Here is a 144179-nt window from a genome sequence, read left to right on the forward strand (position 1 = left end):
TCCAATATGTTCTTATATTTTGCATTCAATTGTATGTCGATGCAATTTATCTTTCAATATTTATTTTATATATATATATATATATATTTTAATGCTTGTAAGACTATTCTTTGACACATTTTCTCTTTCTTTGAAATTATTATAGGAAAGAACATGGACACAATGCATTTGGGATCAAGAAGAAGGTATCAATATGTTGTAGGACTGTTGCATTTGAAGTGTACATTTAACCCACAAAGCAGTCAATACAAACTGAACACTATTAGCATACAAATGTGTGCAAATGATCTTTTCAGATCTTCGCAGAAATGAATCAAGTCCATGTAATGGATATAGACAAAAAGATAATTCAAGGACTATCAGAGGTAGAGAGGTGAGGCAGGGGTGAGGACATCATCCTTGCTATTTTGACAGTCCCTGAAGGACAATACAGAAGAGGTATTTGCTCTTATTCGTTCCATTTCTCTAATGTATTTTGTAATAAAATTAGCAAGTGTAGTAAGATCATTGCTTTACCTTACTAGGACTCGAGACCACATCAGCGATCCTGCTCTTGCCCTACTTCTTCAAAGAGGACCAGAGTGGCCTTTGCACAAATGATCTGTTTCTTCATAAACATAGGTGTGTATGCTTTTAAATAAAACTACAGCTGAACATTTGTTATGTTCTTTGTATGTGTATTCATCTTTTCTTACTTTTGTTGACACAGGTTTCACCATGAGAGTGAAATCCCGCTGGCCTTTGATGGGGAGAACATCCACGCCCTAGAGGACGCCCCCATGGGACTTGGGGCTCTGTTAGGGCTGTATTTAAAAAAAATGTTCCCTTAAAATTCCCCAAAATGTCAGAAAAACACTTATGTTCTTAAGTTACTGTGTTCTGGGTTAAGACAATTTTGGGTGAAGTTACCAGGGCCGGTCATAAAGATGACAAACTTCCTAACATAACTAAGTGGTTGTTGGGCAAGTGGTTGTTACACACACACACACACACACACACACACACACACACACACACACACACACACACACACACACACACACACACACACACACACACACACACACTAAAGCTAAAAAATCTGTATTTAGCAAGTCTACAACCATAATAAATAATACATTAACTTTGTATAGTGCTTTTCATTACATTTAAAATGTTTTTTAAATAATGATGTACAATAAAAACAACATACATTAAAAATGAATCATAGGTACACTAACAACTAGTAAACTAGCAATTTCGTAGTGTGTTTTCTTTGGTAAATTGTTTTGTAAATATTATTTCACATTTGTGGTGCCACTAAATAAACAATTAATTATTTAATATTATTATTATTAAAATATGCAGATGCAGATGGATTAGCTACCTGACCCATGAAAAAAGTCACAGCGGGGCTGATGGAAACAGGATGTGCCGATAGAATTGTAAAAATACCGACAGACAATTTGTTCGTTCGACATGGTGGGATCTTTTTGTGTCGGCAAAAGTAATAATGCGTGAAATTGCGGTGGAAACGGATTTATGCGCAAATATTGATACAGTATAATAGGCTATACCTATCACGCGATGATATGTTGTTTGGTCCTCCCTCTACGACTCCGGAAACTATGCAGTTTATTAGGTTACAGATTAAATAAATGATGATGAACTTTACAGTGTTGTAAAAGTGTACGTGATGAGCTTGATGCTCCTTTCCAATAAATATCTGTGCCACGGTAACAATGGCTTGGCCTCCAGGACACAAAGGATCTCACACCCCTGAGAAATCGGACATTACTTTTAAAAGAGTGTTACCTTTTTTTCTGGGCTCAGAGCCAGGTCTCTAGGCTATTGTGCTTTGGTTTTTCATTGTTGTACTTCATTGTTTGTAATGTTACATCTTCTCATAATATCACTACAGGCCTACATGCAAAGCTCCAGTTTCTTCCTAAAACCCTGATTATTTTATCTTATGTACAGTTTGTTCACCCATAGCCGCGGGAAATAGGGGTGTTTTAAACATGTCTTTCTATCCTATCTATTTGTTTTAAAAGTGTGCACTAGGCCATTATTATTCAAGTATGAGTGGAGATAAATACTAAACAGCAGAGCAAGGAGGAAAATATCCTTTCCTCCTCCTCCCCCTCATCCTCTTGTCCTGCTTCTCTCCGATCCTCCTGTCGTCCTCTCTCCTCGACCTTCATCCGCTCCTCACTACCCTCCTTCTGTCCTCCTCCTCCTCCACCTACTCCTACTCTCCTCCTCCACCTACCCCTCCTCCTCCCCCCTCCTCTCCTCCACCTTCTGCTTTCCCCCTTCCGCTTTCCCCCTTCCTCCTCCAGCTCCTTGTCCTCGAGGCGGACTTTGCTTATTTTTTCAATATGTGTCACTTAGCATGCATCAATGACTTTAGACAGTGGTATGCAAGTGCCTTTAAATGTGTATGTTCTATGTTCAGTTGAAGTCGGAAGTTTACATGCACCTTAGCCAAATACATTTAAACTCAGTTTTTTCACAATTCGTGACATTTAATCCTTGTAAAAATCCCGTCTTACCAATTTGTAAGTCGCTCTGGATAAGAGCGTCTGCTAAATGACTTAAGTGTAAATGTAAAATGTAGTTAGGATCACTACTTTATTTTAAGAATTTAAAAGTCAGAAGAGAGAATGATTTATTTAAGCTTTTATTTCTTTCATCACATTCCCTGTGGGTCAGAAGTTTACATACATTCAATTAGTATTTGGTAGCATTGCCTTGGGTTCAACTTTTCGGGTAGCCTTCCACAATAAGTGAATTGTGGCCCATTCCTCCTGACAGAGCTGGTGTAACTGAGTCAGGTTTGTAGGCCTCTTTGCTAACACACTTTTTCAGTTCAAACCCACACATTTTCCATGGGATTGGTGTCAGGGCTTTGTGATGGCCACTCCAATACCTTGACTTTGTTGTCCTTAAGCCATTTTCCCACAACTTTGGAAGTATGCTTGGAGTCATTGTCCATTTGGAAGACCCATTTGCAACCAAGCTTTAACTTTCTGACTGATGTCTTGAAATGTTGCTTCAATACATCCACATAATTTTCCAGCCTCATGATGACATCTATTTTGTGAAGTGCACCAGTCTCTCCTGCAGCAAAGCACCCCCACAACATGATGCTGCCACCTAGTGCTTCATGGTTGGGATGGTGTTCTTCGGCTTGCTAGCCTCCTCCTTTTTCCTCCAAACATAACAATGGTCATTATGGTCAAACAGTTTTGTTTTTGTTTCATTAGACCGGAGGACATTTCTCCATTTGCAGTTGCAAACCGTAGTCTGTCTTTTATATGGTGGTTTTGGAGCAGTGGCTTCTTCCTTGCTGAGCGGCCTTTCAGGTTATGTCGATATAGGACTCATTTTACTGGGGATATAGATACTTTTGTACCTGTTTCCTCCAGCATCTTCACAACATCCTTTGCTGTTGTTATGGGATTGATTTGCACTTTTCGCACCAAAGTACATTAATCTCTAGGAAACAAAATGAGTCTCCTTCCTGTGCGGTATGATGGCTGCGTGGTCCGATGGTGTTTATACTTGCGTACTATTGTTTGTACAGAAGGTACCACGTTCTTCAGGTGTTTGGAAATTGCTCCCAAGGATGAACCAGACTTGTGGAGGTCTACATTTTTTAAATGATTTATTTTGATTTTACCATGATGTCAAGCAAACAGGCCCTGCGTTTGAAGGTAGGCATTGAAATACATCCACAGGTACACCTCCAATTGACTCAAATGATGTCAATTAGCCTATCAGAAGCTTCTAGCCATGACATCATTTTCTGGAATTTTCCAAGCTGTTTAAAGGCACAGTCAACTTAGTGTATGTAAACTTCTGAACCACTGGAAGTGTGATACAGTGAATTATAAGTGAAATAATCTGTCTGTAAACAATTGTTGGAAACATTACTTGTGTCATGGACAAAGTAGATGTCCTAACCGACTTGCCAAAACTATAGTTTGTTAAAACAAGAAATTTGTGGAGTGGTTAAAAAACGAGTTTTAATGACTCCAACCTAAGTGTATTTAAACTTCCGACTTCAACTGTATATGAGACCTTAGAAGGCTTAGCTTACATGCCTCTTGTTTATATTTTTAAATAATACATGCAACATTTCTGTTATGTCTAAATGTTAACCACCCATATAAGTCAGTTTATTTGTATATACACAGATAATATTAACAGAACCTGCAAGGTCATGAAGGTGCCAAAGCTCAACAGGAAAAATCATATCACTCTGGTAAAGGACCCCTTTCTCTTTTCATGGTCTAAACCTCCATAGAGGTTTCTGACGTCTCTTCCCTTCTCTGCTCCTGCTTTCTCTGCCTCCCTCTCTCTCTGCCGGTCTTAGATGGAGCTGGCGATCGATCAACTGGACCTGGTCCATCACATGGTGGTCTATGGCTGCAAATTGTCTGTAAACCAGACCTATGAGCAGAAATGCCACATGGGAGAACCAGCTGATGAATACATCTGTGTTGTCTGCTTGTGGTGTAGGAGGGGTGACAGACTGCCCCCTTCTGGAGACTTTAATACATACACACATGCATGCACGAATTAACACCCACACACATTAGTCTGCACTCTGTCTCTTCATTATCGATTAGTCTTCTCTGGCTTTTTAGCTTCTAGAAAAGACTGGCATCCCTATTGGAGGACAGGATAATGATGAGTTCTACAAGCTGGAAATTCACTACAACAACACGGTCCAAGAAGCAGATGACATTTTACTAGCTACAAGCTAGTATAAGCATTTTCCAAACTACTGATAATGGATCAACAGGCTTTCCATGCGCCAATCTTAATTATTGTGTGTGACATGCAAATTGTGTGTAGGTATGTATTATGTGTATAATGAGGGAGGAGTTTTTGTTGTGTGCTTCCTGTCTTGGCTTGTTAGTTTCAATCCATTTCTTTCTCTTGCACTGACATCCCTCCCCGCATATCTTCTGTCCTGCTACAGGCAATCAGGACCAGAGATGGTGAAATATAGGACACAACCGGCATCAGCTGTGAATTTGGAAACTAGAGGTGTAATATGTATGTTCAATATGCATATCAGAGTCAGAATCTAACTGGTTTTCCACAGATAAATGACCACAAAATTCACAGCAACATGTAAACCAGAGGAGGCTGGTGGGAGGAGCTATATGAGGACGTGTTCATTGCAATGGCTGGAATGGAATCAATAGCATGGTATCAAACACATGGAAACAACGTGTTTGACTCCATTCCAGCCTCCTCTGGTGTAAACTCTGTGGATTTGGAAACTGGAGGTGCTCCTGAGAAGAATGGGCCCTCGTTTACTGTGGCACAATGTACAGGAAATTGTGTACAGTGCAATATGAATGACAGAACGTTGTGTGCAGTGTAATACAAATGGGCTAAATAACAAAACAAATTAGATGTGCTTTCTAAAGTTGAATATTCTAATGATATTATTATTATTGTTATTACTATTATTATTATGAATAATAGCAATATAAATCATGTTTTGTTATTTTGTATTACTGTTGTTACTATAATAACTATCTAGCAATTTGTATTTATTTGATTTAACCTTTATTTAAGTAGGCAAGTCAGTTCAGAACAAATTCTTATTTACAATGATGGCCAAACTGCGCCACCCTATGAGACTCCCAATCACGGCCGGTTGTGATACAGCTCAGGATCGGACCAGGGACTGTACTGATGCATCTATCACTGAGATGCAGTGCCTTAGACCGCTGCGCCACTTGGGAGCTGTAATCATTACTGTTGATGCTGTTAACAATATTGTCAATGCCATATTATAATTTGTGCTATTTAAAAAAAATTATATTGCTAAACAATATTCGAAGTATGCTAACATTTACGAATAAAATGTTAAGAGTTTCAACCATTAGTGTTTTTTTTATCATCTTCATTGGGGGACTAAAATAAAATAAAAAATGTCACATGCGCCGAATACAACAGGTATAGATAGACCTTGCTGTCACACCCTGACCATAGAGAGCCTTTTGTTCTCTATGTTGGTTTGGTCAGGGTGTGACTAGGGTGGGTGCTCTAGTTTTTCTATTTCTATTTCGGCCTGGTATGGTTCCCAATCAGAGGCAGCTGTCTATTGTTGTCTCTGATTGGGGATCATATTCAGGCAGCCTTTTCCCACTGGGTTTTTGTGGGATCTTGTTTGTGTGTAGTGGCCTGTGAGCACTTCATGACGTCACGTTTCGGTTTGCTCTTTATTGTTTTTGTGAGTTTAATTTCAATTAAACATGTGGAACTCTACGTACGCTGCACCTTGGTCCATTTATTCCAACGGTCGTGACACTTGCAGTGAAATGCTTACTTGCAAGCCCTTAACCAACAATACATGTTTAAGAAAAGTGCTAAGTCAAATAAATGTGCAAAAATAAATAAAAAATATTACAAATAACTAATAATTAAAGAGCAGCAGTAAAATAACAGTAGCGAGGCTATATATGTAACTTCTGCTTCTCACTCACACCCTCAAACACGGTTCTCAATTGGCCTACCTGGTTAAATAAAAAATAAAAAATAATAAAACAATAGTGATGAGCTTTGAGGGCGCTATGATGTTGAACGCTGAGCTATAGTCAATTAATATCATTCTCACATAGATGTTCCTTTTGTCCAGGTGGGAAAGGGCAGGGTGGAGTGCAATGGAGATTGGCATCATCTGTGGATCTGTTGGGGCGGTATGCAAATTGGAGTGGGTCTAGGGTTTCTGGGATAATGCTTTTTATGTGAGTCATGACCAGCCTTTCAAAGCCCTTCATGGCTACAGACGTGAGTGCTACGGGTCGGTCGTCATTTGGGCAGGTTACCTTAAGTGTTCTTGGGCACAGGGACTATGACGGTCTGCTTGAAACATGTTGGTATTACAGATTCAGTCAGGGACAGGTTGAAAATATCAGTGAAGACACTTGCTAGTTGGTCTGTGCATGCTCAAGAGTATATGTACTGGTAATCCGTCTGCCCTGCAGCCTTGTGAATGTTGACCTGTTTAAAGGTCTTACTCACATTGGCTGCGGAAAGTGTGATCCCACAGTCATCCGGAACAGCTGATGCTCTCATAAATGCTTCAGTGTAGCTTGCCTCGAAGCGAGCATAGAAGTCATTTAGCTCATCTGGTAGACTCATGTCAATGAGCAGCTCGCGGCTGGACGTCCCGTTGTAGTCTGTAATGGTTTGCAAGACACTTCTATTTTTAACAGAAATTGTTGAGGTTGCCTTCCTGTTAGTTTTTGCTTACCCTGCGTTCATAACCAGTGAAAAGGTGATGTTTATAGTGCGTTCAGGACGACTGCGAATTCTAAAAAATAGATATCAAATCATGACGTCGGTGATCGTCAGGTCAGAAATACAGAGTTCCAGAAAGAGACCAGAGTTTCCGAGATGGAATTGTTTTTTAAACAATATAATTTGTTTACAAATGTGATATCTGTAATTTTAGTTCATGGGTTATGCAGCTCGTTGGTCATTATCCAATCGGCATTTCTCACCGAGTTCAAAGCACCGGAATGCATTCAACTGATATTTACGGCTTTACACTGGTACATTCCCACCTCCCACTTCGTGACGAACGCAGCACAACCGGTCAACGCACACGTGACTTATTTTTAGACAGGAAGTGTTACATTATTTACATTCCGAAAATACAGCAGATGGTTTGAGGGGTTCCAGTTTATGAATCTTAAAGACGTTCAAAAAAATGCTACTTTAGTGTGTACCCAGAGATGAACATAGTATAATGGTCGTTCCTACATAAAGTAGAGGTAATCTTGTCTCGTAAGAGTTGGTATTACGCATATTCTCTTTGGCTAAGTGTGGAAAGTCACACCGGAAGTTATGTAATCATCCAAATGAAATATAAATTATAGAGGTAAGTCAGCGAAAGAAGTATTACATAGTTATGTCGTGGCTGAATAACATCAGTAAATGTTGTAATTAGGACCATGTCTATTAGTACAGTTTCAGGTCGCTTAATGTAACTTATTTTCGATGTGGCACATCGGCAAAGGACAGATAGTCCCGTATTGGTAAAATTTTCTCGTGGTTGGTCTCAAAACAGTAATAGGTGTTTGCGCTGTCCATACAATGTTATCTTCCTAAATTAATTATGTTGCCTAAATATTCTGCACTTGTCACACGTTAGTCAATCCCCATATAATTGAGTTGTAGTTTCATAAATAGGCCTACTGCTGTCATGTTTTCCCGCTGTCTAAATAACTCGAATTCTATCCAGGGGGCCCATGGTAATACATTTCAACAATTAAGTGGTACCATTTCAATGAGAGGCAGTACATTGCTTGTTTGTAAATAATATATGCTCAGTTCTTCTGTTTTATGAATGTTTTCTAGTTGTTTTGATGGTCATACTTCCCTGGATCACCTGAAGACTGCTCTTAAAAGCATGGAAACGTTGTCCAGTCACAGTGCTTACCTTCTCCAGCAGTTACAGGAGCAGAGGATACAGGGGCTACTCTGTGACTGCATGCTAGTAGTCAAAGGAGTATGCTTCAAAGCCCACAAAAATGTACTTGCTGCATTTAGCTCCTATTTCAGGTGTGTCATTAATATTAATCATCCACAAGTCATGTAGTGTATATATTCAAGAATATATACTAAATGAATACCTTGATTCTTAGGATTTTGTTTTTCCCTTACTACTACTGCTGCTATTAAACAAAACAGCCATGAAATGGAGATTCAACATGCTTTGCGTTCTCATATTATAGCCTGATAGGGCTCCACAGGGATAAATTAGCAATGTGTCGACATTGTAAAATAACCTTTTTACTTTTGTCCCAGCAGGTCTTTGTTCCAAAATTCGCCAAGTCAAAAAAATGATGTTTTTCAACTGGTCATTCAAGATGTGGGAGGTATAGGCCAGATACTGGACTACATGTACACTTCCCATCTAGATGTCAACCAGGACAATGTACAAGCACTGTTGGACATCGCCCAGTGCTTACAGGTCCCAAATGTACAGAGCATGTGCAACACTTTCCTGAAACCCAGCGCTCCTGCCGTGGAGGCCCCTTCTTTCTCATTGTCTGGTGTCTTGACCTCGGAACACGACTACCTCCTCGGGACTGGCCTTGCCCAAGACGTGGAGCTTCCTTGCCCTTCTTCGGTAGGCCAGAGGTCTGCCTTTGGCAGTGGGACACCAATGTCTCATGGTGGGAACGCTACCTCTGAGACTACAGCCATTACCCAGCCAGTCCCAGAGAAGCAGCTAGTACACGGCTACAAGCTACGCAACTTCTACAGCAAGCAGTACTTCAAGCAGAGTGCTGCTGCTGAGACTAGCAATGCAGCATTAAACCAAGGCCCAAGTCCCCTGGTGCTGGTTGAAGAGCAGCAGTACCAATTTGGGGTCACACAACCATGCGCAAATGCCCCTGTATGTTCAGGCAATGCGATTCAGTCAAACCCACCCTGTCCGCAGGCTATACCAGCTGAGAAGGAGTTTGGTTCAACGTTGCCTGCTGAAGACTTGTCAACCACAGCCAACCCAGGAGGAAAAGTCTCCCCTGTCAACAAGCCCATGCGGCCAAAGAAAGCCGTCTACCTGAAGAAATACAACTACCTACGCCCTCAGAAGGCTCTAGAAGAGATGTGCCTGGAACAGAGCAGCGAACCAGTCAACCACTGCCCAAAGGAGACTCACCAAGAGGAGGTAGTGGTCCAGAGTGAGACACCTGAAGCTCCCGTAGACTGCCTACCACCCATAGACTGCCTGGCCAGAGACAGGGAAGTGGTGTTGGAGACCGCAATGGATTCTCAACTTCCAAGTCCACCTCCTGTTGACCAAGAGGAGGAACCGGACCCACCAACCATCAGTGATCCAACAGAACCAACTGGGCATAAGGTGCAGTACTGCTGTGAGATGTGCGGGAAGACCTTTAAACACCCAAGCAACCTGGAACTTCACAAGCGCTCACACACTGGTAGTTTGTTAATTTCACTATTGTGTCATTACTGAATTTTGGAGCCTTAAAATGTGTGGAAAAAATGCTGACTTTTTTTAAGATGAAAAATTGTTTTAGTTTTGTTTCTCACAGGGGAGAAACCATTCCAGTGTAATGTTTGCAGGAAAAACTTTTCACAGGTAAAGGTGCACAGTTATCCTTTGTTCAATCAATTTACAAAAGTAATTTAGTGTGTCTACTAGGAAAATAAGGAGGTTTACATGGACACTGTTTTTCTTGACAGGCAGGTAATTTGCAGACCCATTTACGACGCCATTCTGGAGAAAAACCTTACATTTGTGAACTCTGTGGGAAAAGGTATACATTTTTTAATTTTTAAAAATGTTACAATTTAGAAAGGTTTTCCATATTGGGTGATCTGTCACCATACTGCTTGAATGGACAGCTCTAATTTAGTTGTCTCCAACTCTGGTCCTGGTCAATTACTTGGTGGGTAGGCTTTTGATCTAGTTAGCATTTGTAGACCCTTGCTCTAGATAGCACTGTGGAGTGCACTACATATACATAATACATTAGACCTTCATAAGCAGTAACATAACATCATGAATGTGCATGTGCCACAGCTGTCTAGATAACAATGGATGTGAGTCATAACATGGACTCAGCCATCTAATGTGGTGTATTTGTGTTATGCTGACTACTTCTCCTTCCGTCACTGTGGCATTTCCCAGCTTTGCTGCCTCGGGGGATGTTCAGCGTCACATTGTGATCCACACGGGAGAGCGGCCACACCTGTGTGACATATGTGGACGCGGTGAGTGCTACAACCAACAAATTACTTGTCCCAGTATGGATTCCTGGCACAATATAAACATGGATTCTTAGATGTTACAGTGTTCCTATGTGCGTTTTAAGGTGGGCAGTATATGATGTTTGAGAAATCAAACATCAATGAATAATTCTAACATTCTCATAACATTACAAGCCCTGCTATATATAAGCATTTAAAAATGTAAAGAAACAACAATTAAACGTGTTTATAATAGTGATGGAAAGTTTGGCTCATTTTACTAATCTTTGACTCGTTCAGTCAAAAGAACAAATCTTTAGACCCATTTGGTTCATTTGAGTCAATGGCCAGAGCACGCTGGACCCCCTACTGGCGGAAGATGAACTGAAAACTTGAAAGAGTCATGAGTCTTCAAGCCTGTCTCTTTCACATGTCGTTCACCATAGCGGGCTTAGCGTAATTTGTGACTGAGACTTGTGTGCTTTAAACAATTGATTGCTAGGCATACAAATAAGATTATTTATTGATCTATTTGAAACGAGGTCTAGTTGTGGCAACAACCGGACTATAGATTGTGAACGACTCTTGGTGGAATGCATTGCTTAACTGCCGTGAGGCTCAAGCACAATGTCGCTTGCAAACCGTACCTCCCGAACACATTTTTTTTCTCAAGTTCGAATTTGTTGACCAGGGGCTGTGTATGTTTTGGCTCTTCAAAGCTGTGTCCATCATAAAATTCAATAATAAATTAATTGCATTAATTATTGCACCATGCAATCTATTATCAGTTCTAAACATGTATTTTTCTTCTCTGTGCTCATGATGTATTTTCCTGCATGCGTATATGACAGACAGTTGGTGGTCTGAGCACGTCTCTGGAGCCGCTGAGCTGGAGGAGCGTGTATTAATCCTGCTGAAAGACTCATTGCTACCAGCACTAGCAGGTCAAATGAACGACTAAAACGAATGAGTCACTCAGAAAAACAAATCGTGACTCTCGAGTCAGTTACAAGAGTCGTTCAAAAAAGACTAATTGTTTGCAAACTGCACATCACTAGTTTTATAAACATGCATTTATTAAGGATGATTCATGTCGATCTATCTGTCCATTATTATTAAGTGTTACCATGTTGTATCCTTCCTTACTCAGGGTTCAGTAACATCAGCAACCTGAAGGAGCACAAGAAGACTCACACTACAGACAGAGAGTTCACCTGTGACCAGTGTGGCAAGTCCTTCAACATGCACAGGAAACTGCTGAAGCACAAGATCAGACACTCTGGGGAGAAACCTCACACCTGCCAGACCTGTGGTGCGTATCAACCTGTATTAGGACAGCCTCTGAGGGGACAGACCCTGAGGCTGTCCGAATATGGATACTGTGTTTTATAGATACAGACATGAAGACCACAAGAAAAGTTTGGTAGAAAAAAAGTGTCTATGAATGTAGTTTTCCAAATTCAGGCAACAGTATATTTTTCTGCATGAAGGCAGTTGTTGAGAGCACAATGTCAATGGATGGTTGATTGTGTTGGTTGGGTACATATCATGACTCATATCAAACCGTACCGCAGGGAAGAGCTTTGCAGGGTCGGGCGACCTGCGTCGCCACGTGAGAACGCACACGGGGGAGAGACCCTACCTCTGCAACACCTGCGGCAAGAGCTTCACCCGCTCGGCTGTCCTTAGGAGACACTGCAGCATGCACTGCAAGGCCACGCCTGACGACTCCAGCCCTGACGTAGAGGACCCAGAGCAGCCTGGCAGTAGCAGTACTGACGGAGGAGGAGGAGGCCCATTCCACAAGCCTGTCAGCCACAGTAAAGCACCTGAGCCCAGGCAACCACCACCAACCTCCAATACCGTGATGGAGCTCGATAAGCCTTCGCCCCCACCAGCACATACAGAAGCCCCGTCGACGAGCATCCACCTCATCCCGTCTACCTCAACGTCCTTCCCCGAGCTGCGCTCCATCGTGCCCCAGCACCTCCTCCCCTCCGCCCCCTCCCAGCAGCAGGAGAAGTGCCCTCCTCTAGCAGACTCACTGAAACTGGGCAAAGCTCACCTACCTCAAGAGGCCCTTGTGTTTGGCCCCTATGTGGAGAATGGGCCGGTGGGTGTGGAGATACAACAGCAGGGGTCTGGGGCCTCGGTGGTGGCCCGGCCGTACCTCTCAGCCCCAGACAGTTACTGTGGGGCCCTCCCAGGGGCTAGCCGCCCCAGTGGTACCCCCTACAGGGCAAGTGAGGGACCCTTCTTTTCCAGTGTAACACTATGGGGGCTGGCCATGAAAACACTGCAGAATGATAATGACCTGGAGCAGTGAAAACTGGAGCAAGTAGTGCATCTAATGTGGCTTCCTTTCCTCGTCTCTTTTGTCAGCACTGATTTGAAGACACACATGATGATCCCTACTGGTGATCATCATTTGTCTGTTCAGTTCTCTCACATCATTGTAGGTGACGGGAAGGAGATGAGGAAAGGAGGTCACTAGTCTATTCAGAACTAGCCATAGAGTTCCCTTATGATGGAAGACTGATTAGCACTATGATATTATCTAACTTCAATTAATAGAATGTAACACTCAGGTTTTTCCTTTTATAGGATATTGTTATTAAGATGGCAAAAAATGTATATTCTTTCTGGATAAGTATGCACTGTTTTGAAATAAAATATGCCAAAAATATATTTCTTTAGTTTAAAATATATTGTATTTTCATGCAGTAATGTTACAATGGTGTATTGTGTAAGCCTGCTCTGTCAACCACACAACAGAGGAAATGTATTTCTGGTTCATTATGGCTTCAATAAATGTCTCCTTTAGTTGCTCCAAGCCAGTGGCTAAATTCTCTCTTCAGAACAGGGATTTAGTCTGCAATCTGAGGTCTCTGACCCCCATGAAGATAACATTAGGCATGAACGTGAAGTCATGAGAATGATCACAGTTAGTCTATGGATTGAGAATAGGCACAGACGATGTTGCAGCAGTGCATAGAATATATCAAAGTCAGAAATATTGCTATTATAATGTAATATTTACTATAAATTCACAATCAAGTGGAATGGGAACAATAGCAAAGCATAGCAAAATGTCTATCAGAAGGCCTTCCCGCAGCCACTGCCCTAAAACAGGTTCATGTGAGCTGGGCACGGCGCTGTTCAGCAGCTATGGAGCTGAAATTGGAGATCAGTCCTTCACTTCGCGTTGATCGCAGTACTGTTTTTGGTGCTTGACACAAGGACTAAATATTTCTCAAACTGATCACAACTATTCACTTTTGGGCTGAAGAACTATAGCTAATTGTAACTAAACACGGCCACCTACACATTATGATAAAGTTGTTTATTTCCATAACAGGAGTAATTTTTGTATAATTCTAAATATTGTGTAATAGACTAACCATAAAAAAGTCACAATAGGGAAAACGGCAATCCAAGTTGGTGAGAATAATAACACAAAATGTTTGTTTTGTTAATGTAACAATTTTCTTGCCCTGGACCTGCTCTCAAGAGTTCATGTCTTGTGTTGCCTATGTATGGGATGTAATGTTGTTACATCACTTACGCTGCCAACAGCAGCATCCATAGCTCGAAGGGACGCCTTTGAGGAGCATCAACGAGAGCTTGGCCATATTGTGCACCCAGCTTGTCGTAAATCGTCTGCGTCACACCTACACTGGCGTTCTCAGTTAAAGCAATAAAATAGGACAACAAAAGAAATACGGACTACAAGTAAAAACGTTACAGGTAAGTGCGGATGTATTAGTCAATAGCATATACTGGTTTATCGTTCGTATAATTAAAATTGTGCTTATTGCAGCCGTAACATTCATAGGATACGATGGATGTGTTATTTTCGAGCGCTCCTTCGTGTATTTTTAATTAAATCAACGAAAATAATCCACCTTGCATACAGTGTATTTTATCAATTGCAATGTGATATGTAGGTCTGATTTTGCTTAATCTCAGGGGTGATTCGCTACGTTAAAATAAAATAAACAATCGAATGCCATTCAATTTTGACGAAGTATACATGTATTTCTCAGACAATCACTGAACGATTTGTATCTCTCCGAGCAGGTTATACATTTTACAGCCTTTCGTCTGGGAAAATGGTTAAATTGGGGAATAATTTCAGTGACAAAAACAACGCCAAAGCCGTCTCAGAAGATGGTTTCGACACCATTCCCCTTATAACACCCTTAGATGCCAGTCAACTGCAGTTCCCTGCACTCGACAAGGTAAGATTTATTCAAGTGACTTGAATGCCTATTGATGCAATAGATCTACGCTACCCATTGTCAACTATTGTCATGGGGTCCGTTTTCTTCATAGTCTGAAATAATATGAATGTGGTCAAATAAGGACCCAAAAGGAAATAAACGTCTAGATGTAAACCTATTCTCCATTACACACATGAAGGAAATAGCCCGCAATTTATTCCACTTGAATAAACACCTTCATGCAGGCCTATGAGCTCATTGTTTATACATCTTGGTATTTTTCCCTGTGTTTCAGGTGGTGGTAAAGACCAAAACAGACTATGATGGGGGGAACAAGAAGAGCAGGCTGCGGTCGCCAAAAATAGCAGAATTCTCAATAAGCATAATTGAAGGGGTATCTGAACGACTCAAAGTAAGACATGTTACATTCTTCTTCACCTCAACCTCATGATTATTAAAACTGCTGCCATGGCAATGGCCTTTTAATGGTTTTGTCACACTCAGTACACTCAGGCAAATTCGTATCCTCTTTCACTAATTGGTCTTTTGACCAATCAGATAAGCTCTGATGTGATTTGTCAAAAGACCAATTTTGTAGCAAAAATCCGAATTGGGCTGCCTGTCTAAACACAACCATAGAGTTCTTTGAGAAGCAAATTGTTCGATTGCTACAGATCATCATCTTAAAAAGCCATATCTGCTCTGATTTGCAAGCTATCAAAGTGTCGGCCATCAACACCAATGGAGCAAACGAATCCCATGACATCCCATAGCACTTGATTTCTATTACTGTTGTGCTCTTCGTGGTGTTTCCCAGCTTAATAAGGCGTAATGTTATCATTTGTAAGACATGCACTGTAGATGAAAGGGACATTCATTACATGGGTTCTTCTCTGGCGCCAAGACTTGTTTTGCATAGCATCCCCTCATTTACATTTTTTTAAAATTATTTTTGCAAGATGTTTCTAACTCTGAGAAATATGACATCTATATCCTGGAAATCAGAATAACTTTTCTTAAACCTCTGTCAAATAAAATTCACTATGTTTATGTCCCCCGACCAAGACAAGATCAAGGTTTATATTCATAAAGTGTCTGAGAGTAGGAGAGCTGATCTAGGACCAGTTTTGCCTTTGATTATAATGATCCTAGATCAGCACTGCTACCGAGACTTTTAATGAATATGGCCCAGGCCTCATCACTGAGTGATTTCTCCAACACCTCTCTCCCACTCCCCGCCTCCTCAGTTCCTCAAAGTGCCAGTAGTCATTGCGTAACACCCTAGCGATGTCAGTGCAATGTTCTTGTGCAGACTCTTTTAAAGACGTCATGTTTCTCACTCTGTTCAGTTTAATATCAAATTCATATTCCCTAATCAAACCCTCAGCCACATCTTGATGAGCTCTTGTAGATCTGAACAATAGAATAGGTGCAATAAGAAATATGGTAATAACTCCACCTAGCCTTCTGGCCCTGTATCCATAAAGCACCACAGAGTAGTATCGATGGGCTAGGCACATTCAGCTCCATAGCTGCTGAACAGCGCCGTGCCCAGCTCACATGAACCTGTTTTAGGGCTATAGGCACCTTCAGTAACCCAGAGGTGATGTTTGTGTCTCATCTTCCCAGGTCACTCTGCTGGTGATTTGTGCTTTGGCGTTTCTGGTTTGCGTGGTGTTTCTGGTGGTCTATAAAGTCTACCAGTATGAGCAGCCCTGTCCAGATGGCTTCATGTATGTGGTAAGCAACTAAGCATGCCTCTTTTTTTCCTCTGAAGTATTCAATGTACCAATGAAGACCGACATCTTTAAGAAATCCACTAATCATATCAATGGCAGCATACAATTGCATCTGCGAGATAGAACTTGCTGTGGTAAATCAATTCTCTCTCTGTTATTGGCAACTTGATGTTTGGTAATTTTGGAAATGACAGGTTTTCACAGGCACTTCCTAGACTCCAAGTCTTGCTTCTCTTCACATTTTTATAGTTATTTCCTTTGTTCCTCTGTTAAATCTCTCTCCCTCTCTTTCCCTGTCTTGCAGCAAGGTCGGTGCATGCCGACGGGGATGTATGGTTACTACCCCCCTGGCGGGCGCGGGCGTCTCTTCACCATCATCAACCACTACAACATGGCCAAGCAGACCATCACCCGGTCCGTGTCCCCGTGGATGACCGTCATGTCTGAGGAGAAGGTCACCCAGCAAGAGACAGAGACCCACCAGAAGCTGGCCTAACCCACTGGGCTGTATTCAGAGGTGAAATGTTAAGAATGTTACAAATAGAACTACAATAAATAGAGCTCACATGATGCCCAATTCAACATGAGAGATAATCACATCTGTTCTACAAAATGTATTTCTAATCTGAGTGTTTTGTAACATTGCACCCTTCTGAACAGACCCTAGGATCACCATCCAGCCGTGTGAAAAATAGTATACACGGTGTCGTTCAAGCAAACCCAAAATCTGGAAAAACGTTCTTTAGCTAAAATGGTTGTTCTTGAGCTACGCCAGTTTTAACCGATATGATATAACTGCAATGTATCAGGCATAATGTGTTTTAATCAGTGAAATTATTTGACAAATGCATTTGTGTAAGCACAGACAGGAACTGTGGTTGGATGGGTATCTGGTTTGTTTGAATACATACACAAACAAGTCTTGCCACACAGACAGACACTTGTTGACAAAACATCTTTGTACATAAACATAATGGGGAATAACATCTCACTTCAGTATCCCACATATAAACTGACAACCATTCTAGTGTCTGCAGCGCTGGTTTAAACACATGCACGGTTCATTTTGTAAGGCTTCTGCATTTCACACAACCATACTTTGTCTTCATTACTACAAAACATTTGAATTACTGTCAGAGCATGTGCCATTTAACCCTTGAGATACAGAAATGTATAACCTTTTGCTCCTAGACTGTTTTGCCTCTCCCATTTGTGGATGAATGGGTGTGTGTGACTCACTTGAAGATGTATTTTAAATGACTTTAATTGACTCCTCCATTTGTGTAGAGGACTTTTTTAATTCTGACTCTTGTCCAATAGGGAAAAAGGGCGGTACTACCTAAACTAGTCCAATAAGAAATGCTCATTTTTGTTTTCCATTTCAAAAGGCCTGAATTCGACGTTCTTTATATTTATCCTGCATAATTGAACCCTCTGTAGTTTATCCGTCTCCACATGCAGCACTTAGAGCTCTTCTTTATTGGGAACTACACTATATTTGATCAGGCACTATGTCAATGCCTTCATAAAGCATGGGAATGCTTATTGTCACTGAATAGCATATCCTGTTTTCTTCTCGTTGCTATTGAATGTAAACGTGTAATGCTATATGAATAGGATTCTGTAGCTGTCAGTCACAAAGTGATGTGTAGTAGAACTCAAGAACTCTAAAAAAGAAACCTCTGAAAGGAGTGATTAATACATTGCTTTTCTTTTCAACATGTCATTTAAGAGTAATGCCTTCTGTTCTTACTGATTTTTTTTTTATACAATGACGTAAACAGAAGTACATTTGATGCTGTTTTTTTTGTTGGGACAAATGAATAATAGGCTTTGAGCTGGAAACCAATGTAAACAAATATCTATTAAAATGCACACATTTCAAAAACGTTTGAGTAATCCATCATATCTCAACACGATGAAGTTCATTCATGTATTTACGAGCATGGTGTAATAATGCTTAATCTTGTATCAGTTCAGTAGTGTTCAATTCCCTTAAGATAAAGGAAATCATGGCTTTTAACAGTATTTTCCCCAGGGCCTTGATCAAAGTGAGATATTGGAGTGATATAATCCTTTTGCTGGGATATAGGATCATCCAAATGAACAGATTTTCAGAAGCATAAATCTGAGAATGATATCTCTAAAGCTCATTGTTCCAAAGGCCATTTTCTGGATTGAGGTTCATGCCGTTGGCCCAGAGTTCTACATCTGGATACTGTTGGTTTGTCATACACTAGACTGGAGAATAGCTATAGTACAATTTGTATAATATACAGGTAACTGCCAAAATAATGTAAACACTTGAGTAAATGAGGGATACAAAGTGTATTGAAAGCAGGTGCTTCCACACAGGTGTGGTTCCCTAGTTAATTAAGCAATTATCATGCTTCAGGTCATGTATGAAAATGCTGGGCAGGCCATTGTTTTGGCTACCATGGCTATGGATCACAATGACCCCATCCACAGGGCACAAGTGGTCACTGAATGGTTTGATGAGCTTAACTTTGTAAATCATCTGCCATGGCCATCTCAGTCACCAGATCGCAACCCCTTGGAACACTTATGGGAGATTCTGGAGTGGCGCTTGACAGCCTTTCCCACCATCAACAAAACACCGAATAATGGAATTTCTTGTGGATGAAAGGTTTTGCACAGTGGTGTGTATTTGTGGATGCCAAGGGAAGCCAGGCTTCCCACAAAAACACCCCTCAAATATTTATTTTTTATAATTTTCCTTCAATTTGCAAGAAGCTGATGACTGTATCACACAGGAGAACATCAGAGCGAGCGAAACAGTGCCCCTCTGTCTCTCTACGTGTAGGCCATCTATCTGATACTGTCTGGTCCAAACGAGTATGACATTGTTGCCGCCCGTAGCATTGAATGCAAGGGAAGCCAGCAAGCATTTGGCCTCCCTTGACAAAAAAAGCATAACGAAATTGCCAATCAGTGTTAAGCTAAACTGAGCGAGCTCAACTGTGAATGTTCCTGGCGGGGGAAAAAAAGTGTCAAGGGAAGCCAGCTTGGATTTGGCGTCTCTCCTATCAAATCGCTTTGAGGACATACGTCATAAACAGAAGCAACTTGAATTGTTGCATCTTGTGTTATTGTCCGCCGGTGGCGGACAACAACACAATGGTTGGCTCAGCTAAAATGGTTGGCTCAGCTAAAATGATCCCTTTCCTAAATTAGACATGAGTGGAGATAATGATTTGGACTTGTGATTTTACCTAATTCTCCGTACTGGCCAATGATTATAACGGCAATTCTGAGCCAACCATTAATTCATACATTGTTGTGCCCCTGGCCTGAGAGGATGGAAGTCCAATATGTAGCTAGATGTAGAAGGCTAATGTTAACTAGCTAACGTTGCCCATGAAGGGAAGTTTGTCTAGCGAGCAAGTATTTTAGCCAGGTTGCCTAGGACAACAACAAAAATAAGTGTGTACTGTATGACAGTGATAGACCATTTTGTCAACATGAAAGAGAGGGGGATGGCATTGGCGTTTCTCTACAAGTAGGGCGAGTCAACATGTTTTTCTACTTGCGTAAACAGAAATCAGAATGAAGGACATCATATTTAGCTTCTGTTGACTGGAATAAATTGTTTTTGGTATCTTTTAGATGTCACTGTTATTAGACTAAGCAGAGGTGATTTGAGGATGTTGAAGTTGAAATGGTGCTGGAACAGAGGAGGCAGTTCCTGTTTTCTTTGTTCCTGTGGTTCTAAACAAATAGTGTTTAGTGGTCCGAAAATGTTGGAAACATTTACTTATTTAACCAGGTTGTAGGTCATGCAATATGCATCGTGGACTTCACCGGACAGAGGTCGCTATCCGGTTTTGTGATAAAACAAAGGTGTGGTTGACGTTATTCTGTCACTGTCTTAGCCTTTAGATCTATATATATCACAGTCTCAATGCATATGAATTAGCAGCAAACAACGCAATTATCACAACACATAGTGTAGGCTGTAAAATGGCTTTTTTTGGAGGGGGGCTTGGCTTCCCCAGTGATATTACCCACGCACCGCTGCTGGTGTCTCATCCATCCAATAGAGTTCCAGACACTTGTAGAATCTATGCCAAGGTGCATTGAAGCTGTTCTGGCTCATGGTGGCCCAATGCCCTATTTATGACACTATGTTGGCATTTCCTTTATTTTGGCAGTTACATGTATCAACTAGTACAGTATTTCTCAATGCCAATCCTCGAGTACCACCAAGAGTACACATTTTTGTTGTAGCCCCAGACAAAAAACTCCTGATTCAACTCATGAGGGCCTGATGATTAGTTAACAAGTTGAATCAGGTGTTTCACCAGGGCTACAATAAAAATGTGTACTCTTGGGGGTACTCGAGGACTGGTGTTGCGAACCACTGAACTAGTGAATGTGTGGATCTCTTGCTGTAATTTGGAGAAATAAGAGAAAATAGTCACAATTTCTTTCACAAGCAGTGCTTCAATTTATTTGTCTTAGGACTAGGTTTCAACACAAGCAGCAAGTACCAAGTGGAGTTATACCAACAAAAATACTCCCATTGATTGATCATAACTACCATATTTACACAAACAAAAGGCTTACATGGTCTGTGTAACTCATAACCCTTTTTTGAAAATAACCCATCTTCAAGAGACATGGTATGTGGTTCTCTCATATCTTTTCCCTTGAACGACAAAAATAAATACATATGAAAGAAAAATCATTTTCTTCATCTCAACAAAGCGTAAGTCTACAATGTGTATAGTCAAGACCTCAATACAAAAAAACAAAGAATGATGAATAGCTCAAAAACCCACTTACTTCCTTTGAGAAAGACGGCAGAGGACAGTTGCTGTTGATGCAATAACAAGCATTGTGGTCAGTATGTGATACTGATCGCCCATATATGCACACAGTACAGGTGGACGACAGCACTTTGCATTCAGCCAACTGTGTGCTTTACTGCATTTGTAAACATGCGTTTACACTGTCCTCTTGTGGATCGAGTACGGTTGACAGTAGTGAAGTCGTCCTCAAAGCACATGTCTGGGGTCAGTTCTCTTCGGAGTAGGACAAGCTGGTCCTAAACCCAACATTTCGTCCATCCAACCATTTACTTCAATGTGATAACCACTTAAGCCCAGGCTGATGTCAATTCCTGCTGACGGAAGTCACTTACTTCCTGGTTCTGCCATGTTCAAGGGGTTAGCTGTCATACCAATCCAGGAAGAGCAGAGAGAAGGAGCACATGACGAGGAAGAAGAGAATCCAGACACGGAATCCAGCATTGTTTTGGATGGCCTGGAAACGCAAGGCAAGCATACGATGAAACCACAGAGTTAAAAGACATCACTGGCTGTGCTAAGCACCTCAAGAGTCAGTCACAAATATTTGGTACATTTGTTTTTCTAAAAGTTACATCCACCAAAGGAAACATATGGACACCCGCATAAAAAATATTTAGATAAATATTTAAAAATATGTTTAATATCTACATACAATAATATACTGTACAGTATAAAGAGCAGGGGAAACTACTGGGGTTGTTTAGCATAACCTTCCATTACCTCTCGGATGTCCTCGTTTCCCTCTTTGACGTTTTCAGTGGCTCCCACGACTAGCTGATGGATACTGTCTATCTCAGTTTCCTGTGAAGAACACAAAACAGGAAATAATAACACATCAATAACACTTTATTAAGTGGGATGGGCATTGGACCAGGGGGAATAAGGAAGTCGCTCACTTGCATTAGCACCTTCTCTGCAAAAATCTCCTGGAGACGTGAGATTTCGACAACCTTGCCTTCGATTTGCCTGAAAAACATTGGGAGGAGATGAATTAATCTTTGCGTCACCTCAGTCATATTTAGGAATGTAGTGGTAAGAATGGTCTGAAGGGCTGATTAAACACTAACCTGACTTCATCTACTAGGTTGCTCATCTCACTCACCAGCCTCTGGTTCTCCTGTTCAAACTAGACAGTGAAACCCAATCAAATCAATATTTATTTTTCATTTGCAAAGGATACAACATGTGTAAACAGTACAGCTAAATGCTTACTTACAAGCTCTTGCTCAACAATGCAATGTCTAATATCAAAATACGAAAATAGAAAATCAGAATAGGGTTTTAAAGAGCACAGAATCAATACTAGGTCAGATATCTACAAATAAAAACAGGGGAAGTAAAACACATGAGAATGTACACTATATACACAAGGTCAGTACCAGTATCATATCAATATGCAGTTGGTAGATGGACCCCTAGACTTTTTCCACATTTTGTTACGTTAAAGCCTTATTCTAAAATGTATTAAAACATTTTTTCTCCCTCAAACTACACACAATACCCTATAATGACAAAGCAAAAACTGTTTTTTAGAAATGTTTGCAAATCTATTCAAACTAAAAAACTTAAATATCAAATTGGCATTCAGACCCTTTACTCAGTACATTGTTGAAGGAGCTTTGGCAGCGATTACAGCCTTGAGGCTTCTTGGGTATGACTCTATAAGCTTAGCACACGTGTATTTGGGGAGTTTCTCCCATTCTTATCTGCAGATCCTCTCAAGATCTGTCAGGTTGGATGGGGAGCTTCGCTGCACAGCTATTTTCAGGTCTCTTCGGAGATGTTTGATTGAGTTAAAGACCAGACTCTGGCTGGGCCACTCAAGGACATTCAGAGACTTGTGCCAAAGCCACTCCTGTGTTGTTTTGGATGTGTGCTTAGGGTCATTGTTCTGTTGGAAGGTGAACCGTCGCCCTGTCTGAGGTCCTGAGCACTCTGGAGCAGGTTTTCATCAAGGATTTCTCTGTTCTTTGCTCCGTTATTCTTTTCCACTATCCTGACTAGTCTTCCAGTCCCTGCCACTGGAAAAACATCCCCACAGCATGATGCTGCCACCACCATATGGATGGTGCCTGGTTTCCTCCGGATGTGACGCTTGGCATTCAGACCAAAGTTCAATCTTGGTTTCATCAGACCCGAGAATCTTGTTTCTCATGGTTGGAGAGTCCTTTAGGTGCCTTTTGGCAAACTCCAAGTGGGCTGTCATGAGACTTTTACTGGGGAGTGTCTTCAGTCTGGCCACTCTACCATACATGCCTGATTGGTGGAGTGCTGCAGAGATGGGAGAACCTTTCAGAAGGACAACCATCTCAACAGAAGAACTCTGGAGCTCTGTCAAAGTGACCATCGGGTTCTTGATCTCCTTCCTGAACATGGCCCTTCTCCCCCTATTGCTCAGTTTGGCCGTCCGGCCAGCTCTATGAAGAGTCTTGATGGTTCCAAACTTCTTCTATTTAAGATTGACGGAGGCCACTGTGTTCTTGGGGACCTTCAATGCTGCATAAATGTTTAGTACCCTTCCCCAGATCTGTGCCTCCACACAATCCTGTCTCGGAGCTCTAAGGACAATTTCTTCGAACTCACGGCTTGTTTTTTTTGTATGACATGCACTGTCAACTAAGGGACCTTAAATAGACAGGTGTGTGCCTTTCCAAAGCATGTCCTATCACTTGAATTTATCACAGGTGGACTACAATGAAGTTGTAGAAACATCTCAAGAATTATCAATAGAAACAGGATGCACCAGAGCTCAATTTCGAGTCTCATAGCAAAGGGTCTGAATACTTATGTAAATAAGGTATTTCTGTTTTTATTTTAAAGTAATTAGCCCCCCCAAAAATGTAAACTGTTTTCGCTTTATCATTATGGGGTATTGTGTGTAGAGTGATGAGGAACAACATAATTTAATACATTTTAGAATAAGGTTGTAACATAACAACATTTGGAAAAAGTCAAGGGGTCTGAATACTTTCTGAATGCACTGTACATGTAGGCAGGGGTAAAAGTGACTTGAATCACATGAGATCAGACAACAACGTAGAGACAATAATAGAAAAGTGCATTGATTTGTAAGTCGCTCTGGATAAGAGCGTCGGCTAAATGACTTAAATGTAAATGTGAGGAAAGAGAGAGCAAGCACATGTTAGCATACACAACATTTCTGTTCCATACCATCTGCATCTCCTCAGGTGAGAGCTCGTCATCCACACGACCCTGGCCCTCCTCCCACAGGCTCACAGTGTTCTCCGGGACCTCCATCACGCTCCGCTCTTCAGGGAGAAAACAAGGAGATGTACACTTCACTTCACTGTAAATAGACTTTCTTTTGTATGTTTGTTTATTCCATGTGTAACTCTGTGTTGTTGTTTGTGTCGCACTGCTTTGCTTTATCTTGGCCAGGTCGCAGTTGTAAATGAGAACTTGTTCTCAACTAGCCTACATGGTTAAATAAAGGTGAACAAAAATAGTCAGCTGTTCTCAAAATAGATTTTTTTCCCACTCAATGGGATCACCTGTTGGTCTCTGTACTCACCACCGCTGCTGCTCTCCTCCTTGGATGTTTTCTCCTCGCTGTGCTGTTCCACCTGTGGGCTCTTCTGCACCACCATCCTACTGTGGTGGTGCTCTGGCTCTAGTCGGGACCTAGAATAATATCAAAACGCCAAAGGCAAGCTCAGTCTTCTTAAATGTCAAGAAAAACACTAAAGGGATAGTCCGTGTGTTTGGGATATAAAAATGGTATCGACGAGTTCATCTGACTCCGGGGAAGTAGATAAAATCTCAAACTATACCTTTAAGGCAAGGTCACAACGTGTTTTATGGAGATAGATTACTGTCATAATGTTGTAAATGAATGAAGAATAATGCACGAAAATAAATTGCATGTAAAAATACAGACTAATAATACACATTTGTCAGAATTCAGCTCAAGCGTCCCTAAAATCAAGAATTCTAACAAATGAATAATTCAAGGTATTTTTTGTTTTATCCTTCCATCGAGAATAATAGCTGCTCGAACACTCACAGTCTCTTCTTGTCTACCACTCTCTTCACTCGTATAGCCCTCTGCTCGGAATAAAGCTTGCATACTCCTGCAAACAATGATCGACACAAATCATATATTGTCAACATTACTACAAAGTACAGTACATACAATACGCACCGACATCAAATATATACCGGCATCACTAACGAGCCCACCTTTCAAAAACATCTCGATTAGGTCGAGGACCGCCCCCCTGTGCTCTTTAATCTGGGTCGATATGACCCGTTTCTCAGCTGGAAGGGCGACAGAAAATTTGAAAAAAAGTGTTATTAATATTGTGTATTTAAGCAGCACACACACACACACACACACACACACACATACACACAACCTTCAGAGCGGAGCTGCTTGATGGCTTCAGAGCAGGTTCTCATGAAGATCTGAGCGTCCTGGTCGATCTGGTCTCGCTCATTGTCTGTCATCCGGGTTAGATCTGATGAGATGAGACTGTAAACACACAAAGCAATAAAATAAAAAAACATATTTCAAATTCAAGTTTTTATTACATTCATATAGTCAATACAATCCATGAGCATACAACATATCATAAATGCAAGTAATTTAATGAAACAAAACCAATATTAAAAGTGTCAGGATAGATGGTCGTTGAGATGGTATCGAGAGCTAGATAGTATTGATCCCAGATCTGCTATAAACCAGATCTGCTGATTCTGTGCAGTTAAATGAAATCAGTTACTCTGCTGACTGACACACACACACACACAGTTTTCATTTTCTGTCAAAGAAACATGAAAAGGGCACCCAGACCTTTGCCGTGTTTAATAAAGAAACAATATACGTACATATTATACAAGTCTATGGGAAGATAATGTCATAGAATGTACTTCTTCCCATTTAAACTAATAATATGTTTCATTCACAGCATTTTATTTAATATTCTCCATTGGACACAGGTTTAAAATAAATCATATTAACAATTTTGCTAATGGATCTAAATTGGTGGCTCATACTGAATTTCGGCGTAGGCCCATACTACATTTTATTCCACTGCTCTATCGCTACATACAGGTAACTACCAAAATAAAAGGAGACACTTGAGTAAATGAGGGATCAAATTAAATAAAATTGTATTTATCACATGCACCGAATACAACAGGTGTAGAACTTACAAGCCTTTAACCAACAAAGCAGTTCAAGAAAGAGTTAAGAAAATATATACTAAATAAACTAAAGTAAAAAATAATATTAAAAAGTAACAAGAAAATGACATAACGAATAAATAATATGACATTGAAGGCAATATGTTTCAACAAGTAAAAAAAAGAAAGTAAACCTATAGACGTGCCAGCATTCAGTCATAACTCATGCCACATAAGCTAGGGAAAGCATACATACACTGTACAGCAAAACAGGCTACAGTAACCTAACCACAATACATCCATGAACGTAACACAGTAGCCTGTGTGACACAGCACAGGCAATGACAAAGATCATTAGCGCCATTAGTACCAGCATTACAAGTTAATACAATCATATTTTGTTATTTAACCAGGTAGGCCAGTTGAGAACAAGTTTTCATTTACAACTGCGACCTGGCCAAGATAAAGCAAAGCAGTGTGACAAAAACAACACAGAGTTACACATGGGATAAGAGTTACACAGGTCAGAAAGAGGAGGCAAGTCATGGAACGTGTGATTGATGTAGTTAAAGTTACTGGTAAATGTGGGCTTAGCTACAGAGGACACAGACATGAAGCTGCATATAACTTGGTAAACATGGCCAACAATCATGGCTAGTTTCTTGAGCTTATGTTGATCCTAGTGGTAATTACTTACTGGTTACTCTGAAGTAGCTATGACTCTTCCTTAACAGGCTGACAAGGGTGAAAGAACATTTGCTGTGATTTAAAGCTTTTGTGCGGAGGCATGTTTTTTGGACTTTCGTATTATACTTGCAGTTATGTAGCCAATGCTCAATTTCATTGACTCAGTGTATAGATGTGTTTATTTTTGTGCTGTTTGCTTTATGGACAACAGTGAGTGAACATTGTAATATACACTGCTCAAAAAAATAAAGGGAACACTAAAATAACACATCCTAGATCTGAATGAATGAAATATTCTTATTAAATACTTTTTTCTTTACATAGTTGAATGTGCTGACAACAAAATCAAAAAAAATGTTTCAATGGAAATAAAATATCAACCCGTGTATTTGCATGTGTTTATTTCAGGAAATGGCTTCCTGAAATCCCTCAAGCAGCTGATTGGTCGACTCAATGGCTAATTGGAGAGCTGACCCCGCCCCCTCGTCAAGACGCAGCTGTCTCCAGTTACACATTCATTCTGAAGCTATACAAAAGCCAGTGTTGTGTTCAAGAGAGATTCATTGCTGGGGATCATTGCTGGGAGGTCATTGCAGAGAGATTGAATGTGATAAGAGAATCATTGCTGAGAGAGGAGGCTGATGGCTGTGGATAATTTACTATGTTAGTTGTTGGGGGCACTTGGTATGTTCTGTGAGTTTGTTGCTCAGAGCTTATTTGATGTCCTTTGTTTCTTAGTTTGTTTGAGAAATTATTTGTTCTCCTGTTTCATTTGTTCCCAGGGGGGAAGGGGAAGGCACCTTGGGAGTGCTTAGGCAAGAGGCCCGCGGGGCATACATATACCCGTAGTATATTCATTGTCTAGGCACAATAGGTAAGACCTGGGCGGACCACCCCCTGTATTTTGGTTAGGGCACCAGGTGGTGCTAAATTAGGTAAGTATTGGTTAGGCAGGTAAGATAGAGGGGGCTTTGAGATTTACTTTCTTTGCTTTGGTTCCATCCAGCCCCTTTTCCCCATATTACCGTGTAAAGGAATAAAGTCTTTGTAAACGGTACCACATTCTGCCTGTTGTCATCCTTGCTTACGTCTACAGTCCATACCCTTTTCACTTCACGGAGAGTTTAGTTGTAGCAGGGTGTTGCGTTCCCTCTTCATAGAGGCGTGCGTAACACCATGGAGGTCTGGATTTGGAGTCACACTCAAAATTAAAGTGGAGAACCACACTACAGACTGATCCAACTTTGATGTAACAAGTCAAAATGAGGCTCAGTAGTGTGTGTGGCCTCCACATGCCTGTATGACCTCCCTACAACGCCTGGGCATGCTCCTGATGAGGTGGCGGATGGTCTCCTGAGGGATCTCCTCCCAGACCTGGACTAAAGCATCCGCCAACTCCTGGACAGTCTGTGGTGCAACGTAGCGTTGGTGGATGGAGCGAGACATGATGTCCCAGATGTGCTAAATTGGCTTCAGGTCTGGGGAACGGGCGGGCCAGTCCATAGCATCAATGCCTTCCTCTTGCAGGAACTTCTGTCCAGCCACATGAGGTCTAGCATTGTCTTGCATTAGGAGGAACCCAGGGCCAACCGCACCAGCATATGGTCTCAGAAGGGGTCTGAGGATCTCATCTCGGTACCTAATGGCAGTCAGGCTACCTCTGCCGAGCACATGGAGGGCTGTGCGGCCCCCCAAAGAATTGCCACCCCACACCATGACTGACCCACCGCCAAAATGGTCATGCTGGAGGATGTTGCAGGCAGCAGAACGTTCTCCACGGCGTCTCCAGACTCTGTTACGTCTGTCACATGTGCTCAGTGTGAACCTGCTTTCATCTGTGAAGAGCACGGCGCCAGTGGCGAATTTGCCAATCTTGGTGTTCTCTGGCAAATGCCAAATGTCCTGCACGGTGTTGGGCTGTAAGCACAACCCCCACCTGTGGACGTCGGGCCCTCATACCACCCTCATGGAGTCTGTTTCTGACCGTTTGAGCAGACACATGCACATTTGTGGCCTGCTGGAGGTCATTTTGCAGGGCTCTGGCAGTGCAGCGGGGTAGCGGTCCTGCTGCTGGGTTGTTGCCCTCCTACGGCCTCTTCCACGTCTCCTGATGTACTGGCCTGTTTCCTGGTAGCACCTCCATGCTCTGGACACAACGCTGACAGACACAGCAAACCTTCTTGCCACAGCTCGCATTGATGTCCCATCCTGGATGAGCTGCACTACCTGAGCCACTTGTGTGGGTTTTAGACTCTGTCTCATGCTACCACTAGAGTGAAAGCACCGTCAGCATTCAAAAGTGACCAAAACATCAGCCAGGAAGCATAGGAACTGAGAAGTGGTCTGTGGTCACCACCTGCAGAACCACTCCTTTATTGGGGGTGTCTTGCTAATTGCCTATAATTTCCACCTGTTGTCTATTCCATTTGCACAACAGCATGTGAAATGTATTGTCAATCAGTGTTGCTTCCTAAGTGGACAGTTTGATTTCACAGAAGTGTGATTGACTTGGAGTTACATTGTGTTGTTTAAGTGTTCCCTTTATTTTTTTGAGCAGTGTGTGTGTATATATAAATAAAACACATGTACGTATGTGGATACCCCTTCAAATGACTGGATTCAGCTATTTCAGCCCCACCCGTTGCTGACAGCTGTATAAAATCGAGCACACCGCCATGCAATCTCCATAGGTAACATTGGCAGTAGAATGACCTTACTGAAGAGCTCAGTGACTTTCAACATGGCACCATCATAGGATGCCACCTTTCCAACAAGTCAGTTTTGTCCCATTTCTGCCCTGCTCGAGCTGCCCCAGTCAACTGTAAGTGAGGTTATTGTGAAGTGGAAACGTCTAAGAGCAACAACGGCTCAGCCACAAAGTGGTAGGCCACCTAAGCTCACAAAACGGGACCGCTGTTCTCGGTTGCAACACTCACTACAGAGTTCCAAATGGTCCCTGGAAGCAACGTCAGCACAATTAATGTTCTTTGGGAGCATCATTAAATGGCTAAGCAGCCACACATAAGCTTATGCCAAGCCAGCACCCAATGTCACAGGAAGGCCAAAAAGATCATCAAGGACATCAACCACCCGAACCACTGCCTGTTCACCCCGCTATCATCTAGAAGGTGAGGTGCATCAAAGCTGGGATTGAGAGACTGAAAAATAGCTTCTATCAAGGCCATCAGACTGTTAAACAGCCATCACTAGCACATTAGAGGCTGCTCCTATAGCCATAGACTAGAAATCACTGGCCACTTTAAGAAATGGAACACTGGTCACTTTGATAATGTTTACATAGCTTGCATTACTCATCTCATATATGTATACTGTATTTTATACTATTCTACTGTATCTTAGTCCATGCCGCTCTGACATTGCTCGTTCATATATGTACAGTTGAAATTGGACGTCTACATACACCTTAGCCAAATACATTTAAACTCAGTTTTTCACAATTCCTGACATTTAATCATTGTAAAAATTCACTGTCTTAGGATCACCACTTTATTTTAAGAATGTGAAATGTCAGAATAATAGCAGAGATAATTATTTAGTTCAGCTTTTATTTCTTTCATCACATTCCCAGTGGGTCAGAAGTTTACATACACTCAATTAGTATTTGGTAGCATTGCCTTTAAATTGTTTAACTTGGGTCAAACATTCTGGGTAGCCTTCCACAAGCTTCCCACAATAAGTTGGGTGAATTTTGGCCCATTCCTCCTGACAGAGTTGGTGTAACTGAGTCAGGTTTGTAGGCCTCCTTGTTCGTACAAACTTTTTCAGTTATGCACACAAATTTCCTATAGGATTGAGGTCAGGGCTTTGTGATGGCCACTCCAATACCTTGACTTTGTTGTCCTTAAGCCATTTTGCCACAACTTTGGAAGTATGTTTGGGGTCAATGTCGATATGGAAGACCCATTTGCGACCAAGCTTTAACTTCCTGACTGATGTCCTGAGATGTTGCTTTAATATATCCACATAATTTTCAAGCCTCATGATGCCATCTATTTTGTGAAGTGCACCAGTCCCTCCTACAACAAAGCACCGCCACAACATGATGCTGCCACCCCCGTGCTTCACAGTTGAGATGGTGTTCTTCGGCTTGCAAGCCTCCCCCTTTTTCCTCCAAACATAACGATGGTCATTATGGCCAAACAGTTATATTTTTGTTTCAACAGACCAGAGGACATTTCTCCAAAAACTACAATCTTTGTCACCATGTGCGACTAGCTTGGAAAGACAGTACCGTGCAATACCCGAAGAGCCCTTACTGCTGCTCGATCATCCTATTTTTCTAACTTAATTGAGGAAAATAAGAACAATCCGAAATTCCTTTTTGATACTGTTGCAAAGCTAACTAAAAAGCAGCATTCCTCAAGAGAGGATGACTTTCACTTTAGCAGTGATAAATTCATGAACTTCTTTGAGGAAAAGATTATGATTATTAGAAAGCAAATTACGAACTCCTCTTTAAATCTGCGTATTCCTTCAAAGCTCAGTTGTCCTGAGTCTGCACAACTCTCCCAGGACCTAGGATCAAGAGAGACGCTCAAGTGTTTTAGTACTATATCTCTTGACACAATGATGAAAATAATCATGGCCTCTAAACCTTCAAGCTGCATACTGGACCCTATTCCAACTGAACTACTGAAAGAGCTGCTTCCTGTGCTTGGCCCTCCTATGTTGAACATAATAAACAGCTCTCTATCCACCGGATGTGTACCAAACTCACTAAAAGTGGCAGTAATAAAGCCTCTCTTGAAAAAGCCAAACCTTGACCCAGAAAGTATAAAAAACTATATCGGCCTATGTCGAATCTTCTATGTCGAATCTTCCATTCCTCTCAAAATTTTTAGAAAACGCTGTTGGGCAGCAACTTACTGCCTTCCTGAAGACAAACAATGTATACGAAATGCTTCAGTCTGGTTTTAGACCCCATCATAGCACTGAGACGGCACTTGTGAAGGTGGTAAATGACATTTTAATGTCATCAGACCGAGGCTCTGCATCTGTCCTCGTGCTCCTAGACCTTAGTGCTGCTTTTGATACCATCGATCACCACATTCTTTTGGAGAGATTGGAAACCCAAATTGGTCTACACAGACAAGTTCTGGCCTGGTTTTAGACCTTATCTGTCGGAAAGATATCAGTTTGTCTTTGTGAATGGTTTGTCCTCTGACAAATCAACTGTAAATTTCGGTGTTCGTCAAGGTTCCGTTTTAGGACCACTATTGTTTTCACTATATATTTTACCTCTTGGGGATGTTATTCGAAAACATAATGTTAACTTTCACTGCTATGCGGATGACACACAGCTGTACATTTCAATGAAACATGGTGAAGCCCCAAAATTGCCCTTGCTGGAAGCATGTGTTTCAGACATAAGGAAGTGGATGGCTGCAAACTTTCTACTTTTAAACTTGGACAAAACAGAGATGCTTGTTCTAGGTCCCAAGAAACAAAGAGATCTTCTGTTGAATCTGACAATTAATCTTAATGGTTGTACAGTCGTCTCAAATAAAACTGTGAAGGACCTCGGCGTTACTCTGGACCCTGATCTCTCTTTTGAAGAACATATCAAGACCATTTCAAGGACAGCTTTTTTCCATCTACGTAACATTGCAAAAATCAGAAACTTTCTGTCCAAAAATGATGCAGAAAAATTAATCCATGCTTTTGTCACTTCTAGGTTAGACTACTGCAATGCTCTACTTTCCGGCTACCCGGATAAAGCACTAAATAAACTTCAGTTGGTTCTAAATACGGCTGCTAGAATCCTGACTAGAACCAAAAAATTTGATCATATTACTCCAGTGCTAGCCTCTCTACACTGGCTTCCTGTCAAAGCGAGGGCTGATTAAAAGGTTTTACTGCTAACCTACAAAGCATTTCATGGGCTTGCTCATGAAAGGTACAGCCTCCACTAGGTACAGCCTACACTAGATATACCTATCTCTCTGATTTGGTCCTGCCATACATACCTACACGTACGCTACGGTCACAAGACACAGGCCTCCTAATTGTCCCTAGAGGCAGGGCTTTCTCCTATAGAGCTCCATTTTTATGGAACGGTCTGCCTACCCATGTCAGCGACGCAAACTCGGTCTCAACCTTTAAGTCTTTACTGAAGACTCATCTCTTCAGTGGATCATATGATTGAGTGTAGTCTTGCCCAGGAGTGGGAAGGTGAACGGAAAGGCTCTGGAGCAACGAACCGCCCTTGCTGTCTCTGCCTGGCCGGTTCCCCTCTTTCCACTGGGATTCTCTGCCTCTAACCCTATTACAGGGGCTGAGTCACTGGCTTACTGGGGTGCTCTCATACTGTCCCTGGAAGGGGTGCCTCACCTGAGTGGGTTGATTCACTGATGTGGTCATCTTGTCTGGGTTGGCGCCCCCCCTTGGGTTGTGCCATGGCGGAGATCTTTGTGGGCTATACTCAGCCTTGTCTCAGGATGGTAAGTTGGTGGTTGAAGATATCCCTCTAGTGGTGTGGGGGCTGTGCTTTGGCAAAGTGGGTGGGGTTATATCCTTCCTGTTTGGCCCTGTCCGGGGGTGTCCTCGGATGGGGCCACAGTGTCTCCTGACCCCTCCTGTCTCAGCCTCCAGTATTTATGCTGCAGTAGTTTGTGTCGGGGGGCTAGGGTCAATTTGTTATATCTGGAGTACTTCTCCTGTCCTATTCGGTGTCCTGTGTGAATCTAAGTGTGCGTTCTCTAATTATCTCCTTCTCTCTTACTTTCTCTCTCTCGGAGGACCTGAGCCCTAGGACCATGCCCCAGAACTACCTGACATGATTACTCCTTGCTGTCCCCAGTCCACCTGGCCGTGCTGCTGCTCCAGTTTCAACTGTTCTGTCTTATTATTATTCGACCATGCTGGTCATTTATGAACATTTGAACATCTTGGCCATGTTCTGTTATAATCTCCACCCGGCACAGCCAGAAGAGGACTGGCCACCCCACATAGCCTGGTTTCTCTCTAGGTTTCTTCCTAGGTTTTGGCCTTTCTAGGGAGTTTTTCCTAGCCACCGTGCTTCTACACCTGCATTGCTTGCTGTTTGTGGTTTTAGGCTGGGTTTCTGTACAGCACTTTGAGATATCAGCTGATGTACGAAGGGCTATATAAATACATTTGATTTGATTTTGTTTTGAGTTGCAAACCTTCGTCTGGCTTTTTTTATGGCGGTTTTGGAGCAGTGGCTTCTTCCTTGCTGATAGGACTCGTTTTACTGTGGATATAGATAATTTTGTACCCGTTTCCTCCAGCAGCTTCACAAGGTCCTTTGCTGTTGTTCTGGGATTTATTTGCACTTTTCGCAAAAAAAATTACATCCACAGGTACACCTCCAATTGGCTCAAATGATGTCAATTAGCCTTAGGAAAAATTAAGTGTGTCATGCACAAAGTATATGTCCTAACGACTTGCCAAAACTATAGTTGACAAGAAATTTGTGGAGTGGTTGAAAAATGACTTTTAATGACTCCAACCTAAGTATGTAAACTTCCCGTAACATCAATTACTTTGTCAACGGTTAAATATATCACAATCCACACGAAGGCCGAGCTGAAACCTTGGTGGGGGCATTTTTGGGGTCAAACGTGAAAATGGATTAGCCACATGAAAGTCATACAGTTGAAATGGACAGAAGACAGACAGTAAACAGGACATGGTTCGGTAACCTGATAGGAGGCTTACCTTCCAGCATTGACATAGTCCTTCCTGTGCTGCAGTAGAAAGTCTTTCAGCTTGGTGATGTTAGAGATCTGTCAATATGAATAGAAAATACATAACATGAACATTTATCAATTTCTTCATGTCTCCTTCTCCATTTGTTGACTACATCAGTTCTTCTTCATGATTTTGGCCATCATTGTGGACTTTCATTGGTAAGATGTACCTGGAACCCCTTTGTTTTTTATTTTTACCAAACCAGTGTAAACATCTAAAGGGCTTATGAGATAACGATGCAGTATCTTGAGAAGTAGGCCTCTCTCTCTCAACGATGTCTCGCACACTATGTCTCGCACAACCAAATGCTGGTAAGAAGTCAGAGGTTGGTGGATTTCATTCCTTCACTGGTGGACCAAAGAGTTAATTTCAGACCATGCTCACACGTCTCAAGTTAGGCCAAAAAAACAACACAACTTTGCTTTCATTGACTAACAGGCAAACCTTGTCCATGTGTCTCTCTATCCATTCGGAATGTTTACCAATTACTATTAGTTAACGGCAGGACGGCAGGACATAGCAAATTCAAACTGGCAATTTCCTTGTTAAATAGTACCAGTAAATAAAATTATACGCTTCTATATAGCTGCCCTGACAGAAAACATTAAAATATGCCTAAAATGTATAATCTGTCAACTATTTATCACAGATAAAATGTCAGAGTAAAGGTGTGCGCAGGAAAACCAGAGGAAACTCGGTGGAATCCAATATTTAATCCTGTAATACAGGCAAAATCGAAAAATACCTAATTGTTCCCCATCCACAGAGTGGAGCGCGAGAAGGACAGTAGTGTGTGTGAGTCCACACACAGCAGGCTCTGTTTGAGAAAAGAAAAGAAAAAACAGAAAATAATCCAGACAAGCGAAGTATTGAAAATGACACAATGACTGACTGTGACAGAAGCCCATGGTGAGCTGGATTGTTTTGGTAAAGCCAAAGCCCACTGTCTTCGGTCCAATCTTTTTCTTTTAGTGACCAAATCGCTGTGTTAACAGGGTTTTCTGAGAATATTTTTTTACTTTTCATACAGAGCTACAATTTGCTTGAAACCCATCTCCTCTCCCAGAAAACAAATAGGCCTAGACGTCTTGTATTTATATTTATTATGGCTCCCCATTAGTTCCTGCCAAGGCAGCAGCTGCTCTTCCTGGGGTCTGGCAAAATTAAGGCAGTTATACCATTTTAAAAACATTACAATACATTAATTAAAGAATTCAGAACACACTAATTGTGTGCCCTCAGGCCCATACTCCACTACCACATATCTACAACGCAAAATCCATGTGTACAGTCGTGGCCAAAGTTTTGAGAATGACACAAATATTACATTTCCACAAAGTTTGCTGCTTCAGTGTCTTTATATATTTTTGTCAGATGTTACGGAATATTGAAGTATAATTACAAGCATTTCATAAATGTCAAAGGCTTTTATTGACAATTACATGAAGTTGATGCAGAGTCAATATTTGCAGTGTTGACCTTTCTTTTTCAAGACCTCTGCAATCCGCCCTGGCATGCTGTCAATTAACTTCTGGGCCACACTGATGGCAGCCCATTCTTGCATAATCAATGCTTGGAGTTTGTCCTATTTGTGGGGTTGTTTGTCCACCCGCCTCTTGTGGATTGACCACAAGTTCTCAATGGGATTAAGGTCTGGGGAGTTTCCTGGCCATGGACCCAAAATATCGATGTTTTGTTCCCCGAGCCACTTAGTTATCACTTCTGCCTTATGGCAAGGTGCTCCTCCATGCTGGGAGAGGCATTGTACGTCACCAAACTGTTCCTGGATGGTTGTGAGAAGTTGCTCTCGGAGGATGTGTGGGTACCATTCTTTATTCATGGCTGTGTTCTTAAGCAAAATTGTGAGTGAGCCCACTCCCTTGGCTGAGAAGCAACCCCACATGTGAATGGTCTCAGGATGCTGTACTGTTGGCATGACACAGGACTGATGGTAGCGCTCACATTGTCTTCTCCGGACAAGCTTTTTTCCGGATGCCCCAAACAATCGGATTGGGGATTCACCAGAGAAAATGACTTTATCCCAGTCCTCAGCAGTCCAATCCCTGTACCTTTTACAGAATATCAGTCTGTCCCTGATGTTTTTCCTGGAGAGAAGTGGCTTCTTTGCTGCCCTTCTTGACACCAGGCCATCCTCCAAAAGTATTCGTCTCACTGTGCATGCAGATGCACTCACACCTGCCTGCTGCCATTCCTGAGCAAGCTCTGTACTGGTGGTGCCCCGATCCCGCAGCTGAATCAACTTTAGGAGACGGTCCTGGCGCTTGCTGGTCTTTCTTGGAAGCCCTAAAGCCTTTTTCACAACAATTGAACTGGTCTCCTTGAAGTTCTTGATGATCCGATAAATGGTTGATTTAGGTGCAATCTTACTGGCAGCAATATCCTTGCCTGTGAAGCCCTTTTTGTGCAAAGCAATGATGACGGCACATGTTTCCTTGCAGGTAACCATGGTTGACAGAGGAAGAACAATGATTCCAAGCACCACCCTCCTTTTGAAGCTTCCAGTCTGTTGTTTGAACTCAATCAGCATGTCAGAGTGATCTCCAGCCTTGTCCACGTCAACACTCACACCTGTGCTAACGAGAGAATCACTGACATGATGTCAGCTGGTCCTTTTGTGGCAGGGGTGAAATGCGGTGGACATGTTTTTGGGGGATTCAGTTCATTTGCATGGCAAAGAGGGACTTTGCAATTAATTGCAATTCTTCTGATCACTCGTCATAACATTCCGGAGTATATGCAAATTGCCATCATATAAACTGAGACAGCAGACTTGGTGAAAATTAATGTGTGTCATTCCGAACTTTTGGCCATGACTGTACATGTGTGTATAGTGCATATGTTATCATGTGTGTGTATTCATGTGCCTGTGTTACTTCACAGTCCTCACTGTTCCATAAGGTGTATTTTTACCTGCTTTTTAAATCTGATTCTACTGCTTGCATCAGTTAGCTGATGTGGAATAGAGTTCCATGTAGTCATGGCTCTTTGTAGTACTCTGCACTTCCCATAGTCTGTTCTGGACTTGGGGACTGTGAAGAGAGCTCTGGTGGCATGTAACAAATAATGATGAAGTCAATCGCTCTTCCACTTTGAGCCATAAGAGGTTGACATTCATGTCATTAATGTTAGCTCTCCATGTACTTTTAAGGGCCAGCCGTGCTGCCCTGTTCTAAGCCAACTGCAATTTCCAATGTCCCTCTTTGTGGCCCCTGACCACACTACTGAACAGTAGTACGGGTGTGACAAAACCAAGGCCTGTAGGACCTGCCTCATTGATACTGTTAAGGCAGAGCAGCGCTTTATTATGGACAGACGTCTCCCCATCTTAGGTACTGTTGTAGCAATATGTTTTGACCATGGCAATTTACAATCCAGGGTTACTCCAAGCAGTTTAGACAGTTTAGTCTTAAGGTGTGACATTGCTTCAGGGCAATTAGAATCAAGCAGGTTTAAGGGATCAAATGTTATTTGTTATTTAGAGCACCTGTGCTTGTAAAAGGGTTGAGTGAAGCGAAACATTCCCATGGTTGAAAGGCGTGTGTTGTCACTGTGTCTGGGCATCTCCAACCGTCAACGGCCTGAGTGTTTGTTGTTTTTCCAATTCTCCCAGGCACTTTCACTATTTTTCTCACAGCTATAATCCCATAACATGCTAATTATTGTAAATAAAATACAATTCTAGTCAAGGTTTATTGGTCGCGTACATAGATTTGCAAATCCCGCAAGTGCAGCGAAATGCTTGTGTTTCCAGCTCCAACAGCGCAATAATAATACCCAGCATTTTTTAAAAACAATACACACATAGTAGACCTACAATCCAGGGTCACTAGACCACTGGTGTGCTATTTGAAATCTACTTAAAATCAAAATGACAAACATCATATTCTTAAATTCCATACAAGCCAATGTGTCTCTGCTTTGCAACACCTCACCAGCATGTGGCAGTAGGTCCCTAGTGTAAGAGCCCCACTAGCTCTCAGGAGAGAACAGAGAGAAGATGCTGCTGGTTTGGAAGGGGGGGGGGTGATAGATCTCCTTTGTGTATACATTTAGGTTCAGAGGTGCAGTTTAAAAGTATTTTAAAAAATACAGATAAGAAATAAAAGTAACAAGTAATTAAAGAGCAGCAGTAAAATAACAATAGTGAGACTATATACTGCGGGGTACCGGTACAGAGTCAATGTGCGGGGGCTCCAGTTAGTTGAGGTAAAATGTACAGTTGAAGTTGGAAGTTTACATACACTTAGGTTGGAGTCATTAAAACTCGTTTTTCAACCACTTAACAAATTTCTTGTCAACAAACTATAGTTTTGGCAAGTCAGTTAGGACATCTACTTTGTGCATGACACAAGTCATTTTTTCAACAATTGTTTACAGACAGATCATTTCATTTATAATTCACTGTATCATAATTCCAGTGGGTCAGAAGATTACATACACTAAGTTGACTGTGCCTTTAAACAGCTTGGAAAATTAAAGAAAATTATGTCAAGGCTTTAGAAGCTTCTGATAGGCTAATTGTCATAATTTGGGTCAATTGGAGGTGTACCTGTGGATGTATTTCAAGGCCTACCTTCAAACTCAGTGCCTCTTTGCTTGACATCCTAGAGATGAACGTACTTGTGTGAAACGTGCAAATCATTCCCAGGACAACAGCAAAGGACCTTGTGAAGATGCTGGAGGAAACAGGTACAAAAGTATCTATATCCACAGTAAAACGAGTTCTATATCGACATAACCTGAAAGGCCGCTCAGCAAGGACGAAGCCACTGCCTCAAAACCGCCATAAAAAAGCCAGACTACGGTTTGCAACTGCACATGGGGAAAAATATCATACTTTTTGGAAAAATGTCCTCTGGTCTGATGAAAAAAATATATATAACTGTTTGGCCATAATGACCATCGTTAGGTTTGGAGGAAAAAGGGAGAGGCTTGCAAGCCGAAGAACACCATCCCAACCGTGAAGCACAGGGGTGGCAGCATCATGTTGTCGTGTTGCTTTGCTGCAGGAGGGACTGGTGGACTTCACAAAATAGATGGCATCATGAGGATGGAAACCTATGTGATATATTGAAGCAACATCTCAAGACAGGAATTTAAAGCTTGGTCACAAATGGGTCTTCCAAATGGACAATGACCCCAAGCATACTTCCAAAGTTGTGGCAAAATGGCAACAAAGTCAAGGTACTGGAGTGGCCATCACAAAGCACTGACCTCAATCCCATAGAAAATGTGTGGACAGAACAGAAAAAGTGTGTGCGAGCAAGGAGGCCTACAAACCTGACTCAGTTACAACAGCTCTGTCAGGAGGAATGTGCCAAAATTCACCCAACTTATTGTGGAAAGCTTGTGGAAGGCTATCTGAAATGTTTGACCCAAGTTAAACAATTTAAAAGGCAATGTTCCAAGTGCATGTAAACTTCTGACCCACTGGGAACGTGATGAAAGAAGTGAAAGCTGAAATAAATCTCTACTATTATTCTGACATTTCACATTCTTAAAATAAAGTGGTGATCCTAACTGACCTAAGACAGGGCATTTTTCCTAGGATTAAATGTCAGAAATTGTGAAAAACTGAGTTTAAATGTATTTGGCTAAGGTGTATGTAAACTTCAGACTTAAACTGTACATGTAGGTAGAGTTATTAAAGTAACAATGCATAGATGAGAACAACAGAGAGTAGCAGAAGTGTAAGGGGGGAGAGGGGGGGCAATGCAAATACTCTGGGTAGCCATTTGAATAGATGTTCAGGAGTCTTATGACTTGGGGGTAGAAGCTGTTTAGAAGCCTCTTGGACCTAGACTTGGTGCTGCCTGCCGTGCGATAGCAGAGAGAACAGTCTATGACTGGGTGTCTGGAGAATCCATTTGACCATTTTTAGGGCCTTCCTCTGACACACTGACACAGCCTGGTATAGAGGTCTCGGATGGCAGGAAGCTTTGCCCCAGTGATGTACTGGGCTGTTCACACTACCCTCTGTAGTGCCTTGTGGTTGGAGGCTGAGCAGTTGCCATACCAGGCAGTGATGCAGCCAGTCAGGATGATCTCAATGGTGCAGCTGTAGAACCTTTTGAGGATCTGAGGACCAATGCCAAATCTTTTCAGTCTCCTGAGGGGGAATAGGTTTGGGGATCTTATCTTGTTGTTCTTTTCAGCTCCAATGGGGAATCCACAAAATCCCTGTGGGATGCAGAAACTGGCAGAGAACTTTTCCGTGCAACAATGTCTATGGAAAACTTTCACATTATTTCCAGGCTTTGATAACCAAGACACCAGACGAGCTCGGCGGCAGAGAGACAAGCTAGCTGCAATCAGGTCAGTGTGGGACAAGTGGGTGGACCGCCTTCCCCTGTCTTTACAACCCTGGGCCCAACGTTACGGTTGATGAACAGCTTATACCATTTAGGGGTCGCTGCCCCTTCAGGCAATACATGCTCACAAAATACGAAACCAAGATCTGGGGTGCCTGTGATGCAGCTTCATCATATGCATGGAACTTGCAAGTGTATAGGGGGAAACCAGATGGAGGAGCCCCTGAGAAGAACGAAGGAATGTGGGTTGCCCTGGATGTGATACAGGGACTCCGTGGCTACATCATCACATACGATAACTTTTATACATTGCATAAGCAGGGACATAAGCTGGGACAGGAGAGGAAGCTGACGATGGTAGGAACAGTACAAAAAAACAAGCCAGAGCTCCCACCTCAGCTGTTGAATACACAGAACAGGACTATCAATTCCTCTAAGTTTGTGTTCACGGCCGACACGTCCCTTGTCCAACGTGCCAAAAAAAAGGCAAAAATGGGGTACTCATGAGTATGCTGCATATGGATATGAAAATCTGTGGCCGGGAACATCAAAAACCAGAAATCATAATGGATTGCAATGCCACAAAAGGAGGGGTAGATATTTAGACAAGCTGGTGACTGGCTACAGCTGCAAAAGAAGAATGCTTAACTGGCCACTTGTGATATTCTTCAACTTTTTGGACAGCTCGGATACAACGTTTGACATCTGGATGGTGTTGAACCCAGATTGGAACAGAGGGAAGCTCCAGAGGAGACCGCGCTTTGTCGAGGAGCTGGGCAAGGCATTGGTAAGACCTCAAATCCAGAGGAGGCAACATATCCCAAGAACCCCAGCTTCTGCAGCCATCGTGAAGAGAATTCAGGAGGAGGATGCTGGTGCCGCATTCGCCAGACCCACAACTCCAATTCCGGAAGTAAGTGTGAGTGATGTTGTTGCATGTGTTTGTATGACTCTTCTACCTTGGCCTGCTGTAACTATTTGTGAGTGAGTGAGATGTTAGTAAAATTCCTAAACTAAGTGTTTTCATTAGGGATGCATGATATATTGGTGAACATATCGGAATCGGACGATATTAGCTAAAAATGCCGTTATCAGTATCGGCCCGATGTCTAGTTTAACGCAGATGTGCAATACCGATGTCAAAGCTGACGTGCATACCTATATAACGTAGGTACATGATGTAATGGCGCCACGTAAAATTTTGCGCAACACAGCATTCCTAACCTAGCCCACAATGTCTGTTGTATGGATCGAGCAGTCAACAGGTCGAGTAGTCATTTGAAAAAGTAAAGCTAAGATAATGGAATTCATTGCCCTTGACAATCAACCGTTCTCTGTCATGGGTGATGTTGGCTTTCGCCGACTATTTTTCAGATGTTGCCTTACTGGAGTTACACAGTAATAGCGTCAATGCTATTAGCTTCACGACATACTATGGACCTCTGTTTGGGTCTTTGCGTGTCAAAAAAGATACACATCAAATAACACTATTTGACCCGTTAAATATTTTAATTTGACACGTCAAATAACACAGTTCTATTATAGAATATTGTGTGTTCTGAATTTGCATGTGCAAGCCAAGCACCACCACTACTATCAGTAGCACTGTCGCCCGCAATGTCTGGGGTAGCTAGCTTTAGCTTGGTACCTAGCTAGCACCAATACAACCAGACGGAAAACAATGACCAGTAGAAACTGCAGTCATTTTCATTATTCTTAGCAATGATTTAGGAATCATTGTGAGTAAGTATTAGCTAGGTAGCCACTTGTTGTTCACCTATTGAAATTGAACTTCAGTTCATGAAAATAAATAGCTAGCCAGCAACTTAACCTTGTTGCCCAAAGCTAACGTTACAAGCAGCCAGCTAGCTTTATCTGGCTAGTGAGGCTCGACCGGACCACGTTATGTGTTGTGAATAGTGGAATTTGTGGGTTACCTTCAAAAGTACCTCTTTAAAAGTGATGCAAAAGGTTACAATTGGTGGAATCATGCCATATTTAGACTAGATAAATGTTAAACGAGGTTGGAATGTGAAGCAATGAAATGGGGTATCAGTCTACTCGGTGACACCCACAAAACACGACTGTGTAGAGTTTATGCAAATATTAGCGTTGTAGCTCTTAGTGCGGCACTGTGACTGTGTGAAATCACCTCCCCAGTCAGCCTATTGTGTGTACGTAAAAAATGTATAAACGTGTTAAATTATTATGTGCAGTCATATTCAGGTCCTGATAGGTCAACAAGCTAAAGTGTATATTTTTTGACACGCAAAGACCAAATGCACAGCAAGTAAAAGAAATAGGTTTTGATTATGTTTTACTGGTAATGGGGACATACGTAAATGCCAACAAAATCACTTTTTTGGTCAGTGTGTTGTGTGTAACCTTTATTTAACTAGGCAAGTCAGTTATGAACATATTCTTATTTACAATGACAGGGCAAACCCGGACGACGCTGGGCCAAAAATCACGGCCGGATGTGATACAGCCTGAAGATTCGAACCAGGGACTTTAGTGACGCCTCTTGCACTGAGATGCAGTGCCTTAGACCGCATTCTATGTGTGTGTCTGTTAACTATTTAACTGTACTAGACTGCTTAAAAGGAGTCTAGTACAGTTTTTTGGCATGTAAAATAAGACATATCGGTATCGGCCAAAAATGTAATAATCGGTGGAGCACTAGTTTTCATCATTCTAGATTGCAACCGGTAGCAACAAGAAGAAGCACTGCCATGTGGGTGGAACCAAGAAGGACAGGAATACACAGTACACATGCATCAAGTGCAAGAAATACATTTGCAACACACACACAGTAAAAACTCTGTCCCTCATGTGGTGTGTAGACCAGCCCCCATTTGTTTTCAATTGGGCTCATTTATTATTTCCATAAAATACTGTATGTAAAATGTGTCCTTCCAATTTGTTCAGTTCAAGAAGGTTCAGAGGTGCATACTCATTAAATCTCTAAAAGAACTTCATGCAGAGTACAATTCAGAGGTGGATGGGACACTCGCTGTCATACAGACGGTTTTTACGACTGCAGCCATTTTACATTACAGAGACAAAGGCACATGACCGCAACACCTGAGCGTGTCTCAATCACGAGAATGTGAAACTTCTAGTTGACAGGTTGAGCCAAAGCGGGTTGCTGAAAACCTCAAGCGTTTCCATGTTACTGTATTCCATTGTGATCTCAAGAACAAGCAATGCATGTACTGTGTTTGTGCAAAGTGTTGCTATGATGAAGTAGAGCTGGCCCTACCTGAAGAGAATGCACCAATTTTCATGGCAACAGTGGCAAAGGGATAAATCAAACAATGGAGATTGTTCAAAATGAGGGGAAAAAAATCCTGAAAATCACATTGCAGGATTTTTTATGAATTTATTTGCAAATTATGGTGGAAAATAAGTATTCGGTCACCTACAAACAAGCAACATTTCTGGCTCTCACAGACCTGTAACTTCTTCTTTAAGAGGCTCCTCTGTCCTCCACTCATTACCTGTATTAATGGCACCTGTTTGAACTTGTTATCAGTATAAAAGACACCTGTCCACAACCTCAAAACAGTCACACTCCAAACTCCACTATGGCCAAGACCAAAGAGCTGTCAAAGGACACCAGAAACAAAATTGTAGACCTGCACCAGGCTGGGAAGACTGAATCTGCAATAGGTAAGCAGCTTGGTTTGAAGAAATCAACTGGGGGAGCAATTATTAGGAAATGGAAGACATACACGACCACTGATAATCTCCCTCGATCTGGGGCTCCACGCAAGATCTCACCACGTGGGGTCAATATGATCACAAGAACGGTGAGCAAAAATCCCAGAACCACACGGGGGGACCTAGTGAATGACCTGCTGAGAGCTGGGACCAAAGTAACAAAGCCTACCATCAGTAACATACTACGCCGCCAGGGACTCAAATCCAGCAGTGCCAGACGTGTCTCCCTGCTTAAGCCAGTACATGTCCAGGCCCGTCTGAAGTTTGCTAGAGAGCATTTGGATGATCCAGAAGAAGATTGGGAGAATGTCAAATGTCAGATGAAACCAAAATGGAACTTTTTGGTAAAAACTCAACTTGTCGTGTTTGGAGGACAAAGAATGCTGAGTTGCATCCAAAGAACACCATACCTACTGTGAAGCATGGGGTTGGAAACATCATCCTTCCATCAGCAAGGGCATTGAAGATTGAAGATTGAAGGGCATTGAAGATGATAGGTGGCTGGGTCTTTCAGCATGACAATGATCCCAAACACACCGCCCGGGCAACGAAGGAGTGGCTTCGTAAGAAGCATTTCAAGGTCCTGGAGTGGCCTAGCCAATCTCCAGATCTCAACCCCATAGAAAATCTTTGGAGGGAGTTGTAAGTCAGTGTTGCCCAGCAACAGCCCAAAACATCACTGCTCTAGAGGAGATCTGCATGGAGGAATGGGCCAAAATACCAGCAACAGTGTGTGAAAACCTTGTGAAGACTTATAGAAAATGTTTGACCTCTGTCATTGCCAACAAAAATCCTACAATGTGATTTTCGGGATTTTTTTTCTCATTTTGTCTGTCATAGTTGAAGTGTACCTATGATAAATTACAGGCCTCTCGTCTTTTTAAGTGGGAGAACTTGCACAATTGGTGGCTGACTAAATACTTTTTTGCCCCACTGTATAACCTTGTGATTATGAAAAATGAGCATACATTTTTTTTAAACACTTAGTGTTATACTGAATGGATACATTCATATGAATGAAAATGAATTATTGGCTTTATTCTTGAATAGAAATAATAAGTGCATAGGTGACACTCCAATGAACACAAAAAAAAGCCTTTTAGGGAATTGGAATTGCTGTTTATTTGTTTTGCTACTTTGAAGTCTTTGCGTAAATTGTTATGGCTGTATCATTTTAAAACCCCAATAATGTTGTGGGTTCAACAGACCAGCAAACATTGGGTGAATAACAAAAAAGTGTTTAAATCTTGTTTGGGTTACTAAACTCAGCAAAAAAATATAATTCGTAAAAATTATATTAAATTATCCAAATAACTTCATTGTAAAGGGTTAAAACACCATTTCCCATGCTTGTTCAATGAATCATAATTAATGAACATGCACCTGTTGAACGGTCGTTAAGACATAAACAGCTTACAGGCGGTAGGCAATTAAGGTCAGCTATGAAAAATTAGAACACTAAAGAGGCCTTTCTACTGACTCTGGAAAAAAAACAAAAGACCGGGAATGCAAAATCCTCCATCAGTGCTCAGACTGTCCGCAATAGGCTGAGAGTCTGGACTGAGGTCTTGTAGACCTGTTGGCAGGTCCTCACCAGACATCACCGGCAACAACGTCACCTATGGGCACAAACCCACCAACGCTGGACCAGACGGGACTGGTAAAAAGTGCTCTTCACTGACGAGTCACGGTTTTGTCTCACAAGGGATGACCGTCGGATTCGCGTTTATCGTTGAAGGAATGAGCGTTACACCGAGGCCTGTACTCTGGAGCGGGAACGATTTGGAGGTGGAGGGTCAGTCATGGTCTGGGACGGTGTGTCACAGCATCATCTAACTTATCTTGTTGTCATTGCAGGCAATCTCAACTCTGTGCCTTACAGGGAAGACATCCTCCTCCATCATGTGGTACCCTTCCTGCACGCTCATCCTGCAGACAATGCCACCAGCCATACTGCTCGTTCTGTGCGTGATTTCCTGCAAGACAGGAATGTCAGTGTTCTGCCACGGCCAGCGAAGAGCCCGAATCTCAATCCCATTGAGTATGTCTGGGACCTGCTGGATCGGAGGGTGAGGGCTAGGGCCATTCCCCCCAGAAATGTCTGCGAACTTGCAGGTGCCTTGGTGGAAGAGTGGGGTAACATCTCACAGCAACAACTGTCAAATCTGGTGCAGTCCATGAGGAGAAGAGGCACTGCAGTACTTCATGCAGATGGTGGCCACACCAGATACTGACTGTTACTTTAGATTTTTACCCCTTTGTTCAGGAACACATTATTCCATTTCTGTTAGTCACATGTCTGTGGAACTTGTTCAGTTTATGTCTTCACGTCTCAGTTATTGAATCTTAGGTTCATACAAATATTTACACGTTAAGTTTGCTGAAAATAAACGCAGTTGACAGTGAGAGGACATTTCTTTCTTTGCTGAGTTTACATAATTCCATGTGTTATTTCATAGTTTGTCTTTATTATTATTCTACAATGTAGAAAATAGTAAAAATAAAAACCCTTGAATGAGTAGGTGTCCAAACTTTTGACTTGTACTGTATAGTGTGTATATTTATATTGTATGTATGTATGTATGTACGCACGCACACACACAGGGGATTGAAAATGATGCAGACAATTATATTGATGGAAGCTACAATATATCTGCAATATTAAAATTGATATACTCCCCAATTGTATTAGATATATATATATATATATTATTTATTTCTAAAACAGCATTGTTTGTTTAGCTGGGACTTTTTTTTTACCCCCTTTCAACAAACCTACATCACTTGGGGGCAAAAACAAGTAATGTGTTCACTTGATGAAAAAAGCCTCAGTTTTATCCTATTCAAGGCAGCTACCTCTCTCTCCGTCTGTCCTGACTCCCATAGATGCAAACAGTAATTTCATGTTGACGATTTACTGAGAAAGAAAGAAATTGAGACCACAGACTTCCCGTCAGATCATCCTCTACCCCTCCAATTATTTTTGGGCAGACTTTTATTTTGAAGTTAGATGGAAAACATGACTGGAATGTGGTGTTTGTTGGGTATTTGAGCAACCCTTATGTTTGGTGTCGTTGCACTTAAGTCATTCATTAACAAAACACTTAGATGAAGGAACACATTCTTCTCTTCTTATGCCTGTGTATATTATGCACATTTTTGGCTATCCTATTTAAAAAAAAAAAAATTGTTTAAAGGATTTAATGGTTATTATGTCTTTGTGAAAGAGACAGGCATTTAAGTCTTGAAACCTTTTACAGTTGTTTTAAGAAATGTCACTTTTCCTCGAGGTTTGTTCTGTTTTCCCTGAGCATGAGTGGATGTTTGACAGTTTGTGATTATTAAGGAAATGTTTCTGCCTATTTTAATACAGATGTGCAAAATGATAGCGGAATTGATCATGTTTGAGTAATCAATTATCCTTTAGATAACATAGTCTTATGTGGCCTATGCCTATTTGTCAAGGAAAGAGTCTTAATTACAGAATGCCGTTATGGCACATATCAATCAGAATTTTGCCTATAAAGCCTGTCTCTCTGAAGCAGTACAGTACTTTTGTTAGAATTAAACTGTTTAGTTTGCTGAGTATCTGGATTCTGTCTTGATGCCCTTAAGTTTGACACTAGTCTACAGACAGTGTTTGTGCATTTGTCTCCATATTTTACACTTTGTTCTTTTCATTTTTGCAAACAGGGGAAATCCCTTTTTTGAAACATCTTTGGGAATTTGCCTGGCTTCAATGCGAAAAGAGAGCAGAGATGAACCCAAATGGTAAAGACATTGTTTAGCAGGACATTCAGCTCAGGTAAATCCCCTCAAATCACAACCTGGTGGTGAGAGAATGATTCGCAGTTAAAAAATAAAAAATCCCATTGAACCTTTATTTAACTAGGCAAGTCAGTTAACCTCTTGAACCTATAGGGGCGCTGTGTCATTATTGGATACAAAGACATGCCCGTTTTAAGCGCAATATTTTGTCACGAAAAGATGCTCGATTATGCATGGAATTGACAGCCTTGGAAAGACACAACTCTGACGCTTCCAAAACTGCAAAGATATTATCTGTGCGTGCCTCAGAACTAATGCAACAGGCGAAACCAAGATGATGTTTCATACAGGAAATGCCCTGGATTCTGAAGGCGCTGTGTTCCAATGTCTCCTTATATGGCTGTGAATGCGCCAGGAATGAGCCTGCGCTTTCTGTATATTCCCCGAGGTGTCTGCAGCATTGTGACGTGTTTGTAGGCATATCATTGGAAGATTGACCAAAGATTGATTGGAAGATTGACCACCATCCTGTGTGCGTAATCAGTAAGTCCATGCGCGTTCCATTTCTTCAGAATTGAAAGTAAACTGCCACAATGGATTTTATCATCGATAGATATGTGAAAAACACCTTGAGGATTGATTCTAAACATCGTTTGCCATGTTTCTGTCGATATTATGGAGTTAATTTGGAAAAAGTTTGCGTTTTAATGACTTATTTTATTTATTTTTTCCTTACCCAAACGCGATGAAACAAAACGGAGCGATTAGTTGACACAAATAATATTTTTTGTAAAAACGGAACATTTGCCATCTAACAGAGTCTCCTCATTGAAAACATCTGAAGTTCTTCAAAGGTAAATTATTTTATTTGAATGCTTTTATGGTTTTTGTGGAAAATGCATGCTGAATGCTAATGCTAAATGGTACATTAGCCATCAATACTGTTACACAAATGCTTGTTTTGCAATGGTTGAGAAGCATATTTTGAAAATCTGAGATGACAGTGTTGTTAACAAAAGGCTAAGCTTGAGAGCAAATAGATTAATTTCATTTGCGATTTTCATGAATAGTTAACGTTGTGTTATGCTAATGAGCTTGCTGATAGATTTACACAATCCTGGATACAGGTTTTTTTTCGTAGCTAAACGTGACGCAGAAAACGGAGCGATTTGTCCTAAACAAATAATCTTTCAGGAAAAACTGAACATGGAAAAACTGAACATGTGCTATCTAAGAGTCTCCTCATTGAAAACATCTGAAGTTCTTCAAAAGTAAATGATTTTATTTGAATGCTTTTATGGTTTTTGTGGAAAATGTTGCATGCTGAATACTAACGCTAAATGCTACGCTAAATGCTACGTTAGCCATCAATACTGTTACACAAATGCTTGTTTTGCAATGGTTGAGAAGCATATTTTGAAAATCTGAGATGGCAGTGTTGTTAACAAAAGGCTAAGCTTGAGAGCAAATAGATTAATTTAATTTCATTTGTGATTTTCATGAATAGTTAACATTGCGTTATGGTAATGAGCTTGAGGCTGTAGTCACGATACCGGATCCGGGATGGCTCGACGCAAGAAGTTAAGAACAAATTCTTATTTACAATGACGGCCTAGGAACAGTGAGTTAACTGCCTTGTTCAGGGGCAGAACAACAGATTTTTAACTTGTCAGCTTTGGGATTCGATCTAGCAACCTTTCAGTTACTGGCCCAATGCTCTAATCACTGCGTGTGTTTGTGAAAGAGATAGAGAAATAAAGAGATAGTTTGGGGGACAGAGAAGAAGACTAGTGCGACTACAAAACAATTGATGCAGATTCAGGACAGCTGATGCAGGTTCATCGATCCATGACAGCTGATGCAGGTTCATTGATCATCACGACAGCTGATGCAGGTTCATTGATCATCACGACAGCTGATGCAGGTTCATTGATCATCACGACAGCTGATGCAGGTTCATCGATCATCACGACAGCTGATGCAGGTTCATTGATCATCACGACAGCTGATGCAGGTTCATTGATCATCACGACAGCTGATGCAGGTTCATTGATCATCACGACAGCTGATGCAGGTTCATTGATCATCACGACAGCTGATGCAGGTTCATTGATCATCACGACAGCTGATGCAGGTTCATTGATCATCACGACAGCTGATGCAGGTTCATTGATCATCACGACAGCTGATGCAGGTTCATTGATCATCACGACAGCTGATGCAGGTTCATTGATCATCATGACAGCTGATGCAGGTTCATTGATCATCATGACAGCTGATGCAGGTTCATTGATCATCATGACAGCTGATGCAGGTTCATTGATCATCATGACAGCTGATGCAGGTTCATTGATTATCATGACAGCCGATGCAGGTTCATGGCAATTATTGTGGGGTGACTTGTGAAAACTTGGTCTGTGTCAACTGGAAGAAATGGGGTGAAGAGATGTATTTACTGCTCAAATTAGGATTCTCATGTAATAGGGCCAATAAATATAGCCTAGGCTATGGTATTCTAATTTCAGAGCAGCTAAATTCCACCAGAGCGTCACATTTACGGCGCTGTAGAAGCACTTAAACTTTCTGACAGAATCCAAAGTTATTCTGTTCAAGAGCCCGAGGTTCTCCAATAGGAGAGACGCTCACAGCTCACTGCAAACACAAAACACTAAGCTAAAATAGACCAGAGTTTTCCAAATGTAACTAAATGTTTTGAGAATTTAACAGATTATCAATTCCATTTCAAATTCGCCATATGAGGTCACCCCCTGCCTCGCTCAAGTTTAGCAATAATGCATACTTCTAAGCACTGGCTGATCGCCGCACTTTTTGGAGATTCAAAGAAAACACAGTAAAAAGCTGTTCCGTTTTGGAACAGCACTGCTGAAGGCACGGTGGGTAGCCAAAGGCTATTTTTCTACACACAATTTAACAATTTTGGGGTGACCTCCTCAATTTAAACAGGAGAAGGCCAGCCTGCTGTGAAGACCAGGAGGAGAGCGGTGAAACTGAGATCATAGTGCCCCCAACAAGGTAAAAGATCCCCCCCCCCCAACCCCTCCGCACCCTGCACACATTAACCCTCTTACTAGTCCATAGAGCCTTTCGCTTCGCCTTCTTCAAAAAGAAGTTCACTTTCCACAAAGGGTAAAGATTTTAATGAAAAAAGCAATCTATACACATTACTTTATATTTGTTTACTTTTGACATTTTGTTTCTATCTGTTTAGTGAAGTGTCGCTGAAAACTGAGAAGGCAGTACATGTGTTGGGAGGGCGGCCACATCTGTTCAGCATTAGGAACCGGCCATCAACATTGTTACTGGGGACCTAATTTAATATTTTCTCTTTTTTGATCTTCCACCTTCAATCACTGGCTCTTGGGAGGATCGGCTTTCCTCAAGAAATTGTTGGAAAGCAGAAAGAAAAATCTTATTGCAGCATGTTTATGGAATCAAACATGCGAAGAGAGGGCTCGCACACACAAAAAATGTAGCCCGTATCTGAAGTTGTACAGAGAGGACGATGAGCGGGTAGGGGCGGATGAAAACCACAACATAACTGTATGTAGTCAGGACATTCCAAAGTCACAATTGAAAATGTTCCAAACGTTGGTTCACCGAGATCATTTCAGATGATATCGGTAGCAGTAGGGCAGACAGCGGGAGGGTGTGGGCCCGGGGTGGGGAGAGTATGGACAGGCACCACAGGCTAAGTTTGAGTTCCCTCAAATCAGCATCCCTGATTTTATTACACCAACATTTCCAATATCATTGCAACAGGGGTGAGCAAAGCATAACAAAGTACAGTTGTGTGGAGCTGTGTGACTGGGCTCGTTTCTCCTGCCGATGATGGGTGGGAACATCAGTAACGGATCAAGAGCTGAAGCCCCTGGGAAATCCAGAGGAGTTCTTCAAGGGGCCTTTGATGGGACTTGTATCCATGACACTCATGTCGGGGAACTGACCTCTCCATATCACAGTGGTCATGCTGCATGCGGCACACTTATTCTCTTTATTTCAACACCAATGATGTGTTTGCGATCTAGGCCTGAAAAAAAGCTGAAAGAAATCCAGGGGAAGGCACATGCACGTACCGATATGATGCATGGGAGATGGTAACTCCGTCATGTACCGTCAAAACGGTGTTTATATGTAGAAGCCAGACAACATAGTTAAAATTAAGCTTTTAAGGGCCACCCGGGTGGCGCAGTGGTTTAAGGGCCACCCGGGTGGCGCCAGCTGTGCCACCAGAGACTCTGGGTCCGCGCCCAGGCTCTGTCGTAACCGGCCGCGACCGGGAGGTCCGTGGGGCGACACACAATTGGCATAGCGTCGTCCGGGTTAGGGAGGGTTTGGCCGGTAGGGATATCCTTGTCTCATCGCACACCAGCGACTCCTGTGGCGGGCCGGGCGTAGTGCACGCTAACCAAGGTTGCCAGGTACACTGGGTTTCCTCCGACACATTGGTGGACGCATGACTTTCAACTTTCGTCTCTCCCGAGCCCGTATGGGAGTTGTAGCAATGAGACAAGCGAGTAGCTACTAACAATTGGATACCACGAAATTGGGGAGAAGGGGGTAAAATTTAAAACAACAAAACAAAAATTAAGCTTTTAAAATTGATAGATCAACTTACAAGCAAGCTTCTAGTAAGTTGAGACAATATTCCCTCCCCCTAATAGAATTTAGACTATTGTCTCCAAGTAACTGTTCTTCTCTAGGAAGTCATGTTATAATTAGCCAATGCCAATGAGATACGGGGACACTGAAAATACAATATTTAAAAGAGGATTTATAAACTGGGTGGTTAGAGCCCTGAATGCTGATTGGCTGACAGTCGTGGTATATCAGACCATATACCACGGGTATGACAAAAATAGCATCACAACATTGCTTAGAATCAAGGACAATGGTGACATCATTTTGGACCATTAAGGTTGCAGTGACACATCCATAACCTGAGCGGAAACCAGATTGCATACCTGAGAGAATACTATAGACATCAAGAAAGTCAGTCAGTTGATTATTGACAAGTTTTTCCAACACTTTTGATAATCAGGGCAAAATAGAAATTGGCCTGACCTCCCCCTTTAAATAAAGGACACACAATGGCTGCCTTCCAAGCAATGGGAACCTCCCCAGAGAGTGGCAGAATAAGTGTCATGCAAAAACAAACGCTTCTGAAAACGTTTGTTGAAACGAAAAAAATGTGTCAGTAGTTTACTCAGGATACCGCCAAAGTTAGGCTAATTACATGGGAGTAGCAGGAGTGCACTAATGCTGTACCCTACTCGGGGGCGTGGTCACGTTAAACTACAGCTCGTCTTGTTTATCTTTCTGGAAGACACCACTAACCTGTCAAATGCTGCCAAGTAGCTAATTAGTTACATGCAAAGTACTGAACGTTTGAGCAACGTTGTATTGGTTTGGTGACTTAGCAAGTTAGAGGTCAAATAATATAAGCAGCGAGCACATCATAGACCTAGCTTTAGGTCTAAATTAGATAGCTAACCAACGTAGATGGCTAGGAAACGTTCATGACTAAGAGCACATCAGACCTAACTTTAGGCCTAAATTAGATAGCCATCTACGTTGGTTAGCTCGGAAACGTTCATGACTAAGCTAGTTAAGAAACCTTTAGCTAACGTTAGTTAGTCGACAAGTTATCTAACGTTACCTGTAACGGCAACCGAACTCTATTGATTTACCTACATTTTATTTCCCCCGTCTATAGCTACAAATGTTATGGAAATAAATTACAACAACAAATATCTTAGCTAGCTAAATGAACTAGTTAGCAAGACTAACGTTAGCCAGTGCAGTGTTGCCAGTGAATGGACACTCACCACTTCTTTCGCCTTGAGAGAAAATCCGTTATTCGGTCTGCTCTTCTTGAATATTTCATCTTTAAGCGAATCAAACACTACTCCCATAGCTTTATTTCTGGTTTTGACCGTTTTTACACTGGCTTTGAACAGTAAAGTTATATCAACAGCCATTCTGTTAGTAACACCGAGGAGGTCCACTGTCAACACAGAGAGGAGGTTCGATTAATTTCAAGCGGGCGCCCGTGTTGGTTTGATTTTCAATGGCTAAAAGTTGATCCCATTCGATAAGGAAACGGCCTGCCTCCCGGGCTTGAGCCAGGTGCCGTTGGGGTGCCTTGCTCTGTCCGATAGCGAAATCGGCTCAAAACAAAATTATGTAATGAGCAGGATTCTGTGTTTTCACATGCAAAAGTGACTGCTTTTGAAAAAAAACGTTTTATCTGCCTTCCCAATGAAAAATAGTTTGACAATTCAAACATGAGTTTTATGGAAAAGAGATGTTATATGTTTCTGGACGATGCACCATGCTGCCTTGTCAACAACATTACCGAACTGCTAACATTACCTCACCGCTTTCACCCGATGATGGTAAGGAACATTGCCCGGTTGAACCCGCGTAATAGAACTCCCTCAGACATGTAAGCAATTTTGATGTCATATTTTTGCGACACATGGGCGTGTTTGAGACAAGTATGAGATCATGGTAGCAGTATTCCAGTGAAATATTATTTAGGGATCAAAATAAGAAAATAATAGAATGAATGGACTTAGCTAGTTTTACTCCAGTAGGTTCAGATATTATAAATGCATTCAGTGGGAGGCAGAGATGTATCCTTTCAAGGAATAGTTAATGTATCAAGTTTTAATGTCACATGAATAAATACAGTGAAATGCTTTTCTTGCAAGCTCCAAACCAAACAATGCAGTAAACAATATCAATGTAGCACTAAAAAATAACATAAGGTGGAACAAAAACACACAATAAATAAACATGAGAAATAAGAACACGAGAAACAAAGCATTCATATATAGGATCAATGGTCCATTTCAATATCATATTTGCGTTGTGCAGGTAGTTGCTGACTATTAGGCAAGTGTGGCCTTCCTTCACAGGAGGCTGCCGAGGGGACAATGACTCATAATAATGTTTGGAATGGAGAGAGTTTGATGTGTTCGATACCATTCCATTGATTCCATTCGAGCCACTATGAGCCCGTCCTCCCCAATTAAGGTTCCGGCAGCCACCTGTGGTGGCCTTAATATGTTGGACAGATTAATTTTAATAAAGGCCCAATGCATCCGTTTTTATCTCAATATTAAATCATTTCTGAGTAACAATTAAGTAACTTACTGTAATTATTTTCGATCAAAATGGTAAATAAAAAAAAGAAGCTTCTTAGCAAGAGCAATTTCTCATGCAAAAACTTAGCTAGGACTGTCTGGGAGTGGTCTGAATAGGGAGAGGAAATAGGAAAACTAGTTGTTATATTATTTGTACTGTATGTATATATATATATATATATGTATTTTCTTTAACTGACAAATAAAATCAATCAATCAATTGGCAGAGAGGTTTAAAACTCTTTCTTATCGGTCTATTAACTCATTTACCACCTGGTGATGTCACAAAGCAGGCCAAAACTCCATCCCCACCTAAACAGACTGACATTTTAGGCAGTCTTTTCAAACAGATCTTAAACTAAAAGTGAATTATCGTAATTTGAACAATTTCACAGTATTATCCCATATGGAAAAGTAATATATGGCCTTATATATTTTAAAAAAGTGACATATATTTAAGCAATAAGGCCAGAGGGGGTGTGATGTATAGCCAATATACAACGGCTAAGGGCTGTTTTTATGCTATATGGGCTATATACCACAAACCCCCGAGGTGCCTTATTGCTATTATAAACTGTTTACCAACGTAATTAGAGCAGTAAATATACATGCTTTGTCATACACGTGGCATACGGTCTGTTATAAACTGAGCTGTTATAATATATGGCCCTATATATATATATATAAAAAAGTGGCATATATAGTATTTAAGCAATGTGTGATATATCGCCAATATACCACGGCTAAGGGCTTTTCTTATGGTACGATACATTGGCTATATACCACAAACCCCCGAGGTGCCTTAATGGAATTATAAACTGATTACCAACGTAATTAGAGCAGTAAAAATACATGTTTTGTCATACCCGTGGTATATGGTCTGTTATTAACTGGGTGGGTTGAGGCTTGAATGCTGATTGGCTGACAGCAGTGGTATATCACGGCTGTTATACGTAAGATCAGCCATTAGCCGTGGTATATTGGCCATATATTATAAAAAAATAAACCAGTACAGCCACCTCAATACTGAGCCAGCTAATGGTAGCCGTTTAGCTAATAGCAACCCTACCCTCCTCATGCCTTATTGCTTAAATATACCACGGCATTCAGCCAATCAGCATTCAGGGCTCCAACCACCCAGTTTATAAATTAAAATATATGATCATGTATTTAAAACCAATATATAAAAGTGACATATATTTTCAAACATATGATCATATATTTTAATAACATATATAAATCTCACACCCTCCCCCATACATACAATTATCATAAGGATATGCATTTTAATTATGAAAAATGTACTCAAAACATTTGTTTATTTGTGTTCCAGAATTTTTATTTTTTATTTTTACATGGCATATATATTTTTTAAATACATAAATCTCACATGATTCATTATCTTCTAATTGCATTCAGTATTAGGCAACCTTACATCTACTTTGTCGTATCTATCCACTATAGATGATACTTTCCATTTAATTTTATGGAATCACATTGTATTTATAAAACATGATATTCTTGTAGTCAACAATGGTTGCAATCCATTATTATTTTGGGCTGAGTCATCCAAGGATTTCAATTGGGAACTGTTGATGCCTGTTGCCACCTGAAGGGGGCGGGGGAGCACAGTGGTTTGCATCTCCCCTCGATGACACTTGTGACAACTCTACCGTTTCTGCTCCTGTCTCTTTTTTCTTTCTTCTCTTAAACAGTTGTGTTTTAGCACATTATCTATAGAAAATGTTAGAGTCTAAATGGTTCTGAGTGATACTTACCTTTTATGTTGAAATTGTAAAGTTTAAATGTGTAAATGGATCTAGTGGATACTGTTAGCTAGCAATCTTGACATAAGAGATGACTGGGTTTGTGGCTAAGCATAGCGAGTCTGTCACGTAGAGTAGGCCAGAAGGCTAAACTGGATAACCTAACCTCTATCAAAATAAAAAGATGGCGGAGCCGCAAAAGTTCTTCTGTGCAAAGGTGTTTATTTACAAGTGATTCCGGAACAAAAAACAACAGTACTGCCATCAACGTCTACCTTATGGGACAGCTTAAAAACAATGCTGCCCCATCCACAGCTCAATCCAAAATTCCCCTCCATGACTGAAAGAGAGGCTCCTTTTGTAGGGCTAGCCCCTCCCCTCAGAACAATTAACCCTAATTAATTAATCAATTAACAATACAAACCTACATTTTCCATGAACTAAACATACTAAAGGATATACATTGCAACACGGTTTTAAACAATATCACAACATAACATTTACAACATTACATCACTACTGACAATATCTTTCAATATGCCCATATGCATTAATGAGCCATTTGGGACAGGCACTATAAAGCCAACCCAATTCCCTTAGCTCGGGTCCTTTTCCAGCATACCCGGAAGCTACAGAGATGGAGAGAGAGGAACAGAACAAACAAACAATGCGCTCATCCACAACATTGATAAGTATAATAATTATTGTATCTCTCAAATATGAACACTGACAAGTGTGAAATGCATGCACCAAGACAGAAGTTAATTTGTGTGTCGACCCACATTGTTAACTTATCTTATAATGGCGCAGGGAGGAGTGATGAATATGTGTGTGCGTTAAAGAACCAAATGCTGCCCACGGCCAGTGACGGACTTCTAAAAGATATCTGATTGTTTGTCTACAAGTGTACTTCTTCTGATCTACGTGCAGGTTTACCTGTGTGGCCATCAGGTTGTTTTGAGTTTCTTATTTTTAATGTATTCTTCTTTATAACAAGAATAACAAGAACAAATGGTGCAAAATAATATTTTGATTTCAATTTATTGATCTATTGGGGGTTTTCTATTCCCTTTATATGGTCTCGGCACGGACATCTCCCTACCCAAGTGTTATATATTACAGAGTTTTAAAAAGCTGTATACGCTAATGCTAGCTTGTCAAGGTTAGGGTTGCTATTAGCTAAACGGCTCCCATTAGCTGGCTCAGTATTGAGGTGGCTGTACTGGTTTATGGTTCATTTAGCTATGTAAAGGCATTTTTATTGGAAGATAGTACATGAGGTTAAGATAAATACTGAGAAAGTACACTAAGGAGACGGAGCGGCCTACAGGTCAAACTCAGAAGGCCGAGCACACCATCCCCTGCTGACTCGTCAATGTCCAATTTCTAGATAACAAGGTGGACGAAATTAGGGCACGAGTTACCTTCCAGAGAGATATAAGAGATTGTAACATTCTCTGTTTCACGGAAACATGGCTCACTCGGGATATATTGTCAAAGTCGGTACAGCCATCTGTTTTCTTCACGCATCGCGCTAACAGAAACAAACATCTCTCTGGGAAGAAGAAGGGTGGGGGTGTATGCCTTATGATTAACGACTCATGGTGTAATCACAACAACATACATGAACTCAAGTCCTTTTGTTCACCTGACCTAGAATTCCTTACAATCAAATGCCGACCGCATTATCTTCCAATAGAATTCTCTTCGATTATAGTCACAGCCGTGTATATCTCACCCCCCAAGCAGATCCCTCGTCAGCCCTGAAAGAACTACACTGGACTCTATGTAAATTGGAAACCATACATCCTGAGGCTGCATTTATTGTAGCTTGGGATTTTAACAAAGCTAACCTAAGAACAATACTTCATAAATTCTATCAGCATATTGAATGAGCAACACGAGCTGGTAGCATTCTGGATCATTGCTACTCGAACTTCCGCGATGCACACAAAGCCCTAACCCTGCCCTGCCTTCAGCAAGTCTGCTGACCATGACTCCATTTTGTTGCTCCAAGCCAATAGACAGAAACAAAAACAGGAAACGACCGTGCTCAGGTCAATACAACGCTGGTCTGATTCCATGCCTCAAGATTGCTTCGATCACGTGGACAGACAACAACATTGATTTATACGCTGACTCGGTGAGTGCATCATAGATGTTGTACCCTCTGTGACTATTAAAACCTTCCCTAACCAGAAACCATGGATTGATTCGCAAAACTGAAATCGCGTTCCATCGTTTTTAATCATGGCAAGGCGACCGGAAACATGACCGAATACAAACAGTGCAGCTATTCCCTCCCCAAGGCAATCAAACAAGCAAAGTGTGAGTATAGAGACAAAGCAGAGTCACAATTCAACAGCTCAAACACAAGACGTATGTGGCTGGGTCTACAGTCAATCATGGATTACAAAAAGAAAACCAGACCCATCGCGGACATCGACGTCTTGCTCCCAGACAAATTAAACAACTTCTTTGCTCGCTTTGAGGAAAATTACAGTGCCACTGACACGGCCCGCTACCAAAGCCTGTGGACTCTCCTTCTCCGTGGCCAACGTGAGTAAAGCATTTAAACGTGTTAACCTTCGCAAGGCAGCCGGCCCAGATGGCATCCCTAGCCGCTGACGCTTGGCATTGCTCATTGTGATCTTAGGCTTGTGTGCGGCTGTTCAGCCACGGAAGCCCATTTCATTAAGCTCCAGACAAACAATTGTGCTGATGTTGCTTCCAGAGGTAGTTTGGAACTCAGCAGCGAGTGTTGACACTGAGGACAGACAATTTTTACTTGCTACGCACTTCAGCACTCTGCTGTCCTGTTCTGTGAGCTTGGGTGGCCTACGATTTCGCGGCTGAGCCGTTGTTGCTCCTAGACTTTTCCATTTCACAATAACAGCACTTACAGTTGACAGGGGCAGCTCTGGCAGGGCAGAAATCTGACAAACTGAAGTGTTGGAAAGGTTCCATCTTATGACGGTGCCACGCTGAAATTCACTGAGCTTTTGAGTAAGGCCATTCTACTGCAAATGTTTGTTTATGTTAATTTACATGGATGTGTGCTCAATTTTATACACCTGTCTGCAATAGGTGTTGCTGAACTAGCCAAATCCACTAGAAGAAGACAAAAATGCCCTACTCTGTTGTTTATGATTTTGATTTTGTTGTCATGGAGGACTGATTTGGCTCATTGTTTCAAGTTGAAAAGTAAATTCTGTGCTCATGGAATGGCATGCTTTGAGCACTACTGAAAAGTGCTATTGACATGTGAATAATTAATGCCATATGCTGCATTCGCGATAGGCCTATTGTTTACCTTTTGTTGGTGATACTTTCATATCTTGATAATATGCAGCTGAAGGGAAAATGAAACAATAACAAAATTATTGCCCCGCCTCTGTTTTGGTAAATATCTGAGGGATGGGCCTGGAGAAATGTAACCACTCTCAGATTAATAGACAGAGCTATGAATGCAAGGATTGACCATCCATTATATAAAAAAGTATTATTTTAACCATGTTATGAGGCTAAACAGTGTTTGTTTACATTTACAATGTTTACAAACATTGGAGAAAAACAAGCTTATATTTTGGGTTCTCATGGATTGTGAGCTCATGAGGCATTTATAAATTATATTCTTCAAGTATCAATGGATATACATATATATATATATAATCTACAAGTCTAAAAATGTATGTAGCAACTACAGATTGCCCCTTTAAGTCTATCAAAATTGTGCAAGATTGAGCATGTGTCCATTAGGCCTATGGATATATTTTTGTTATCAGCATGAATTAGATTGAGAAATAAAAGCCCCACTTTTATTCCATAGCCTTCGATCCGCAATATGCAGCTGTTTGCAAGAGCGCATTTTTCACTGGCTGTCCACTGGTTTCAAAAACTATGATTGATAGTCAGTTTAAACTTCTTGAAATCAACCATTATTGGGTTCAAATACACATTTAGATTTGTGAACAGCCATCGACAACAACCACAATCCGTAAGGCACAAATAGCTAAATGAGAGAGCACAGAGCAGGAGTGTGATTCACATCAATGCGCTTTGTAGATGTCAATAATAAGTGATATCACTGTAGACTACAACACTACTGTCATCCTTACCTCCAAGCCTTTACTCAAGTTGGATAATCTTTGGATGCCGACAGCAGTTGCACCATTGGAAGACATAGCTTGCACTGTACTGTAGCCTACAAAAGCCTATCCCTGCTCTTTTCCCGTGATCCATCAAAGACATTTGCCGTATCATCGTAGTGGTACCTGACTTGTGGTCAGACTCTCTCAGGTGGAACAAATGTAAATTTGTGCCTTTTTTCAATGCTGATTTGAATGTCATTGAGAAAAGTGTCAAAGATTTTCTTTTCTAAAACTCCCTTTCTGAATTTAATAGAAATCCTCGAAGTAATCATCCAGTTTTTCAAAAGTATCGGTAATCTGATTACAATATTTTTCTGGTAATGTAACTGATTACATTGACCATTTTTGTAATCCTTTACATGTAACAGATTACATGTAATCCATTACTCCCCAACCCTGGTTATTGCACACCCGCACCTAACAGAGTAGGCGTTCCCCTAGGGGAAATATGCAAATACATCACTAGCTCGTGTTTGGCTCTGCCCACCTCCTTGCTTGTTCTGCCCACTATGATTAGTTTGCTCCCATTGGAAACGACAGACTGTGGTCTATCTTGGTTTAGTTATACAAATATTTAGTAGGAGTGCTTCTTTAGGAGTCTTACCTAAGTGCACTGTAGAATGTGGGATCCTGAGCCTTCTTCAGCATGTGAATAGTTCTGCATTGTTCAAAAAGTAATTTAATTGCTGGGGTTGAAGTAGGCTGTGTAATTTATGCTTAAGTGCACATTTGGATGCTGTAAATGTTTGACATAAACCAATATACATATTTATAAAAATTACACTACAACATTGCCAAGGTAAGTAAAACTAAAATAATGTCCTGTCTAGACAAATGTAGTAATTTGTACATAATATTTTTCACTTGGGTTGGCACCCAGATGTAAGTGGAGGGAGGGGCCCAAAATGTTGAATAAAACACTGTTATTTGCTGAGCGGTTTGCTCATTTCCTTTGTTAGTGTTGCGCCAGACATTTACAGAGCGCTGTGACTATGTCTTCTGCAGCTTCAGCACTCAGCTGCTTCCATGTCAGCTGTTTTTCCACCTCGACAAGCATTGCCTGTCAAAAGAGAGGCTCCTTTCATGAACTGAGGCTATATGGACACAAGACTGTGACTGGTGGTTTGACGTCCATATGTTCATTTGAGGGGTATCCAAAAATGGTATTCCAAATTGAGGAAAATCATGCATTCTTGAAGAGTTATGGTAGTTGCTGTTAACTTAAGCTGCCTTGAAAAATTCAGTTTGTATAAAGATTGCCCAGAGGAGAAATAACCATGTTGGAATATATAGACAAACATTTAGGCCTAGTTCAAAGCTGCTTGAAATTGGCATGATAGATGTGACAGTTACTGTATGTTTTATGTCAGGTTTCTATAGCCTCCTGTACCACTGTTAATTATTTGACTTATTTGCAGGCAAAAATCCATTCTCATCATAACAACATACAATCTCTGCTTTACCATGTATATAGCAATGTAAAAGGGGCTGATGAAAAAAATACATCATGCTATTACATTCAACATAAAGGCTATTAACTTCAGATTTGGTGAAAATATACGATTATTCTATCAATTGCACCTTCTAGCATTTTAGTATAAATTCAAAAATCTCATGGTCATCGACAGTATTTTAGTGGGTTTGACTTTCAGTAACATGTCATATGAAGTCCATAAACTGCCAAAATAAAATAAATGATTTGATGCTGTGTAGAACAATACTTGCCTTCGGAACGTTTTCAGACCCGATGACTTTTCCAACATGTTGTTACGTCACAGTCTTACGCTAAAATGTATTAAATATTGAAAACAATCCTCAGCAATCTACACACAATACCGCATAATGACAAAGCAAAAACAGGATTTTAGACAAACAGGCTTTTAGACAATTTTAGAGAATGTATAAAAAATAAAAAACATAAAACCTTATTTACATAGGTATTCAGAACCTTTGCTATGAGACTTGAAATTGATCTCAGGTATATCCTGTTTTCATTGATCATCCTTGAGATCCTTGATGAAAACCTGCTCCAGAGCACTCAGGAGCTCAGACTGGGGCGAAGGTTCAACTTCCAACAGGACAATGACCCGAAGCACACAACCAAAACAACGTAGGAGTGGCTTTGGGATAAGTCTCTGAATGTCCTTGAGTGGCCCAGACAGAACCAAACTTGAACCCGATCAAATATCCATGGAGAGACCTGAAAATAGCTGTGCAGCAACGCTCCCTATCCAACCTGACAGAGCTTGAGAGGATCTGCAGAGAGGAATGTGAGGAACTCCTCAAATACAGGTCTGCCAAACTTGTAGCATCATACCCAAGAAGACTCGAGGCTGTAATCGCTGCCAAAGGTGGTTCAACAAAGTACTGAGTAAAGGTTCTGAATACTTATGTAAATGTCATATTTCAGTTTTTTATTTATAACAAATTTGCAAACATTTCTAAAATCTGTTTTTGCTTTGTCATTATTGGGTATTGTGAGTAGATTGATGAGCATTTAAAAAATAATAATTTTAGAGTAAGGCTGTAACGTAAAAAAATGTGGAAAAAGTCAACGGGTCTGAATACTTTCTGAATGCACTGTATATCTATATTTATTTTGACAAGAGAGAAGCCTAGCTAGGTGAGTGGAGCAGTGGTCTGAAGCACTGCATCTCAGTGCTAGAGGTATCACTACAGATACCCTGGTTCGAATCCAGGCTGTATCACAACCGGCCGTGATTGGGAGTCCCATAGTTTGGCCGGTGTAGGCCGTCATTGTAAATAAGAATTTGTTCTTAACTGACTTGTCTAATTAAATAAAGGTACAAAAAAAAATAGTATTCAGTCACTCTCTCTGTGTGACAGATGAACCATGTTGTTGAGTGGCCTCTGGGCAGACAACTTAACTCTCTGAAAAGGAGCCTTAACTCTTACGCTTAATCTTCACTTTCTATGTCTGGACCATTATCTGGCCTGTCAGTTCTCACCACTTTATCTTCAGAGGGCTCATCTATTGACTGTTTCAACATGGTTAGATTATATCAAAGGCCCTTTGGTCCCTACAGCTATATCCTTCCTCGTGTTTCTGAACGGTTGGAATGGTTTTAGGATTAGAAGACACTGATTTGGGGTGTATATTGTTTGCTGGTTCATCTCATCTTTTGGATATCAATCAATCAAATGTATTTATAAAGCCCTATTTACATTAGCATCATATGTATTTTAATACAGTGCCTTCAGAAAGTATTAACAACCCTTAACCTTTTCCACATTTTGTTGTGTTATATCCTGAAATATTTTGTCACGGGCCTACATACAATACATTATGGGGTAAGTCTTATTATGTTTTTAGAAATGTTTACAAAGTAATCAAAAATGAAGTGCTAAAATGTCTTGAGTCCATAAGTATTCAAACGAGCTTCAATGCCATACAGCACTCCTTCCGTGGCCTCCAACTGCTCTTAAACGCGAGTAAAACCAAATGCATGCTTTTCAACCGATCGCTGCCTGCACCCGCATGCCCGACTAGCATCACCACCCTGGATGGTTCCAACCTTGAATATGTGGACATCTATAAGTACCTAGGTGTCTGGCTAGACTGCAAACTCTCCTTCCAGACTCACATCAAACATCTCCAATCAAAAATCAAATCCAGAGTCGGCTTTCTATTCCGCAACAAAGCCTCCTTCACTCACGGTGCCAAGCTTACCCTAGTAAAACTGACTATCCTACCGATCCTCGACTTCGGCGATGTCATCTACAAAATTGCTTCCAACACTCTACTCAGCAAACTGGATGCAGTTTATCACAGTGCCATCCGTTTTGTCACTAAAGCACCTTATACCACCCACCACTGCGACTTGTATGCTCTAGTCGGCTGGCCCTCACTACATATTCGTCGCCAGACCCACTGGCTCCAGGTCATCTACAAGTCCATGCTAGGTAAAGCTCCGCCTTATCTCAGTTCACTGGTCACGATGGCAACACCCATCCGTAGCACGCGCTCCAGCAGGTGTATCTCACTGATCATCCCTAAAGCCAACACCTCATTTGGCCGCCTTTCGTTCCAGTACTCTGCTGCCTGTGACTGGAACGAATTGCAAAAATCGCTGAAGTTGGAGACTTTTATCTCCCTCTCCAACTTCAAACATCAGCTATCCGAGCAGCTAACCGATCGCTGCAGCTGTACATAGTCTATAGGTAAATAGCTCACCCTTTTTCACCTACCTCATTCCCATACTGTTTTTATACTGTTTTTATTTATTTACTTTTCTGCTCTTTTGCACACCAATATCTCTACCTGTACATGCCCATCTGATCATTTATCACTCCAGTGTTAATCTGCAAAATTGTATTATTCGCCTACCTCCTCATGCCTTTTGCACACATTGTATATAGACTGCCCATTTTTTTCTACTGTGTTATTGACTTGCTAATTGTTTACTCCATGTGTAACTCTGTGTTGTCTGTTCACACTGCTATGCTTTATCTTGGCCAGGTCGCAGTTGCAAATGAGAACTTGTTCTCAACTAGCCTACCTGGTTAAATAAAGGTGAAATAAAAAAATAAATAAAATAAAACTTTGTTATGGCAAGCCTAAATAATTCAGGAGTAAAAATGTGCTTAATTAAGTATCCAACCCTTTTTTTTTTACATTTTTGCCAAAACATACCCAAATCTAACTGTCTGTTGCTCAGGACCTGATGCAAGGATATGCATATTATTGATACCATTTGAAAGGAAACACTATTAAGTTTGTGGAAATGTGAAATTAATATAGGAGAATATAACACATTAGATCCGGTGAAAGATAACACAAAGACATTTTTTTATTTTTGGTACCATCATCTTTGAAACACAAGATAAAGGCCATAATGTGTTATTCCAGCCCAGGTGCAATTTTCTTAGCCACCAGATGGCAGCAGTGTATGTGCAAAGTTTTAGACTGATCCAATGAACAATTTTTTATCTGTTCAAAATGTTGTATCAAGACTGCCCAAATGTGCCAAATTGGTTTATTAATACATTTTCAAGTTCATAATTGTGCACTCTCCTTAAACAATAGCATGGTATTATTTCACTGTAATATCTACTGTAAATTGGACAGTGCAGTTAGATTAACAAGAATGTAAGCTTTCTGCCCATATCAGATATGTCTATGCCCTGGGAAAAGTTAATGTTACTTACAAACCCATGCTAATCACATTAGCCTGCGTTAGCTTAACAGTCCCTGTAGAGCAGTTGTTCCCAAACTTTTTATAGTCCTGTACCCCTTCAAACATTCAACCTCCAGCAGCGTACACCCTCTAGCACAAGGGTCAGCGCACTCTCAAATGTTGTTTTTTGCCATCATTGTAAGCCTGCCACACACACGCTATACAATACATTTATTAAACATAAGGATGAGTGTGAGTTTTTGTCACCACTCGGCTTGTGGGAAGTGACATAGAGCTCTTATAGGACCAGGGCACAAATAATAATATAATAATAATCAATCATTTTGCTCTTTATTTAGCCTTCTTACATATTAAACTTTATTGGTTAATTGAACATTGTGAATAGCTCACCACAATTTAATGAGAAGAGTATGCTTGAAAGGATGCACATAACTCTGCAATGTTGGGATGTATTGGAGAGAATCATTTTCCACCCGCAGTCTGTGCCTGTATTTAGTTTTCATGCTAGTGAGGGCCGAGAATCCACTCTCACGTAGGTACGTGGTTGCAAAGGGCATCAGTGTCTTAATAGCACAATTTGCCAAGGCAGGATACTCTGAGCGCAGCCCAATCCAGAAATCTGTCAGTGGCTTCTGATTAAATTAAAATTTCACCGGACCGCTTCTGGCAATTTTGATGAGGCTCTCTTGTTCAGATGTCGGTAAGAGGATTGGAGGCAGGGCATAACAGCCAACTCACTCAGATGCTTCGCTATATCACATTTGACATTGTCTGTAAGCTTGAGTTCATTTGCACACAAAAAATCATACAATGATGGAAAGACCTGTGGGTTGTCCTTGTTAATGCAGACAGAGAAGAGCTCCAGCTTCATAATCATAGCCTCAAATTTGTCCCGCACATTCAAAATAGTTGTGGAGAGTCCATGTAATCCTAGATTCAGATCATTCAGCTGAGAAAAAAATCCACCCAAATGTTTAGCCCCGTTGGAAAATATAAATGGACTGTTTGAAAATGTGAAGAACATTCTTTATTTTTTTACAATGTTTTCTATATATACAGTACAGTTGAAGTCGGAAGTTTACATACACTCATTAAAACCCGTTTTTCAACCACTCCACAAATTTCTTGTTAACGAACAATAGTTTTGGCAAGTCGGTTAGGACATCTACTTTGTGCATGACACAATAAATATTTCCAATTACAGACATTATTTCACTTATAATTCACTGTATCACAATTCCAGTGGGTCAGAAGTTTACATACACTAAGTTGAATGTGCCTTTAAACAGCTTGGAAAATTCCAAGAAATTATGTCATGGCTTTAGAAGCTTCTGATAGGCTAATTGACATAATTTGAGTCAAATGGAGGTGTACCTGTAGATGTATTTCAAGGCCTACCTTCAAATTCAGTGCCTCTTTGCTTCATGGGAAAATCAAAAGAAATCAGCCAAGACACAATTGTAGACCTCCACAAGTCTGGTTCATCATTGGGAGCAATTTCCAAACGCCTAAAGGTACCACGCTCATCTGTACAAACAATAGTTCGCAAGTATAAACACAATGGGACCACGCAGCCGTCATACCTCTCAGGAAGGAGACGCATTCTGTCTCCTAGAGATTAACGTACTTTGGTGCGAGAAGTGCAAATCAATCCCGAACAACAGCAAAGGACCTTGTGAAGATGCTGGAGGAAAAGGTACAAAAGTGTCTATATCCACAATAAATTATATCGACATATCCTGAAAGGACACTCAGCAAGGAAGAAGCCATGGCTCCAAAACAGGCATAAAAAAGCCAGAATATGGTTTTCAACTGCACATGGGGACAAAGATCATACTTTTTGGAGAAATGTCCTCTGGTCTGATGAAAAAGAAAAATAGAACTGTTGGCCTGCTGGCCATAATGACCATCGTTATGTTTGGAGGAAAAAGGGGAATGCTTGCAAGCTGAAGAACACCATCCCAACCGTGAAGCACAGAGGTGGCAGCATGTTATGGGGGTGCTTTGCTGCAGGGGGGCATGGTGTACTTCAAAAATAGATGGCAATATGAGGTAGGAAAATGATGTGGATATATGGAAGTAACATTTCAAGACATCAGTTAAAGTTAAAGCTTGGTAGCAAATGGGTCTTACAAATGGACAATGACCCCAAGCATACTTCCAAAGTTGTGGCAAAATGGCTTAAGGACAACAAAGTCAAGGTATGGTGGCCATCACAATGCCTTGACCTCAACCTCAACCTCAACCTCAATCCCAAATGTGTGGGCAGAACTGAAAAATCAAGGGAGCCTACAAACCTGTCACGCCCTGGTCGAAGTATTTTGTGTTTTTCTTTATGTATTTGGTCAGGCCAGGGTGTGACATGGGTTTTTGTATGTGGTGTGTAGCTTAGTGGGATTGTAGCTTAGTGGGGTGTTCTAGGAGAGTCTATGGCTGTCTGACGTGGTTCTCAATCAGAGGCAGGTGTATATCGTTGTCTCTGATTGGGAACCATATTTAGGCAGCCATATTCTTTGGTTGTATTGTGGGTGATTGTCCTGAGTGTCTTGACGTCCTTATTCTGTGTTAGTTTGCAACAGTTTAGGCTGTTTCGGTTTTCGTTTCGTTTATTTGTTTTGTAGTGCATGTATTGATTCGTGTTACGTTGTTTAAATAAACATGGGATCGCAATCGACACGCTGCAGTTTGGTCCGACTCTCCTTCACCATATGAAAACCGTGACAGAATCACCCACCACAGGACCAAGCAGCGTGTCAACAGGCAGGAGCAGCTCAAAGAGGAGCTGCGTATTAAGGATTTCTGGACATGGGAGGAAATCCTTGACGGGAGAGGACCCTGGGCTAAACCAGGGGAGTGTAGCCGCCCAAAGGTGCAGCAGGAGAAGAGGAAACAGGAGCAGCCCAAAGAGGAGTACAGTACGGACTATACTTCTTGGGAGGAGATAGACAGGTGGGCGGTCGACCCAGGGAGAGTGCCGGAGCCCGCCTGGGATTCGATGGAGCAGTGCGCGGAAGGTTACAGGAGAATGAGGTTGGCGAAGCAAGCACGACGGCGCGGACGGAAGGCCGAGAGTCAGCCCCCAAAAATTATTGGGGGGGGCTCACAGGGAGTAGGACTACGCCAGGTAGGAGACCTACGCAAACTCCCTGTGCTTACCGGGGGGCTAGAGAGACCGGGCAGGCACCGTGTTATGCAGTGGTGCGCACGGTGTCCCCAGTGCGGGTGCATAGCCCGGTGCGGTATATTCCAGCTCCGCCTATCGGCCGGGCTAGATTGAGCGTCGAGCCAAATGCCATGAAGCCGGCTCTACGCATCTGGTCCCCAGTGCATCTCCTTGGGCCGGCTTACATGGCACCAGCCTTGCGCTCGGTGTCTCCGGTTCGCCTACATAGCCCAGTACGGGCTATTCCTCCTCGCCGCACTGGCAGGGCGACCAAGAGTATTCAACCAGGTAAGGTTGGGCAGGCAAGGTGCTCAAGAGCTCCAGTGCGCCTGCACGGTCCGGTCTATCCAGTACCACCTCCACACCCCAGCCCTCCGGTAGCAGCTCCCCGCACCAGGCTTCCTGTGCGTGTCCTCGGCCCAGTACCACCAGTGCCAGCACCACGCATCAGGCCTACAGTGCACCTCGCCTCTCCTGTGCTGCCGGAGTCTCCCGCCTGTCCGGTGCCAGAGCCCCTCAGCCCAGAGGCGCCAGAGCCCCTCAGCCCAGAGGCGCCAGAGCCCCTCAGCCCAGAGGTGCCAGAGCCCCTCAGCCCAGAGGCGCCAGAGCCCCTCAGCCCAGAGGTGCCAGAGCCTCACTCCCGAGCTTCCCCTCAGTCCCGAGCTTCCCCTCAGTCCCGGTCTGCTCCTCAGTCTAGTGGGGTTCTGGGTGAGGAATACTAGTCCATGGTTGGCGGCGAGTGTGGACTATCTAGGGACGCAAGGAGAGGGGACGAAGACATTTACTGAGTGGGGTCCACGTCCCGCGCCGGAGCCGCCACCATGGACAGACGCCCACCCGGACCCTCCCTATTGATTTGAGGTGCGTTCGGGAGTCCGCACCTTGGGGGGGGTCTGTCACGCCCTGGTCGAAGTATTTTGTGTTTTTCTTTATGTATTTGGTCAGGCCAGGGTGTGACATGGGTTTTTGTATGTGGTGTGTAGCTTAGTGGGATTGTAGCTTAGTGGGGTGTTCTAGGAGAGTCTATGGCTGTCTGAAGTGGTTCTCAATCAGAGACAGGTGTTTATCGTTGTCTCTGATTGGAACCATATTTAGGCAGCCATATTCTTTGGTTGTATTGTGGGTGATTGTCCTGAGTGTCTTGACGTCCTTATTCTGTGTTAGTTTGCACCAGTTTAGGCTGTTTCGGTTTTCGTTTCGTTTATTTGTTTTGTAGTGCATGTATTGATTCGTGTTACGTTGTTTAAATAAACATGGATCGCAATCGACACGCTGCAGTTTGGTCCGACTCTCCTTCACCATATGAAAACCGTGACAAAACCTGACTCAGTTACACCAGCTCTGTCAGGAGGAATGGGACAAAATTCACCCAACTTATTGTCGGAAGCTGGTGGAAGTCTACCCAAAACATTTGACCCAAGTTAAACAATTTAAAGGCAATGCTACCAAATACTAATTGAGTGTATGTAAACTTCTGACCCACTGGGAATGTGATGAAAGAAATAAAAGCTGAAATAAATAATTCTCTCTGCTGTTATTTTGACATTTCACATTCTTAAAATAAAGTGGTGATCCTAACAGACCTAAGAAAGGGAATCTTTACTAGGATTAAATGTCAGGAATTGTGAAAAACTGAGTTTAAATGTATTTGGCTAAGGTGTATGTAAACTTATGACTTATCTGACAATATATCAACAATACATCAGCAGATAATTTGTGTCTTCATTCATTAATTCATAGGAATAGTCGGTCCTTAAAATGGACAGCAATTGCCCCACCAGGAAAAGGGAACCCTCTTTGTAATTACGTTCAACAGAAATTTGCATATTTTTTTGCACAGACACTTTTCATATTCATGAGTAATATGGCATTTAAGGCATTTGACTTACCAAGGCAGTTCCAAATTAGAACTTTCTTCAAACAATCATTAGAAAAATTGCTGCCTGACATCCTCAATAGCAACGTGCTTTGATCCTGAATTCATGTAATTAATGATACTTTGTATGAGAGCACAACCTTCATTCACCATGCAAGGAACACTGATTATTTTACAGATGTGGTGCACCAATAAACACATTATAGTTATTAATTATAAAAGGATTTGAGTTTTATGTTAGTGGCATTCCTTCATTCATTCATTTATATATCAATTTTTATTTTATTTTTTATTTTACCCCTTTTTCTCCCCAATTTCGTGGTATCCAATTGTTTTGGTAGCTACTATCTTGTCTCATCGCTGCAATTCCCGTACGGGCTCGGGAGAGACGAAGGTTGAAGGTCATGCGTCCTCCGATACCCAACCCAACCAAGCCGCACTGTTTCTTAATTGAACTATAACGGTGACAAATGGTGCTCACAAACTGTTAGGGCCTACATAAAGCTGTCCCAACAGCAGAGTCCCAACAGAAATTCCAACACCTTATCATTGTTACACTTGGCTATCAGTGAAGCCTTGTCTGGCAGCGAAACAGTTCATTCAGCCTCATTTACTGCCTTTAAAAAAACATAGTTGAAATAGCTGACTTGCTTAAACAAATGTGGCTTCTACTGACAATTGAGATGTACAAACTATGGCATAAGGGGACGACGAGCGGATAAGAGGCAATCTGTAATTTCGATTAGGACATTAATGAGCGAGCTAGGATAGATGTAGTCAATATAGCTTTTTGTTCAGCACTTTTGAAATGTACAGTGACAGAATTCAGAACATGGGCCATTCTTACAGAATTCTCCCTGCACACCAAGTCAGAACCGTAGGATAAATAAAGGGGGCATATAAGCAGACAATGAAAGCTTTTACAATATTTGATGATGACATTTCTCTAAAACAGGCTATAAGCTACATGTGCACCACCAAGTCAGAACAGTAGGCTAAATTATAATGGGAAAAGGGACCAAATAAATAGGGTGAGGCACATGGTCAACTAACAGCTTACAACACAACTTATATTACTTTATTAACTACTGTATACACATCTCGCTGGCACATTACATAATTTATGAAACAGCATATAAGCCATTTTTGGACTAACTTTGTTGTGCTGTGCTCATTTGAACATGAAGGTCGCTCGCAGTGTCTTTGTGAGATGCACAGATGATCTCTGCATGTGTGGTTCCCACCATGAGGCATGGAGGAGGTGTGATTTTTTATTATTCTTAAAAACTTTATTTAACTAGACAAGTCAGTTAAGAACAAATTCTTATTTTCAATGACAACCTAGGAACAGTGGGTTAACTGTCTGTTCAGCGGCAGAACGACCGATTTGTACCTTGTGGATTTGAACTTGCAACCTTCCGGTGACTAGTCCAACGCTCTAACCACTAGGCTACCCTGCCGCCCCAGGCTAGCCTAGTGGTGGTGAGTCAGTGATTTATTTAGAATTCAAGGCACACTTAACCAGTATGGCTACCACAGCATTCTGCAGCAATATGCCATCCCATCTGGTTTGCGGGACTCATTTGTGGGACCCGTTTGTTTTTCAACAGGACAATGACCCAACACACCTCAAGGCTGTGTAAGGGCTGTTTGAACAAGAAGTAGAGTTAATGTATTGTTTGATGTATTGTGTAGTGACTTTGCTGGCATGCATTAAAAAAGTGTTTTTTTTGCACCACAAAGATGAAATACTAAAATCGCCAGTTGAGCACTGCATTTAACAATTCCTGCTAAAGTGGATAAAAATGTCAAGCAATGAAATAAATAAAGTCATTTTTAACAGTAAGACACGATCAATGAAAGTAACTAATTAGAAAGATTAAGTAGATCTAATGTACAATAGCAGTTCAGGATTTGACCAAGTTGGAGGTTAGCATTTTTTAAAATGCTGGACGTGATATGAGTGTTTGTGAAAAAGTAGAAGTAAAGTATATTATACATAAAAATACATAGTTGGAAATACCAAAAAAGCTGATGAAAATAGCTGCTTCAATTTTTTAAAGTGGAAGTTGCACAATATTTTTGACAGTTTGTTTCTGAGTGTATTTGTGTGTGTGCGTGCGTTCATGTGCTTGATTGAATGTGTGCGCGTGTGTGTGCATGCATGTGAGAATACTGTGCTTTGAGAGGATACGGAGTCCTGAAAGGCCCTTTAACTTCAGTAAAACAGAGAGCTGCATCCTGATATCCTGGTGTGACTGTCTGGTTCCAGGGGATAATCTGCTCCCTCAGAAACACAGCCTTTTAGAGGTTCCACATGTGCCTTGGCACCAGACAGCAAGAAGGCCGGGAGGTTCTTTAATTGCAGCAACATTCCTGTAGCGTTGTCACACAGTTTTAGTCGTGTTAGAGCCGCCTCGGGCCCTGTCATTACCTCTTTCACTCAACTCTTCCCGTTCCTGTCCGCTCATTATAGCTGACAACCACAAAGAGTGAACGATAGAACAGTAAAAACGATGCCATAATGCACCTATAGTTCATGTTTTTTTAAGTTCACCTCCAATGGCATGATGCAATTGGCTGCCCAGGTAAACCCATGTACCAATCAGGAATCGCCTAATGCCAAATTAGCCATCAGCGGACCCATTAGGTGGGACCGTTGAGTAAAAGCTCGAACTCTGAACATTTTGATTTGTTTAAAAATGTTATAGTCCTGATAGCTTTACCAAACCCTGTTTCGTTGTCAACTTTAAATGTTTGTACTAGCAACCAGTTTGGCAGTTTCATTATTCCAGAGTTATGAAATGAAATCAAATTAAATCAAATTTTATTGGTCACATACACATGGTTAGCAGATGTTAATGCAAGTGTAGTGAAATGCTTGTGCTTCTAGTTCCGACAGTGCAGTAATATCTAACAAGTAATATAACAATTCCTCAACAACTACCTAATACACAGAAATCTAGAGGGGTGAATGAGAATATGTACATATAAAGGCAAGGTGCAAAAGATGGTATAAAAAAATAGTATATACATATGATATGAGTTATGGAGATATGTACAAATTATTGAAGAGGCATTATTTAAAGTGGCATTGTTTAAAGTGATTAGTGATCCATTTCTTAAAGTGGCCAGTGATTGGGTCTCAATGTAGGCAGCAGCCTCACTGAGTTAATGATAGCTTTTAGCAGTCTGATGGCCTTGAGATAGAAGCTGTTTGTCAGTCTCTCAGTCCCAGCTTTGATGCACCTGTACTGACTTCACCTTCTGGATGGTAGTGGTGTGAATAGGCAGTGGCTCGGGTGGTTTTTGTCCTTGATGATCTTTTTGGCCTTCCTGTGGGTGCTGTAGGTGTCATGTTTGCCCCTGGTGATGTGTTGTGCAGACTGCACCACCCTCTGGAAATACTTGCGGTTGAGGGCGGTGCAGTTGCCGTACCAGGCTGTGATACAGTCTGACAGGATGCTCTCGATTGTGCATCTGTATGATCCTTGACTAGTCTCTCAAAGCACTTCATGATGACAGAAGTGAGTGCTATATGGCGGTTGTAATTTCATTCAGTTATCTTTGCCTTCTTGGGTACAGGAAGAGTGGTGGCCATCTTGAAGCATGTGGGGACAGCAGACTGGGATAGGGAGAGATTGAATATATCCGTAAACACACCAGCCAGCTGGTCTGCACATGGTCTGAGGACACAGCTAGGGATGCCGTCTGGGCCAGCAGCCTTGCTAGGGTTAACACGTTAAAATGTTTTACTCATGTCGGCCACAGAGAAGTAGAGGTGGGGCGCAGTCCTTGTTAGCGGGCCGCAACGCGACACTGTATTATCCTCAAAGCGGCAAAGAAGGTGTTTAGTTTGTCTGGAAGCATAACGTCAGTGTTCGAGACATGCTTGGATTTCTTTTTGTAGTCCATGATTTCATGTAGACCCTGCCACACACGTCTCATGTCTGAGCCGTTGAATTGTGCCTCCACCATGTCCCTGTACAGGCATTTTGCCTGTTTGATTGCCTTGTGGAGGGAATAACTACACTGTTTATATTCAGCCATATTCCCAGACCTCTTTCCATGGTTAAATGCGTTGGAAAGCACTTTTGTGCGAATGCTGCCATCCATCCATGGTTTCTGGTTGGAGTAGGGGGTGCAACATATCCAATGCACTTCCTTATAAACTCACTCACCGAGTCAGCGTATAGATCGATGTTGTTCTCTGAGGTTGACCGGAAAAAATCCCAGTCCGCTTGATCAAAACACTCTTGAAGCGTGGAATCCGAATGGTCAGACCAGCGTTGAATGGTTCTAGTCACTGGTACATCCTGTTTGAGTTTCTGCCTATAAGACTATAGGAGCAAGATGGTGTCATGATCGGATTTGCCGAAGGAAGAACGGGGGAGGGCTTTGTATGCATCACGGAAGTTAGAGTAGCAGTGATTGAGTGTATTATCCCCGCGAGTACTGCAATCAATATGCTGATATAATTTAGGTAGCCTTCTCAAATTAGAGTGCAGTACAAGAGCAGGAGGTTCTGGTAATTTGTGACTCACCACCTGGATTCGGCCTTAAGAGACAACATTTGAATTTCTGTTTTTTTTACATTGTATTAAAGTAGAGACTCAGAGCTACAACATTGTATATCATACACTGCATTTGAGGAAACAATGGGAATGTAATTCTGCTTTGAAAGTTGATCAACTTGTAACCTAACTTTGAGAAAACCATCTTTCAATGTTTTGGTACTACTATTGGAGATCCCTTCTTTGTCTACAACCATTCAGCATAGTTCACACCCTCTTAAGCCTTAGCCCCACCCATCTCTTTAGGGTTGATCCGAGCGTTCTGTATTAACTTGCCAGCTACTTCCAGACATCTAAGAGTGAGAGAGTGAACAGCTCACTGAACATTACGCGCCCTATCGATCTATCTGTGGTTTCGTGTTCAGAGCGCACACTGGACGATCTGGCCAATAAGTAGGGTTGTTCCGAAAGCTCAGACCTCACAACTACAGTCAAGCACCCAAGCTAACTGGCTAAACATTGGCAAGCTGCTTCCAGACACGTAATGAGAGAATACCCCACTCTGACCATTTTACTTGCCCTAGCAGAGCTGGTTAGGTTTTTTTTTCATGTTATCCAGAGCATTGGTGACTGTAACTGTGCTGCTGGTAACAATTGAATTACAATTTATTGCCGATGTTTACCGACACCGGACATATTTAGCAGGATGTTGAGCATTCAAAAATGCATCAGTTATTATGCGCTCTGGCACACTAAGACGATAGTCTTTTGGTAAGAAATGGAGCTAGATAGCTAGCTAGGTAAACAATGAATCCCAATGCATGACATAACGTTAGTTAGCGAGCCAGCCAGTTAATGTTAGCTAGCTAGCTAACAGTACACTTTAGGTTGAAATGAAAATACTTTGTCGAAATTATAGTGGAGTCTTTTGCTAAGACATTTAAGTCATTACATTACATTTAAGTCATTTAGCAGACGCTCTTATCCAGAGCGACTTACAAATTGGTGCATTCACCTTATGACATCCAGTGGAACAGCATGTAGCTAGGTTGCTAGCTAAACAACGGACCATAATACCAACTCACGACGTTCCTACCTTGCATGAATCTGCAGGTAGTTAACCAACCAGGTTCTATGGCTATTACTGATCAAGCAAATGTGCCTGAGATACGAAGAATAAGATCATACACATAACGTTAGCTAGCGACCCAGCTAGCTAACGTTAGCTAGCTAACAGTGCACTTGAAATGAAACCACTTTCTGTCAAAATTAGAAACGTGTAATATCTGATAATGTAGCTAGTTAGACTATCTTACCAATATACATCATGGTTGGATGCTTCTCCTGTCTGATGCCATGTATGGTTGCCTTAGTAAAGACGTTGTATTCCACACTGGTGTTTTCTCTATCTCCTTATCTATCATACTCAAATTCCACTGATTTCAAAACTCGGTCCTCCAGAAAGTGGAGAGCCTAGATATAGCTAGCTAGCGAGCCAGCCAGCTAATGTTAGCGAGATAACAGTGTACTTTAACTTGACATTAGGTTTATGCAGTTTAACTACGTGATAAAAAAATTATATTCAAATTCAACCCACGTTCGACACGTTTACCTAAACATACTGACCAGCTCCAATAGACAGATGCATTCTATATGGAAGACCATTCCAAACTCATCTCCAGCCCACTCATTATCTCAGCCAATCATGGCTAGCGGGAAGGTTGGTATTTTTCTGTGGCTAAACCAACTAGGCTCGTAATTTAACATTTTTATTCGTATTTACAGATAGCATGCAAGTTTGATATTAAGGCACATGAACGTTCACATGTTCGAGAAGGCATTTCTGCAACAAACAAAAAAACACATTTTGATAAATATTTTTTATGTTCAGATAGCTCTCCTGTGAAGTCATGACTTGTGACATATGCCTAGTTTCCTGAATCGGATCACATTTGATAACAGCTTGACATTTTTAATAGACAGTATTGTGTCCCTACACACATTTTGAATCTACCTCCTTATAACGACTTTAGAGGGTGAATGGCAGCATTTGCTTCCCCTGTCTGGTAGCGCCTTGTTTCAATGTCAATAACGACACATTAGTAATCACAAAGTAGAGTGCTAGTGAGACAAAGCCATGTCTGCCTCAAGATTTAGATAAGATATACTCATTGGTGTCCAATTCTTCGTGTGCATCCTAGGCCTAGATAACTTGAATTGTTTGAACAGTAGATGCTGAAAGTGACTCAAAGCATGTTAGCAAAGTCAACAAAAAGCTCCAACTTGAGAGCCCCTCGATTTAGCCCGTGAATAGTAATAGTCCAAACATTCATGAATTTCAAATCATAACACTTACATTTTGGCTGATGACTCGCTTCTGAGATTCAAACAAACGGACCCACCATGTTCCTAATATGTACAATGTGACTTGGCTTGGAGGGCCTAACTGCTTACAATTTACTTCACAATCAAGCAACAAACAGTTTAAATGATTGTATATTTATTTTATTTTTATTTATTTCACCTTTATTTAACCAGGTAGGCTAGTTGAGAACAAGTTCTCATTTGCAACTGCGACCTGGCCAAGATAAAGCATAGCAGAAAGGCGGCCGAATGAGGTGTTGGCTTTAGGGATGATCAGTGAGATACACCTGCTGGAGCGCTTGCTACGGATGGGTGTTGCCATCATGACCAGTGAACTGAGATAAGGCGGAGCTTTACCTAGCATGGTATAACTTATTGTGACAATATTGTTTGTGCTAGGTAATAAAGGCCCACTGGAAATGTTTGTATAACTTATTGTTAAATATTTTTTGTGTATTATGTAATAAAGGGCCACTGGAAATGTTTGTATAACTTATTGTTACATAATTTTTGTGTATTATGTAATAAAGGGCCACTGGAAATGTTTGTTTCTAATGACTTCATTAACTACCATATAGGCATGAAATCAGAGGAGGCTGGTGGAAGGAGCTGTATGAGAACGGGCTCATTGTAATGGCTGGAATGGAATATAGTCAAACATGTGGTTTCCATATGTTTGATGTGTTTGATACCGTTCAATTTGTTCCATTCCAGCCATTGCAATGAGCCCGTTCTCATACAGCTCCTTCCACCAGCCTCCTCTGCCAATGTTAGCCAATGTACTTTTCCCACTTGGATTCCAAATCTATTTACAGTGAGATGAGGGAACAAATGTGATTTTAATGGTATTCAAGTAGATCGCAACAGGGATCCCAAGTTCAACCAAAATACTTACTGAATGCATGTATGATATGAAATAAGATAAAAATCACACTGAGTGTACAAACAATTAGGAACACCTTCCTAAAATTCAGTTGCTCCCCGTTTTGCCCTTAGATCAGCCTAAATTTGTCAGGGGAAATGGACTCTATAAGGTGTCTTCCATACGTCCCACAGTTGTGGCAAGTTGGATGTCCTTTGGGTGGTGAACCATTCTTGATACACACAGGAAACTGTTGAACATGAAAAACCCAGCAATGTTGCAGTTCTTGACACACTCAAACCGGTGCGTCTGGCACCTCCTACCCTACCCCGTTCAAAGGAACTTATACAGTGCCTTGCGAAAGTATTCGGACCCCTTGAACTTTGCGACCTTTTGCCACATTTCAGGCTTCAAACATAAAGATATAAAACTGTATTATTTTTTGTGAAGAATCAACAAGTGGGACACAATCATGAAGTGGAACGACATTTATTGGATATTTCAAACTTTTTTAACAAATCAAAAACTGAAAAATTGGGCGTGCAAAATTATTCAGCCCCCTTAAATTAATACTTTGTAGCTCCACCTTTCGCTGCGATTACAGCTGTAAGTCGCTTGGGGTATGTCTCTATCAGTTTTGCCTGTCAGAACAGAACTCCATCTCAGCTCGTGTCAATTACCAGAGTTTGGGAACATGCTGTCAACTGCCGGGTCAATTACGCCCTTTTGACTCCCCTTTCTAGCACCGGGGGGGGATTATTTCTCATTAGGACTTGGACATGAGAGATCTTTAACTGTTTTTTTGGATACTGTATGTATCATGCACAACATAACCTCCAAAGCAAAAGGAGGCATTCATTTTGCCATAACTGCAGGCAACAAAGATTACGGAGTGTCTTGCCCTTTTAATATGCAACAGCATGTCTCATTGGAACACTTGTATCTGTAATCCTGCACAATATTCTATCTTCGTAGCGACACGGTAATTTCCGTAGTAAGAATCTTGTATTAATACTGTATGTAGTTACATAGTAACTGCTTTGATTTGACTTATTAGGATCCCCATTAGCCAATGCCAATGGCGACAGCTATTGTTACTGGGGTCCGACAAATAATAAAAAAGATATTACAGACAAAAGACTACAATTTACATACATGTAAAAACATTAATATGTAGTGTGTTTGTGCGTCTATCAGGTATTGCTTTATTCATTTTTTGAAACCAAATAAATACATTTTACATTGTAATAGATTTGAGCATTATCTAAAAGGCATGGTCCTTGGGTACCCATTCATTGTGCTTGCGGCGATATAGAGTACATTATCTTAATCTCCATTTTTGTTTGTGGATGTATGCAACATTCAGCTATACATTTTAACATTTACATCTCCTAAATGATTGTTGTTACCTGTATAGTGCCTCTTTCTCCTCTGCAATTACATAAATATGAACTTCCAAATACATAGTTTACAAAACTGTTAAAATAGTGTCTGTGAGTATAACAGAACTGATTTAACAGGCGAAAATCTGAGAAAAATCCATTCAGGAAGTATTTTTTTGTGTGTAGTTTTCTATTCAATGCCATTACAGTATCCATTGACTTATGACTCCATTTGCAGTTCCTATGCCTTCCACTAGATGTCAACAGTCTTTAGAAATCATTTCAGGCTTTTATTCTTATGAGGGAGTAAGACCAGTCTGAACGAGTGGACCCTAACTTGACGCAGAGTTTTTTCAGGCACATGTGCATTTCTTGTTTACCTTTTATATTGAAGACATTATTGTCCGGTTTAAATATTATAGATCATTTAGGCTAAAAAGAACACCTGAGGATTGAATATAAACATTGTTTGACATGTTTCTATGAACTTTACAGATGCAATTTGGATTTTTTGTCTGATTGTTTTGACTGAGTTTGAGCCTGTGGATTACTGAAGAAAATGTGCTAACAAAAGGTTTTTGGATATAAAGAGACTTCATCGAACAAAAGGAACATTTATTGAGTAAATTAATGTCTTCTGATTGCCACCATATGAAGATCATCAAAGGTAAGGGATTAATTTTATATCTATTTCTGAGTTTTGTAACACTTCTGCTTGGCTGGTTACTGTTTGTAATAATTTGGGCTATGTTCTGGGCTAGGTATGCTTTCGCCGAAAAGCATTTTATAAATATGTGGTTGGGTTAACAAGAAGTTAATGTTTAAACCTATGTAAAATATGTTTTGTTTTCTGAATTTGTATAATGAGCATTTCTGTAATTTAATTTGGTGCTCTGCAACCTCACTGGATGTTGGCCAGATGGGACGCTAGCGTCCCACATACCCTAGAGAGGTTAACACAGTGTCCAAAGAGGGGCCAGAAGTGTACAGAATGGTGTCGTCTGCGTAGAGGTGAACCAGAGAATCACCAGCAGCAAGAGCAACATCATTGATGTATACAGAGAAGGGAGTCGGCCCGAGGATTGAAACCTGTGGCACCCCCAATAGAGACTGCCAGAGGTCCGGACAACAGGCCCTCCAATTTGACACACTGAACTCTATCAGAGATGTCGTTGGTAAACCAGGCGAGGCAATCATTTGAGAAACCAAGGCTGTCGAGTCTGCCAATAAGAATGTGGTGATTGACAGAGTCGAAAGCCTTGGCCAGGTCGATGAATACGGCTGCAGAGTAATTAATGTCTCTTATCGATGGAGGTTATGATGTCGTTTTGGACCTTGAGTGTGGCTGAGGTGCACCCATTACCAGCTCTGAAACCATATTGCATAGTGGAGAAGATACTGTGGGATTCGAAATGGTCTGTAATCTGTTTGTTAACTTGGCTTTCAAAGGCCTAAGAAAGACAGGGTAGGATAGATATAGGTCTGTAGCAGTTTGGGTCTAGAGTGTCACCCCCTTTGAAGAGGGGGATGACCGTGGCAGCTTTACAATCTTTGGGAATATCAGACGATACGAAAGAGAGGTTGAACAGGCTAGTAATAGGGGTTGCAACAATTTCGGCAGATCATTTTAGAAAGGGAGGGTCCAGATTGTCTAGCCCGGCTGATTTGAAGAACCCCTCGGAGGCAGTGTGAATGGGTTTATTGGGCTTGTTTGGAGATTAAGTGAATGGATAAGGCAGAGTCAGGCGCAGGACACAGGTATGAGTAATAATCAGAGAATTTACTCAAAAATTAAGCAATGTTCCAACAAGGAAAAACACAAATATCCAGAGCACAAAATAACGAAACCACATGACAATGACAATCACGCACAAAACAGAAAGGGAAGCCAGAGGGTTAAAATAAGGAACACTGATTATGGAATGGAAACCAGGTATGAAACATGGATCGGTGGTGACTAGAAAGCCGGTGACGTCGACCGGTAATGTCGACCGCCGAACGCCGCCCGAACAAGGAGAGGGACCAACTTCGGCGGAAGTAGTGACATGAGCATAAGTAATTATCTATAGTAATTTCCCTTAATTCCACCCACTCCTGATAATCTCCCAGGTTATGTATAGCTGCAGGGAAAGCTATGTGTCACTGCTTGTCATAAAGAAGTGTGATGTATGGGAAACAGAACTGAAGAACTCCATGGGTTAAAGGAGGGGGGGGGCAAGGAATGGTTATGCTGACAACGAATAGTCAAAGATTTCCCAAGTGAAGCCTACTATTGGACTAAAAGTATGCTCAAGTATACTAACTCTGACACTGATGACACTGATGGTCTCTCTCTATCTCTCTCTCCTCCCTCTGATGGTCTCTCCTTCTCCCTCTCTACTCCATCTACTGCCTCCTCTCTCTCTACTGCCTCCTCTCTCTCTCTCTCTCTCCCCCCCTCCTCTGGCTATCTTGTAGTCATGTTTTGATTAACCCAGGGGGCTTCCTGCCGACAGGCTCAAGCAGACAGGATGTCAGTGCTCAGTGGGAGGTTGCTAACTAGGGAGAGCATCAAAGAATGACTAAATATTTTAATTCGGATGACTCGCTTTGTAAAAAAGTGTAAAAAGGAACAATTGTTGTCTAAGGACCAGACCTAGATCTCATTAGAAATATGTCAGAATGGTGTCATTTAACCATGGTAGTTATATGTCACTTTGGTGACATAATAGGGCATAAATGTTTTCTCTGACTTGGTAGGGAAAATATGAAAATTTGAAATGGATCCTAAAGAAATGCTTTCTCTTAGCTTATCTATTCTCCTTGCTGTTTTTGATTATTATTGCATATCTTGACAATTACAAAGATGACGGATTGCAACGATGATTCATTATACGTTATTCAATCAAGACTTTCAGAAATGCCCTTGAAAGCCAAACTCTATTGTAAGCCAGAACATCCCACTGAGTACCCACTTGTCAAAAACTGGTTGAATACACATTGTTTCCTAAAACAAAAATTCTATGTGATGACGTTGAATCAATATGGAAAATTGATTGAACTGACATCTGTACCCAGCAGTGGTGTAAATTACTTAAGTAACAGTACTACTTCAGTAGTTTTTTAAGGGTATCTGTACTTTACCCTTTATATTTTTGACAACATTTACTTTTACTTTGACTCCACTATATCATATTCTGTTCCACGTTTGCGTAGCAGTCTGACGTGTATGTGTCTTGTCCCGTCTTGTCCCATGTATATAGCAGTTTTCCTAGTTTTTTCGTATATATTTAGTATGTAATTTAATCTCACTTTCTATCCACGAACTGAATATACTTTCCTGCAACCCGCCTCACCCAATGTGGTACGGATCTGCTATTTTTATACTTTAGAATCGGAACTTCCATCAGAAGCTAGCCAGCTAACTAGCTACTAGCTAGTAGTCAGTCAGCCACTTCAACGTTAACTCGGACTCCAGCCAGCAGTCTGCACAGCGCGGTTTTAACCCAGAGAATATCGGACTGCTTGACTTATACCTCAACACCAGATTCCTGCCGCAAGCCCGGGTCGATTTCACCGGATCATCCCAGCTAGCCAGCTGCATTCAAGTGGCTACTGCTGGTGAACACCTCTGTCCCGAAGCAAGCACCATTTAGCCTTGAGCTAGCCTCAAGCTTGGCCCATCTCCTGGCTAGCCGAAGAGGTCTACCAGCTAATTCTTGGGCTACAATACCGCTATTGCCAATTGGACGCTTTATTGCCGACACAGAGCCCCACCAATCCATCACGACTGGTCTGCCGACGTAATTGTCCTAGGTGGTTTCAACAGGCTCTTCCGTTGCGACGCAGCCGAAGGCCCATCTGCTAGCCCCGGCCCGCTAGCTGTCTGAATCGGCATGTCTCCAGCTCACCTAGCGTAGTAATGACCACTGAACGGCTCCCTGACTCACCTATTGCTGATCATTGGACCCTATGATCACGCAGCTACACATGCCTCTCCCTAGTGTCAATATGCCTTGTCTCTTGCTGTTTTGGTTAGTTATTGTTGTTTTATTTCACTGTAGAGCCCCCAGCCCTGCCCTACATGCCTTAGATAGCCCTTTTGTCCCAGCCCCCACACATGTGGTGTCCTCACCTGGCTTAACTGTTGCCTCTAGAGACAAAACCTCTCTCATCGTCACTCAATGCCTAGGTTTACCTCCACTGTACTTACATCCTACCATACCCTTGTCTGTACATCATGCCTTGAATCTATTCTTCCACGCCCAGAAATTTGCTCCTTTTACTCTCTGTTCTCTGTTCTGAATGCACTAGATGACCAGTCCTTATAGCCTTTAGCCATACCCTTATCCTACTCCTCTGTTCCTCTGGTGATGTAGAAGTTAACCCAGGCCCTGCAGCCCCCAGGTGCTCTCATTTGTTGACTTCTGTAACTGTTAAATCCTTGGTTTCATGCATGTTAACATCTAAAGCCTCCTCCCTAAGCTTGTTTTATTCACTGCTTTAGCACACTCCGCCAACCCTGATGTCCTAGCCGTGTCTGAATCCTCTGTTAGGAATGCCACAAAAATGCTGAAATTTCCATCCCCAACTACAACATTTTCCGACAAGATAGAACTGCCAAAGGGGGTGGAGTTGCAATCTACTGCATAGATCTGTCTTACTATCCAGGTCTGTGCCCAAACAATTCAAGCTTCTACTTTTAAAAATCAACCATTCCTGAAACAAGGCTCTCACCGTTGCCGCTTGCCCCTCAGCCCCCAGCAGTGCCCTGGACTCCATATGTGAATTGATTGCCCCCTATCTATCTTCAGAGTTTGTACTGTTAGGTGACCTAAACTGGGATCTGCTTAACACCCTGGTCGGCCTACAATCTAAACTAGATGCCCTCAATCTCACAGAAATTATCAAGGAACCTACCAGGTACAACCCTAAATCCGTAACCATGGGCACCCTATTAGATATCATCCTGACCAACTTGACCTCTAAATACACTTCTGCTGTCTTCAACCAGGATCTCAGGGATCACTGCCTCATTTCTTGTGTCTGTAATCGGTCCACCGTCAAACGACCACCCCTCATCACTGTCAAACGCTCCCTAAAACACTTCAGTGAGCAGGTCTTTCTAATCGACCTGGCCCGGGTATCCTGGAACGATATAGACCTCATCCCGTCAGTAAAGGATGCCTGGATGCTCTTTAAAAGTGCTTTCCTCACCATCTTAAATAAGCATGCCCCGTTCAAAAAATGTAGAACTAAGATCAGATATAGCCCAGCACGAAAACATCCTGTGGTGGTCGGCATTAGCATCGAATAGCCCCCGAAATATGCAACTTTTCAGGGAAGTCAGGAACCAACATACACAGTCAGTTAGGAATGCAAAGGCTAGCTTTTTAAAACAGAAATTTGCATCCCGTAGCACTAATTCCAAAAAGTTTTGGGACAATGTAAAGTCCATTGAGAATAAAGACACCTCCTCCCAGCTGCCCACTGCACTGCGGCTAGGAAACACTGTCACCACCGATAAATCTACAATAATCGAGAATTTCAGTAAGCATTTTTCTACGGCTGGTCATGCTTTCCACCTGGCTACCCTTACCCCGGCTTACAGCTCTGCACCCCCTGCAGCAACTTTCCCAATCCCGCCCCCTCCCCCGCACTTCACCTTCATCAAAATCGAGACAGCTGATGTTCTGAAAGAGTGTAACGGTTGTCGTATGAAGCAGAGGACCAAAGCGCAGCGTGGTAAGTGTTCAACTTGATTTTTAATATGAATAGTGAACACTGAAACAAAAACAATAAAACGACAAATGAACAGTCCTGAACGGTGAAGCAAAACTCAGAGCAGAAAATAAACACCCAAAAGGCTACCTAAGTATGATTCTTAATCAGAGACAACTAACGACACCTGCCTCTGATTGAGAACCATACCATACCAGGCCAAACGCAAACATAGAACATAGACAACCCACCCAACTCACGCCCTGACCATACTAAAACAAAGTCATAATAAAAGAACCAAGGTCAGAATGTGACAGTATCCCCCCCCATAAAGGTGCGGACTCCGGCCGCAAAACCTAAACCTATAGGGGAGGGTCTGGGTGGGTGTCTCTGGCGCGGGACGTGGACCCAACCATAGTTCATCTCCGCCTCTTTACCCACCTCCGTGACCTCGGACTGGGGACCCAAGCCACGGGTCCCGAATGGATGGGAGATTCCGGCAGCACCGGACAGACGGGAGATTCCGGCAGCACCGGACAGGCGGGAGACTCCGGCGGCTCCGGAGTGAAGGGCGATTCTGGCAGCTCCTGGCTGACTGACGGCTCTGGCAGCTTCTGGCTGACTGACGTCTCTGGCAGCTCCTGGCTGACTGACGACTCTGGCAGCTCAGGACAGATGGGCGACTCTGGCAGCTCAGGACAGACGGGTGACTCTGGCAGCTCAGGACAGACAGGAGACTCTGGCAGCTCAGGACAGACGGGAGACTCTGGCAGCGCTGGGCAGGAGGAAGACTCTGGCAGCGCTGAGCAGGTGGGAGCACCTGTAGGAAGTAGACGGAGAGACAGCCTGGTGTGGGGGGCTGCCACCGGAGGGCTGATGCGTCAAGGTGGCACCGGATAGACCGGACTGTGAAGGCGCACTGGAGCTCTCGAGCACCGAGCCTGCCCAACCTTACCTGGTTGAATGCTCCCCATAGCCAGGCCAGTGCGGCAAGGTGGAATAGCCCGCACTGGGCTGTGCTGGTAAACCGGGGACAACATGCGTAAGGCTGGTGCCATGTACCCCGGCCCGAGGAGACGCACTGGAGACCAGATGCGCTGAGCCGGCTTCATGCCCACTGGCTCGATGCCCACTCTAACCCGGCCGATATGAGGCGCAGCTATGTACCGCACCGGGCTATGCCTGCGCACCGGGGACACCGTGCGCCTCACGGCATAACACGGTGCCTGCCCGGTCCCTCTCTCTCCAAAGATTGGCAAGCTGCCGCGGTCATCCCCCTCTTCAAAGGGGGAGACACTCTAGACCCAAACTGTTATAGACCTATATCCATCCTGCCCTGCCTTTGTAAAATCTTCGAAAGCCAAGTTAACAAACAGATCACTGACCATTTCGAATCCCACCGTAACTTCTCCACTATGCAATCTGGTTTCCAAGCTGGCCATGGGTGCACCTCAGCCACACTGGTCCTAAACGATATCATAACCGCCATCGGGCCGACTCTTTTCTCTGTGTATATCAATGATGTCGCTCATGCTGCTGGTGATTAACTGATCCACCTCTACGCAGACGACACCATTCTGTATAGCTCTGGCCCTTCTTTGGACATTGTGTTAACAAACCTCCCGGCAAGCTGCAATGCCATACAACTCTCCTTCCATGGCCTCCAATTGCTCTTAAATACAAGTAAAACTAAATGCATGCTCTTCCACCAATCGCTGCCTGCACCTGCCCATCTGTCCAGCATCACTACTCTGGACGCTCTGACTTACGTAGTATTTGTAGTGGACAACTACAAATACCTAGGTGTCTGGTTAGACTGTAAACTTTCCTTCCAGACCCACATCAAACATCTCCAATCCAAAGTTAAATCTAGAATTGGCTTCCTATTTCGCAACAAAGCATCCTTCACTCATGCTGCCAAACATACCCTTGTAAAACTGACCATCCTATCAATCCTCGACTTCAGCGACGTCATTTACAAAATAGCCTCCAATACCCTACTCAACAAATTGGATGCAGTCTATCACAGTGCAATCCGTTTGCGTACCCACCATTGCGACCTGTACGCTCTCGTTGGCTGGCCCTCGCTTCATACTCCTCGCCAAACCCACTGGCTCCATGTCATCTACAAGACCCTGCTAGGTATAGTCCCCCCTTATCTCAGCTTGCTGGTCACCATAGAATCACCCACCTGTAGCACGCGCTCCAGCATGTATATCTCTCTGGTCACCCCCAAAACCAATTCTTTCTTTGGCCGCTTCCAGTTCTCTGTTGCCAATGACTGGAACGAACTACAAAAATCTCTGAAAATGGAAACGCTTATCTCCCTCACTAGCTTTAAACACCAACTGTCAGAGCAGCTCACAGATTACTGCACCTGTACATAGCCCACCGATAATTTAGCCCAAACAACTACCTCTTTCCCTAATGTATTTATTTGATTTATTTATTTATTTTGCTCCTTTGCACCCCATTATTTTTATTTCTACTTTGCACTTTCTTCCACTGCAAATCTACCATTCCAGTGTTTTACTTGCTATATTGTATTTATTTTGCCACCATGGCCTTTTTTTTGCCTTTACCTCCCTTATCTCACCTCATTTGCTCACATCGTATATAGACTTGTTTATACTGTATTATTGTATGTTTGTTTTACTCCATGTGTAACTCTGTGTCGTTGTATCTGTCGAACTGCTTTGCTTTATCTTGGCCAGGTCGCAATTGTAAATGAGAACTTGTTCTCAACTTGCCTACCTGGTTAAATAAACGTGGTAAAGAAAAGAAGGAACCCAGGGCCAACCGCACCATCATATGGTCTCACAAAGGGTCTGAAGATCTCATCTCGGTACCTAATGGCAGTCAGGCTACCTCTGGCGAACACATGGAGGGCTGTGCAGCCCCCCAAAGAAATGCCACCCCCCACCATGACTGACCCAACGCCAAACCGGTCATGCTGGAGGATGTTGCAGACCGCAGAATGTTCTCCACTGCGTCTCCAGACTCAGTCACGTTTGTCACATATGCTCAGTGTGAACCTGTTTTCATCTGTGAAGAGCACAGGGTGCCAGTGGCGAATTTGCCAATCTGCCCACCTGTGGACGTCGGGCCCTCATATACCACCCTCATGGAGTCTGTTTCTGACCGTTTGAGCAGACACATGCACATTTGTGGCCTGCTGGAGGGCTCTGGCAGTGCTCCTCCTGCTCCTCCATGCACAAAGGCGGAGGTATCGGTCCTGCTGCTGGGTTGTAGCCCTCCTACGGCCTCCTCCACATCTCCTGATGTCTCCTAGTCCTGTCTCCTAGGCCTGTCTCCTAGTAGCGCCTCCATGCTCTGGACACTACGCTGACAGACACAGCAAACCTTCTTGCCACAGTTCGCATTGATGTGCCATCCTGGATGAGCTGCACTACCTGAGCCACCTGTGTGGGTTGTAGACTCCTCCGTCTCATGCTACCACTAGAGTGAAAGCACCGCCAGCATTCAAAAGTGACCAAAACATCAGCCAGGAAGCATAGGAACTGAGAAGTGGTCTGTGGTCACCACCTGCAGAACCACTCCTTTATTGGGGGTGTCTTGCTCATTGCCTATAATTTCCACCTGTTGTCTATTCCATTTGCACAACAGCATGTGAAATGTATTGTCAATCAGTGTTGCTTCCTAAGTGGACAGTTTGATTTCACAGAAGTGTGATTGACTTGGAGTTACATTGTGTTGTTTAAGTGTTCCCTTTATTTTTTTGAGCAGTGTATATAATACAAGAAAATCACATTTGTCTGCACTGGGCCTTTAACATTGGTCTCCAGTACTACAGCTGTCTTCACTTTGCACTTTATTATTCACCATTTTCATTGGCCTGGCAGGCAGCCGTAGTACAGTAATAGCCATCAGGATGACTTTACACAAACCGCCATTCTCAAAACCACATACTGTATAACACTCAGTACCAAAAAACCGAGGGCTTCACCAACTCTCACCCCTGTTGAGTTGCAGAGCAGAAGTCGCCGTAGACACGAAAATAATGACACATTTATTTGGTGACAGCGTCTTTCTCTGTCTGTATCCACCACAATTCAAAAAGTGCCTTCATAAATGACCAAATGAAAGTTGTGAACATAGACACCAAAAGAGCTGTTCTGCTGCCAGATGTTCCACAATTCTCAGTTTCTCATTATCTCTGTCATAGATGATGCAGCCAGGCAGTGTTTTGACAACACAAGCCTCCCCCTTCTCTTACACGTTGAAACCATCCCTAGGTGTGCGTGAGTAAACATTGACTCTATTTCATTGTCCAGAGTGGGTTTTTGGCCTCTCCGTTTCATAGGCTCACCATTGTGCCCTACTGCCTTTTCTTTTCTCATTCATTCCAAAGGACCCCTTATGACTTTTTCCACCATAACCCCACCCCCTACCACCACCCATTTTAAAGTCTTGAAGTGCACCCCCCCAGTCTGTCAAACAGAACAGGTCCTGCTTTGACTGTCAGTTAATTACACACCGTTTTACTCCCCTGTTTACCAGTCAAAGGGAGAGCTGGCAGGGCCTGCATGGGACATGCGTGGCATCCCCTCCATCAATGTCGGTGGGCCCACAAAGGCCACAATGGGGATGACTCCCTTAAAGCCGTGGCGTGTCCACTACTCAAAGCCACCCATTCCTAATTACCTTCAGAGATGCCTGATAATGGCTACTTTGAAGTGGAAATGAGCCCTAATGAGAGGAGAGGAGGGAGGGAGGAAGGGATCATGGAGTGATAGGGAGTGGAATAGGGGTGCTGTCCTGGCCCGGATGGGAGCGCGGAGAGGTCGGGGAGACAGGGACCTCGAGACGGACTCCTGGCAGGGCTCCCTCTCCATCCATCTTCTGGGCCCCGTTGGCCCTAGGCTCCCCTGCCGTTGTTAGAAGTGTCTCTATCTTTTCTCTCTTTCCCTCTCTCTCTCCTTTGGTCCCCCCCCTCTCTCTCTTTCTGTATGAAAGCCTCTGAGGAAAGGGTGACAATATCAACGCCACTAGGTCTGGCGACTGAAGTTCCCTTAAGAACTACATGCCTCGCATTCTTTGCATTGTGTTACATCCTTTCACATGGTGTTGAGGTGCCTCGCAGACTGCTGAATTTGCATACAAAGCATTTTTTTCTCAACCTTTATTTAAAGCTCTTTGCTCTTCTTACCTTATTAATGCTTTGATTTTGCCACTCTTTAATCTTCTAATTTCATCTGATTTGGTTTCGTTCTCAGTAAAATACTATGCTTAATATTGACATAAATCGGGCATACAATCTAGCTTCCTAAAGCATATCTTTACACAAATGAGATTTTGTAAGATGACAAATCCTAACATGCACATTTGCCGAACAGAATGCCTACAAAAGGATATCTAAATACATGTACATCCAGCACTTTGTAACTTGATATAACCTAAGAAGAGGGTTTCATACACTCATAGAAGTAAAGGGGCCTGAAGAACCTTTTGGGTTGCCACACCGGTGGAACCTTTCTAACATTCCTCAAGGAACCCCTCTCAAAAGGGTCTTCGAGGAAACCATGTGTAAAGGTTAAAACTGGAACCTTTTTAATAATATATGGGAGAGGTTGCAGCCTATCAGATTGGAGGCGTGCCTAATTAGAGGTCATTTGTTAGCATAAATATAATTCCAGTTCATCATATTACGTTTGTACACCGCAAATAGTAAAAGATCCTTGATCTTGTCTCATCGCTGCAACTCCCCAACGGACTTGGGAGAGGCAAAGGTTGAGAGTCATGCGTCCTCTATCTTACCACACTGCTCGCTGAACCCGGAAGCCAGCCGCACCAATGTGTCAGAGGAAACACCGTCCAACTGACAACAGAAGTCAGCTTGCAGGTTCCCTCCAGGAACCTGTCGCTACATTTAACCATTAAAGTTCTACCAAGAACCCCTTAACTAACCGAAGGTGCAAATATGAACCATTGACTAGCAATGGTTCCTTGAGGAACTCCCGGGTTCTTTGAGTCACCACTATTCTTACAGGCCTATTTCTATTTTGCCCTGTTTATCAAAAGTGTTGGAAAAACTTCAATAATCAACTGACTGGCTTTCTTGATGTCTATAGTATTCTCTCTGGTATGCAATCCTGTTTCCGCTCAGGGTATGGATGTGTCACTGCATCCTTAAAGGTCCTCAATGATGACACCATTGCCCTTGATTCTAAGCAATGTTGTGCTGCTATTTTTATTGACTAGGCCAAAGCTTTTGATACGGTAGACCCTTCCATTCGTGTGGGCCGGCTAAGGAGTATTGGTGTATCTGAGGGGTCTTTAGCCTGCTTTGCTAACTACCTCTCTCATAGAGTACAGTGTATAAAGTCAGAAAATCTGCTCTCTCAACCATTGCCTGTCACCAAGGGAGTACCCCAAGGCTCGATCCTAGGCCCCATGCTATTCTGAATTTACATCAACATCATAGCTCAGGCAGTAGGAAGCTCTCTCATCCATTTACATGCAGATGATACAGTCTTATACTCAGCTAGCCCCTCCCCGGATTTTGTGTTATATGCTCTACAACAAAGCTTTCTTGGTGTCCCACAAGCTGTCTCTACCCTTAACCACCTCCAAAACAAAGGTCATGTAGTTTGGTAAGAAGAATGCCCCTCTCCCCACCGGTGTGATTGCTACCTCTGAGGGTTTAGAGCTTGAGGTAGTCACCTCATACAAGTACTTGGAAGTATGGCTAGATGGTACACGCTTCTTCTCTCAGCACATGTCAAAGCTGCAGGTTAATGTTAAATCTTGACCTGGTTTCCTCTTATCGTAATCGCTCCTCTTTCACCCAAGCTGCCAAACTAAGCCTGATTCAGATGACCATCCTACCCATGCTAGATTATGGAGACATAAGTTATATATCAGCTGGTAAGGGTGCTCTCGAGCGGCTAGATGTTCTTTACCATTCGGCCATCCGATTTGCCACCAATGCTCCTTATAGGACACATCACTGCACTCTATACTCCTCTGTAAACTGGTTATCTCTGTATACCTGTTGCAAGACCCACTGGTTGATGCTTATTTATAAAACCCTCTTAGGCCTCACTCCCCCTATCTGAGATATCTACTGCAGCCCTCATCCTTCACATACAACACCCGTTCTGTCAGTCACATTCTGTTAAAGGTCCCCAAAGCACACACATCCCTGGGTAGCTCGTCTTTTCAGTTCCATGCAGCTAGCGACTGGAATGAGCTGCAAAAAACACTCAAACTGGACACATTTATCTCAATCTCTTCATTCAAAGACTTAATCATGAACACTCAATGATAGTTGTGGCTGCTTTGTGTGATGTATTGTTGTCTCTAACGTCTTGCCCTTTGTGCTGTTGTCTGTGCCCAATAATGTTTGTACCATGTTTATGCTTCTACCATGTTGTGTTGCTACCATGTTGTTGTCATGTTGTGTTACTACCATGCTATGTTGTCATGTGTTGCTGCCTTGCTATGCTGTTGTCTTAGGTCTCTATGTATGTAGTGTTGTCTCTCTTGTCGTGATGTGTGTTCTCTCCTATGTTTATTTATATATATAAAAAAAATGTCATCCCAGCCCCCGTCCCTGCAATAGGCCTTTTGCCTTTTGGTAGGCCATCATTGTAAATAAGAATTTGTTCTTAACAGACTTGTTAAATAAAGGTTATATATATATATTTTTTTTAAATATTCCTCAGAGTGTAGATTGTGTGGAGGCTACAGAGGCAAGAATCAAACTAGTCATCCCATCCTTTGAAACCAGTTTTTGGTGGTAGCAGGTAGCTTGGTGGTTAGAGCGATGGGCCAGTAACTGAAAGGCTGCTAGATCAAATCCTTGAGCTGTCAAGGTAAAAATCTGTCATTCTGCTCCTGTTCTTAGGCTGTCATTGTAAATAAGAGTTTGTTCTTAACTGTTTTGCTTTGTTAAATAAAAAATACAATTCAGCAGTTAACAAGAGCCTCAGTTATGTTGCGACCTGCCCTCATTACAGCATAATACAGAACCTGTTGGGATAATGAAAGACAGTTAACTGTAATCTCCCTTTATCTGGCAAAATCATCCATTGTGATCCACATAGGGATGTATTCCTGTGGCCTGGCATTTCAAAGGAACTCTCTCCTCAGACAAAGACCAGAGCCACTGGGTTTTAAATGACAATGCTTTCAGGAATCAGTCAGTATTTACTACCAGAGTAGTTTAGTGCATTAATGCTCAGGCCTGCTTGTCTGCTCTGTTTGCCTGTACTAATTGCCTGGAAAGCAATTGGTGTTGATAGAACACAGACGAAAACAGTGATCAGAAGGGAGGAGAGGATAGAGAGGCTTACAAGGAATACTAATGTGTAAAACTTGCAATAGCATAAGGGGTCACCCATACAGAAGACGGATCCTGAAACAAATGGGATAGGTCAAGATTTTATAAACAGGTGGGTGTGACAGGCTTCAAAGGCATGTAACCCCAGTTCATTGCAAGTAGGTGAAGTGTGGTGTTGAAGCATAATTCCCATGCACGCCTGTATGAGACCCAGTGGCCATACCAGGGCAGCGTACTTGAGCACTGGCCTGACAAAGCAGGTGTACACTGTCAATAGGTTCTCAGAGGGAAAGGTGATATCATCCTTACGACTGTGCATGGTCCCCGTAACCAGTCATTAAGTGAGAAATTACCATTATTTTTAATCATCTCACAATCATTTACGTCAGAACTGAATGATAATACAGTATGTTCTGTCTCTGTTTGCTGCCTGTGCAACATTTGCAGGGGTCCCTTGCAGTCACATCCCCCTGTCCTTTAGGAAACCCTCATGGGCCATCACATCAAAACATGTAGGGAGGGAAACAAGCGGCCAGAGGTTTGGTTCCATCTAACCATGGGCTCTAGTCTGGTTAGTAATCAAGACAAGCTGTGCGAAGACTTGGCCACAATCCAGAAAAGCCCAACCACGATTTCTGTCTCTGAGTGGGAAGATGAGAAGAAATACCAAAAGGAAAACAGGGGAAAAATACAACAAAAAAAATGTCTAGAAGAGATCCTTTTAATGTTTAGAGAGAAGGCAAGCCACAGGTCTAGATGGTGAGGTCGGGGTTGTATGGAGGCGTGCATCATTACATTTTTTTGATGATGCGAGCCTCTGAAAAACAGAGAAGCTACTCATCAGCTTCTAGGTCAGAAAGAGCCCAAATTGACCTTGTGACAGACAGAGAGGGCTCGATGCGAATGCCAAAAAGGCAGTTTCCAAAACGGTCATAGTTGAAGCCAGTATTCACAGAGAATTTCCAGCCACAGTGCCCTGTCTAAGTCCCCTGATTATTTTCTGGTTCAGGGTTTGCTTCAATTCAAAGGCCCTCTCTACCCTCATCTATGATTTGATATTTTTAAGGGGTCTATATTTCATTGGAGAAACACACAAAGACCTAAAATTAAATAAAAATGACTATCAATCATATAGGGTCGACTGTATTCAGTTGCTGTACAGTGTCTACCTCAGTCCACAGTCTGTGTCTAACATTGCCTACTAATACAAGTATTTACTGAGTGTGTTTTTCCTCTAGCTCCACAATGAAATAGGGTGCAGGTCAGGCAGCAGGCTGTTAGCCAGCCTGCCAGCATAGTGGAGTCTGCCACTAGCACAGTCAGTGTAGTCAGCTCAGCTATCCCCATTGAGAACGTGTCTGTGCCTCAACCTAGGTTGGGCAAAACTAAACATGGCGGTGTTCGCCTTAGCAATCTCACTAGGATAAAGACCTCCTCCATTCCTGTCATTATTGAAAGAGATCATGATACCTCACATCTCAAAATTAAAGAAATATGGCTACTTAATGTTAGATCCCTTACTTCAAAGGCAATTATAGTCAATGAACTAATCACTGATCATAATCTTGATGTGATTTGCCTGACTGAAACATGGCTTAAGCCTGATGAATTTACTGTGTTAAATGAGGCCTCACCTCCTGGCTACACTAGTGACCATATCCCCCGTGCATCCTGCAAAGGCGGAGGTGTTGCTAACATTTACGATAGCAAATTTCAATTTACACAAAAACATGACGGTTTTGTCTTTTAAGCTTTTGAGTCTACAGACCCACTCCAAAAGGCTTTCGGAGCCATCATCGACTCAGTCGGTTTTGTCCAACATGTCTTTGGACCTACTCACTGTCACAGTCATACTCTGGACCTAGTCTTGTCCCATGGAATAAATGTTGTGGATCTTAATGTTTTTCCTCATAATCCTGGACTATCGGACCACCATTTTATCACGTTTGCAATTGCAACAAATAATCTGCTCAGACCCCAACCAAGGAACATCAAAAGTCGTGCTATAAATTCACAGACAACACAAAGATTCCTTGATGTCCTTCCAGACTCCCTCTGTCTTCCCAAGGACGCCAGAGGACAAAAATCAGTTAACCACCTAACTGAGGAACTCAATTTAACCTTGCGCAATACCCTAGATGCAGTTGCACCCCTAAAAACTAAAAACATTCTCAAAAGAAACTAGCTCCCTGGTATAAAGAAAATACCCGAGCTCTGACGCAAAGACAGTACCGTGCAGTATCGAAGAGCCCTTACTGCTGCTCGATCATCCTATTTTCCCAAATTAATTGAGGAACATAAGAACAATCCGAAATTCCTTTTTGATACTGTCGCAAAGCTAACTAACAAAGCTAACTAAAAAGCAGCATTCCCCAAGAGAGGATGGCTTTCACTTCAGCAGTAATAAATTCATGAACTTCTTTGAGAAAAAGATCATGATTATTAGAAAGCAAATTACGGACTCCTCTTTAAATCTGCGTATTCCTTCAAAGCTCAGTTGTCCTGAGTCTGTACAACCCTGCCAGGACCTTGGATCAAGAGAGACACTCAAGTGTTTTAGTACTATATCTCTTGACACAATGATGAAAATAATCATGGCCTCTAAATCTTCAAGCTGCATACTGGACCCTATTCCAACAAAACTACTGAAAGAGCTGCTTCCTGTGCTTGGCCCTCCTATGTTGAACATAATAAACAGCTCTTTATCCACTGGATGTGTACCAAACTCACTAAAAGTGGCAGTAATAAAGCCTCTCTTGAATAAGCCAAACCTTGACCCAGAAAATATAAAAAACTATCAGCCTGTATCGAATGTTCCATTCCTCTCAAACATTTTAGAAAAGGCTGTTACGCAGCAACTCACTGCCTTCCTGAAGACAAACAATGCATACGAAATGCTTCAGTCTGGTTCTAGACCCCATCATAGCACTGAGACTGCACTTGTGAAGGTGGTAAATTACCTTTTAATGGCATCAGACCGAGGCTCTGCATCTGTCCTCGTGCTCCTGGACCTTAGTGCTGCTTTTGATACCATCGATCACCACATTCTTTTGGAGAGATTGGAAACCCAAATTGGTCTACACGGACAAGTTCTGGCCTGGTTTAGATCTTATCTGTCAGAAAGATATCAGTTTGTCTCTGTGAATGGTTTGTCCTCTGACAAATCAACTGTAAATGTTGGTGTTCCTCAAGGTTCCGTTTTAGGACCACTATTGTTTTCACTATATACTTTACCTCTTGGGGATGTCATTCGAAAACATAATGTTAACTTTAACTGCTATGCGGATGACACACAGCTGTACATTTCAATGAAACATGGTGAAGCCCCAAAATTGCCCTTGCTAGATGCATGTGTTTCAGACATAAGGAAGTGGATGGCTGCAAACTTTCTACTTTTAAACTTGGACAAAACAGAGATGCTTGTTCTAGGTCCCAAGAAACAAAGAGATCTTCTGTTGAATCTGACATTTAATCTTAATGGTTGTACAGTCGTCTCAAATAAAACTGTGAAGGACCTCGGCGTTGCTCTGGACCCTGATCTCTCTTTTGAAGAACATATCAAGACCATTTCAAGGACAGCTTTTTCCATCTACGTAACATTGTAAAAATCAGAAACTTTCTGTCCAAAAATGATGCAGAAAAATTAATCCATGCTTTTGTCACTTCTAGGTTAGACTACTGCAATGCTCTACTTTCCAGGTACCCAGATAAAGCACTAAATAACTTCAGTTAGTGCTAAATACGGCTGCTAGAATCCTGACTAGAACCAAAATGTTTCATCATATTACTCCAGTGCTAGCCTCCCTACACTGGATTCATGTCAAGGCAAGGGCTGATTTCAAGGTTTTACTGCTAACCTACAAAGCATTACATGGGCTTGCTCCTACCTATCTCTCTGATTTGGTCCTGCCGTACATACCTACACGTACGCTACGGTCACAAGACGCAGGCCTCCTAATTGTCCCTAGAATTTCTAAGCAAACAGCTGGAGGCAGGGCTTTCTCCTATAGAGCTACATTTTTATGGAATGGTCTGCCTACCCATGTGAGAGATGCAAACTCGGTCTCAACTTTTAAGTCATTACTGAAGACTCATCTCTTCAGTGGGTCATATGATTGAGTGTAGTCTGGCCCAGGAGTGTGAAGGTGAACGGAAAGGCTCTGGAGCAACGAACTGCCCTTGCTGTCTCTGCCTGGCCGATTCCCCTCTTTCCACTGGGATTCTCTGCCTCTAACCCTATTACAGGGGCTGAGTCACTGGCTTACTAGGGCTCTTTCATACCGTCCCTAGGAGGGGGCGTCACTTGAGTGGGTTGAGTCACTGATGTGATCTTCCTGTCTGGGATGGCGCCCCCCTTGGGTTGTGCCGTGGCGGAGATCTTTGTGGGCTATACCCGGCCTTGTCTCAGGATGGTGAGTTGGTGGTTGAAGATCTCCCTCTAGTGGTGTGGGGGCTGCGCTTTGGCAAAGTAGGTGGGGTTATAGCCTTCCTGTTCGGCCCTGTCCGGGGGTTGTCATTGGATGGGTCCACAGTGTCTCCTGACCCCTCCTGTCTCAGCCTCCAATATTTATGCTGCAGTAGTTTATGTGTCCGGGGGCTAGGGTCAGTTTGTTATATCTGGAGTACTTCTCCTGTCCTATCCGGTGTCCTGTGTGAATTTAAGTATGCTCTCTTTCTTTCTTTCTTTCTTTCTTTCTTTTCTTTCTTTCTTTCTTTCTCTCTTTCTCTCTCTCTCTCTCGGAGGACCTGAGCCCTAGGACCATGCCTCAGGACTACCTGACATGATGACTCCTTGCTGTCTCCAGTCCACCTGGCCGTGCTGCTGCTCCAGTTTCAACTGTTCTGCCTGTGATTATTATTATTTGACCATGCTGGTCATTCATGAACATTTGAACATCTTGGCCATGTTCTGTTATAATCTCCACCAGGCACAGCCAGAAGAGGACTGGCCACCCCACATAGCCTGGTTCCTCTCTAGGTTTCTTCCTAGGTTTTGGCCTTTCTAGGGAGTTTTTCCTAGCCACCGTGCTTCTACACCTGCATTGCTTGCTGTTTGGGGTTTTAGACTGGGTTTCTGTACAGCACTTTGAGATATCAGCTGATGCACGAAGGGCTATATAAATACATTTGATTTGGTGATTTGATTTGCAATAGAGGCATATAAATCTATATGCACAAAGATTGACTGAGTTTTGCACCAAAGGACATCACAGGGCAAAGGGACGACACAACAGTGAGTGAGGGGAAGACATATCAAACTTTGAGATAACATAAACCGCAAAGCGCTAGTCATTGGGAGATAAAAGACAAAAATGAGCTATTCCGACAAAGGAAAAACATATCTGTTTCACAAAGTACCATTCCTTGTCCTTATCCTCCATCCACCCCTTGTCTCCTATGAAGCATTTGATGAAAGAGAAAACCTCATCATAAAATTGAATAAACCATCTTCCAAGGTTGAATTATTGTAATTACGTGTAATTGACTGTTTGGCAGCATAGTCATTTCCTCCTCAGATTCAGCATCACTTTGTTCTTTGCCTAGCCACGGACTGACCTTCTCCGGTTGCAGGATTGCAGTCTGTTCATGAATGTCTCTGACATGACACAGAATGGAGCTGGCTCGGCTCTGAGGGAAGGCCACGCTATATTGTCAGAAGATTAGTTACTTTCTTACCAATACCATATGGTTCTATTCATGTTTTCGGGTCCTCTCTCTCATTCTGTCTATTTATAAATATGTTGAGTCTCTCACGAAGATTTGGCCCGAGGGAGTCTAATGTTAAGAACAGGAGAAACACAAATTAGTTAGAGTTTAGTTTCTCTGTGCTGCAGAGGGCTTTGGTTTTGGAGCCAGCAATTTACCCTGAAAATGTCCATAAACTTTAATATCAGTCACTGTTGTCTTAATGTTACTCACAACATTTTTCATTAAGTGAAGCCTACTATTCCCAGGAACAAAAGAGGACTACTTTTACTGACCTTAAATGGGCCAATGGCAGTCGTAAAAGATTGGATGAATTGACTGTGCTGTTCAGAATCATGTGATGACATGTCTTAACTTGTCCCATCTGCTCTATTGGATAAAAGATTCAACGTCCCGTAGCTCATAAAGTTTGATAGAATAATATTCCAGCATCATAATTCATAAGGAAGATAAACATTATGCTGCACCTTGTGCTCTGATGTTTGACTACAGTTATACTTTCTGTATGTAACCTGTGGAACCAACAATGCACTGAACACTGTTGCTACCTCTTACGTAATGTTTCCCATTGACTTCAGTAAATAACCTCAATTACCTAAATCATTTCATACATCAACTCGTTTTCTAATGTCAAAGCTGTAATGGGACAATCTATAATTAATTCTTTATTTTAATTTTCCTTCTAAGTGTTTTGTGTCATAGTGAATGAACACTGTTGTGTCATGACAGGTGGAAATTGTCTGACCACTGTGCTTATTGAGTTGTTACAGACACCTTGCCAGAGACATGACAAGGCGTACAGTAGCTGCACTCCAAGCAGAAGTGGGTTGAGTCAACATTGTTTCAGCGTTATTTTAACTCCCTTAGAATAGTTACAATAGTTTGGCAGCGTCAGCTGTGCCACCAGAGACTCTGGGTTCGCGCCCATGCTCTGTTGTAACCGGCCACGACCAGGAGGTCCGGGGTTATCCTTGTCTCATCGCACCAGCGACTCCTGTGGCGGGCCGGGCGCAATGCGCGCTAACCAAGGTTGCCAGGTGCACGGTGTTTCCTCCGACACATTGGTGCGGCTGGCTTCTGGGTTGGATGTTACAGCTACCCCCCTACTTTTTCAATTTTTTCAATTTCCGCCTGAAGACATACCGAAATCTAACTGCCTGTAGCTCAGGCTCAGAACCAAGGATATGCATATTCTTGATTTCATTTGAAAGAAAACACTCTGAAGTTTGTGTAAATGTGAATTGAATGTAGGAGAATATAACACAATGGATCTGGTTTAGATAATACAATGAAAAAAAACCATACGTTTTTTTCAATTTGTATTGTTGTATCATCATCTTTAAACTGAACAAGACAAAACAAACATTCAGATAGGATGATGGGGACAATTTCAGTGAAAAACAGTACTTGTGCAAAGTTTCAGAATGATAACTTCCAAAATGAGTGTACTACATGATATGTATCATGAAGTCACCCAGGTGTCCCACACAAGTAGCCCAAATGTACCCAAGTGGCCAAATTGGTGAAGTTATACATTTTGAATGGAATAACTATATACAAAATACCAAAATTGTATTCTAACACACCCCCCAAATAATGGAGAAAAAACATGAAAAAAAATATATACATTTACAAAATAACACTTTCAATATTTGTAAGACCCTCAGTCCTCTACACAATATTGTGCTGCTGATGCCAGGTGTCATAGCAGTCTCTTTCTGTTGTAAAGCAGAGGGTCACCAAGCATGTGGTGCAGGTGATGGGGGACTTCATTTAGCAAAGAACACAGCGATGCCTCCATGCTGTGCCCTTTTGGCCCTGAGGCACATCCATGCCTGCAGAAATAAATTTGGGCAGATGAACACCACTTGTGGCAGGAGCTGGATGAACCAGCTTCAGTGGGGGATGGACACCTTGGCACTGGGGGCTCCCATTAGGAGTCAATGTCACTGTGAAAGAAAATGTTCAGTTAGAATAGTTTCACACATGAGCCCAGTATCAACAGGTATAATAAACAGATATATATAGAGTACAGGGAACATAAGGTTGAATATATTATTATAGACCTGCTAGATCTACTGTCTCATTTATATTATGACAGACCAACTAGATCTACAGTCTATTTTATATTATCACTTTTCAGCTAGATCTACTGTCTCTATTATATTATGACAGACCAGCTGTATCTACTGTCTCCATTTCACTTTGGCCATTGTTGTGGCAGGCGCCCTCCCCTCAACAGGTTCATATAGGCTATTTCATTTCACAAATAATATTTTTTATTATTAATTTCAAACAACGGCATTGGCATGAGAAAAACGTACCAGTCCAAAACAATGTCCTCTCCGCTCTCTATTCTCAGATAATCAGATAATTGTATTATTTCTCAGTAAATCCTTTTTTAAATCTGACAACGCAGTTGGATTAGCAAGATTCTAGGCTTTCGAAACATGTGAGACCCTTGTCTTTTCATGAATGTTTAATATGACTATTTATGTAGCGATCACCGTATGTTGTCGAATTTCATCCCGCTAACGGGTTCTGTGTGCAGAGAGGTTATGGAGTGTTGAATCAGATGACCTAGCCTCCACAGTCACCCGACCTCAACCCAATTGAGATGGCTTGGGATGAGTTGGACTGTAGAGTAAAGGAAAAGCAGCCAACAAATGCTCAGCATATGTGGGAACTCCTTCAAGACTGTTGGCAAAGCATTCCAGATGAAGCTGGTTGAGAGAATACCAAGAGTGTGCAAAGCTGTCATCAAGGAAAAGGGTGGCTACTTTGAAAAAACTAAAATATTAAATATATTTAGATTTGTTTAACAGTTTCTTGGTTACTACATGATTCCATGTGTGTTATTTTATATGTTTGATGTATTCACAATTATTTTACAATGTACAAAATAGTAAAAAAAAAAATACAAAAAAGCACCCTTTAATGAGTAGGGGTGTCTAAACTTTTGACTGGTACTATATGTAGAGATGGAGAGAGGGAAAGGGGGAGAGAGGGGGGACAGAAATAAAGGGAGGGAAAGAGAGAGAGGGAAAGGGGAGAGTGAGAGAGGGGGAAAGAGAGAGAGGGAGAGAGAGAGAGGGTAAGAGTGAGAGTGAAGGAGAGAGAGGTATAAAGGAGAGAGCGAGAAAGAGGGAGGGAGAGATACATAATTCAATTGAGAAAGACAGAGAGAGATGGGAGAAATGGGGAGAGAGAGACGGAGAGTGAGAGAGAGCAAGCGAAAGAGAAAAAGAGAGAGAAAGCAAAGGAGAGATGCTGGGAGAGGTACATGCTATCCAGCTGAAAAGGCATACTACACAACAAAAAGTGAATGAAGGAGGGAGGGGATATTCCAGACAGCAATTGCTAGAGCTGCATGAGGGCAGATCCAAGGCCTTGGGCTGATATTAAAGTGACCTGTGAGGAGCAGGCACAGACAGACAGGACATGCCTCTAAACAAGGCTGGCACCACTGAGGAATGGGCCTGACCTTCCTCCCATCCTTGTAGCCCACGGTAACTAACCCTCAAACACAGTACGCCTACCTGCTGGGTTTCCAGGTTGGAGGAAGTTTTGTGCAATGTATGAAGGTTCTTGAGATGTTCATCTAACTGGGTTGCCAGGGTGAGTGAGGTTATGTACAAAAGTTATGGAGATTCTCCAACTGTTGGGCAAGGTGAGTGTTGGGCAAAGTGAGAGATAAAAGCTACACCTCGACTGTGAAGATATATCGGGACAATGTCCGTGAGTTGACTACTGCTAGACTGAGCTGCGGTCTACTAACTAGATGTAATACTCTTGTGCTCAAGGTATGTTTCTTGAATGTTGTGTTATGGGTTTTTGAAAATATATATTTCTTCTCTTTCTGCAACCCCAAGAAAATACATTCAAGTTGAGGAAGGGAGAATGATTTCCTTCAGTACAGTACAGTACCTATGTATAGCACTTACAGAGAAATGTCTCTCATATTGCTAATATTTTTTCACCAAAATACTTGCAAACTCATTAAAAATCCTGATTCTCTATAAGAGTAGCCAATGCAGGTGGTCCGACCTCCACTATATAAAAACCCAAACAGTGTGTTTGTGATTGCACCAAACTCCATGTAATGATAACAAATCAGCTTGATTGCCCAGTTATTGTGACGGGCAAAAATAATCACAATATACATAATTGGGCTGAGAAGACATCATTAAGTTGAGTTATAATTAAACATAATTGTCAGTTTGGATGTAAACAGGTTAAATTACACTTGTTCTTAGTTTGTGGGAGACCAGATCAGTATTCTACTACCATAGTAAAAAATTGAATTGCCTGAGGTTATGGTACTTAGTTATAGACCTAGATTCAAATACTATTTGAAATAATTTAAAATACTTTAGTTAGTTTTGATTGAGCTTGCCTGGCACAATGGAACTAATAGGATAGTCACACAATTGCAAACCCTGCCCAACTGGCACTCGAGGCAGACAAAAGCAAATGCTAGTATTTCTCATAATATTTGATCCCAGGTCTTCTTTTACAGTCTACCAAACACATTGGAAAAATATCAGTACAAATTTGATACTGGTAACAAAATACTTTGCATTGACAATCTGTGACGATTCTTAACAAAACTCATAGGATGTTGAATATCCCATATGGGTTCAAACAACCCGACCTCATGCAAGGGGAACAGAAAGATATGCACGCATTTAATTTACAGTTACAAGCATTGTTCATGGAAACATACCAAACAAGAGATACATATACATATCTAACCTGAATCCCCTACTGCTGTCTCTGTTGTACACACACAATCCCACCCTTTCAAAGCACTCACATGTTGCAGTGAGCCTATGCAATACCTGTGTGAAAGAACAGTTTTAAGACGCAAAGGTCCAGTAAGGTCAGGACATACTCCTCTGTGTGTGTGTGTGTGTGTGTGTGTGTGTGTGTGTGTGTGTGTGTGTGTGTGTGTGTGTGTGTGTGTGTGTGTGTGTGTGTGTGTGTGTGTGTGTGTTTGTGCTTGCACGTGTGTATATGTGTGTGTGAGACTCAGTGTTTGTATGTGTGAGCATGTTAGCATGAGTGCATGCGTGCTTGTGTTCACACTCTCAGTTGTTTGTGAGGCTGTGCAGGAGTGTGTGTATCCCAGTAATGGTGTGTTCCCTGATTATGTGTTTATTGCTGTAAGTCAATGGGGCTTTGATGCCTTCAGTTGCCTGGTCTGACACGGTAGTTAACAGTCCAACTGGCTCCATAGAAGGTGGGGTCGGTAGACAACATAACTTAGTCACAGCAGCCACTATAATTACGTTTATTGGACCTGTCACTCAATGACCCACCCAGTCCAGTCCGAGCATACGGGATGGCTGACTTCAAGTCTGACTTCAAGGGGAGTTGCTACAAGCAGCCTCTGTAACGGTTAACCTTGAAATGCCAAAGGGACGAACGAGGTATCCTTTACTCTTTCAATATCGGCAGTTGTCACATACCTCTGACAGTACTCCCCCGTTCTCAACTTCTCCACTTATCTTTCCCTCCTTTCACATATTTTTTTGTTTTTGTCGTTTTCATGCTCTTTCTACCCGTCTTGAAATGTGCTTCGACAAACTGATTGTCCTTTGGCATGACGTCATGTAATGAGGCACATTATGTTACTGGAAAAGAATAGGAATATGAAAGTAAAATATAGTCTCTTAAAGAGGAAAATCCAATTTCACCCAAAAGTTCAACCAAATATGACTTATCTTCTTACTGTGTACCTTTATGATGATATTTTCCAGGAGCCATGCAGCTAGTGTGGTTTTGACTGAAGGAAAGAACAAGTTGAAAGTATTTACAATGTTCTATTATTGCTCCTGTGTCTCAATGGGTTTCAGCACTGTTGGAAGTACCCTAGATACGTGGAGCTTCACGCACAGTGACACTTTAGTTGGACTAATGTACACAGTGACAATACATACTTACTTACATACAGTGAGCTACAAAATTAGTGGGACAGTGACAAATGTTTTGTTGATTTAGCTCTGTACTCCAGCACTTTGAATGTGAAATTATATGTGTGGGTATTTTCATCCCTTTAGGGTGAACTGTTTAAAAATTACAGCACTTTTTGTACATAGTCCCCCCATTTTAGAGGACCAAAAGTATTGGTCACTTATATTTGTATTAAAGTATTAAAACGTTTAGGATTTGGTCCCATATTCATAGCACGCAATGATTATATCAAGCTTGTTACTCTACAAACTTGTTGGATGGATTTACTGTTTGTTTGGGTTGTGTTTCAGATTATTTTATGCCGTAATCATGGTAGCATCCACATTAATGTAGAATTATTTAGAAACACATTCTATACTTATTTCCAATTAAAGTTACTCCAGAATTACACAATACATTGTTACCTATTAATTTCTATTGGGCACAAAATTATCCGAAACAAAACAAACTGCAAATGCATCCAACAAGTTTGTAGCGTCACAAGGTTGATGTAATCATTGCACGCTAGGAATAATCAGTGGTGGAAAAGGTACTTACTTGAGTAAAAGTATAGATATGTTAATAGAAAGTTATTCCAGTAAAAGTATAGATATGTTAATAGAAAGTTATTCCAGTAAAAGTATAGATATGTTAATAGAAAGTTATTCAAGTAAAAGTATAGATATGTTAATATAAAGTTATTCCAGTAAAAGTATAGATATGTTAATAGAAAGTTATTCAAGTAAAAGTCACCCAGTAAAATACTTTTTGACTATAAGTCAAAATGTATTTGGTTTAAAATATTCTTAAGTATCAAAAGTCAATTAAATTGCTAAAATATACTTAAATATCAAAAGTAAAAGTAAAAGTATGAATAATTTCAAATTCCTTATATTAAGCAAAGCAGACGCCACTATTTTTTATTTTTTAAATGTATGGATAGCCACGGACAACACTCAGACATTACTTGCAAAAAAGATGCATTTGTGTTTAGTGAGTCTGCCAGACCGTAGGCAGTGCAGATGACCAATTGTTCTCTTGTTAAGTGTGTGAATTTCACAATTTTCCTGTCCTACTAAGCATTCAAAATGTACTCTGGGTTGTCAGGGAAAATATATGGAGTTAAAAGTACAATATTTTCTCTGGGAATGTAGTGAAGTAAAAGTAAAAGTTGTCAAAAATATAAATAGTAAAGTAAAAGATACAGTTAAGGGGGCCCTTGATTTCAAACAGGGTTCAAGAAGTTAGAGTACATGCATCCTGGTGAGGCAGTAAAAGTATTTTTACGAATGCCTGAGATATTTGTGGTCTTAATTACATTCATTTCGCTCCTGGCGTTTTTAAGGTAAAACACTTAGCTCTGGTATTTTCATTCCCTTTGTACACCATTGTAATGAACACAAACCCATAATTGTTTCTCACCCATGGGCACAAGATTTTCCAATTTTCCATTGCGCGCTCGGCTGCCGTGCCAAGTTCTCCTCAGGTAATGTAGGGACTTTGACTAAGAAAGAGCAGAGAACGGATGCCAAGAGTGTGTTTAATAAAGCCATATATATATATATATATATATATATATATATATATATATATACTGTATACATGTATTTATTTATAAATGACTTCCTGTGTTTTGCATATGCTTCCTACACTCTACCTGTAGAGTCTTTGGAAAAAGACTCACTCATGAGGTCCATGTTTTGTTCTGAAGTGGGATAGGGGCTCATCTCATTTAAACAGTATTTTTTTCACCCCAATGTGTACAGGTGTATGCTTGCTAAATAATAGATTTGTTTATTGGAATTAGTAGCCTAGTGGATGTTAAATGTCTTAGAATGAGCAACTTATTTTGTAGTAGTCCTAAAAACCCTGGCCTAAACATCCTGGCCTAAAAACCCTGGCCTAAACATCATGTTCTAAATATCCTGACCTAAAACCCTGGCCTAAACACCCTGGCCTAAATATCCTGGCCTAAACATCCTGGCCTAAACATCCTGGCCTAAAATGCTGAAAAGTAACTTTGTACATGTAGCATTAGGTTCCACAATAAGGAAAAACATAATTGGTGGGGAAAACAACCTTGCTGGCACAAAGAGAGCATTAATTTAATGGTTGTTTGTTTATCACCCTTGACTTGAAAGTGGATGTCATTCACTTTATTATATATTTTTTTAGTATATTGGGACATTTTTTACATTAATAAAATGTTACTTGACTTGACACCCAGCATATGGGGAGCTACAATTGGACATTGGATGCATATTGTCTAACCTATCTTCTTCAATTTAATGGATAAGCTCTCAGAACATAAATCATTAATGAAATTAATTTATAAACTAAATGGTAATATTTTATACATCAATCCTTTAATGGATATCTATTTCAGCAAGATCTTAAAGGAGCTTTGACTATATAAACTGTACACTTCGATACAAATCAAATCAATCAAATTGTATTTGTCACATGCGCCAAATACAAAAGGTGTAGACTTTACTGTGTAATGCCTACTTATGAGCACTTTCCCAGCAATGCAGAGTCCAAAAGTAAGAAAATTGTGTGAAATAAGACCCCCCAAAAATAGTAACACAATAAAATACTTATAACACGGCTATCTAAACGTACTACTTGTACTCCTTGTACTGGTACTCCTTGTTAATTAATCAATGTGCTGGGGTATGAAGTAGTTGAAGTAATATAGTATGTACATGTGGGTAGGGGTAAAAGTAACTAGAAAATCAGGATGAAAGTGTGTGTGTGTGTGTGTGTGTGTGTGTGTGTGTGTGTGTGTGTGTGTGTGTGCGTGTGTGTGTGCAGTGCGTGCGTGCGTGCGTGAGTCCAGTCCAGTGCGTGCGTAGGTAGAAGTCCAGTGCGTGCGTGCGTAGTGTCAGTGAGTCCAGTGAGTGCGTGAGGTAGAGTCCAGTGAGTGCGTGGTAGTCCAGTGAGTGCGTGAGGTAGAGTCCAGTGAGTGCGTGGGTAGAGTCCAGTGAGTGCGTGGGTAGAGTCCAGTGAGTGCGTGGTAGGGTAGTCCAGTGAGTGCGTGGGTAAAGTCCAGTGAGTGCGTAGGTAGAGTCCAGTGAGTGCGTAGGTAGAGTCCAGTGAGTGCGTAGGTAGAGTCCAGTGAGTGCGTAGGTAGAGTCCAGTGAGTGCGTAGGTAGAGTCCAGTGAGTGCGTGGGTAGAGTCCAGTGAGTGTGTGGGTAGAGTCCAGTGAGTGTGTGGGTAGAGTCCAGTGAGTGTGTAGGTAGAGTCCAGTGAGTGTGTAGGTAAGGTCCAGTGAGTGTTTAGGTAGAGTCCAGTAAGTGTGTAAGTAAAGTCCAGTGAGTGTGTTGGTAAAGTCCAGTGAGTGTGAAGGTAGAGTCCAGTGAGTGTGTAGGTAGAGTCCAGTGAGTGTGTAGGTAAAGTCCAGTGAGTGTGTAGGTAGAGTCCAGTTAGTGTGTAGGTAGAGTCCAGTGAGTGTGTAGGTAGAGTCCAGTGAAGTGTGTAGGTAAAATCCAGTGAGTGTGTAGGTAAAGTCCAGTGAATGTGTAGGTAGAGTCCAGTGAGTGTGTAGGTAAAGTCCAGTGAGTGTGTAGGTAAAGTCCAGTGAGTGTGTAGGTAAAGTCCAGTGAGTGTGTAGGTAGAGTCCAGTGAGTGTGTATAGAGCCTTTGCAAGAATGTCAGTGGAAAAAATAATTAAAGCGGGTCAATGCAAATAGTCAGGGTAGCCATTTGATTAACTGTTCAGCAGTCTTATGGCTTCTTTAGGAGCCTTTTTGTCCCAGACCTGGTGCTCTGGTACCGGACACTCAAATTGGAGATGAAATCCGAACAGTAAATTCTGATCACAACAGTCTTCAAGTACAGTAACCCCCTGGGGATTATATCCCAAGGTAATGGGAAGTCATTGTTTTCATGAGACACACTCATGAAACACATTTTACAACCTCTTTTTTTTTCAATTTAAAGTTTTATTAAGTTTTTTTTTTCAATCAACCAACAAAACACATTCCACATTCACAGATGTGACAGGCTTTAAAAAAATAAAAAGTCAAAAAATAATAATACATTTGAAAAAATAAAAATACAATTAAAATGAATGATAAAGTCAAATAAAAGCATTTATTTTTCTTAATCTATATATTTTCCTTGGTACAACCTCTTTTTAAGCAAGCTATTACTCAGGTAGAGTGTGGCCCATTTACCAACTGTTTTCATGCTTCAAAGCAGCTAGCATAAGATGTTTGTTTCATTGGGGACTCCCACTTAGAGTATGACGGTCTCGATGTCAACTGTTATTTTACACAACTACAATTTATGAGCATTCCATACTGTCCTTTCAATGGATTGAAGTATCTTGGAGAGTTTTGCAGAACTGGTCAATGGTCTAGCTGTAATGGTGTGACTAGGGTTCTCCAGAAGTCTTTGTTGGAGGATTCTTGATTTCCTACGTATTCCCTCTGGATCCTGGGAATCCTCCAACTGGGAGTTTGGGGAAAACAGAGACTTTATTGAAGATCCAGACATTTGCAACCCTAGGTGTGACTTTGAATGGGAGACATGGAGAATGTTCCTGGGTTGCTTACCCATTTATGTGTGTAAATTACTCTATGCTTAAAATCAAACATTGTCTCTAGATCGAGAGTCAAGAAAGCATTGAAAAAAATAACATATTAATATGAATTATATGAATTACACCTGCATTGAATGAATGATAAAGTACAAACAAAAAGACAGTGGAGGATGGGATCGAATGAAGTTGCATGTGTGAGTGCTTAGTGGTTGAGATGCAGCCCTCTTTACTAACACAGGAGGGTGCTAGCTTAGCTTACCTTTATTGCCCGTAGCCCTCCGGCACTGACCGAGGATCAGCTTATCCTCCCCATATCTAAACCTTAACCATTAGTGGAGAAAATATAACACCGACCTTAGATCAGTTTCTAGTTTAACTTCAGCCTATACTCTGTATCACATATCCACAGAGGAGGGGATGTTGCTGTGAGATGCAAATGTGTGTGTGTGTGTGTTAGTGTGTGTACGGTACGAACACGTGTTTATGTACGTAGCAGGTCATATCTTTGAATCTTGATGATATTTGGTTCTCGTCATTATACACCTCCCATTTTACACCTCAACATGTGAACGTGAAACTGCATGTTTCCTAAACAGATTTCAAGATATGTTGGCTTGTCTTTAAATGTATCTTTTTATGACTGTCTGGGATGTATGGATCAGTGGAGGCTCCTCAGAGGAGGAAGGGGAAGACCATCCTCCTCAGTGAATTTCATAAAATTATCTGAACTTTATACGTCTTTTGGAGTACAGTTGCCCTCATGATCCTTTCAAATATTTGTGTGTGTGTGCGTGTTTGTGTGTAAGCATGTGTGTGTGTGTGTGTGTGTGTGTGTGTGTGTGTGTGTGTGTGTGTGTGTGCGTGTGTGTGTGTGTGTGTGTGTGTGTGTGTGTTTGTGTGTGTGTGTGTGTGTGTGTGTGTGTGTGTGTGCATATGCACACACACACACACACAAAAACACATGCATGCACACAAACACACACGCACGCACACGCACAATCACACACACATATGTATGACAGGGTCATGAGGGCAACTGTACAGACTTTTAAAGTTCACACTTGCTTACAGTAAAATATGTAGGAAAACACACACGCATGAACGCACACACACACATATCACATTCCACAGAGACTGTAAGTGACAGGGTCATCAGAGGGAACTGTGAGAAATGGACAGAGTCCTATAGATCAAGCTGTTTAATGAGATGCTAGCTTACATTCTGGGTGGTATTGTCACTTCACGGAGTGTGTCCAAAAATCTGCATGTTTTCAAATGTGTATGTGATTAAAATATGATCTTTCTTTCTCTGTGCTTTGAGAAATCAAACATACACATTTTCTGAAAATCCCACTATAATCATAATAATGTTTTGTTAAGTAGTCCAATATATCAGTAGGTCTACTCAGTGGTGTCAAGTGTCTGGAAGGAGCAAAAATGTGAGAAAGTATGTGGACATTGTTGCCAGAAATGTTAGCACATACTGTATGTATGAACTGTTGGTGACTGTATGGATGAGTGAACAAGACAGTACTGTGGTATGTATGCATCTGCCTGTTCCCAGGCTAACCTGCCAAGGGGTGGCAGGTAAACTAGTGGTTAAAGCATTGGGCCAGTAACCAAAAGGCTGCTGGATCAAATAACTGAGCTGACAAGGTAAAAATCTGTCATTCTGCCCTTGAACAAGGCAGTTAACCCACTGTTCCCTGGTAGGCCATCATTGTAAGTGAGTCTCTCTGAGGGGAGTCTGTTGTGGTGCACTAGCAGTGGACATGTGCTGATACATGCACTCTCTCTACAGGCACAGGCAATAGGAGCCAGGCAGTGCCTCCCCTTGGAAGATATATCATCTGATGTTACATCCTGACAGACGAGAAGAGGAGAGTCGCAAAAGCATTGTCTTTCAACTTTATTGACAAAAAGTTGGCCAATATGACCATGCAAGTGTCAAATTGGTCTGAAAGAAAGAACAATGTATAATAATAGCAAGATAAGTTAGGTCATTGTGAAATGCATCACTATTATCAACTGCCAAGTAATTTCCTTTGTTCTCTGATTGAATCTAGTCCAATCTAATATCAGCAGTTAAACATAACATTTTATTGGAGAAGATCCCATAAACACAGTTTGTACAAATTGCTACACAGTACTGTTTGGAACATGTTTCAAATATTTGCCATAAAACTCAATAACCCGAATGCAACCTTACTAAAATAAACTGCTTAAGTACAATTCAAATCTGCTATTTAAGAACCTTATATCAAGGATTTTTTATTGTAAAATTTGGTGTGTTTTTTATGACCAAATTGAATCTGGCAATCTGGTTTTTAGATTTGCAAATAAAATTATATAATGCATGCCTAAGAAGTCAGTGGAAAAGCATTAACACATGTGAAGCAAGGAAAAGATAAATCTTAATTTTGGTTTGACAGAGAGAAATAAAGAAAGATTATGATGATGGTTTGGTCTATCAGGTTATTTCTCTGATAGTTGAACGCTTACAAGATCCCTTTACCTTCACCAAAATGGAAAAATGATATGACATGATGACACAATTCTATACAATTTAGGACATGTTTATAAATTAAGTATAACAATGATTGCCCTAATGTACAGACATTTACCTTTTTGCTTGTACTTGGCTTAATCTCTGTAATTGTATTTCATGTACCGAATACCCCAAATTTAAACTACATTGGGAGTATTGTGAACCCAAGTGTTTACATGTAAAAAAAAATACAGACAAGAAGGCTCTGACATTGGAAAAAATCCTGGTGCTTTAAATCATAAAACAAAAACATAAACATAAAAAAAAATCACTTAATCTCTGAACTGGTATTTTCCACTATTCAAAGCTGGTCATTATTACATTTCTACAAGTGGAATGAAACAATTTCAAATATATATATTTTTATCTTATCTTATCTTAATACTTTATCTTAATTATCTATTTTTATTTTATCTTATTTTTAAATAATATCTTAAAGATATTAAGATCATTTTTCTTCTTGTGGAACACACTAGTAAGTAGAATAGTTGAAGCAGCTAGCTATGGCTTCTCAGGCTAAACAACAAGCTTCGGTTTCACTTAGTGGAGACATGTGGTCTGAAGTGGCTAGGAGGTGGCTAGACTGTGGCTAGCGTTTATCTGCCGAGTGCTATGTTAGCGTTAGTGCAGGGCTACTGTAGTGTAATGCTAACCTACTGTACCATAACAGACCTCTCTGCCAGAGTTGTCATATGATACAAAGATAAAATAGGGTTTTGTTTACCTTTGTTTGCTTTGGGACACACTCTCTAAGCCATGGGAATGTAATGTGACAGGATAAATAACTTGTTTTGCAGAAACCCAAGACCGTGTTTTCTACCATGGCCTGGCAAATTGCTGTATATGTATGGGAATTATTTGCAAAGTATGAAATGGTGGTTGCAAAAACAAGACGCAGAGCTATACTCAGGGTACTTAAAATGGGACTCCAGTTATGTTCAGATTACAAATTATCATCCAAACCTTTCCACGCAGATGTGAATAGAGTAAACAGAAATGCGAAACTTTAGAAACTTGTAAACTTCTACAAATAAGTGCACAAACAGGCTGCAAACTCTTTGTGTCTAGTACAAGCAAAGAAAGCTGTCCATAATACATTCGTTATTGCCCAGCTAATGAAATTGAAAATCAATTCTCAAGCTGTGTTACACACAGAGCATCTACAATTCCTTTCAAGTAAATCAAACTGTCAGTTGTCAAACGACAAAGGAGGCACTATGTAAGGACGGACTGGTGGGTTTGGAGTCTGCTCTCCTCATATGTTTAACATTATTATAGAACTGCCATGTAATCCGGAGTAAATCCTCTGTCCAGTCTCATGGTTTCACAGAAATTCCTTATCTGCACGGGAGAACGTTTATGTGGATGACCCTGAAAATTTGAGCGAAACCTTAAATGGTTCGAGAAGCTCTGATCTACAATCTAATCTAATTTGGATAATCCTCAAACAAATGTATTGTTCATAATGTGGTAATAATGTGGTAATCAGACACAAAGTTTCCCAGGGTGTAAATAAATCCTTGCCCATAGAGACCAGCGAGATCAAATCAAAAGTCAATGAGTCAACTATTTGAATACTGGATATGGATTATTTTCCCACTCTGGATATGGATTATTTTCCCACTCTGGATATGGATTATTTTCCACTCTGGATATGGATTATTTTCCCACTCTGGATATGGATTATTTTCCCACTCTGGATATGGATTATTTTCCACTCTGGATATGGATTATTTTCCCACTCTGGATATGGATTATTTTCCACTCTGGATATGGATTATTTTCCCACTCTGGATATGGATTATTTTCCACTCTGGATATGGATTATTTTCCCACTCTGGATATGGATTATTTTCCACTCTGGATATGGATTCTTTTCCACTCTGGATATGGATTATTTTCCACTCTGGATATGGATTATTTTCCACTCTGGATATGGATTATTTTCCCACTCTGGATATGGATTATTTTCCACTCTGGATATGGATTATTTTCCACTCTGGATATGGATTATTTTCCCACTCTGGATATGGATTATTTTCCACTCTGGATATGGATTATTTTCCACTCTGGATATGGATTATTTTCCACTCTGGATATGGATTATTTTCCCACTCTGGATATGGATTATTTTCCCACTCTGGATATGGATTATTTTCCACTCTGGATATGGATTATTTTCCCACTCTGGATATGGATTATTTTCCACTCTGGATATGGATTATTTTCCACTCTGGATATGGATTATTTTCCCACTCTGGATATGGATTATTTTCCACTCTGGATATGGATTATTTTCCACTCTGGATATGGATTATTTTCCACTCTGGATATGGATTATTTTCCACTCTGGATATGGATTATTTTCCACTTTGGATATGGATTATTTTCCACTCTGGATATGTCAAGGTACTTTATGAGGTTGTTGCAAAGATTTGAAGAATTGCGTTATAAAAATGTTAGAAGAGTTTTGTAAGAGGACAAGTCTTTCATAACAGGACAAGAGTTTCGGAACAGGAAAAATTGTGTAACAGGTCACGAGGACGTCTATTGTCAGGTCACAAAGACTTCATAGTCCGAGTCACCTTTATATAATGTTAGGATTTTGCACCTAAAATCAACGGAGGTTGAAATACAAACTCCGGGCTATGTCAGCTACCGGAAATAACAGCTTATAAGCAAATCTTTAAAAAACTACATTTGTTGTTTGTGAGACAGCAATTTTACCAAAAGGTAGTCAATAAAATTATCATAAAGCTTTTATTGGAGATAAGCACCACTTTAAGTACTAATACAGGAATCCCACTTAAACTAATAACCCTGTCGAGTTCAAAGAATATGTGAAAATTGTGCACTGTTCATAAATGACTCTACTCTGACAGGTCCAATGCTCTCTCTTTCTTTCTCTCTTTTTCTCTCTCGCTCCCTCCATTCCAGAGCTATTATCCCCCATTAGTGTCGAGGTACAGAGATGCTGCGCTACTCATCGTCTTAGAAGAGGTCGTAATTACAGGAGGGGTTGGAGGAAAAGGCTTGAAACGTCTTTGGCAATATTGTCTGACGAAGACAAATTCCTCACAGGTTGCAAGCACTCCTCCTAACCTGTCAACCTGTGAGGGAAGCCATTTTGAACTACACGTAGGCCTACAGACAGTACACACTGGGGAAAGGGGATACCAAGTCAGTTGTACAACTGAATGTATTGAACTGAAATGTGTCTTCTGCATTTAACCCAACCCCTTTGAATCAGAGAAGTGCAGGGGACTGCCATAATTGACACCCACATCTTCAGCACCCAGGAAACAGTGGGTTAACTACCTTGCTCAGTGGCAGAAAAAGAGATGTTTACTTTGTCAGCTCAGAGATTTGATCTAGCAACCTTTTGGTTACTGGCCCAACGCTCTAACCACTGGAGGACTTGCAAATGATCATTCATGATTTGTTTTGTTTTTCTGTGAAGAAGACTGTACTGTACTTTCTAAACATACATTATGTAATTGTGTAATTGTTTTTATTCACCTAAAAGTCTACCAAAAGACGTTCAGAAAGATATATGAAATTCTTTTGAATTATTTTTTACGATATGTTTTTTTTTTATGATCAAGGCAAGTCATGTACTTATATTTTTGACAGCAATCATATTGTATTCAGAGAGTTATATTCTCATTAAAAACCGATGCATGACTGACTATTGGAACATTTATATTGATAACAGGTCAATGAGGGCATTTTTCAAATATACAGTCAATGACAAGGGCCATTCATAAGTCCATTGTCTGTTTTTTACTACAAAGAGACACTTTTATGTGGCAATCTTGACAATAAATCCTTGTGACCATGTAAGAATCCAATACTTTTGTTGTAACATTTATTTTTACATTCTTTGAAGAATCCCTGGATGGCAAGAGAATTTAGCTGCTCAAAGACAGTAAGCCAGTGGTAACAAACCGGTATATCATGATCGACTGGTCGATCTCCATGGCATCTATTGACACCAGCATGTTTAAGAGTCCATGTCTTGTGAAATGCCCTCTTGAGTGCGGTCCACTCACTCAACCCCTCTAGCAAGAGGATCCCCTCCCCTACAAACTCAGACTAACACACACATAAACACACACACACACACACACACACACACACACACACACACACACACACACACACACACACACACACACACACACACACACACGGTTGGGGAGTAATTGGTCACATTACCAACAAGAATATTGTAATCATTTTACAGATACTTTAATTACAGATACTTTTGAAAAAGTAGATGATTACTTATTGGATTAGTTTCCTAGTCAATCACCAAATATTTCTGTAAAAAAAAAACTATGGTAAAGCCTTGCGTTCCTATTTTTTTATTTGTTTCGCGCTCTGTACTTGACTCAGCAGCCCTATTACCAGGAAGGCAAAGTGTTCACATTTGTGACCCGATTCAAGAAATTAGGAATAAGTCACGACTTCACAGGAGAGCCGTTTTAATTTTTTTATTTTATTTTATTTCACCTTTATTTAACCAGGTAGGCTAGTTGAGAACAAGTTCTCATTTGCAACTGCGACCTGGCCAAGATAAAGCATAGCAGTGTGAACAGACAACACAGAGTTACACATGGAGTAAACAATTAGCAAGTCAATAACACAGTAGAAAAAAATGGGCAGTCTATATACAATGTGTGAAAAGGCTGAGAGGTAGGCGAATAATACAATTTTGCAGATTAACACTGGAGTGATAAATGATCAGATGGGCATGTACAGGTAGAGATATTGGTGTGCAGAAGAGCAGAAAAGTAAATAAATAAAAACAGTATAAAAACAGTATGGGAATGAGGTAGGTGAAAAAGGGTGAGCTATTTACCTATAGACTATGTACAGCTGCAGGATCGGTTAGCTGCTTTCGGATAGCTGATGTTTGAAGTTGGTGAGGGAGATAAAAGTCTCCAACTTCAGCGATTTTTGGATTATTCCAGTCACAGGCAGCAGAGTACTGGAACGAAAGGCGGCCAAATGAGGTGTTGGCTTTAGGGATGATCAGTGAGATACACCTGCTGGAGCGCGTGCTGGATGGGTGTTGCCATCGTGACCAGTGAACTGAGATAAGGCGGATTTTCCACCTAGCATGGACTTGTAAATGACCTGGAGCCAGTGGGTCTGGCCACGAATATGTAGTTTCCAGCCGACTAGAGCATACAAGTCGCAGTGGTGGGTGGTATAAGGTGCTTTAGTGACAAAACGGATGGCACTGGATTACTGCATCCAGTTTGCTGAGTAGAGTGTTGGAAGCCATTTTGTAGATGACATCGCCGAAGTCGAGGATCGGTAGGATAGTCAGTTTTACTAGGGTAAGCTTGGCAGCGTGAGTGAAGGAGGCTTTGTTGCTGGAATAGAAAGCCGACTCTGGATTTGATTTTTGATTGGAGATGTTTGATGTGAGTCTGGAAGGAGAGTTTGCAGTCTAGCCAGACACCTAGGTACTTATAGATGTCCACATGTTCAAGGTTGGAACCATCCAGGGTGGTGATTTTCCACTCTGGATGCTAGTCGGGCATGCGGGTGCAGGCAGCGATCGGTTGAAAAGCATGCATTTGGTTTTACTGGATTATTTTCCAGTTGGAGGCCACGGAAGGAGTGCTGTATGGCATTGAAGCTCGTTTGGAGGTTTGATAGCACAGTGTCCAATGACGGGCAAAGTATATAGAATGGTGTCGTCTGCGTAGAGGTGGATCAGGAATTTCCCGCAGCAAGAGCAACATCATTGATATATACAGAGAAAAGAGTCGGCCCGAGAATTGAACCCTGTGGCACCCCCATAGAGACTGCCAGAGGACCGGACAGCATGCCCTCTGATTTGACACACTGAACTCTGTCTGCAAAGTAATTGGTGAACCAGGCAAGGCAGTCATCCGAAAAAACCGAGGCTGTTGAGTCTGCCGATAAGAATTTGGTGATTGACAGAGTCGAAAGCCTTGGCGAGGTCGATGAAGACGGCTGCACAGTACTGTCTTTTATCGATGGCGGTTATGATATCATTTAGTACCTTTTAGTGTGGCTGAGGTGCACCCGTGACCGGCTCGGAAACCAGATTGCACAGCGGAGAAGGTACGGTGGGATTCAAAGATGGTCAGTGACCTGTTTGTTGACTTGGCTTTCAAGACCTTAGATAGGCAGGGCAGGATGGATATAGGTCTATAGCAGTTTGGGTCCAGGGTGTCTCCTCCTTTGAAGAGGGGGATGACTGCGGCAGCTTTCAATCCTTGGGGATCTCAGACGATATGAAAGAGAGGTTGAACAGGCTGGTAATAGGGGTTGCGACAATGGCGGCAGATAGTTTCAGAAATAGCGGGTCCAGATTGTCAAGCCCAGCTGATTTGTACGGGTCCAGGTTTTGCAGCTCTTTCAGAACATCTGCTATCTGGATTTGGGTAAAGGAGAACCTGGAGAGGCTTGGGTGAGGAACTATGGGGGGCGGAGCTGTTGGCCGAGGTTGGAGTAGCCAGGCGGAAGGCATGGCCAGCCGTTGAGAAGTGCTTATTGAAGTTTTCGATAATCATGGATTTATCGGTGGAGACCGTGTTTCCTAGCCTCAGTGCAGTGGGCAGCTGGGAGGAGGTGCTCTTGTTCTCCATGGACTTCAGTGTCCCAGAACTTTTTGGAGTTGGAGCTACAGGATGCAAACTTTTGCCTGAAGAAGCTGGCCTTAGCTTTCCTGACTGACTGCGTGTATTGGTTCCTGACTTCCCTGAACAGTTGCATATCACGGGGGCTATTCGATGCTATTGCAGTCCGCCACAGGATGTTTTTGTGCTGGTCGAGGGCAGTCAGGTCTGGAGTGAACCAAGGGCTGTATCTGTTCTTGGTTCTGCATTTTTTGAACGGAGCATGCTTATCCAAAATGGTGAGGAAGTTACTTTTAAAGAATGACCAGGCATCCTCAACTGACGGGATGAGGTCAATGTCCTTCCAGGATACACGGGCCAGGTCGATTAGAAAGGCCTGCTCACAGAAGTGTTTTAGGGAGCGTTTGACAGTGATGAGGGGTGGTCGTTTGACTGCGGCTCCGTGGCGGATACAGGCGATGAGGCAGTGATCGCTGAGATCCTGGTTGAAGACAGCGGAGGTATATTTGGAGGGCCAGTTGGTCAGGATGACGTCTATGAGGGTGCCCTTGTTTACAGAGTTAGGGTTGTACCTGGTGGGTTCCTTGATGATTTGCGTGAGATTGAGGGCATCTAGCTTAGATTGTAGGACTGCCGGGGTGTTAAGCATATCCCAGTTTAGGTCACCTAACAGGACAAACTCTGAAGCTAGATGGGGGCGATCAATTCACAAATGGTGTCCAGGGCACAGCTGGGAGCTGACGGGGGTCGGTAGCAGGCGGCAACAGTGAGAGACTTGTTTCTGGAGAGAGTAATTTTCAAAATTAGTAGTTCAAACTGTTTGGGTATGGACCTGGAAAGTATGACATTACTTTGCAGGCTATCTCTGCAGTAGACTGCGACTCCGCCCCTTTGGCAGTTCTATCTTGACGGAAGATGTTATAGTTGGGTATGGAAATCTCTGAATTTTGGTGGCCTTCCTGAGCCAGGATTCAGACACGGCAAGGACATCAGGGTTAGCAGAGTGTGCTAAAGCAGTGAGTAAAACAAACTTAGGGAGGAGGCTTCTGATGTTGACATGCATAAAACCAAGACTTTTTCGATCACAGAAGTCAACAAATGAGGGTACCTGGGGACATGCAGGGCCTGGGTTTACCTCCACATCACCCGCGGAACAGAGAAGGAGTAGTATGAGGGTGCGGCTAAAGGCTATCAAAACTGGTCGCCTAGAGCGTTGGGGGCAGAGGATAAGAGGAGCAGGTTTCTGGGCATGGTAGAATATATTCAGGGCATAATGCGCAGACAGGGGTATGGTGGGGTGCGGGTACAGCGGAGGTAAGCCCAGGCACTGGGTGATGATGAGAAGGTTGTATCTCTGGACATGCTGGTTGTAATGTAATTCTTTTTAAAAATCAACATTCGTTTTTTGGCAGGAATGCCTTCTCGGACACGTGAACTTTCATGTGCCTTAATATCAAACTTGTATACCATTTGTAAATACAAATACAATTGTTAAATTACGATCCTAGTTAGTTAAGCCACAGAAAGAGAGGGTAACCTTCCCGCTAGCCATGTTTGGCTGAGATAATGAGTGGGCTGGACATGCCGAGAGATGAGTTTGGATTGATCTGCCATATAGCACGTGTCTGTCTATTGGAGCTGGTTAGTATGTCTAAGTATGTCGTGTCGAACGGGGATTTTTTTATGTGTCTCATAGTAAAACTACATATACCTAATGTCAAGTTAAAGTGTACTGTTATCTAGCTAATGTTAGCTGGCTGGCTCGCTAGCTAACGTTATGTGTATGCTCTCCACTGAGTTTTGAAATCAGTGGAATTCGAGTACGATAGCTAAGGAGATGGAGAAAACACCAGTCTGCATTACATTGTCAAACTAAGAGCAACCATACATGGCATCAGACAGGAGAAGCATCCAACCATGATGTATATTGGTAAGATAGTCTAACTAGCTACATTATCAGATATTACACGTTTCTAATTTTGACAGAAAGTGGTTTCATTTCAAGTGTACTGTTAGCTAGCTAACGTTAGCTAGCTGGGTCGCTAGCTAACGTTATGTGTATGATCTTATTCTTTGTATCTCAGGCACATTTGCTTGACTAGTTATAGCCATAGAACCTGGTTGGTTAGCTACCTGCAGATTCATGCAGGGTAGTAACGTCATGAGTTGTGATTGTGGTCCATTGTTTAGCCAGCTATCTACATGTCTTAATAAAAGACCCCACTATAATCGTAAAGTGTACTATTAGCTAGCTAGCTAACGTTGGCAGGCTGGCTCGCTAACTAATGTTACGTCATGCGTTGGGATTCAATGTTTACCTAGCTAGCTATCTAGCTACATTTCTTACCATTTTAGTGTACCAGAGCGCAGAATAACTGATTCATTTTTGAACGCTCAACACCTGTTGAATATGTCCGGTGTCAGTAAATGTCGACAACAAAGCGTAATTCAATTGTTACCAGCAGCACAGTTACACTCACCAATGCTCTGGATAACATGAAAACTGCCTAACCAGCTCTGCTAGGGTGAGTAAAATGGTGAGAGCTGGGTGTTCTCTCATTAAGTGTCTGGAAGTGGCTAGCCATTATTAGCCAGTTACTGTAGCTTGGGTGCTTGACTATCGTTGTGAGGTCAAAGCTTTCGAAACAACCCTGCATATTGGCCAGAGCATCCAGTGTGCGCTCTGAATGCGAAACGCTCTCCATTTAGGAATGGACAATCTGACAGCACAGTTGCAGTCACCAACGCTCTTGATAACATAAAAGCCTAACCAACTCTGCTAGGGCGTGTAATGTTCAGTGAGCTGTTCTCTCTCTCTTAGATGCCTGGAAGTAGCTTGCAAGTTAGTACAGAACACATAGATCAACCCTTAATGAGATGGGTGGGGCTAAGGCTTAAGAGGGTGTGAACAACGCTGAATGGCTGTCGACAAAGAAATCCCAAAATATTGACGGTATTCTCAAAAGTGAGTTTACAAGTTTACAAATTGATCAACATTCAAAGCAGAATTACTTTCCCGTTGTTTCCTCAAATGCAGTGTATGATATACCATTTGATATACCATGCAATGTATGATATACCATTTGATATACCATGCAGTGTATGATATACCATTTGATATACCATGCAGTGTATGATATACCATTTGATATACCATGCAATGTATGATATACCATTTGATATACCATGCAGTGTATGATATACCATTTGATATACCATGCAGTGTATGATATACCATTTGATATACCATGCAGTGTATGATATACCATTTGATATACCATGCAGTGTATGATATACCATTTTGTAGCTCTGAGTCTCTACTTTAATCCAATGTAAAAAAAAACAGAAATTCCAATGTTGCTACATAAGACCTATTCCAGGTGGTGAGTCACATTTTGAACCATTTAATGTGTCTGAAGGTAGAACTCCGCCTTAGAACTCCGTATAGCAAAGTGTTCCGATAAGCTTGCATTGCTATTATTAGCGGTTTGTGACTTTTTAATATTGTGGAATATTTCACTTAATCTGGTCATAGGAGTAACCTGGGGTGACAGGTAGCCTAGTGATTAGAGTGTTGGGCCAATAATCAAAAGGTTGCTGTATCAAATCCCTGAGCTGACAAGGTACAAATCTAACCCAGAACAAGGCAGGTTCCCCAGTAGGGTGTCATTGTAAATAAGTTATTAACTGTTCTTAACTGACTTGCATAGGTAAATAAAGGTTGAATATTTTTTTATGAATAATTTTTAAACAACATGAATTGGTGCATGAGGCAGTGTGACTTGAGTTTCGCTGTCAGCTGGAAGACTATGTCTCCTTTCCTCAGAGGAGGGAACGAGGGACGGGGAGCGAGGGACTGGGGAGCGAGGGACTGGGGAGCGAGGGACTGGGGAGCGAGAGACGGGGGAGTGAGGGACGGGGGAGCGAGGGACTGGGGAGCGAGGGACGGGGAGCGAGGGACTGGGGAGCGAGGGACTGGGGAGCGAGGGACTGGGGAGCGGGGAGGAACTGGGGAGCGAGGGATGGGGGGAGCGAGGGAAGGGGAGCGGGACTGGGAAGGGGGGGGAGCGAGGGACTGGGGAGCGAGGGACTGGGGAGCGAGGGACTGGGGAGCGAGGGGGGGAGCGAGGGACTGGGGAGCTGGGGAGCGAGGGACTGGGGAGCGAGGGACTGGGGAGCGAGGGACTGGGGAGCGAGGGACTGGGGAGCGGGGACGGGGAGCGAGGGGGACTGGGGAGCGAGGAACTGGGGAGCGAGGGACGGGGAGCGAGGGACGGGGGAGCGAGGGAAGGGGAGCGAGGGACTGGGGAGCGAGGGACGGGGAGCGAGGGACGGGGAGGGGGACTGGGGAGCGAGGGACGGGGGAGCGAGGGACGGGGGAGCGAGGGACTGGGGAGCGAGGGACTGGGGAGCGAGGGACGGGGGAGCGAGGGACTGGGGAGCGAGGGACTGGGGAGAGAGGGAATGGGGAGCGAGGGACTGGGGAGCGAGGGACGGGGAGCGAGGGACTGGGGAGCGAGGGACGGGGGGAGCGAGGGACTGGGGAGCGAGGGACTGGGAGCGAGGGACTGGGGAGCGAGGGACTGGGGAGCGAGGGACTGGGGAGCTGGGGAGGGGGACTGGGGAGCGAGGGACTGGGGAGGGAGGGACTGGGGAGCGAGGGACTGGGGAGCGAGGGACTGGGGAGCGAGGGACTGGGGAGCGAGGGACGGGGGAGCGAGGGACTGGGGAGCGAGGGACTGGGAAGCGAGGGACTGGGAAGCGAGGGACTGGGGAGCGAGGGACTGGGGAGCGAGGGACTGGGGAGCGAGGGACTGAGGAGCGAGGGACGGTGAGTTGGGTGAGAGGCAGCCGCACTCACCGCTGCTTCTTACTTTCCCTAAATGACCATCAGATGCAGGCCATCAGTCCAGTAATAAAAAACTAAACAAATGATATGCTCACCTACCTATGCTTCACAAGTAATACAACAAATGATCTATTACCAGTGTGATCATATACCTACATTTTTTTACGTATAATTTCAAAATGGTCTGAGAACACCATTGGCAGGACAATTGAAGCATAGCCAATATGCAGTGATGATTTATTTGGCCTATAGCCTACTGCACAAACCTCATTGCTACACAACTGTTTTTGTTGGTTAATGTTGCATTGGCTTAAGTTTGCATAGGCTTATGTTTCTAAAAAATCTGAGCGGTAGATGTTGGCTTGCATCTTTACTCAGAAAGTGATCTTGATTCAAAAGATTGGTGACCACAGCAGTAAGCAATTCTTTGAATATTTGGGAATGTTGAGGTAGTAAAATAAGCAGTAAGCAGTAGCGGCATGTGGGTAAAATCACTGGGGAAGCCGAGCCAGAAAAAAAAGCCATATTGCAACCTATTGCGTTGTTTGCCATATAACCTGTGAGTTCATATTTCTTGATACCGTGATATGTAGGCCTAAGGCCGAGACAATAAGAAGACACAGTGATATGTAGGCCTAAGGCCGAGACAATAAGAAGACACAGTGATATGTAGGCCTAAGGCCGAGACAATAAGAAGACACAGTGATATGTAGGCCTAAGGCCGAGACAATAAGAAGACACAGTGATATGTAGGCCTAAGGCCGAGACAATAAGAAGACACAGTGATATGTAGGCCTAAGGCCGAGACAATAAGAAGACACAGTGATATGTAGGCCTAAGGCCGAGACAATAAGAAGACACAGTGATATGTAGGCCTAAGGCCGAGACAATAAGAAGACACAGTGATATGTAGGCCTAAGGCCGAGACAATAAGAAGACACAGTGATATGTAGGCCTAAGGCCGAGACAACAAGAAGACACAGTGATATGTAGGCCTAAGGCCGAGACAATAAGAAGACACAGTGATATGTAGGCCTAAGACAATAAGAAGACACAGTGATATGGCCTAGGCCTGATATGTAGGCCTAAGGCCGAGACAATAAGAAGACACAGTGATATGTAGGCCTAAGGCCGAGACAATAAGAAGACACAGTGATATGTAGGCCTAAGGCCGAGACAATAAGAAGACACATGTGGCCGAGACAATAAGAAGACACAGTGATATGTAGGCCTAAGGCCGAGACAATAAGGCCAGTGATATGTAGGCCTAAGGCGAGACAATAAGAAGACACAGTGATATGTAGGCCTAAGGCCGAGACAATAAGAAGACACAGTGATATGTAGGCCTAAGGCCGAGACAATAAGAAGACACAGTGATATGTAGGCCTAAGGCCGAGACAACAAGAAGACACAGTGATGATATGTAGGCCTAAGGCCGAGACAATAGAAGACACAGTGATATGTAGGCCTAAGGCCGAGACAATAAGAAGACACAGTGATATGTAGGCCTAAGGCCGAGACAACAAGAAGACACAGTGATATGTAGGCCTAAGGCCGAGACAATAAGAAGACACAGTGATATGTAGGCCTAAGGCCGAGACAATAAGAAGACACAGTAGATGAATATATTCAAACACACCTTTGTTTCACCACAAAACCGGAGAGCAACCTCTGTCCGGTGAAATCCAACAAAGCAGATTACATTTAACAAACTTAAATTATTATTATTTTAAAAATGTAACATGTCCTACAGCAAGTACATTTTTGCCTAAGTTTTCAGACTACTAAACAACTATTGATTTAGAACCACGGAGCATTTGCAAGTCAGGAGCTGCCTCCACTATTCCAGCACCATTTCAACTTCAACATCATCAAATCACCTATGCTTAGTCTAATACAGTGACAACTAATAGATACCAAAAACTAAATAGGATGTCCATCGTTCGGATTTGTGTGTGTGCTCATGCAAGTAGAAAAAACATGTTGTCTCACCCTACTTGTAGAAACGCCAATGCCATTCTCCTCTTTTCTGTTGACAAAACAGTCTATGACTCTATCATACAGTATACATTTTTATTTTTTGTTGTAGTAGGCTACCTGGCTAAAATCCTTGCTCGCTAGCCTAACTTCCTTTCATGGGCAATGTTAACTAGTTAATATTAGCCTTCTACATCTAGCGTTAATTGAACTTCCATCCTCTCAGTCCAGGGGCAAAATGTATGACTGGTTAGATCAGAATCGCTGTTATAATCAATGGCCAGTACTGAGAATTAGGTAAAACCACAAGTCCAAGTGTCTAACTCCATCCGTGGCTAATTTAGGAAAGGGACCATTTTAGCTAGCTAGCTAGAAACTGGAGGACAACAACACAAGGAGATGCAACAATTCAAATAGCTTCTGTTAATGATGTATTGTGCTCGATGTGATGTGTTTGGAGTGAAGATAGATCCAAACTGGCTTCCCTTGACACTTTGTTTTGGTGTGCAGGACCATTCACAGTTGAGCTCACTCAGTTTAGCTCAAGGCTAATTGGCTATTATTTTATACTTTTTTTATAGGCCAAATGCTCACTGGCTTCCCTTGCATTCAATTATATGGGTGGCAACAATGTGACCGGACAGAATCAGATATATGGCCTACACATACAGAGACAGATGGGCGCTGTTACGCTTTCTCGGATGCTTTCTCCGGTGAGATACATTGAGCCTCTTGCAAATTGAAGGAAATTATGAAACACAGAGAGATGAAAGATACATTATTTTGTTTGCGTCAAAAAGTGAGTGCTTCGGGGCGATAGTAATTTAGCTCAGTTACGTTAGCTTTCTTGGGAACAGGAACAATGGTGGCCATCTTGAAGCATGTGAGCACAGCAGACTGTGATAGGTATTGATTGAATATGTCTGTAAACACACCAGCCAGCTGGTTTGCGCATGCTCTGAGGACGCTGCTGTCTGGGCCGACAGCCTTGCGAGGGTTAACACGTTTAAATGTTTTACTCACGTTGGCCATGGTGAAGGAGAACCCACAGGCTTTGGTAGTGGGCCGTGTCAGTGTATGTATGAGTTTCTTTTTTGTATTCTGTGATTGACTGTAGACCCTGCCACATATGTCTCATGTTTGAGCCATTGAATTGAGACTCTACTTTGTTTGTTTGAATGCTTTGCGGGGGAATAGCTACACTCTTTGTATTTGGTCATGTTTCCAGTCGCCTTGCCATGATTAAAAGCGGTGGTTTGTGCTTTCATTAATGCTGCCATTAATCCACAGTTTCTGTTTAGGGAAGGTTCCAATAGTCACAGTGGGTACAACATCACCGATGCACTTGCTAATGAACTTGTTCACCGAGTCAGCATATACATCAATGTTATTGTCTGAGGCTACCTGGAACATAACCCAGTCCAAGTGATCAAAGCAGTCTTGAAGTGTGGAATCCGATTGGTCAGACCAGCATTGGATAGACCTGAGCACGGGCGTTTCCTGTTTTAGTTTCTGTCTATAGGCTGGGAGCAACAAAATGGAGTCATGGTTAGATTTGCCCAAGGGAGGGCTTTGTATGGATCGCGTAAGTTAGAGTAGCAATGGTCCAGAATGCTACCAGCCCGTGTTGCGCATTCAATATGCTGATAGAATTTAGGAAGCCCTCAGGTTAGCTTTGTTAAAATCCCCAGCTACAATAAATGCTGCCTCAGGATATATGGTTTCCAGTTTATATAGAGTCCAGTGAAGTTATTTCAGGGCTGTCGAGGTATCTGCTTTGGAGGAGGGATATACACGGCTGTGACTATCATCGAAGAGAATTCTCTTGGGCGATAATGCGGTCGGCATTTGACTGTAAGGAATTCTAGGTCAGGTGAACAAAAGGACTTCCTGTATGTTCCTGTATGTTGTTACACCGCGAGTCCTTAATCATAAGGCATACACCCCCGCCCTTCTTCTTAGCAGATGGTTGTTTGTTTCTGTGGGCGCGATGAGTGAAGAAAGCGGGTGGCTGTACCGACTCTGACAACATATCCCGAGTGAGCCATGTTTCCGTGAAACAGAGAATGTTACAATCTCTGATGTCTCTCTGGAAGGCAACTCGTGCCATAATTTCATCCACCTTGTTGTCTAGAGATTGGACATTGGCGAGTAATATGCTCGGAAGCGGTGTATGGTGTGCTCGCCTTCTAAGTCTGACCAGTAGGCCACTCCGTCTGTCTCTCCTGCGGCGACCATGTTGTATTTGGTCAGCCCCTGGCATAAGATCCCACGTCCAGGGTGGAGGTCCGAACAAAGGATCCGCCGTATGTAATAACACTTGAGATTTTCTGGGCTAACAAGGTAAAAAAGAATACAAACAAATTACTGCATAGTTTCCTAAGGACCTGAAGCGAGGCGACCATCTCTGTCGGCGCCATCTACAGTATCTAATATGTCATCTCACGTGACATTCACTGAGTATACAAAACATTAAAAACACTTGCTCTTTCCATGACATAGACTGACCATGTGAATCCAGGTGAAAGTTATTATCCCTTATAGATGTCACTTGTTAAATCCACTTCAATCGGTGTGGATGAAGTGGAGAAGACTGGTTAAATAATTATTTTTAAGCCTTGAGACAATTGAGACATGGATTGTGTATGTGGGCCATTCAAAGGGTGAATGGTTTGTTTCAAGAACTGCAACGCTGCTGGGTTTTTCATGCTCAACAGTTTCCCGTGTGTATCAAGAATGATCCACCATCCAAAGGACATCCAACCAACTTGAGACAACTGTGGAACGCTTTCAACACCTTGTTGAGTCCATGCCCTGACGAAATGAGGCTGTTCTGAGGGCAAAGGGTGGGGGGGAGGCGTAATTCTAATGAGACCATGATCCTATCTAACAATCCATCCATATCAGAGGGAGAGAGACCCTGGGATAACCTGTGCAGGCCGCAGAGAAGAACGAGAGACTGCGGTGGGGATTCTGCTGCGCTGTGAGAAACAGTGGAGGCTTCTGAGGGGAGGACGGCCCATAATAATGGCTGGAATGGTATCAAATACATCAACGACGTGGTTTCCATTCCAGCCATTATTAATAACCGTTCCCCCCTCAGCAGCCCCCACTGGTGAGAAGGTGGCGCGGAGTCCCCTGTTCTTGTGGGCCCTGTTTTCCTTTCTCCTTGTGTTTGGACGAACAGCAAACAAGTGGAGGTTAGAAAAACACTCTTCCTGGAGCCAAAGGATTTAGACTACAAGTCATTAGGACAGAGGTCAAGTTGAGAGAGCTAAACCTTTATAATTCGCCCCAAATGCCATGGTGGGGTAGGGCCCTTCTTCAGGTTCCAGCGTATTTTCTGTTTCCTTCCCAGAGAAGTCACTCCAGGTTCTAGTAGAAAAGTTAGAGTGACAGTCAGAGACGGACAGATGAGAGAGAAATGGAGGGATTGTGACAGGAAAAGGTTATTATTTGACAGATGAAAATAAATGAATAAAATGAGTCTACAGGTGTGTAGTTGTTCTCCGTTTTAAATAGCGTGTCATCGCAAAATCAACTTCTACTACCATGTTGATTGATTAGCTCTTTCTAGTGAGCCATCTTTGAGGTGTCTATCTACCTCTCAAATACTCAGACAATCATTTGATTCTATTAAATGGGTCATTTTTGATTTATGAATTTTATTGCTCACCCTCTCAAACCTCTGCATAGCAACTCTGTCAATCAGTTGAGATCCGTTTCTTACTTCGAATATGTGGACAACTACAAATACCTAGGTGTCTGGCTAGACAGTAAACTCTCCTTCCAGACTCACATTAAACATCTCCAATCCAAAATTAAAAATAGAATTGGCTTCCTATTTCGCAAACAAAGCCTCTTTCACTCATGCTGCCAAACATACCCTCGTAAAACTGACTATCCTACCGATCCTTGACTTCGGCGATATCATTTACAAAATAGCCTACAACACTCTACTCAGCAAATTGGATGGAGTCTCACAGTGCCATCCGTTTTGTCACCAAAGCCCCATATACTACCCACCACTGTGACCTGTATGCTCTCGTTGGCTTGGTCTTCGCTACATATTCGTCGCCAAACCCACTGGCTCCGGGTCATCTATAAGCCTTATCTCAGCTCACTGGTCACCATAGCAACACCCACCCAGCACGTGCTCCAGCATGTATATTTCATTGGTCATACCCAAAGCCAACAGCTCCTTTGGCCGCCTTTCCTTCCAGTTCTCTGCTGCCAATGACTGGAACGAATTGCAAAAATCACTGAAGTTGGAGACTTTTATCTCCCTCACTAACTTTAAGCGTCAGCTGACAGAGCAGCTAACTATTCTCTGCAGCTATACACAGCCCATCAGTAAATAGCCCATCCAACGAACGACCTACCTCATCCCCATATTTGTTTTTGTTTTTCTGCTCTTTTGCACACCAGTATTTCTACTTGCACATCCTCATCTGCACATATATCACTTCAGTGTAAATTGCTAAATTGTAATTACTTCACCACTATTGGCCTATTTATTGCCTTAGCTCCTTACTTCATTTGCACACACTGTATACAGATTTTTCAATTGTGTTATTGACTGTACGTTTGTTTATCCCATGTGGAACTCTGTGTTGTTTTTGTCACACTGCTTTACTTTATCTTGACCAGGTCGTAGTTGTAAATGTGAACTTGTTCTCAACTGGCCTACCTGGTTAAATAAAAGTGAAATATAATATAATAATAAATAATATATGCCATTTAGCAGACGCTTTTATCCAAAGCGACTTACAGTCATGTGTGCATACATTCTACGTATGGGTGGTCCCGGGGATCGAACCCACTACCCTGGCGTTACAAGCGCCATGCTCTACCAACTGAGCTACAGAAGGACCACTAAATTTTTTTTTTTTTTAAATTGGGACCTTTTCTACCTCAGGCACTACCTTAACTTTTTAATTCAAGTCTACTAAATTAGTAACACATATTCCTAGACAGACAGGCAGATTCACTGGCAACACCGAGCTTTCTTAATTAAATAAAAAACAGACATCGACTTCAATTGCCCAATCACCTCTCAACATGTGATGCATAACACTGGAAATCAAGTGGCCACATTCCCCAAAAATGTCATCTTTATAATGACCTTTATTACCAGAGAGTATATATTAAAATATGTACTGGTATGACAATGTATGATACTCACATATTATTGTTAATGACACTTCCATATAACAATAGCTGTGAATTTATTGAAATATTTTTCAATCCAAATCCAAGAAGTTAGGGTGACAGTCATTTTGGTTTTGTCCGGGTTTTCGTGTCTATCTTTTGAAGAACAGAAGATGCCATCCCTGCCATAAAAAAAGAAAAGGTTATTTTAATACTATTATTCAGGATCTCTTACTTGCTTATGCTTGTCAACTTGATTAAAATTTTTGAAAGCAGGCAAACTAAAAAAACAGTTAACCATAGACATATTTCACAAAGGCCACCTCAAATATGTAGTTAGAGAGTCAGACAGACAGACAGCCCTCTGGTCAGGGAACAAGGAATGCACTTTCCTTTGAGACGCATCTAAAATTGCCTAGTGATGAAAAATCCTATTTACATTTTTGGGTAGATTTTCCCTTTGATCGTGGTAGGGTAAGATGTGACGCCTGTCTTTGAGCCCAGCATGTTCGTGTGAGCCGTAATGGGTAAACCCAGATAATATTTTCATAGCCACAGTAGGGCTATGCTATTGACCTCCACCTCGGCTTTCATGTGGCAAAATCCAAAAGCAAACCTTGTAACCCACAACATGTTAATAACTCAGTGGAGCCAGATATGAGCACAGAAGCTATGATGATGTCTGTTACCCACATTACATGGTGGAGTGGAGTCACACATATAGGTAAAAGAAAGCTCCAAGTGTATTCAAACTTTCACTATTTGCTTCCTTCATTATTAGGCTGTTCGGGTATCTGGTGGTTTAATTGTATGTCAAAATAGGTATTTTACTGTGTTGATATGTTTTAATGCACTTTCAATAAAGTATGATTTGATTAAGATGTCTTGTTGTGAGTTGTCTTCATTAGCTTTGTGCCTATTTGAAAGGTCATTAAATGCAGTGGGGAAAGGGCTTCTATTTATAGATAGACTAACTGGCCAATTTTGAGAAGCATTTAATGAAACACTTAATATAAATGTTTGTATTTTTAATTGTTTTATTATTTTAGGGGGAATATCAGCTTTAATATTGCAGATAGATTGTAGCTTCTATCAATGTTATTGTATACATAATTTCCAATCCTCCATATATAGTTTTTAAAAAATATTTACATTATTTAAAACATATATTTAAAACATATATTTTTTCTTTCCTTAATATACATTCTTTATTGATTATGTATTTTAGTCCAGAAGTAGGCATAATCTGGGTCTGAAAATGGACAAACACTGTTCTGATTATCTTGAACAATAAATTCTCATACCTTGTGGACACACAGCTTGTATCGTTGTAGTTTTACACTAAATATGAGTGTGGGTATATCAGAGCTCATAGTTTGATGAGATATATGGCATCCGTATTAGGAAGTCATCAAACAACACTGACATTCACATGGAAAAGATATGTTGCAACGAAGAGTCAGCATCAATATTTGCTGTGTCAGACCTACATCTATGGGTGTTCTTTACTATACCACCTGTGGATAATACAAAGAGGAAGGATGTCTTATGGCTAATGTTCTCGACGTAGCCATGAGGCGTGATGCTGTGGGTGTCCTAAAATGGACACCGTACATTTCATCCCAATGCAGGCCTACTCAGGAGTAAATTTTTCTCACCTATAGAGATCCTCAACCCCATAGATGAATAGCAGGCAAAAATACAGTATCTACAGTCACTCTCTCCCGCTTATTTCTTTTCACCTCCCATCTGTTTTGAGGAAGAGACAATATAGCCATGTAAGTCGAGCAGCAGGATCCGTATTTGGTTATATTTGCATGTTGTTTGTTGTTGGCTTTTCTAGGGATGGTTGAGACCATGTTATGGGGGAATAGATCAGGCATCACTGTCTGGGATTGAAGGCGACTCGGAGGGGTCTGGGAAATGGGCCCTTCATTTGAAATAGACCTCTGTTTTATAAAGAGGCATTAGCTTTTATTGATGAGACTAATCTCTCTCCCCTAAATGATAAGGGGAGAGGCAGTGCTTCAGGGGAAGGGGTGATGAAAGGCTTGTATTAATGTACATGGCGGACTGCTGTTTTCCATTTACAGTAACCGCTTTCCCCTTTCTCTCTCCTCAATAGTCGCACACACACACACACACACACACACACACACACACACACACACACACACACACACACACACACACACACACACACACACACACACACACACACACACACACACACACACCTTTTCCTCCCTTACTCCCGTCGTGCACATGTAAGTCATATACAAACCAGAAAGGGTTTTGGCGCCCAGGGACAGTGGCCTGGAATTGCCCCCAAGAAACCAAATCCACTCCATCAAATTGCCAGATGTCACTGCCAACCTCGATCAGTTGGACATTGGTTTCACCAGGCAGCAGGGAAGAGAAATCAGGTTCACCGCCACCACTACAGCCAAAATGGCATTAGAGAAAGAGAGAGAGAGCGAGAGAGAGAGAGATTGTGTGTGATTCAAATAATATTATAAGCTGGATGGTTCGAGCCCTGAATGGTGATTTGTTGAAAGCCGTGGTATATCAGACCGTATACCACTGGTATGAATAACATGTACTTTTAGTGCTCTAATTACGTTGGTAACCAGTTTATAATAGCAATAAGGCACCTTGGGGGTTTGTGATATATTGCCATTATACTACAGCTAAGGGCTGTATCCAGGCACTCCACATTGCGTCGTGCATATGAACAACCCTTAGCCGTGGTATATTGGCCATATACCACACCCCCTCGGGCCTTATTGCTTGTAAGCCTGTTTGGGTGTAAGCCTGTTTAATAACTAATTATTAAGTTACCAGAAAACATGTGTTTAATGTCTATATCTAACTATATCTAAGGTGGCAAATAAGTATCTTTATACCCATCTGTATAGCACTTTGAAAGTTAAATAAATATATTATTAACTTTGTTTGTGATGTTTTAATTACTTGTGCAACAACGGTGGTTCGATGAACTATGCTCGCGTGATGAGTAGCTCCCCTAGCTCATGCATAAGATTTAGCTCGGAGGGCACAGACAAGGCTGTGTATCTGTGAATAACTTTGACAAGAAACGTTTCTTGTAGTTATCAATATTTGTGGTAGTGAAGCACAGTATAAACAATGACTATTGTGCCCAACAACAACAAAAAACAGTGAGATGGATATGGAGTCACTGGGTCATAAAGTTGAACTGGTTTCTTAAAGCCCCTGGACAGTTGTTGATTGAGTTGCTGGTGTCCTGTGGCCTATGCCGAATTCACGTTCTCATTTCTCATTTCCAGGTCATAGGCATGGATTAAAAAAAAATCTGGTTTCTTTCATGTGTTTTACATAAACAAGTACATCGTCATGTACCTGATTTAAAAAATCAATAGCAAATGGAAAAGACAAGAACCGTAAATATTTTTGGAAAACAAAAGATTGTATTCACAGTGTGGTTTAAGGATTGGGTTGAGTATGGAGACTTCCAGAACACAGACAATGTGTTTTAAATCAAGTTGATTCTCTTTTGCCATGATTATGTCACTAATTACATTTCAGGCTTTTCCATTATGAAAATGGATGTTGTTTTCGCTGGGACAGAGACATTTTATCACATTTCCACGCCTTAATTAATTCGTTATGCTAAATAACTTGGAAGAGGCCCTTGATTGTCCGAACAACAAAAAGCTTTTGCGTAATCAAATCCAGCCCATATCAATTAGAAACTATCTGAATTGGTGGTAGGCGTACTTGAGTCTAGGTAAATAGGCTTTAAGGAATCATTAGTATATCATTCAATGTATTTCCATGGGATATTTATACAATATTATCTGAAATATAAACAAATAAATGATGGAGAACTAACAGGAAGGTATATTTAGTCAGATGTTTTGGGAATTTAGGAAGCAGTGAAGCAAAATAAGCAAAAATGAATTACATTGGAATTGGTCCAGGTTCCTTTCATTGTGATTCAGTTTCATGTACCTTTTCTTCAGTATACAGTATACAATTGAATAGTGCATAGGTGATGCCGAAAGATGTCTTTGCAAGAACACAGATGTCACATAAATGATTGAAAAGGAGGGATAAAATACGATAATTTAGGCTAATGCCCAATGCGGGAATCAAACCCAATGTAGGGTTGCAAAGCGCCATCATCCAACCAATGGACCTTCTGGTTTAGTTGATGTATTATTAAGGGACATGTGGTGACACTTCTGGTCATTGGTCTATTTTGTAAGATGAAAAATGAAGCAGACATCAGAGTTCACCAATGTCACAAGCACGAACGCAAGCATGCACGCACACACGCACAGAGTGCTGCATTGTTCCACTGAGATCTATTCTGACATGAATTTCCTCTCTAGAGCACACAAAATATACAAAATATACAACAACATATGTGCACACATTTACAGTAGATACAGATACTGTGGATTGCACACACACACACACACACACACACACACACACACACACACACACACACACACACACACACACACACACACACACACACACACACACACACACACACACACACACACGCATTTACAGACACCAACAGTGAGCTTGTGCAATTTTCCCATCATAGACAGGAAGTGGTTTCTTAGCCATCATCATTCCCAAGTTGCTATGGGTAACATGATGTTTCCTTACCCCCCCTGTCTATCCCTCTCCCCTCGTCTCTCCCTCTCCCGCTCCCCTTGTTTGTTTGTTTCCCGATGTTTTTATTTAAAACATCAAAAGGCAGCCCCCTTCCCTTTCAACGGCCCCCTCAGCCCCAGAGCCTTCAGAATGATTTGTAAACTTCAAAAGGCTAAGAACCCCAGTCTGGTCTCCTCAGCTCATTTAGGTAATTCAATAAGCCAGGGGGGACAAGCTCAGCAGAGCACTGCTTACCCCTGCCCCCGCTGCCGCCACCACCCCGTTGTCCTCACTCTCGCCACTGAAGCCTCTCTGGACTATGGGGAACATATGTCAGCTACGCTGGACCAAACTCCCACAAAATAAGCATTTATTTATTGATGTCTTGTTCAGAGTGTCTTTTGGAGGGGTGGGAGGGTGAGGTGTGGTTAGCCACTGATGGTGTTTGTTTTCAGAGTGCATGTCATGTTTGTTGGGTATCCCTGTCAATGCAACGTCCGTTAAGCTGTGAAGTTCAGTCCCTGTGCCTTTGTACAAAAAGTACACTTTAGCTCTACTGGAAGGAAATAATATACAACCAAATGTATATGGGGACAAGCCACTAACCAACTGTACCCATACCTTTGGTGGCCTCACTTCCGTGTTGGGATAATACACAGTGAGCTCCAAAAGTATTGGGACAGTGACACATTATTTGTTGATTTGGCGCTGTACCCCAGCACGTTGGATTTTAAATGATACCATAACTATGAGGTTAAAAGTCCAGACTGTCAGCTTTCATCAGAGGGAATTTTAATCTACAGTTGAAGTCGGAAGTTTACATACACTTAGGTTGGAGTCATTAAAACTTGATTTTCAACCACTCCACAAATTTCTTGTTTACAAACTATAGTTTTGGCAGTCGGTTATGACATCTACTTTGTGCATGACACAAGTAATTTTTACAAAAATTGTTTACAGACAGATAATTTCACTTATATTTAATTCACTGTATCATAATTACAATGGGTCAGAAGTTTACATACACTAAGTTGACTGTGCATTTAAACAGCTTGGCAAATTCCAGAAAATTATGTCATGGCTTTAGAAGCTTCTGATAGGCTAATTGACATAATTTGAGTCAATTGGAGGTGTACCTGTGGATGTATTTCAAGGCCTACCTTTAAACTCAGAGCCGCTTTACTTGACATCATGGGAAAATCAAAAGAAATCAGTCAAGACCTCAGAAAAAACATTGTAGACCTCCACATGTCTGGTTCATCCTTGGGAGAAATTTCCAAATGCCTGAAGGTACCATGTTAATATAATAATAATATATGCCATTTAGCGGACGCTTTTATCCAAAGCGACTTACAGTCATGTGTGCATACATTCTACGTATGGGTGGTCCCGGGAATTGAACCCACTACCATGGCGTTACAAGCGCCATGCTCTACCAACTGAGCTACAGAAGGACCACTATGTTCATCTGTACAAGCAATAGTACGCAAGTATAAACACCATGGGACCACGCAGCCGTCATATCGCTCAGGAAGGTGACGCGTTCTGTCTCCTATAGATTAACGTACTTTGGTGCGAGAAGTGCAAATCAATCCCAGAACAGCAGCAAAGGACCTTGTGAAGATGCTGGAGGAAACAGGTACAAAAGTATCTATATCCACAGTAAAATTAGTCCTATATATACATAACCTGAAAGGCCGCTCAGCAAGGAAGAAGCCACTTCTCCAAAACCACCATAAAAAAAGACAGACTACGGTTTGCAACTGCACATGGGGACAAAGATCGCACTTTATGTTTGGAGGAAAAAGGGGGAGGCGTGCAAGCCGAAGAACACCATCCCAACCATGAAGCACGGGGGTGGCAGCATCATGTTGTGGGGTGGCTGCAGGAGGGACTGGTGCACTTCACAAAATAGATGGCATCATGAGGACAGAAAATTGTGTGGAAATATTGAAGCAACATCTCAAGACATCTACATTTACATTTACATTTAAGTCATTTAGCAGACGCTCTTATCCAGAGCGACTTACAAATTGGTGCATTCACCTTATGACATCCAGTGGAACAGCCACTTTACAATAGTGCATCTAAATCTTTTAAGGGGGGTGAGAAGGATTACTTTATCCTATCCTAGGTATTCCTTAAAGAGGTGGGGTTTCAGGTGTCTCCGGAAGGTGGTGATTGACTCCGCTGTCCTGGCGTTGTGAGGGAGTGTGTTCCACCATTGGGGAGCCAGAGCAGCGAACAGTTTTGACTGGGCTGAGCGGGAACTGTACTTCCTCAGTGGTAGGGAGGCGAGCAGGCCAGAGGTGGATGAACGCAGTGCCATTGTTTGGGTGTAGGGCCTGATCAGAGCCTGGAGGTACTGAGGTGCCGTTCCCCTCACAGCTCCGTAGGCAAGCACCATGGTCTTGTAGCGGATGCGAGCTTCAACTGGAAGCCAGTGGAGAGAGCGGAGGAGCGGGGTGACGTGAGAGAACTTGGGAAGGTTGAACACCAGACGGGCTGCGGCGTTCTGGATGAGTTGTAGGGGTTTAATGGCACAGGCAGGGAGCCCAGCCAACAGCGAGTTGCAGTAATCCAGACGGGAGATGACAAGTGCCTGGATTAGGACCTGCGCCGCTTCCTGTGTGAGGCAGGGTCGTACTCTGCGGATGTTGTAGAGCATGAACCTACAGGAACGGGCCACCGCCTTGATGTTAGTTGAGAACGACAGGGTGTTGTCCAGGATCACGCCAAGGTTCTTAGCGCTCTGGGAGGAGGACACAATGGAGTTGTCAACCGTGATGGCGAGATCATGGAACGGGCAGTCCTTCCCGGGAGGAAGAGCAGCTCCGTCTTGCCGAGGTTCAGCTTGAGGTGGTGATCCGTCATCCACACTGATATGTCTGCCAGACATGCAGAGATGCGATTCGCCACCTGGTCATCAGAAGGGGAAGGAGAAGATTAATTGTGTGTCGTCTGCATAGCAATGATAGGAGAGACCATGTGAGGTTATGACAGAGCCAAGTGACTTGGTGTATAGCGAGAATAGGAGAGGGCCTAGAACAGAGCCCTGGGGGACACCAGTGGTGAGAGCGCGTGGTGAGGAGACAGATTCTCGCCACGCCACCTGGTAGGAGCGACCTGTCAGATAGGACGCAATCTAAGCGTGGGCCGCGCCGGAGATGCCCAACTCGGAGAGGGTGGAGAGGAGGATCTGATGGTTCACAGTATCGAAGGCAGCCGATAGGTCTAGAAGGATGAGAGCAGAGGAGAGAGAGTTAGCTTTAGCAGTGCGGAGCGCCTCCGTGATACAGAGAAGAGCAGTCTCAGTTGAATGACTAGTCTTGAAACCTGACTGATTTGGATCAAGAAGGTCATTCTGAGAGAGATAGCGGGAGAGCTGGCCAAGGACGGCACGTTCAAGAGTTTTGGAGAGAAAAGAAAGAAGGGATACTGGTCTGTAGTTGTTGACATCGGAGGGATCGAGTGTAGGTTTTTTCAGAAGGGGTGCAACTCTCGCTCTCTTGAAGACGGAAGGGACGTAGCCAGCGGTCAGGGATGAGTTGATGAGCGAGGTGAGGTAAGGGAGAAGGTCTCCGGAAATGGTCTGGAGAAGAGAGGAGGGGATAGGGTCGAGCGGGCAGGTTGTTGGGCGGCCGGCCGTCACAAGACGCAAGATTTCATCTGGGGAGAGAGGGGAGAAAGAGGTCAGAGCACAGGGTAGGGCAGTGTGAGCAGAACCAGCGGTGTCGTTTGACTTAGCAAACGAGGATCGGATGTCGTCGACCTTCTTTTCAAAATGGTTAACGAAGTCATCTGCAGAGAGGGAGGAGGGGGGAGGGGAGGAGGATTCAGGAGGGAGGAGAAGGTGGCAAAGAGCTTCCCTAGGGTTAGAGGCAGATGCTTGGAATTTAGAGTGGTAGAAAGTGGCTTTAGCAGCAGAGACAGAGGAGGAAAATGTAGAGAGGAGGGAGCGAAAGGATGCCAGGTCCGCAGGGAGGCGAGTTTTCCTCCATTTCCGCTCGGCTGCCCAGAGCCCTGTTCTGTGAGCTCGCAATGAGTCGTCGAGCCACGGAGTGGGAGGGGGGGACCGAGCCGGCCTGGAAGATAGGGGACATAGAGAGTCAAAGGATGCAGAAAGGGAAGAGAGGAGGGTTGAGGAGGCAGAATCAGGAGATAGGTTGGAGAAGGTTTGAGCAGAGGGAAGAGATGATAGGATGGAAGAGGAGAGAGTAGCGGGGGAGAGAGAGCGAAGGTTGGGACGGCGCGATACCATCCGAGTAGGGGCAGTGTGGGAAGTGTTGGATGAGAGCGAGAGGGAAAAGGATACAAGGTAGTGGTCGGAGACTTGGAGCGGAGTTGCAATGAGGTTAGTGGAAGAACAGCATCTAGTAAAGATGAGGTCGAGCGTATTGCCTGCCTTGTGAGTAGGGGGGAAGGTGAGAGGGTGAGGTCAAAAGAGGAAAGGAGTGGAAAGAAGGAGGCAGAGAGGAATGAGTCAAAGGTAGACGTGGGGAGGTTAAAGTCGCCCAGAACTGTGAGAGGTGAGCCGTCCTCAGGAAAGGAGCTTATCAAGACATCAAGCTCATTGATGAACTCTCCGAGGGACCTGGAGGGCGATAAATGATAAGGATGTTAAGCTTGAAAGGGCTGGTAACTGTGACAGCATGGAATTCAAAGGAGGCGATAGACAGATGGGTAAGGGAGAAAGAGAATGACCACTTGGGAGAGATGAGGATCCCGGTGCCACCACCCCGCTGACCAGAAGCTCTCGGGGTGTGCGAGAACACGTGGGCGGACGAAGAGAGAGCAGTAGGAGTAGCAGTGTTATCTGTGGTGATCCATGTTTCCGTCAGTGCCAAGAAGTCGAGGGACTGGAGGGAGGCATAGGCTGAGATGAACTCTGCCTTGTTGGCCGCAGATCGGCAGTTCCAGAGGCTACCGGAGACCTGGAACTCCACGTGGGTCGTGCGCGCTGGGACCACCAGATTAGGGTGGCCCGCGGCCACGCGGTGTGGAGCGTTTGTATGGTCTGTGCAGAGAGGAGATAACAGGGATAGACAGACACATAGTTGACAGGCTACAGAAGAGGCTACGCTAATGCAAGGAGATTGGAATGACAAGTGGACTACACGTCTCGAATGTTCAGAAAGTTAAGCTTACGTAGCAAGAATCTTATTGACTAAAATGATTAAAATGATACAGTACTGCTGAAGTAGGCTAGCTGGCAGTGGCTGCGTTGTTGACTTTGTAGGCTAGCTGGCAGTGGCTGCGTTGTTGACACTACACTAATCAAGTCGTTCCGTTGAGTGTAATAGTTTCTACAGTGCTGCTATTCGGGGGCTAGCTGGCTAGCTAGCAGTGTTGATTACGTTACGTTGTGTTAAAAGAACGACAATAGCTGGCTAGCTAACCTAGAAAATCGCTCTAGACTACACAATTATCTTTGATACACAGACGGCTATGTAGCTAGCTATGTAGCTAGCTACGATCAAACAAATCAAACCGTTGTGCTGTAATGAAATGAAATGAAAATGTGATACTACCTGTGGAGCGAAGCGGAATGCGACCGGGTTGTTGAGTGCGGAAGTTCTATTCAGTAGACGTTGGCTAGCTGTTGGCTAGCTAGCAGTGTCTCCTACGTTAAGGACGACAAATAGCTGGCTAGCTAACCTCGGTAAATTAAGATAATCACTCTAAGACTACACGCTCTAAACTACACAATTATCTTGGATACGAAGACAGCAAAGACAACTATGTAGCTAGCTAACACTACACTAATCAAGTCGTTCAGTTGAGTGTAATAGTTTCTACAGTGCTGCTATTCGGTAGACGGTGGACGTTTGCTAGCTGGCTAGCTGCTGGGCAGATAGCAGTGTAGACTACGTTAGGACGACGAAATACGAAGTTGCAATAGAAGTGCTGACTGTTTCACTTTGTTGTCCTCTTTCTTTTCCTTTTTCTTCTGTCCTTCTTTTGTCCTTATTTTGTCTTCCTTTCTTCTGTTAACTAGATATTTTTTGTTGTTATTCTTTGTAAGCTAGCTAGCTTCTTCCAGGAGAGTCCCTAGCAACTGCTTAGCAACAAGTAAACAATTCTGCTAGCAATTCAGATAGCTAAGATAACTGTACAATTTTATGAAAAATAGTTAATTTTTCAAAAGCCTGTCTTTTTTGGTTTGTTCCTTGTTTTGTCTTCTATTGAGTCTTGCAGTTCTCTCTTGATTTTTTCGATGTACTTCACTCTAAAAAAACATTTAAATCTCAATATATACAGGAGCTCATTTTTCAGCAGCTGCTCAATTTAGAACTCCGGAACACATCTGTCAGGAAGTTAAAACTTGGTCGCAAATGGGTCTTCCAAATGGACAATGACCCCAAGCATACTTCCAAAGTTGTGGGAAAATGGCTTAAGGACAACAAAGTCAAGGTATTGGAGTGGCCATCACAAAGCCCTGACCTCAATCCTATAGAAAATGTGTGGGCAGAACTGAAAAAGCATGTGCGAGCAAAGAGGCCTTACAAACCTGGCTCAGTTACACCAGCTCTGTCAGGAGGAATGTTCCAAAATTCACCCAACTCATTGTGGAAAGCTTGTGGAAGGCTACCCTAAACATTTGACCCAAGTTAAACAATTTAAAGGCAATGCTACTAAATACTAATTGAGTGTATGTAAACTTATGATCCACTGGGAATGTGATGAAAGAAATAAAAGCTGAAATAAATACTTTTCTCTACTATTATTATGACATTTCACATTCTTAAAACAAAGTGGTGATCCGAACTGACCTAAGACAGGGCATTTTTACTTGGATTAAATGTCAGGAAATGTGAAAAACTGAGTTTAAATGT

General features: G+C 42.2%; 3 protein-coding genes across 7 annotated transcripts; 2 read left to right on the forward strand and 1 right to left on the reverse strand.

Moving 5' to 3' along the window:
* Positions 1–7665: 7665 nt before the first annotated feature.
* zbtb49 (zinc finger and BTB domain containing 49) lies at positions 7666–13428 on the forward strand. 3 transcript variants are annotated; one of them, XM_035797517.2, is made up of 8 exons: positions 7666–7894; positions 8374–8577; positions 8827–9965; positions 10065–10126; positions 10231–10304; positions 10679–10761; positions 11888–12049; positions 12312–13428. In XM_035797517.2, exons 2-8 carry the CDS (start codon positions 8426–8428, stop codon positions 13061–13063), a joined length of 2424 nt encoding a protein of 807 aa, XP_035653410.1. In that variant the 5' UTR covers positions 7666–7894; positions 8374–8425; the 3' UTR covers positions 13064–13428. The 3 variants fall into 3 exon arrangements, with proteins under 3 accessions (XP_035653410.1, XP_035653412.1, XP_035653411.1); XM_035797519.2 differs by having other exon boundaries at positions 10080–10126; XM_035797518.2 differs by lacking the exon at positions 7666–7894 and adding an exon at positions 7908–8267.
* Positions 13429–14284: 856 nt separating this feature from the next.
* Positions 14285–18587, forward strand: LOC118400552 (neuronal vesicle trafficking-associated protein 1-like). 2 transcript variants are annotated; one of them, XM_035797522.1, is made up of 6 exons: positions 14285–14484; positions 14818–14978; positions 15256–15372; positions 16590–16700; positions 17004–17216; positions 17360–18587. In XM_035797522.1, exons 2-5 carry the CDS (start codon positions 14850–14852, stop codon positions 17193–17195), a joined length of 549 nt encoding a protein of 182 aa, XP_035653415.1. In that variant the 5' UTR covers positions 14285–14484; positions 14818–14849; the 3' UTR covers positions 17196–17216; positions 17360–18587. The 2 variants fall into 2 exon arrangements, with proteins under 2 accessions (XP_035653415.1, XP_035653413.1); XM_035797520.1 differs by having other exon boundaries at positions 14286–14484; positions 17004–18587.
* A 2556-nt stretch (positions 18588–21143) lies between these two features.
* On the reverse strand, positions 21144–55344 carry LOC118400553 (syntaxin-18-like). Of its 2 annotated transcripts, XM_035797524.2 has the most exons (12): positions 54767–54916; positions 35843–35914; positions 35065–35132; positions 25908–26023; positions 25732–25809; positions 25556–25622; positions 25064–25173; positions 24703–24800; positions 22599–22657; positions 22428–22497; positions 22252–22332; positions 21144–21985 (listed from the first exon to the last, which is right to left on the reverse strand). In XM_035797524.2, exons 4-12 carry the CDS (start codon positions 25996–25998, stop codon positions 21890–21892), a joined length of 750 nt encoding a protein of 249 aa, XP_035653417.1. In that variant the 5' UTR covers positions 25999–26023; positions 35065–35132; positions 35843–35914; positions 54767–54916; the 3' UTR covers positions 21144–21889. The 2 variants fall into 2 exon arrangements, with proteins under 2 accessions (XP_035653417.1, XP_035653416.1); XM_035797523.2 differs by lacking the exon at positions 35843–35914 and having other exon boundaries at positions 54767–55344.
* Positions 55345–144179: the final 88835 nt, after the last annotated feature.

This window comes from Oncorhynchus keta, chromosome 21 (genome assembly GCF_023373465.1).
Source record: "Oncorhynchus keta strain PuntledgeMale-10-30-2019 chromosome 21, Oket_V2, whole genome shotgun sequence".
NCBI classification, from domain to species: domain Eukaryota; kingdom Metazoa; phylum Chordata; class Actinopteri; order Salmoniformes; family Salmonidae; genus Oncorhynchus; species Oncorhynchus keta.

Bases quoted from the DNA above. Each gene is read 5' to 3' on its own strand.
- zbtb49 (XM_035797517.2), top strand. From the start codon at position 8,426: ATGGAAACGTTGTCCAGTCACAGTGCTTACCTTCTCCAGCAGTTACAG. The intron at 9,966-10,064 runs GTAGTTTGTTAA...AAATTGTTTTAG, and splicing joins TCACAAGCGCTCACACACTG to TTTTGTTTCTCACAGGGGAG. The intron at 10,127-10,230 runs GTAAAGGTGCAC...TTTTCTTGACAG, and splicing joins GCAGGAAAAACTTTTCACAG to GCAGGTAATTTGCAGACCCA.
- LOC118400552 (XM_035797522.1), top strand. From the start codon at position 14,850: ATGGTTAAATTGGGGAATAATTTCAGTGACAAAAACAACGCCAAAGCC. The intron at 14,979-15,255 runs GTAAGATTTATT...CCTGTGTTTCAG, and splicing joins AGTTCCCTGCACTCGACAAG to GTGGTGGTAAAGACCAAAAC. The intron at 15,373-16,589 runs GTAAGACATGTT...TCATCTTCCCAG, and splicing joins GGGTATCTGAACGACTCAAA to GTCACTCTGCTGGTGATTTG.
- LOC118400553 (XM_035797523.2), bottom strand. From the start codon at position 54,919: ATGGCTGTTGATATAACTTTACTGTTCAAAGCCAGTGTAAAAACGGTC. The intron at 24,801-25,063 runs GTGAGTACAGAG...TTCTCCCTGAAG, and splicing joins GGAGGAGAGCAGCAGCGGTG to AGCGGAGCGTGATGGAGGTC. The intron at 22,498-22,598 runs GTTAGTGTTTAA...AATGTTTTTCAG, and splicing joins AACCTAGTAGATGAAGTCAG to GCAAATCGAAGGCAAGGTTG.